Raw genomic sequence first — 119,481 nt, 5'->3', positions numbered from 1 at the left:
AGGGTCTTTTCTATCCAAGCAGAGGCTCCCCACAGCTTAAGGGTTTCCATTGCTGACACGGGTCCCCTCACTCCCATCTGTCATGTGCTTCTTTTGCATCCAGGTTTCTGTTTCTCGGGTCCTTAAATCTCCCTGAGTTTCATTCGTTCAAGAATCTAAAATAAGACATGATGGTGGCCCTGCAGTACCCTCTGTTACTCCATGATTGCCAGGGTTGATGTGGCTGACGTGGCTGGCGGTCTAGCTGTACCCTCTGTTACTCCATGATTGCCAGGGTTGATGTGGCTGACGTGGCTGGTGGTCAGGCAGTACACTCTGTTACTTCATGATCGCCAGGTTGACATGGCTGGCTAGGTGAGTATCTCGTTCTTCCCTCACTGCTCCACATGTGCCCCTCCAGAAGCTGTCCACTTGGTAGAAGCCAACTTTCTCTCAGGAGAGAAACAGTTTTCTGTCAAAGATATAAAAGTAGCCACACTCCTCTGCTAGGACTTCCAAACAAGAACCCAAGACAGTCTTCCTCGACCGGTCTCAAGAGACTGAGTCCTCTTGGCACTCCTTTCTCTTCATGCTTTCTGTAGAGAACTCCATGGACCTAATAATCTTGGAAGTCAACGGAGGCTAATCCTCAGGACCTCCACTGGTTCTGTGATCATCTTCTCCCAAACCTCTCTATGGGTTAGGTCAGGAAGAGGAGGGTAAAGTCCAGTTCCGGTCCAGGTTCCAGTGGGCAGACTCTGGTAGAGAGTAAAGATGGGGAAGAGGAGATGAGCTAGGGCTGGGATCAGCATGAGCTGAGTATTCCATCTGGACCTCACAATGGGGGGCTTGCCCCCTGCCTCTGACACTTCAAGCTGTAATCCTGAGTCACTCTGGCCTCAAGGACAAGAGGGCCTGAGGACCACAGATGAGTTCTCTTCGCTATTTCTTCTAACTTTATAGACAACGTCTGCTGGACGTCCCTCCGGCGCATGACAATAAGCTCATCATTGTCTTGTCTTTGAGTTGATGTCATCTGTGACGTTTACATTTGATGCGTCGGTTTGGGTGTGGTGCCCGTGACTTCGGTCAGAAGCTGGTAGAGACATCGCTGTCAAGGTGTTTTGTAGGTATGGCTAACATTTACAAACTGTTCGCTTTAAGGAGATCACCTCCAATCCTAGCGGTGGGCCTCATCCAGTCAGCTGATGGACTCGCTAGCCAAAAACTGCATCATTAAAAAAAAAAAACTGGAAGGCAAAGACCATCCCTACTCTGTCTGTCCCAGTGCCTCTTTCCTCCATCTGGGCAGGCGTTGTATACAGTGCCAGTCATAAGCAGCCACTATGAACTGCTAGAGAAGGCTAGAGGGCCCAGGCCATGATGGACTGATGTGGACTTGGAAGGGCTTTCTTTTTTCTTTTTCTTTTTTTAAAGATTTATTTATTTATTATGTATACAACATTCCTTCCATGTATGTTTGTATGCCAGAAGAGGGCACCAGATCTCATTACAGATGGTTGTGAGCCACCATGTGGTTGCTGGGAATTGAACTCAGGACCTCTGGAAGAGCAATCAGTGCTCTTAACCTCTGAGCCATCTCTCCAGCCCCTTGGAAGGGCTTTCAAACAGGGAGTGTGGAAGGCATTGAAGGGGAAAGAACAGCTGGGTGGGGTGCAGGAAGGAAGTCACGGCAGCCATCCAAACGAGCAATGAGGGTAGCTTGGAGGTAGGGGTAAAGAAAGTGGTCAGGGCTGGGAGACGGTTAGAAGTATCAGAGGGAGTGGGCTTAGGGATAGTGGCAAGGTTGGGGGCAGGGATGGCCTTGGAGTTTCTGGCATGGGTGGTGGAATAGTCACTGGTTATACCAACCCAACAGAGAGGAAGGTCAAGTTTAGAGAGGAAATTCCAGGTTTAATGTAGATGGGCTACAAGATCCTAAGGATGTGTTAGGTGAGGTGGAGTCTCTGTTTTGAATCTCGGAGTAGAACATGCTGCATGGGCTGGGAAGATAGATTTTAGAGTCGACAGCTTCTGGAGCGGCAAGCTCAGGCATGTGAGGGGATGAGCTCAGCTAGGAATTGGTAATGAACGGGAGGCCCACTGTGCCTCGAAGAACTAGGGCAAGTCTGCAAAAGACAGAGGGGTGGAATACTCAAGGAGGCAGGGATGGATGGATAAACCACAGCACAAGGGGACATTTCAAGGCCATGGAGCAGCAATGTTAACTAAGGCTTCCGGGAGGTCAGATGAGACAAGATGGGAAAGTGCATTAGTTCTGATACGGGAGCCATTATGCGGAAGGCTGCTTGCTTGGGTGGAGCTGTTTGCCTCATTCCAGATTCACGAGTCTGGCAAGGGAGTGGGAAGGGCAAAGAGAAGGGAGTACAGGTAGCTTTCTTCAGGGTTTGGTTGCGTGAAGGAGGCTGGGTAGAGCTGACTTCCTTGTCTTTGCTGCTGTGTCGGGATTGACTGTGGCCCTTGGCTCTTAGCCTCCAGCCTCTCAGCGGAGCTGGAGCTGAGACTCAGAGAGGGAATTGTCCTCAAAGGACACCCAGACTTTCCCAGAGCATGGAGCTACTTCCTCCACTTCGTTTTCTACTTATGCCTACCTGCTTTTTCTATTCTTTTTTGGGGGAGGGGGCTCAAGGCAGGGTTTCTCTGTATAGCTTTGGAGCTGTTCTGAAACTCGCTACGTAGACCAAGCTAGCCTCGAACTCACAGAGACCCGCCTGTCTCTGTCTCCCAAGTGCTGGGATTAAAGGCGAGTGTCATCACCACCAATTTATTCTTTTTGAAAAAGATTTTTAATAATTATGCATGTGTGTGCATGTATGTGTGTGCACACGTGTGTGTAGGCAGAATTGGTGCCCGCAGACATTGGTGGCAGCTCACCTGGAGCTGGAATCACAAGCAGTTGCACTGGAATGCAAACTCAGATGCTCTGCAAGAGCTGAGTTCTCTCTCCAGCCCTGCCCTGCTCTTTCTGTTCTTATTTCCTCTTCATTACAGTTTTCTCTTTTCTATTTACTTATTTTTATTATATGTGCATTGGTGTTTTGCCTGCATGTATATCTGTGTGAGGGTATTGAATCCCCTGGAACTGGAACTACAGACAGTTGCGAGCTGCCTTGTGGGTGCTGGGAATTGAACCCAGGTCCTCCAGAAGAGCAGTCAGTGCTCTTACCCCTGAGCCATCTCCCCAGCCCCTCATTGCATTGTTCTGATCATCAGCTTTATTCTGCAGTATTTACAAAGTGTCCTTTGGTATCCATATTGGTCAGGTTGGAAGTCTGGAGAGTAGGATTTATCTAAAATCTACTTCCATCCATCCACTTGGCTCTTATATTCAGGAAGTGAGGTCTGGGGAGCAGGGGTGATGATTGTCCCTGTGCTATCTTTGGTCTAGCCTGGCTGGGCTCCTGGGCAGTGCCATCTGCAAACAGGTCAGGGTTGTTGGCTGCAGACAGCTGGAGATCCTGCAGGAATCTTCCAACATCCACTCAAATATTTTGTTCCTCGCAGGCTTCTTAGGAGCTCCCTGGGAACAAATCTTAGAGTTGTCCCTTCTTGAACGCTGAGTCAGACCCCCTCACTCTGGTTTCCGGTCACTGGGTTTGCACAGCTTGTCCTCATTGAAATTTGCCTTGTTAGATTCAGTTCAGCGTTCCAGCTTGGCGATCCTTCAGGGAGCTCTGCTCCCTGCCTTGGCTTGGAATTTTTGCAGCCTCAGCAAGCTTGTTAAACCGTTTTTCTTTCTTTTTTCTCTTTCTTTCAAAACACAAAGTTGCTAATGACCTGGGGTCTGTCTTGGAGCCTGTCCATACCCCTCTCACCTTTGGCTTTCCCTTCTCCCCGCATGGATGGACCTCCATATGCTGAGGGGCCTCCCCTGGGAAGCTGCCATATACTGCACATGGTCAACACAACACTAGCAATGCTGGCCACGTGACTGCTTGGATCCTGAAGTAGTTGCTTTTAAATCTGTGGTCTGCCAGCCTGTGTTCGCATCCCGCGGATGGCAGTCGTTCCTGGGAGGGATTCGCCTGTTCTTCTCCGCTCAGTTTGACCACTGCCTCCACGTTTCGGTTTTGGTAGTGTTGTTTTTTGAAACAGGGTCTCTCTTTGAAGCCTTGGCTGACCTGGAACTCAATCTGTAAACCAGGCTGACTGCCAGCTCACAGACATCCACCCATCTCTGTCTCCACAGTGCTGGGATCAAAGCCGTGCGCCACCATGCCCTGTTTTCAGTTGGTCTTTGCTGCTCTGCTCCTAAATGTCATAGGTACCCTTATCTTATGCTGCAGATGATGAAGGGCTTATGGGTGACAGTTATTGAGTGCTAAATGCATGCCAGGCCCAGCTGGGGCGTTGATGAGGCAGCAGAGTGCCTCACGAGCCGGGTGAGAGCGCTGGGGCTCACCCAGTTCTCTACTCTTCAGCATCTTCTCAGCTGTCTGGGTCAGGGCTTGCTGCAAGCACCACCCCTAATCTCTGGCCCGCTCCAAGTTTCACCTCCAGCACCCTCTTCCACTGCAGCTTTTCTCTGTACAGCTGCCAACAGGGGGTACCCTGAGAGCCCCATCAGAAGCAGGCTCTGCCAGAAGAGAGGTTTAGAAAGACATCCCAGAAGAAAAGAACCACACCGTCCCCTACTTTGTGTTCCAGAGCCCAGCAAAGGCCTTGCTGGCACATAGAAGGGGCTAAAAAAAAGTATGAATAAATTGTTATTCTTTTTTTCCCTAGGAGAACACTATCCTAAAGAACTAAAAAGTCCCCCCCTCTCTCTCTTTCTCTGCAATCAATAGGAACTTTATGTTTAAAAAACCGAGATGCTAGTTGGGTGTGGTGGTGCACACCTTTAATCCCAGTGCTTAGGAGGCAGAGACAGGTGGATCTCTGGGAGTTTGAGACCAGCCTGGTCTACAGAGTGAGCAGGAGAAAAATCCAACATGCGTTTAATCCCAGTACTTGGGAGGCAAAGGCATGCAGATCTTTAGGAGTCAAGCCGGGCGATGGTGGCGCACGCCTTTAATCCCAGCACTCGGGAGGCAGAGGCAGGCGGATCTCTGTGAGTTCGAGACCAGCCTGGTCTACAGAGCTAGTTCCAGGGCAGGCTCCAAAGCCACAGAGAAACCCTGTCTCGAAAAATCAAAAAAAAAAAAAAAAAAAGAGGAGTTCAAGACTAGCCTGGTCTGTATAGGGAGTCCATAGCTACATGGTTAGATTCTGCCTCCAACATAAATAAATAAATAGATAGATAGATAGATAGATAGATAGATAGATAGATAGATAGATAGATATCTAGATAGATAGATAGATAAATATTCAAAATGCTGGCATTGTCTAGAAAAAAATTGTGTGTGTGTGTTTGTATACATGTAAGTGTTCAAGTGTGTGTGCACCTGTGTGTATAATGTACATGCATGTGTACATGTGTGTGTTTTCATGTGGTGTGTCTATGGAGACCGTAGGGCACGTTAGGTGTGGGGAGCGAAGGAAGGCTTAAATGAATGTGTGAGGAGTGGAGGAAGTCCGAGTGAAGGTGTATTGTTGACAGGAGCAGGGCCTCATGACCACGCCCAATGCCTCAGACTCCTGGTATGGAGCCTCCAGGACGGGCCTCTCAGAAGAGACCAAGCCTTGCCTCTGCTCAGAGTGCGAGTGCTGACCGTGTACAAAATTAGCAACTGCAGCTTCCTCCTTCTGGATGCTTACAGCCTGAGACTGCTGGCTCACCCACAGAGACCTCCTACTGTTGTGCCCAGGTCATGGGCCCCCAAAGACCAACACAGAGCCAGCATCCTGTGCAAACACACTGGGGTTTACTGAGTTAGCTAACTCAGACCATAATCCAACACACTGCCACAGTAGGCCTCAGGGTAAGGGGATTTTTTTTTTCAAGGCAGGGTTTCTCTGTAGCTTTGGATCCTGTCCTGGAACTAGCTCTTGTAGACCAGGCTGGCCTCGAACTCACAGAGATCCACCTGCCTCTGCCTCCTGAGTGCTGGGATTAAAGGTGTACGCCACCGCCGTCCAGCCAGGGTGAGGGGATTTATACTTTTGGTTGTGAGCCTAGCCTTTAACGTCTGAGCCATCTCTCCAGCCCAAGGGTGAGGGGATTTTTAAAGGGGAAAACCGCAAGCAGGGTGGTACAGTCTTGGCTTTTTGGGATTGGGTAAAAGTATTGGGGTATAGGGGGATTTCAAAACAGTCAAAACAGTGATAATCTGTACCTATGAGGACATTTGAAGCAAACAGATGTTTGGACACTCTGGTGGGTCACTTTGACCAGGACAGGCACAGTTTCTTGGGAATGTTTATGACTTTGTTGGGCTGCATTCACCCCCTGCTTCTGCCTCCTGAGTGATGGGATTTAAGGCTTGCACCACCACCGCCCAGCCTCCTCCTTCCTTTAGAGCCTAGATTTTTTTTCCCTACTTATTCTCTCTGCCCACCAGTCTGGCCTATCCTTTCTCTGCCTAACTATTGGCCGTTCAGCTCTTTATTAGACCAATCAGGTGTCTTAGGCAGGCAAGGTGAAACAAACGCAGCACATCGTTACATCATTAAACAAATGCAGCATAAACAAACGTAACACAACTTTACATAATTAAACACACATCCTTACATCATTAGACAAATGCAGTATAAACAAACGTAGCACACCTTTACACAGTTAAAGTAGTATTCTGCAGCATAAGCAAATGTAACACATCTTTGCTCAGTTAAGATAATATTTCACCACACACTTTCTTGACTTAGAGCACTTTCTCCCCAGCCTTTGCTTGTTTGTTTGTTTGACACAGGCTCTCATGCAGCCCCAGACTAGTCTCCAGTTTACTGTGAAGCCAAGGAAGACTTTTAACTCCCGCTCTTCCTCCTCCATCTCCCAAGTTCTAGGATTACAGGCGTGGGCCACCATTCCCCGCCTTACTGGACTCTGCACCACATTCTCTATGCATGGTGTGCTGCCTGGGTGGAGCTCTTATGGCATAATTGCTTAACATTGGCATGGATACTGTCCAGGTTGGTTATTTTCAAAAACGCCAGCCAAAACAGCCTCACTTGCCACCTGCCAAACATCAGTAACCACGCTCTGGAAAGGACAGGTCTCTTTTGAAGTCCTGACCAGTTTCCTACACGAGATACTGACAGGGAAGTTGGCAGCTCAGATATTCAGGGGACTTCCATCATGGAGTGCTGCAGTACCAGGTCTGTAAGGTTGTTGTTGTTTATTTTATTTTATTTTCCTGAGACAGGGTTTCTCTCTGAAGTCCTGGCTGGAACTCACTGTGTGCATCGGGCTGGCCTCAAACTCCCAGAGATCCTTCTGCCTCTGCCTCCCAGAAGTGGGCTCAGCGCCAGTGGCTTTGTAACCGGTTGTTTCCTGAGGGCTTTACAATAGGGGATGTGCTCTGTACGAGCCATGCTCCAGAGACTTCCTTACTTACCCTCTTTGGCTGGAGGTTGGCAAGCTAGAGGAGAGACTGGCATGCGAGAATGGCAGCAGCTGCTGGGGAGGACCGTGTGTCGTGTCGACTGACAGAATAAACAAAGCTTTAACTAAATGTTCTTCTTCTTTTTATTTTTTAACAGCAGTGCTTTATGCTGTAGCCCTGGCTGGCTTGGAACTGACTATGTAGTCATAATGAATGGGAACAAACCCAAAGCAATCCTCCTGCCTCAGCCTCCTGAGTGCTGGCGTGGTAAGTGTGTGCCACCAAGCCCAGCTTTAGTGTCTCTTTATAAAGACACAGTCCTTATACTAGGTCTGTGTCTCAAGACTTAATCACCTCCCTATATCATTACTTTGGGGGTTTGGATTTGAACATATGAATTTTGAGGGTACACCAACTGTCGGTCCATAGCAAACTCCAGGGCGCCGGCCTCAGACCCACGCTGTCCTCCTCCGTCTTTCTGAAACTACTCCTTCACAGCTCAGCCTGTGTACTGCTTCTCTAAATCGGTCGGTTCCCATCAGACCGGTTCCTCTCCCTTCAGCGACAGTGCTCGGAGCTGCATGCGATTCCCGTCTGTGTGCTGTGGATCTGGGCAGGTCCCCAAGCTCTCCAGGCCTCCATCTCTTCACGTCAGTGTAGGGATAATAATGTCCTTCCTCTTGCTGTCCTTGGGCACACTAGATAAGGTAATGGGGGAAGCAGGAAGCACTCTCTGCTGTAAACACATTTTCTCACTAAACTGCAGATCTGGAACCTGCCAGCTGCCAGGCCCATGGTGTGTCCTGGAGGATACATCAGTGAGCGGCCAGGCCTGGGAAGCCTCGTTCTCCCTCTGATTCTGTTTGTATTGCAGGAACAGATTAGGGAGCCACGCCGGAAGCTGATGGGGGTGTTTGAACATTCCCTGTCTGTCTGGGCAGGAGAGACAGAAGAGCACAGACGTTAGACAGGCCTGATGTCTTTTCTATTTAACTCATGTGTGTGTGTGTGTGTGTGTGTGTGTGTGTGTGTTGTGTTTGCGTGCATATGCTCATGTAGAGAAGAGAGAAGGATGAAGAACAGAGTAAGATTTTGGGTGTCCTTCTCTATCTCTTTCCCTTAGTCACTTGAGACAGGGTGTCTCACCGCGTTACCTAGTTTTTATGGTAACTTAACACAAGCTAGAATCACTTGGGAAAAGAGAGCATTAGTTGAGAAAATACTCCTACCAGATTTGCTAGTGGGCAATCCTGGGGTACATTTTACTGATCTATGTGGGAGGTGCCACCCCAGGGTAGATGGTCCCAGGGGAGTATAACAAAGCAGTCTGAGCAAGTCATGAAGATCAAGCCAGTAAGCAGCACTCCTTCATGGCTTCTGCATCAGTTCCTAGATCCAGGATGTTTAGGTGGAAGCTCTGCCTCAGTACCCACCCCTCCCTTTCTAAGCCCCGCCCCTCAGAAACCAAGGGGCTACAGGGTGTTTAAGATCCAGATCTGCCACGTGATTTCTCTCCTGCTTTTCCAAGAGTCACCCAGGAGTTGCTTTGCTCTGTTTATTAGAATCTGATCTTGGAGGCTGGAGAGATGGCTCAGTGGTTAAGAACACTGTCTGCTCTTCCAGGAGATTCTGGGTTCAATTCCCAGCACCCACATGGCAGCTCATAACTATCTCATGACTCCAGTTTCAGTGGGACTGCCACCCGCACGAAGACATACATACAGCCAAAACGCAAATGCACATGAAATAAAATTATTGTTTTTTTTTTTTTAAAAACTGGTCTTATTAATTCGGCTTATTGCATTGATGGAGAAACCCACAACTGGAGATTTTCAAAATACTTACCACAGGTTCCTGTGTTGAGTTCCTGCCCTGACTTCCCTGGATGTGGACTACGAGGTACGGAGCTCAGACAAACCGTTTCCTCTCCCAGTTGCCTTTTTCTTCTTAGTGCTTTATCACAGCAATAGAAACCCTAGCAAGACATTCACTGACCCTGCGCTCCAGTTATCCTCCGGGCTCTGCTCCAAACAGAGCTGTGTGGAACCATGGCCTGCTTTCTGTGTGGGTTCTCAGAATCTGAACTCAGGTCCCCAAGCTTGAATGGCAAACTTTCTTACCCATGGGGCCTCCTATCCAGTCCATGGCCTGAGATCTAAAAGCTACTTATGGCTGAGTAACTGTGACCGATGTGACCTTGTCCACGCCACAGCGTATTCCTCTAAAGCAGGCAGCAGTGCTGTTCTGTAGCTATGGAGAGGATGGTCCTTAAGTGATTCTCCACAGCAGGCTTCGAGAACCATCTCCTGCAGTACAGTGAGCACAGCAGAGCCCCTGCTGCTGCACAGAGGCGGCCTTCTAACAGAGGGAAGGGTGATGGTCAGAACAAGGGGGTGGTGGTGGTACACGTCTTTAATCTCAGCACTCGGGAGGCAGAGGCAGGTGGATCCAGGACAGGCCTCAAAGCTCCACAGAGAAACCTTGTCTTGAAAAACAAAACAAAAAGGAGAAGGAAGAGAGGAGGAGGAGGAGGAGGAGGAGGAGGAGGAGGAGGAGGAGGAGGAGGAGAAAGAAATAAGGGATTATAAGGATTGTTCTGGCGGAAGTTTCACCCCAGCCCCTGGCATCCATATACCCAGAGTCTGGAATAGTCTGGTAAAAGCTCTACCTCAATCCCCCTCCCCCTCCCTTCCTTTCCCAAACCTTACCTCATCTCCAAAAGCCCACCAAATGATGACCTCTCCCCCAGAGAAGCTCAAGACACTCCCACAAGGTACTTAAACTGCCCACCAGAAAAAGACGCATGGCTTTCTGGTCTCTATTTTCCGTTTCCTCTCTGGGAGGCTGGGAAAATCATCTGGGAACGCTGTATCCATTAAACCTGGGCTTTTTCTAATTCGGTTTGATTTGGTCTGATTTGGATTGCTGTGTCAGTGGGAAGGCTGTCCGGGTACAGAAACTTTTCAGGGATAACTGTGTATACGTGGCAGGTGGGATGATGTTTCACGAGTAGAGAGGAAACCAGAAAAAGGGAGCCCAGGAGAGACGGCTACTGGGATGGTATACATATGAACAAATAACATTTAAAAATAGACCAAATCATTTCAAACTAAGGGAGTAACCGTGCAAGGCCCTGGGGTTGGCTTGTTGTTAAGATCTTCAAGGATACCCATGAGACGAAGTAGGAGTAGCCTCAGGAAGAGGGAATGCAATTCCGGGAAGTGGATTATGTGTCTGTGGGCTGAGATAAGAACTTTGTATTTTACACACAGACATAAGGGCCAGAGAATTTGAAGCACTCTACGATTGGAGGCATCGGGGTACACAAGAGTCACTTGGTTGGGTCTCGATTAATTACTGTCCCTTCCGAAGGTTCTTGGTGAATCCATGGAGTATCAAAGGGACACTTTCTTGCCTAAGCACTGTCTTTGCTCCTAGCTCCAGAGTGAAGTCCAGGCCTCTCGAAATTTCACCTTTGGGTGCTAGTCACTTTCCTGAATGTCCTCACTGCTCTTCACCCTGTTCCTTTGACGGGGTAGTGTGTCCTCCCCAAATCACATGATTTTTCCTCCCCAACTCTGGGACCTTAGGCTGGGTCTGGCATCTCAGACACACCTCTCTGAACCCATGATGCCTAGACATGTGCAGGGTGCTTTTGGGATAAGCTGCTCCTGAGGGAACTGACCTTACCCCCAACTCTCAGCTCAGCCCAGTTGTAACAAATCCTTCAAAAGCAGCTTTCACCAGGAACCTCTGTAAACACAGAGGGGATTGGCAGGTGACTGTGGTGGTTTGACTAAAAATGGCCCCTTAGGCTCTTATATTTGCATGCTTAGTCATCAAGGAGTGGCACTACTTGAAAAGGATTAGGAGGTGTGGCCTTGTTGGAGGAAACATCATCGGGGTTTGAAGTTTTGAAGTTTTCAAAAGCCTAAGCCAGGCCCAGCGGCTCTCTTCCTGCTGTCAGCGAATCTGAATGTAGAACTCTTAGCTTCTTCTCCAGGACCATGTTTGCCTGCATGCTGCTATGCTCTCCACCATGAAGATAATGGACTAGACTTCTGAAACTGTAGGCCAGTCCCAATTAAATGTTTTAAGAGTTGCTGTGGGGCTGGAGAGATGGCTCAGTGGTTAAGAGCATTGCCTGTTCTTCCAAAGGTCCTGAGTTCAATTCCCGGCAACCACATGGTGGCTCACAACCATCTGTAATGAGATCTGTTGCCCTCTTCTGGCCTGCAGACATATACACAGACAGAATATTGTATACATAATAAATAAATAAATATTAAAAAAAAGAGTTGCTGTGGTCTCGGTGTCCCCTCACAGCATTAGAACACTGATGAAGAGAGAGAGTCTGAGGAATGGTGACCATACAGCCCAGCATTTTCTTGGCCATGTAGATCTGGGAGTATGAGGTTACCTCAAACTGGTTCCCTCTCTGAGAGTGGAATTCATAGCACCTACACTTGACTATCTAAAGCCCAGATAAAAATGGTGAGTGTAAATAAGCCCCAGTAATGAATATGGACTCTTGGGACTCAGCTTCTTCGGTGGTGGGGCAGGACTGCTGAGATGCTCTGAAAATGCAGAATCCATGCTATTTTATTCCAATGAAGGCCAGTGAGGACTGGCACAGGGTCGAAGTCCACCCTGTGGGTACTGCCCAGCCTGCTCTTCACCCTGTGGGTACTGCCAGCCTGCTCTTCACCCTGTGGGTACTGCCCAGCCTGCTCTGCACCCTGTGGGTACTGCCCAGCCTGCTCTGCACCCTGTGGGTACTGCCCAGCCTGCTCTTCACCCTGTGGGTACTGCCCAGCCTGCTCTGCACCCTGTGGGTACTGCCCAGCCTGCTCTGCACCCTGTGGGTACTGCCCAGCCTGCTCTGCACCCTGTGGGTACTGCCCAGCCTGCTCTGCACCCTGTGGGTACTGCCCAGCCTGCTCTGCACCCTGTGGGTACTGCCCAGCCTGCTCTTCACCCTGTGGGTACTGCCCAGCCTGCTCTGCACCCTGTGGGTACTGCCAGCCTGCTCTGCACCCTGTGGGTACTGCCCAGCCTGCTCTTCACCCTGTGGGTACTGCCCAGCCTGCTCTGCACCCTGTGGGTACTGCCCAGCCTGCTCTGCACCCTGTGGGTACTGCCCAGCCTGCTCTTCACCCTGTGGGTACTGCCCAGCCTGCTCTGCACCCTGTGGGTACTGCCCAGCCTGCTCTGCACCCTGTGGGTACTACCCAGCCTGCTCTGCACCCTGTGGGTACTGCCCAGCCTGCTCTGCACCCTGTGGGCACTGCCAGCCTGCTCTGCCCATGATCTTAGGCTGGAGGCAGCCTTTCCAGGTCATATGTCCCTAGCTGGACTGCAGCCAGGTCCCAGCGGCAGAGGTTGCCCTGAAGAAGCCTGGCTTCTTGCAGGACTCTTGGGCCAGCCTGGCCTGGCAATGAATCCCAGCTGGGTTTCAGCAAGGTCAAAAAGACCTTCCCAGAACCACTGCCTAGAACTCTGGGAGGAGCTTGGGACTCTGACAAACACTTTAAGCTCTTTGGTAGGTAATGATGGATATCTGTTTTAACCAATCAGTTCCCAAACTGTGCTCTGGTCCCTTCTTGGCCCCTCCCGCTAAGGGTAGCTGCCCTCCTTACCACTCAGATAAGGGTTTTCTGGTCCCAGAGTCTGTTGGTTCCTTGGAGCAGCTTTGCTACACTTTTATGGCAAGGATGAATACGAGTGTCCTTGTCTGGTACAGCGGGGACTGTTGAGTTTTTGGGAAAGCTGATTAAAGGAATAAGTCTGTAAACAATGTTGCTGCTATGCACTAAAATGCAAACCAGTTACAGCCCTATTGATTTATTTGGGACCAAATGGAGCTTGAAGTAAATTTTGTGTTTCAGTTTTCCCACCAGAAACATTATGTGAAGGACTGTAGCAACAGCTGAGCAGCTAAGAGCCCTGTCTGCTTTTGCTGAACCCTAGTTCAGCATCTGCATGCTGGCTTACAACGGTCTGTAACTCCAGTTCCAGAGGATCTGACATCCTCTTCTGGACTCCATGGGCATCACACACATGTGGTGTACACACACACGTGCAACATTTATATGCATAAAATAAAAATAAATCCTTTAAAAATTGTGACAACAGAAAACATCTTGTGAACAAACCACAGCCCCAGAGGGACACACAGAATGGACGCACCCTGGGCGTCTACCAGATGCCTCGGCCTGCTGAGACTTCCACACCTGGTTTGATCTTTCCACCCGACTTCAGGTAACTCACTTCACAAAAGCCCACTTCCTCAAGCAAACTTCAGGTCTTTTTCCATGGTATATGTTATAATTTTAGTACCATTTATTTCTTTACCATTTAACACATAAAATAGCTCCCAGTCATGTTAGGTTCTTACCACTTGAAACTTTGTTATTATATTCTGTAACTAGGTCATATGGTCATCCTGGTTTTAGTTATTCTAGAAACTGCTATCCTGTTTTCTCCAGCACTGTACCCTTTTTTTTTTGTTGTTGTTGTTTGGTTTTTGAGACAGGGTTTCTCTGTGGCTTTGGAGCCTGTCCTGGAACTAGCTCTGTAGACCAGGCTGGCCTTGAACTCACAGAGATCTGCCTGCCTCTGCCTCCCAAGTGCTGAGATCAAAGGTGTGTGGCACCAACACCCCACTGTACCATTTTTAGGTTTTACAGTCTGTGCACAAGGACATTAGTTTCTGTTTTCTCATTTTTTACTTTGTGTGTACAGGGTCTCACACCCAGGGCCTGAAACACACTGGCGAGAGTTTTCCTATTGCCCTGTACTCCAAGCCCTTTTTTGGTTTCTTTAAAAAATTTTATTGTATGTGCATGAGTGTTTTGTCTGATGTATGCGTATGTATATTCTGCAATCCTGGTGCTTGTGGATACCAGAGGAGGGCATTGATTTCCCAGAGCTGGAGTTACTGATGGCTGTGAGCTGTTGTGGGAGTGCAGGGAACTGAATACAGGTCCTCTGCAAGAGCAACAAATACTCTTATCCTCTGAGCCTATTGTCCCATACCCCTGAGACTGTACCTTAAAAAAATTTAAAGCTAAATTTGGTTCTTGATATTGTTTTTTTTCTTGTTTTGTTTTTCGAGAAGGGGTTTCTCTGTGTAACCAGGCTGGACTCATAGGTCCACTTACCTCTACTGCCTGAGTACTGGGATTAAAGGCATGGGCCACCACACTCACCTGATTCTTGTTATTGTTATATAATCTAATTCTTGGTGGAATTTTTCATATTTGTTCTACTTTCTTCCGCTTCCACTTGTATTTTTCCTTAATAATCATGTCTGAACTAAAGACCTTGTTTTTTCCTCTCCATTTCTGAAATGAAATCACCTCAAGGTCTGTTTCTTTGTTTGACTTTCCCTCTTGATTGTTAGACAATCTTATATTTTGAAATACTTAGTAACTTTAATGAAGTTACAGATAATGTGTTCTAGGCGTTATCTTCTTTTAGAAGGAATTCACTTTACTCATTGCCAGACACGGTGAGGACTGATTTCCAGTAACCATTGGAGCAGAGATGGGTAGAGCCTGGGTTGTGAGTTTGGCTTCACACCTGCTTCTAGTAGGAACCCTCCAGGTTTCTAGATAAGAGCCTATGTCTTACTAGGGCTTTCTTCCCCGGAGAGTCCCAAGTGGGGATTCTGGTCAACTCAGGGCAATTCCTGGCAACCACACAGATGCACCTGTTCCCTCCCAGCTGAGAGGTCTTCTCTTTGCACGTGCTTTGTGCATTCTTGCTGCACTGTGCATGTTTACATGGCTACAGCATTTTACAGCATTTTGAGTGGAAATTGGGCTCAAGTCAGTTTATTCTCCCTATTTGTGAAGGCGCTGAAGGGATTTAAGTGGGTAATAACTTCAGAAAGATTTCTCAGCCGTGTAAGGATAGACTGGAGGCTGCTGTGGTGACAATCACATGACATGAGAGAAGGGCCAGTTCAGAGACATATTCAAAAGACAGAACTTAATTCCCCCGAAGTCCTGGTGACAGTTGGGATCAAGGAGTGGGTTTGGCCCTGATGTTAGAGTTATCTCAGGACCAGGAAGTTGCTGGATGAGAGTGAACAGCTAGCCAGAGTGGATTGAGAGAGAATAGGTGCCCAAGAGCCTTGAGGTTAGACGTGGCGGTGGCAAGGGTGGAGATGTGGCTGATGAAGCAGATTCAGAGGGTAGATGCCTTCAAGGAGAAGAGATGGGGGTTGAGAAGTTGGAGTTGGGGAAGGTTCTGTGCATTTGGGCCATTCAGCAAGGTCTCCAATGTGCTGTGAAGCCTGCAGCACCTGTGGAGTGACTGGGTGCCTGAACAGGCACCAGGGACCTGGGAAAATAGCATCTTCTCCAGTAGAGAAGGAGCCAATTTGGGAGCCCGCGAGGCTGATGCCTTATTTCCACCAAGTCTCTTTACTTCTAATCTCCTCCTGTCCCTGAGTGCAAGTCCTCCTCGCCCACATCACTACTTGGTCCTCACCAGTTTTCCTGCCTCTGCTCAAACCATTTCAGAGCCATTGCTGCTTGCACAATATACTTCAGACGTTTGGGCTTCCGGGCTACAGTAGGTTACCTCAACTTTGACTCCTTTGCTCAATCCGTTCCTCTCCCACGCATCCTCTCCTTCCTCCACGTGCTTTCTACACACGTGACTCTGTGCAACTCACCATGGCCTTTGGTTTTACTCCCCTCACTCCTGAGACACCACCCACTGATGCTGATGGTCGGTCACTTGTCCCTAGGCAGGCTAATGCTGTGTTAACTTACTCGTTCAATCCATGGTTGACACTGTGGTGTACCAGGTTCTATACTACATGCTGTGTTATATGTAAAATTCAGACCACAGTTTCCTGCTCTGAAGGTGCTTCCAACCTAGAGATGCAGAGCAGTAGCCCTGGTGGGCCAGAGGCAGTGCATGGGGGACCTGAGCTGGCCTCAAGGAGCTGGAGTCTTGAGCTAAGCCCTCACTGTGTTTTGCAACTGGTACCAATGATAATGTTGCTCTGAGGGTCAGGCATAGGATGAAGAGATGAATATTTTCCCCCCACAAATGCTGGTGTTGTTTAATCTTAAAAACAAGAAGATTTAATTATTACTTATGAAATTAAGTATTTTTGGTTGAAAGTTAATTACTTCCTTTGGCCCTAATACAGTTAGCCCTGTCATGCTTTCCCATATATCCCCCTTGGGCACATCTATGGGCTGATCAAGTTGGATTACTCTCTATGGAGGCATGGGCAATTCTTGGAGACACAGAGAAGAGCACGGCTTGGTCCTTCTTATACCTTTTTTTTTTCCCCTGTGTTTAAATAAGAGGGGTCTTGGTTTTTCCTGATCCATTATGGTGACAGAGTGGCTTGGTCTGCTGCCAGTGTTTTGTGAAATTGTTTAAACAGAACATCAAGGCCTCTATCTATGAGGGCCAGACCAGCTCCTAGTCTCTATCTGGGAGTGCCAGCACAGCTCCTAGCGGCACTGAAACCTTGCAGATAGGACAGGCCAGATCCCAGGTGTTGGAATATGCTTCTTTCACTTGACCATCACCATGGTGATCTCACAGTTATGATCCCACTTAACTACATGTACCAACTTGAGAGCTTTCTGAAAAATATTTCATGTGCTATGTGTTTATGTGTAGGCATGTCCATGCCATGTTGTGTGTATGTAGGTCAAGGGACAAACCTGGGTGTCAGTCTTTATCTTCCCCTTTGAGACAGGGTCTCTTCGTTAGCTGCTCCGCACTCCAGGCTAGCTGGCCTGCAAGCTTCTACAGATTCTCTTGTCTCTGTTTCCTATCTCAGTGTAGGGGCACTAGAAATACAGATGCATGCTACCATGCCCAACTTTACTCGGGTCCTGGGGTATGTACCATGCACAGCAAGCCTTTTCCCCACTGAGCCATCTTTACAGCCCAATATGAACACTTCTGCTTACTCAAGTGCGTAGGTCAGCATCAGGATCTCGGTTCTGTTTTACTTTCATTTCCCTGTGGGTAGAAACCTCTGCTCTTCTGGCTCTTACACTCAGCCCCATACGTTTGAGGCACTATTTGCTCATAGTTTCTAAGGTATCTCAACAGCTCCCTTGCGCTTTCTACAAACACAGTAGCTCTTGCTGAGCCCCTCCCCTCTCTCTCTGTGGGGCGGGGTTTGAGACAAAGAGTCTGGAACTTGTTTGTAGACCTGGCCTCATGATCACACCTCACAAGAGCTGAGATTAAAGGCATTTGCCATCACTGCCCAGTGAGTACCCCTCAACTATAGGACACTTTCAAGGCCCTGCGTTTGGCCTTTACCCCCAGGCCCTAGCTGTTCCCAGAAAGCCCCTTCCCCAACTAAGTTTTCCTGGGATTTTGAGGCAACACTGCCCTTACTCACTTTGCTTTGTGATGATCCCTGGGCTACTCTCATCTTGCTGGATGTTTTAACAATGTGAATGGTCTCTTTCTCTGGATCTGTGAGCTGGTATCAGGGGTGGGGCTTTGTTATTGCGGTGCTGGGGATCCCAGCCCTTGCACATGCTAAGCAAGTTCTTACTGGGCAAGTTCTCAGCTGTTAACCCCAGGGCTTTTGCTGGTTCCCTCTAGTCAACATGTATACAGGACTTGCCACGGTGCTCTAGATGAGGAACTGGATCTGCTCGAAGGAATGGCAGAAGTGGTTTTGTCACTTTGGCGTGTACCAAATGACTAAGGTTAACAGTTAAAGGAAGGCAGACTTCAGGACAAGTTCTTAGCAGCAACGACTCCACCCCCAGCAGAAGGGCTATAAAAACTGACCATCGAGGAGAAAGTTCAGTTTGTCTGAGGTCAGGGCTAGCAGTAAGAGTAGCAAGGCAGCTGGGACAGCCAGTGGCAGTTGGCAGAGCCTGGATGCCAGGGTGAGGAATACTGGCTTCACCCTGAAGGAACCAGGTAGAGGGGTAGGTGGGCTGTGGGATCTGTGGCTCACATCTAGCAGTCTGATTTGTAGACATAAGGTCTAGATGAAGCTGAGGAGGCTGGGTGGGGGAAGAATAAGACAGAAGAGAGGATAGCCACTTCTGGCCTGAGGAGATAATACAGAAGCCTCATGTTTTGGGGAGGGTGCTTGTGGCTTGGCATAGGCCACAGCCGAGGTACCTGTGGGCCCTGGGTGGCATGTGGAGTACCAGTCCCCACATACACGAGGAATAATGCCAGTTAACTAAGCACATCCATACACTGCAAGGAAGCACTGGCCCAGGAAGGCTCTCATGCCGATCAGGATGATACTTAGAAGGATCAAGGCCGCCCTGACCTTGGGGTTTCAGGAGGCCAGGGGCTTGGACTGAGTTGACAGCTAGGTGTCAGGGAGCCTTCTGTGGGGAGAGAGGGCTCATTCTGCTTGTGTATATCCAGATTCCAGGGACTCGGATCGATGGATGGATGAGAGTTCCAAAGATGAAGTGGCAAGAAGAGCAAGGGAGGGAAGAACAGGCAGGCCTGAGGAACCGGCACCAAAAGGCAGTGCCATGGTACTAGAGGCCAAGGAGTGACCTACGCTGCTGGCGCCGGGACAGAGACATAGGTGCTCACAGAGTCACTGCTGCAGTGTGCCATCCTCAGACAGCAGAGTGGCAAGCACAGCCAGCACTCCAAACTGTGTGACCTGGCACTATCCTGCACGCCTCGGGAACCCTGTCCTCAGCTCAGATTCCAGCACACCTTAAAATGAGGAGGAAGAGTGACGTATCAAGGGTTAGGTCCTGTCATCAGCCTCCGTGGTCAGTGCCAGTCCCAAACTTATCACCAGCCAGGGCGGGGCAGTGCTGAAGCCCCTCCATAGAAAGAAGCAGCCGAGAGAAGAGAGACTAGGAGAAGCAGAGAGGAGGAGGTACCCTTTATTGGATTTTAATGATGGCAGCTTGAGAGAAGGGCTCCTCCCTGAAACATGCCATCCTTTCTGCTCCCAGGGCTCAGCACAAGAATGAAACCCCACCCTGCATGGCCCTCAGAAGGCAAGGTGCGGAGGGTACGGGGGTACTCTATGCCAGGGGAGCTGGGACAGGAGGAAAGACGTGCACCCTCACCTCTTAGAGTGATCCTTCTCCCCTGGGACGTGGTGTTGATCCCAGACCCTAGGATGGACTGGCAGACAGGGCTCATGCAACAATGAGTGGACAGAAGGTGGCACAGAAACGCAGCCCCGTCACCCCTTGGTACCAAGGGCAAGAGGGCTAAAACGGGCCATGCTGTGGCCACACAGGGTCCGCATGTTAAGTATTTGCAGTGTACATACACGAGGGTGAGGGGGGCTCCCTCTGCTCCAGGCTGTGCCTGGGGAATCAGAGAGAGGGAAGCACAGATGGCATTGTCATGCCAGGGGCATGGGTCTCAGCCAACCATGCTGCCTGAGCTGGGCTTCTACTACTCCTTGGCACGGCCAATGATGGTGAGAATGTATAGGAAGATGTTGATGATGTCCGTGTACAGGTTCAGAGCCGCAAACACATACTCCTCTGGGCTCAGGGAGAGCTGCTTGTTCCCCAGGAGCAGTTGAGTGTCCACTGCCAGGAACTAGGGGGTAAAGACACAGTTGGTATTAAACCGCATAGTTACTCACTCAGTAGCCCCGCGAAGGCCTCCCAGCACCCCGACTTACGCAGGTGAAGAGCAGAGCGCCCAGCGAGGCATACACAATCTCCAGGATGCGGTTCCGGATGAAGATGCAGAGTATCGCAAAGATGAAGAGCACCACCACACTTACCAGGAGCACACCCATGCACGAGGTAAAGTCATAGCGGGTCTAGAAGGGAGGGCAGGAGGTGAGAGACTGTGGGTGCGGAGGGCCCCCGAGGCTACAGTCCTGTCTCAGGTGCCCCTTACCTGCATGGAGAAGATGACCACCGTGAAGCAGACAGCCGTGGTGATGCCCACTGCCATGATGACTGCCTCCGTGTTGTAAAAGCTGGCTATCATGCCCACCATGTAGGACAAGCTGACGGTCAGGATTGACTGCAGAAGAGGGTCACAGGGGCGGTGGGTAGGTGGAGATGCTCCTGGTCCAACCCCTGTGCACCTCCCTTTCCAGTTCCACAGGCCTAGGGGTACTGGGCTCAGGTGTGGGAGTTACCAGAGCAACAAGATTCCAGGGATGCTTTCGCCGAAAGTCCCCACAACAGCTGAGGACAATGAGGGAGATGAAGAAGATGGCGTAGGAGACATAATAGGTCCAGACATTCTCTCGGACAAAGCCCTTCACCTCCCCAACAAAAGTGAAAACGGCCACGGTCGACAGGGTCACGGACAGCTGCAGGGTCAGCACCAGAAACACCTGGGGAGGGAGCGAGTCAGAGCCCCACCTCAGCAGCCTCCCCGTGACGCCTCCCAGCCCACACACCGGCCAGGCACAACCTTTCTGATGAAGGCCTGCCGAATGTTCTTGTCCCAGTTGACAGCGGGGAAGTCCTGGTTGTCATAGTAGGATGGAGGTCCTTCTCCCTGATAGTTCCCGTGCTGCGGTGCTAGGGGCACAGAGGCTGGGTCAGTGTCCCACGAGGGTAGCTGAGTCCCCGCCCCTGCCCCACCTTTCCCTACACTTACAGGCAGGGTCCTGGAAGGGTGGTGGCTGTCCATAAGGGTTAGGGGGGAAGGGGCTCTGTGGGTATGGCCCCTGTGGGTAGCCTCCTTGAGGGTAGGGTCCCTGGGGGTAGCCACCTTGTGGGTAGGGGATGGGCCCATGGGGATACCCTGGCTGACCATAGGGAGAGGCCTGGAAAGGAGGCTGTGGGTATGGGGCCCCAGGGTAGGGAGGCTGAACATAGGGAGGCATAGGGGGTTGGGGCCCCACAGGATATCCAGGGTTTGGGGGAGGATAGCTGTCCCCAGATACCAAGAAACTCTTTTCATGGGACATGGCCTCGGGTTCTGTGGCTGCCCCTAGAGGAGAAAAAAGGAACAGTTACCTCTGGGAGACTGGAACCAGTGACAGCCCCACCTGCTCAAAACCCAGGAAGAAAAAAGAAAAGCTGGACCATGACCTTTGTACGAGGCTTTAGGAAGCCTCAGAACAAGGAGGCGGGGAGCGTTGGGTGGGGCTCGGGGAGACCGGTGTGGACCCTTTGGAAGGGGCTGCTCTAGACCGATCTAGGGGTGGGGGATGGGAGAAAGAGTGATGGCTGTCAGCCTCGGCTTGGAGCTTGGGAGATACCTTCTGACCGCTGTGAGTCTTTCGGGTTAGAGCTCAGCAACTAAGGGTCTGGGGTGCGGCGCAGTGGCTAGAGAGGCGTGGGGGTGTGCCCTAGCCCTCCCTCTCCTATCCCGCCTATTAAGCAGCTTGAAGGGGCCAGCGCAAGCGGCTATTTCTATCCCAGGAAATCCCCAGGCCATCTGTGACCAGCCGGAACCCTGACTCTCCTCCTAAGCACAGGGCCGAATGTCCCTAGCTCCCGGGGCTCAGTGCAGGCCTGTATTGGCTGCTAAGGTGTCTGCTAGTAGGGTACGCCAGGAACAGCGGGGTGCGGGGGTGTGTGGGGGATGGAAGCGACCAGAGGGCGTTCAAGGGAACAAAGCGGGGAATGGGAACGACGGGGGAGGGGGCGGTGGCCACAGAACGCGTCCGGAGGGCCGATGGGCCCTCCCGCTGGGTTGGAGGGGGGTCGATGGCCCTCGAGTCTGGCCGGCTGCGGAGTGCCACCCCCTCCCTCCTGCCCAGGGCCGCCGTAGCTCCCCACCCCCAATGATGCCACCAGTTTGGGCGAGCGGGCAGCGAGTCCTGGCCGAACCAACTGACCCGAGGCGGCTGCACTCAGTAACAACGCAGGGAGGGGATGGCCGACTGGCAGGGGGCCGCGGCGGTGACAAGCTCTTGGGTCTCGTTGGGGGACTCACCGCTGTCGGGGAGCCAGAGGCCGGTGCTTACGGTGCCCGCTGCGCAGTCGCGCGCGGTGATGGCCGGTGCGTCCGCACCTGCACCCGCTGGGCGGCCGGATTGCTTGGGCCTGCGCTTGCGGCTGGGGAGACGCAGAGAAGCCTTGTGACTGGGCGGGCCTTGTGATGGGGCGGGGCCTTGTGACTGGGCGGACCTTGTGATGGGGCGGGGCCTGATGACGGGGCGGGGCGGGGGGGGCTTGTGATAGGGCGGATGTTGTGACCGGTCAGGGTGCATTTACGCCCACCTAGACTGCTCTGTCCAGCCTGACTAGCAGTTTACTGTTGTCCGTAGTCGTCCCAGGTCAGAGTCCTGCACCCTGCGCTCTCTGACCGGGGTTGGAGTCTGGCGTGGGGGCTAACGACTTATGGAGGCATGGTTCTGCTATGGCTCATGTGGTTCTCTGTTCAGGGACTTAATTTCTAAACGCAGGATTTACTGAAGCTTCCAAGGACTCCGGAGATCCCTTCTTGGCTTTGCCGTTTTGAGACAAGGTCTCTGTAACCACAGCTGGCTTGGAACTCACTATGTAACAGGCTGGCCTCAAGCTTGTGGCAATCCTCCTGCCTCAGCCTTCCACCTACTGTGATTACAGGCAAGGTTCACTACACCCAGACCATTACTCGCTTTAAAACACAGAATTCACTTTCCCTTTCATTCCACGCCTCTTCCAGACTAAGAGACATAATCATTTAATTGTTCCATTCTTTCCATACTCCGCCTCTGGTCACCTGTCTCATATCCTCAAAAGGAGCTTGTCAGGCCAGGAGGTGGTGGCACTCGCCTGTAAACCCAGCTCTCTGGAGGCAGAGGCAGAGGATCTCTGTGAGTTGAGGTCAGCCTGGTCTATGGAGTGAGCTGCAGGACAGCCAGGGCTACACAGAAAAACCCAGTCTTGAAAAAAAAAAAAACCCAAAAAGTAACAAACTTATCCAGGGGCTGGAGAGATGGCTCAGAGGTTAAAAACATTGACTACTCTTCCAGAGGTCATGAGTTCAACTTCCAGTAACCCCGTGGTGCCTCACAACCATCTTTAATGAGATCTGGTGCCCTCTTCTGGCATTCAGGCAAACATGTAGACAGAACACTATATATAATAAATAAATTAAAAAAAACTTATCAGGAGGCTGAGGTGGTGATATACTCCTTGCCTTGACTCTGGTGCGGGGGTTTTCTGGAAAAAAAAAAAAGAATCAGGTGGCCCCCTGATTCTCTGTGGCTTAGGACATTCTATGCTTCTTTGGTTCTTATTTTCTGGTCTTTCTGAGGCTTTTCGGTGAGGTTGGGAACGAGTTCTCACCTGTGTCCAGAGAGCTCTAACAGCTGGATATTGTGAGGATAAGCCCTGTGCTTTTTCACATCCTCCAGATAAACATGCTCACTGTTGTTGATTACAAATTCTAGTTGTGTTCTGTCGCCGTGAACACTTGGACAGAAAGTGGCACAGGGGAGGAATGGCTCATCAGGCTCACAATTGCAGGTCACAGCCCATCATTTTGCCCAAGTCAACGCAAGAACAGAAGCTGCAAGTCTCTTCATGTGTACAGCCAAGAGCAGAAAACTATGCTACTTGCTTGCTTGCTCTCGGTTAACTTTCTTACACAGTTCAGAGAAATAGTGGTTGTTTTACCCCCAATTAACAAGAAAATCCCTCACAGACATACCCACTGGCCAACCCATTCTGGATAATTCCACTCTAAGCCTCTCTTCCCAGATCTTTCTAGATTGGATCAAGTTGGCAGTTAACAATAACAATAAACAAGCCGGGCAGTGGTGGCACACGCCTTTAATCCCAGCACTCGAGAGGCAGAGGCAGGCGGATCTCTGTAAGTTTGAGGCCAGCCTGGTCTACAAGAGCTAGTTCCAGGACAAGAACCAAAAGCTACAGAGAAACCTTGTCTCGAAAATCCAAAAAAAAAAAACCCCAATAAACAATAAAATTATCATTTTACCACCCAGTTCCCAGACATTTCTGAAGAGTTAACAATGGCAGTAATATGAGCTGTTGCCTGACAGGCCTTCTGTAGCTAGCATTTATCTACAGTGTGCTGGGAGGTGGTGAGGACCCATAATAAGAGAGCACAGAGTAGGCGGGACAGGCTTTTGTAGAAATAGAATCTCATATAATTTGCAGGACCTCCGAGGGAAAAAAATGACAAACACAAAATTGACTCTAGGGACACAGAAGGAGCCTGGATCACTCAGAGGCCCTTTGAGTTTTTAGCTCCAAATTTTATCTGCCTCTAAGGGCTAGGTAAGGGAAATCATGGAGAAAGGATGGCCACGTGGCTCTGTGGGGGAAGGCTAGGTCACGCAGAGGAAAGCTGGCCCAAGGGTACTGTTTTGGTAAGAGTTGAGGGTAGGGAGGTCAGAGCCCACGAAGCATCAGTGTGTCCAGGTATGGGAAAGAATTAGAGGAACGGGAACTGGGGCCAATTGGACTTTAGTTTTTACTGTCATTGGCCTTGGGGTTTGTAGCTGTCATCAGTACCTGCCAGTTTCATGGGGGAACCACAGTGGGAGTGGCAGAGAAGAAGAGAGGGTAGCATGGTCCTTTGAGAAGTTCTGGAGGGTCTTAATTGTGGGGGAGAGGAAGGTAGTGGAGACTCAAGGACTACAGGTTCGATGCATAGATTGGGCAAAACCATGATCCTCCGGAAGAACGGCAGAGCTAGGGCTGGCATGACTGGAAGGAATGGGGAGAAAGTACCAGTAGTCACAGCTTTGGAGGCAATAGAGCACACGGGATATGAGGGTGGGCACGGTTGGTGGGTAGGAGAGTGAATTATAAAGGCACAGCCCCAGATCTGGGCATGGTTGTAATGCCTACAGCTCCAGCTTTCAGGAGAGTGAGACAGAGAATCACTAGTTCAAGACCAACCTGGCCTGCATAGTGAGTTCCCAATAGTCTGGGCTACAAAGGGATAGCCTGTTTCAAAAATAAACAAAAAAGGCATGTCTTCGGTGGGAGGCCTGGCCCTCTGGATCTTGTCTGTATCTCCAGCTCCCCTTCTGTGGTAAGGATCCGTGGCCGAAAGGCTGTCAGCATAGTGGCCACATCTGGGGGAATGGTGATTGCCAAGATGATGCAGAGGGAAGGACTAGGCAGATGTGGGCTCAAGGGCACAGGAAAGGAGCTGTGCTGTGCTGTGAGCTTTACATTTTTAAAATACCTATTTTTTGTGTGTATACATATATATATATATGTAGTGCATATATATATGTATATATGGTGTGTGTATGTGTGAGTGCTATGCTGTGGCACATGTGGAATTCAAACAATTTGCAAGAATCAGCCCTCCATCTTGTGGGACCCAGGAATCAGAACTCAGTTTGACAGGCTTGGCAGCAAGGGCTTGGGCTTGCCTCAGGGTATGTACTTTTAGGGGGCCAAGGGCAGAATTGCTCACCTCCAGCACTTAGAAGCAAGACTGGTTACCCTCTGGGTATGAAAGACCTGTTTGGGAAGGTTTCTTAGAGCCAGCCTTAGGCAGCCCCCTCCCCCCCCCCCCTACAGATTCAGTGCTGCTCAGGTCTAGGACACAGAGAACAGAAGCCTGGAGACTCTTAGGGGGGTGTACCATGAGGGGCAGACAGCAATCCAGGTATCCGGTGGGGAGGGTGATTAGTCACAAAGAGAAGCCAAGAAAGTGGAGAAAGTCTAGGAGACGTGTTCCACTCTGCTGGTCAGAGGCTAAAGGACGTGCTGCAGAAGAGCCCTTAGAAGTTCTTTGTGGACTGAGGCTAAGGCTTCAACAGGACAGGAAGTGCCTGAGCTACAGCCGCTGGTTTAGCTCCTCCCTCTTCCTCCACTTGGTTTCACTTTTGCTTTCCTATCTCAGGCCTCTGCCTGGCAAGGACTTCAGGCCTGACTGACCGGCAGGGAGAATGTAAATAATGAAGCTGTTGGGGAACAGCTAGGGGAGAGAGAACCGAACAGGTGGAGCGGGCCTCTTCCCTTCCCACGTGTCACATCCCAGGATTCTGATGGCAGAGGTGGAGGCTGGGGCAGCCGTGGAGCTCCGGGGACTGTCCCCTGAAGTGCCCGATGAGCTGCTCACCCTCTACTTTGAGAACTACCGTCGCTCAGGTGGAGGGCCTCTGTTGAGCTGGCAGAGACTGGGCTGTGGGGGCATCCTCATCTTTCAAGATCCCGCAGGTGAGGAGGCTGAGTCCAGGGGCTGCCTAGGTGCCCTGAACTTTGAGGTCTCTGACACCTTGCCTCTGCTTACAGACGCGAAGAGGGTCTTAACCAGGGAGGAGCACCAGCTAGCTGGTGCGAGGCTGAGCCTGAGGCCAGCGCCCCCACGGGCCCCTGAACGAGTGCTTCTGCACCAACTGCCGCCGGGCACTTCACCTCTGAGCCTGGAGCAACATGTTCAGGCCCTGCTGCGTGCCATGGGGCACCCAGCGCAGGCTTGCCATGTGCTGGCCAGTCCTCGGCAGGATTGTGCTCTGGTCCAGTTATCCATGCCCCTTTCTGAGGCAGGTAAGAGAGGCGGGCAGGGTTGGGGCATAGCTTCTGAAAGTTAAGGAAGGTGCCTGAGCCGACTTTCATCCTGCCCACAGACGTCTGTGCCCTGGAGGAGCAGGCCCGGAATCTGCCTCTGAATGGGGTCACAGTATCCTTGGCCTGGGTGCCCCAGACCCGAGCAGTGCGCGTGGTGGACAGCACCACCCCAGTGGACCCATTGCTACTGGAGCTCTACCTGGAGAATGAGCGTCGCAGTGGTGGGGGACCCTTGGAGGGCCTGCGCAGCCTGCCCAGGCAACTGGGCACTGTCGTCAACTTTCAGCAATGGCAGGGTGAGTGAGGCGATGAAACTACACTAAGGGGACACTCACTCTGCTAGAAACCTAATGGGCTTTCTGTCTTCTCCTCCAGTGGCTGAGCGGGTGCTGGAGCGGAAACACTGGCTGCAGGGCTCTGAGTTGAGCCTTGTCCCCCACTACGATGTATTGGAGCCAGAGGAGCTCGCTGAGGGCGCCAGTGGAGGGGATCACCCAAGCGTGCAGGAATGTGGAGCCACTGAGCATGCTCTCTTAGATCCTGGAGGGCTGGCCGAGACCCTGGCTATGACTGTGGGCTCTGGGGAGGCACCAGGACAATTAGGAGCCTCTCTAAGGACAGGTCCTGTGGGGGCTCCAGGACAAGCCATGCCTGTTGATTCAGGGCCTATGAGGTCTCTGGAGCAAGAGGATCCTATAAACCCGGGAGCTATGGGATCTCCAGAGCAGGCTGGTTTCACAAGCGAGGAGATCATGGGGTCTGCAAGCCCAGTAGATCCAGTAGGAAGCTTTGTAGGGCTCTCAGAGCACGGAGGATCATCGGCTTCATACTCTATGGGGGTTCAGAGGCTGGAGGGCCCGGGGGAAGTGGCCACTGGGTCACCAGAGCAGGAGGGACTAATGGCCACAGAGTCTCCAGAGAATGAGCTGGAGAGCCCTGGGTATGAGGAGCTGCAGAGGCAAGAGGGACCGGTGGAGATAGTAATGTCAATGGATCCAGGGGCTGTGCGCTTCCTGCAGCTGTACCATGAGGACCTTCTTGCCAGCCTGGAAGATGTCGCTCTTTTCCCACTTGAAGGAGTAGATGTGACTGGCTTTCGGGTGAGTGACCCCCAGAATCTCCTCACTTTGCCTCTTCTCTTAGGTCCAGGTGTCTTTCCTATACTCTAACCTGTAGGCTGTCCTCTTAACGGTCTTGCAGCTTTGTGGACCTAGGGCCCCATGCCAGGCTGCCCAAGAGTTGCTGCAGAGTCTGCTGGGCAGCATTAGCCGCCACATTCTGAACATGAAGCACCCGGGCAGTGCCCGGTTCCTGCTGGCTGTGGAGGGGCAATACCTTCTTCACGGATTGGAGGCTCAGTTCCAGTGTGTCTTTGGGACAGAACATCTGGCCAGTGCCACCCTGGACCTAGATCCTGAAAGGGTAAGATGGAGTTCTGTCTTTTTTCTCACAGCCCAGACCTAGATACCCCCTCTGCTTTGACTCTGACATCCTCCTCCCACAGATGGATCCCACTGAGGCCCTCCAAGACCTCTATGGCCACAGTACAGACAGCCGTCAGGAGACCGTGAGACTGGGTAGGGCATGCTCTCCTAGATACTGGAGGGCTTCCCAAGGGCCCTACGATGTCCTGTGGCCTTTTCTTGACCATCCTCTCCCTTCTCTGCCCTATCTCTGGTTTACTGACCATTTTGTGGTATACTCTGTACCCACAGATACAATCTCTATCTTTTAGCCATTACGACTCATCCTATTGTTTATTATCAGCCCCTTGGCTGGACTTGACTCCTGACCCAGTGGCCTCTTTCTGCCCTTAGAGGAAGTCAAAGAGCTGCTGGCTACCCTGGAAGGCCTTCATGGGGAGAACTGGCTGCCTATGGAGATGCGGAGGGAGAAACCTGGAGCGCAGCCAGAGGAGACCACCCTTGAGCAGCAGGAGGAAAAGTCCACACTTGAGGCTAGGAAAGAGCCTGTGGCCCTCAGCGCTGGGGCACCTGGACAGTTAGAAGAAGAGGCCACCCTGCAGCTGGCTATCCACCGGTCCTTGGAGTCTCAAGGCCAAGTGGTTGAGCAGCAGGAGGCCAGCGCACTAAGGCGAGCCATGGCCCTCTCCCTGTTAGAAGCAGAAGAGCCCCTGGGTGAGGGCAGTGGAGGCAGGGCACAGCTGGTGGTACACACTTCCTTTGAGCAGGATATGGATGAATTGGATCGGGCATTGTCGGCTGCCTTGGAGGTACACCTTCGGGAGGAGACAGTGAGTCTTCAGGGCTGTGTGCTGCCCTCCGAGCTCGGGGCTCGCCTGGAGAGGTGCCATGATGTGAGCGTTACCCTGCATGGTGACCGCGTCATCATCCGTGGCTTTGGGGTTCAGCCTGCCCGCGCAGCTCGCCATTTGGCTGCTCTGCTTGTTGGACCCTACGACCAGAATTCGACCTTTCCCTTGGAGGCGTCAAACAACTGTGAGTCTGTACTTTGGACTTGGGAGGGTGGAACGGATTAGCTTCTGGTCTAGTGCTCGAGATATGAGCCTAATGCGCTTTCTTCCCGTGTGCCAGTGTCAGAGCAGAGCCTGAAAGAACCTTTGGGCAGGCTGGAGGTCCTGGAGGAGAATTCCAAGGAGTTCCAGGATGTGGTGCAGGCCTTTTATGACTCCTTGGATGTTGCCCACAGCAGGATCAGAATTGTTCGAGTGAGTTCATGTCCTGTGCTGCTGGCCTTTTGTGTACACTTCTCTGAGTGTTAGGGTCAGCTGAACAAAGCTGCTCAAAGTGGATATGCTGAAGGCTGATAGAATGGCTAGCTGCATCCATGCATGGCTCCAGGGACTGAGGGCATAGAGGGAATGAAGAAAAGACAAACACACAGATACACAGAAAGCTGGGATGGGCTCTGGGCTCTTAGATGGGGAAATTACAGCACTGCAGACACTGGTTGTCTTTATTTTATGGAGTTGAGCAGGAGGAGGAATTAAGTTACTGCATACAGCTGGGCAAGGAGCAGCCTCTGTTGGGAGCAGTCTTCGGCAGCACATATCCCAGGGGAGAAAGCTACATTTTCTTTTTTTTCTTTTTTTTTTTGGTTTTTCGAGACAGGGTTTCTCTGTAGCTTTGGTGCCTGTCCTGGAACTAGCTCTTGTAGACCAGGCTGGCCTCGAACTCACAGAGATCCGCCTGCCTCTGCCTCCCAAGTGCTGGGATTAAAGGCGTGCGCCACCACTGCCCGGCGAAAGCTACATTTTCTGCATACACCATCAGTACCCACATTTGGACCAGAAGAAGGCTTTGCCAAGGTTCTGCGGTCCTTGATATGACTGGCTTATGTCACCAACATACGTTCACTCGGGACTTCACTCAGGATGTCTCTGCTCCCTAACAATAGATAAGTACCCCTTCTTTTCCCAGAGAACACTTAGAGTCTGAGGAAGATACCCAGAGGGCACAGGGATTAGGGATCTGCCAGGCCTCCCTGAGTGATGGTTTCTACCAGGGCTAGATGGGGAACTAGATGATTTTGTCACAGTTCCTTTGTCTGAGCGTGGAGTGGCGATACCATCTGGTGGCCAATGTGAGGATCACTCTTCCTGGTCGGTTGTGGTAGTTATGGGTGCTCTCTCTCTGACAGAGAGGTCTGTTCTGGCAAAGAGCTAGTCTTACCTATTTTATGTGTAAATAAAACAATATACTTTTTTTGTGGGCCCGGGGATATAGGTTAGTGGAAGAAAAATGCATAGATATATGTATTGTATACATTTAAAAATTGTGGCTGCTCCTTGCTCAATTTGGCAGCTATGAGCATGGACAAGAAATAAGCTAGTACCAAGTAGTAGGGGGCCAGAATGAAGCCCCGGGACTAGGTACTGTCAAGCAGGTGAGAAAAGAAGAACAGAGGCAGGGGGATCTCTGTGAGTTTAAGGCCATCCTGGTCTACCAAGTGAGTTCCAGTCCAGTCAGAATTATATTGTGAGACTTTGTCTCGAAAACACAAATAAGGAACTAAATGAAGGAGTGAGGGGGAGGGACTGCCAGGCTAGTTCGCCACACGTGATGAGGGAGGGAACAGAGTATGCAGGCAGTAACGAGAGGGACCACTCTGGAAATGCGCTAAGGAGATGGAGAGTGAGCCAGAAGAGATTGTGCGATGAACCACAGCTTTCTTGCTGGGAAGACTGAATGTATTCACGGATGAGGCCAGAGAGGGACAGCGGTCAACCATTAGAAAGGACAGACGAGTTGCCACCTTGTGGTAATACTGGGCAAGGTGCTCTCCAGTCTTGGTGCTAAAAGTTATGGGTAGGGCTGGCAGCTTCTGTCTTCACATAGATGATTTACTTGATATTTGAGGGTTTATAACTTATAATGACACAGTTTTGTTTTTTTCCCTGTTATTAGAGATACTTTTTTTGCTTGTCTAGCTATACAAAGGAGAATAGAATGGTTCTTCTTTCTTTTTCTGCCACCTCTTCTTTGCCCCATCTAGTAATTCAGTCATTTACAGTGTTTATGCTATGTAGTTAGGGTGCAGAAACATATTGTAATCTGCATGCTTTGGCTCTATGTTGATAATGAAAAAAATACCTATCCTTGCATCACAAACAGGTAAATGTAACCAGATTTGTTAAAATGTGGGAGCCAGCCAGGCAGTGGCGGCACACACTTTTAGTCCCAGCACACGGGAGTCAGAGGCAGGCAGATTTCCATGAGTTTGAGGCCAGCCTGGTCTACAGAATGAGTTCAGGGACATCCAGGGCTACACAAAGAAATCCTGTCTCAAAAAACCAAGAAAACAAAACAAATTAACTAACAAATCTGCAGGACCTGGGTTCTTAGCAACCACATGGTGGCTCAGAACCATCAGTAGCTCTATTTCCAGGGAACCTGGTGCCCTCTTCCGAACTCTGCTGGCATTAGGCATGTATGTCTTGCACAGACATACATGCAGGCAAAACACACACATTAACACAATATATTTGTAGCACATATTTTTTCAATTTTTATTTATTTTATGTACACGAGTGTTTTGCCTGCATCTGTGTCTGCACCATGCGTGTGCCTGGTACCTGGGGATACCAGAAGAGAGCACCATGTGGGTGATGGATACTGAACCCATGTTCTTTAGAAGACCAACCAGTGCTTTTGACTACAGAGCCCTCCCTCCAGCCCCTAAAAATAATCTATTTTTTAAGGAAAAAAATAAAAGCAGTGTGGAGGCTGGAGAGATGACTCAGTGGTTGGGACTGCTTGCTGCACTTTTAGAGAGCTGTAGTTTGAGTTTCCATACCCGTGTTAGGCAGCTCATAACTGCCTGTCACTCCAACTCAGACCACAGATGCCTTTTGGCCCCTTAGTGAATGTACAAACACAGGTACAGAAACAAACAAACAAATTTTAGCCAGGCTTTGGTGGTACACTCCTTTAATACCAGCTGTTGGGAGGCAGAGACAGGCGAATCTCTGAGCTTGAGGCCAGCCTGGTCTACAGAGCGAGTTTCAGGACAGCCAAGGCTATAAAGAGAAACCCAGTCTTGATAAACTGAGTATTTGAATTAAAGGCATGAGCCACCACACTTGCCTCTAATTTGATATAGATGTAAACTTTCCATGGTCTTTTATTTGCTAATATGGCCTTATTTGTCTTCATTATTATCCTGATTGGGATATAGTGTTTAGATTCAAAATATTTTTTTTCTCAGATATTTGAAGACATTGCTTTCCTTCCATCTTTATGCAGGTGGGTTCTGGGGCCTGAATTCAGGTTCTAGGCTCATACGGCAAGGGCTTTTACCTGTTGGCTCATATCCACCCTCCTCAGAGCTAGTACAATTGCTTTATTTTTTGAATTTATTTATATTTTATGTATGCATGCTCTGCATGTATACCTACATGCCAGAAGAGGGCATCAGATCCTATTATAGATGAAGATGGTTGTGAGTCACCGTGTGGTTGCTGGGAATTGAATTCAGGACCTCTGGAAGAGCAGTCAGTGCTCTTAACCACTAAGCCATCTCTCAGCCAGATTTATTTTTGAAAGATTAAAAAGAATTGTGTTGGAGGCCAGCCTAGTCTACAGAGTGAGTTCCAGGACAACCAGGACTATAGAGAAACCCTGTCTCAATAAACCAAAATAAGATAAATGAATTAAAAAAAACAAAATAAGTAAATAAGCTATTTAAAAAAAAGAATTGTGTTGTGTGGTGGAGGTATATGGGAGTGGGCGATTATGTGTGCATGAGTGCAGGTGATCCCTCTGGAGCTGGAACTATGAGTGGTTAGGAGCCATCTGACATGGTGCTGGGAATCAAACTTGGGTCCTTGAGCATTATACACTCGTAACAACTGAGCTATCTCTCCAGCCCCATGCTGGATGATTACTAACGTCCAATATTAGTGTTGAGAAACCCAGTGTGGGATTTTTTTTCCCATTTGTATTTGTATACTGAGCTTGGTGTGTATGTATATTCTTGCAAAGTTTTCTTCACTTCAAACGCTATGGTTTTATGTTAGGTGCCGGAGGCATGTCTTTCCCAGTGTCCTTGGCATTTCACGGTTCTCTCCATCTGGTGACATGGCCTCCAGCTCAGGGAATCATCTTGCACTGTGTCCCCAGGTGCACCACCTACATCTGTCGGCTTATGGAGTTCTTTTGGAGCAGAGCTTAGACCTCCTTCTGTTTCATGCTCTTGCCTGCCTTCTCACGGTTCCTTTCTCCTTTCAGCTCTTCCCAGAACCAGTTCCTTAAATCCATCTAGAGTACCATGTAGTTGAATCTTTAGCTTTAACCATTTCATTATCTAGCGCATTCACAGAGTTGGCTCTGGAGCCCTTTTCTCCTCCTCCTCTTCTCCCACCCTCCATTCCCCCCCCCTCCTCTTTCCTTTTTATCCCGGGGAATCCAACCCGCTGGATAAGCACACACTCTGCTCTGGCACTGCATCCCCAGCCTTGCAACCCCATCCTAAACGTCCTGTTTTTGATGTGCAGACTCTCTTTCAGAGAGGCTAGTTTTGGTTCGCAGATGATGTGCTAGTCTGCGTCCTTCTTCCTAAGGCTAATTAGAATTTCTTTAAAAGCGCTGTGAATCCCTGAGTTGACTTGGTTAGCTGAGGCCTCCTTTACCGTCTGAGTCTTTTTTTTTTCTTTCTTTTATGAGACAGGGTTTCTCTATGTAGTCCTGGCTGTCCTGGAACTCACTCTGTAGGCCAGGCTGGCCTCAAACTCACAGAGATCTGCTTGCTACTGCCTTCCAAGTGCTGGTATGAAAAGCATGGGCTACCACCACCTGGCTACTGTTTCCATCTTAACAGCACTGAGAGGCAATATAGGCTCCTCTCTGGGATTTTGTCTGCTGAACCTGATTGCTGGTCCTAAGTGATGGGTGGAGTCTACCCACCTGCAGGGCTCCCTGGAGGGGCTTTCCTGGAAGTCAACTTTCCAATACTGCTTTGTCCCTTAGAAGTGGTTAGTGTATTCCTCTGGACAGAGTATGATGGGAGGCTTCCAGTTTTCGTTCAAATCCTAAATTCTTCCTTCCCCCAGAGAGCTGGTGATTGCTGAGTTCAGCTCCTTTCTGGCCAGTGTAGGGATAGATACCAAATAACTTCACCCCAACTACCATGCATTTGGCAGGTGGAACGTGTGTCACACCCCCTGCTGCAGCAACAGTACCAGCTGCATCGGGAACGCCTGCTGCAATGCTGCCAGCAACGCCCCGTGGAGCAGGTCCTCTACCACGGCACATCGGAGTCTGCAGTGCTTGACATCTGTGCCCACGGTTTCAACCGCAGCTTTTGTGGCCGAAACGGTAAGGCCTGTGCAGGGCAGGGACACGGGCCATGCTGACTCTGCTGACCCTCACCTTGCTGGCTCACCTGTCTTGTCCTGTAGGCACACTCTACGGACAAGGTGTGTACTTCGCCAAGCGTGCCTCCATGTCGGTACTGGATCGCTATTCACCTCCCAACAGTGAAGGCCACAAGGCCGTGTTTGTGGCACGGGTGCTGACCGGTGACTATGGACAGGGCTCCCGCGGTCTGAAGGCGCCTCCTTTGAGGGCCTCTGATCAGGTCCTTCGCTACGACAGCGCCGTGGACTGCCTCCAACAACCCAATATCTTTGTCATCTTTCACGACACTCAAGCTCTGCCTACTCATCTAATCACCTGCAAGAACGTACTCCGGAGTACCCCCTGATAACTCCCTTGGTCTCTTGAATCTCTTTCGTGGACATTTTACCTAAGAAGCTAGCGTCTGGTTCCCTAAGCGACAGAGCTTCCCCTGGGGGATGTTCTTGCCTCTGACTGGAAAGCCAAGATTACTGTGGACTAGGGAGGGCAGACCTAACCTGTTCCTTGGCCTGCACGACCGCCAGGGGTCAGCAGAACACGGCAGGAGGGTGCACTGCCAGGCACGCCCGTCTTGATTGGACCGCGCCCTAGTCCAGCTCTGTCTTTGAATAAACCTGTACTTGAAAACCAGTTAGATATAAAGACTGGCTGGAACTCCGAATCCGACCTCTGTTTGGGGTGTTGGGGCCACCCATGTGGCTAGGGGCCAGGTCAGCTGTTCACGGAGGGGTAGGGGCGGCGGTGGGCCCTGGACCTAGGCGTTTGGACCCGGTGCACTCCTACGACCTCACGCTCGCTAGCAGCATCTTGCTCTCCTCGCGCACCGTCCGCCAAGGTGTGCGCACTTGGTGGGTTCCGCATGATCTAATCATATCGTGGGCTCTGGTTCTGCCACCCCCCGGACCAGGACTCCTGGCACGTAGCCGGGTCACGCGTAAAACGTTTGCTAGCTCTCGGAGGTGTCCAGGCAGCGCAGCTCTCGGTGGGACCGGGGCGGGGCTCTGGGTACGCCCCGCCTGCGCTGCCTCCGCGGTTCTCCTGGCCCCAAGAGTCTGGCTGCAGCGGCTGAGAGGAGGCAAGCGGAACCACCAGAAGCGTAGAACTGGGAGGGTATGGAGAGGCTCGAGATGTCCGGGAGTTTGGGGAGCGGGTGGGGGGAGTGGAATGGTCTCAGACCACCCGGAACTAGGTGCTGCCTCGCAGCCCCTCTCGCTCTATGCAGAGAACAACACCTCCCTGGGATCAGGAAATTGCGGAACTGGACGGGAGGTGCTTGAGTGTGGGTAGAAAAGGCAGCGGTGAAGGCAGGCTCAGCTGGGGGCTGGAGCAGAGGCAACCCACCAAGGGGCCCCGCGGTGGAACGGGGTTGGGAGAGGCACTAGCTCGAGGACGGTTGACTCTTTCCCAGCCCTTGGCCCGAGGGCGGAGGCACAGAGCCCACATTGTGCCCCCACGCTACGCCACCCCCGCTGAGACAGAGCCCCATTCACCTCTTCGCACGCCAGTGCTCTTGGGGCAAGGAGCTGGGGAGTGTGCACGCGTGGGTATGCGTGCGCTTTGGCTGTTCCTACAGTAAGCTGGTGGTAGGTTGCTAGAGCGGCTGCTGGGCTCCACCGGGCCTTGCCGCATCCGAGTTCCCGCAACCCACGCCGCTGCGGCTCCAGCTATTTATAGGCCCTTGCTGCAGAGATCACATCGATAGAGGTGGGACTGTGCGGACTGGAGGTGGGGTTGAGTAATGGGGAATCCTAAAGGCTGAGGCTGGAGGTAGAAGGTAGTGACCGCGGACAGGGGTGGGGGGTCCTTTTCTGAAGAGTGGGACATTAGGGACACAGGCAGTGTTTGTTGATGGCCTCATTGCCAGTCTATAGGAGGATCAGAGGAGAGGGAATCCAAGATTGAAACACAGGGGTAGCTCTAGTTGTCACAGTGACAGGGTCCTATCAATGTGTACTTGATGGTACTGCCCTCTTCCCCTCTGGTTTGACAGGTAGAGGGTGGAGTCAGTGTCCTGTGTTGGGAATGGGGAGGAGAATAATCAGCGTTTGGGTAGCTAAGAGACAGGAATGATGGCCAGTGTGCGAGCTGGAGGAGGTGAGGATAGATGGTAATTGGGGAGAACTTGTCAATTCTGGGCTGAGCACCAGAGGGTCAGTGTATGAGCAAGATAGGGCCTAGGAGGAGTTTGGTGTCAATGTTTAGGTTAAGGAGTACTGTATCAACTTCCCCCGCAGGTGAGATTGTAAATCTCTCTGACTCTTCCTCCAGGAGACTATGTCAGGGGAGGACTCCGAGGTACGGCCGGTGGCAGTGCCTGAAGGTAGTTCCAATGGAAGCAGTGGCTCACCCAGCCCCGGGGACACACTGCCCTGGAACCTTGGGAAAACACAGCGAAGCCGGCGAAGTGGAGGTGGTTCTGTGGGCAATGGGAGCGTCTTGGATCCTGCAGAGCGGGCAGTCATCCGCATCGCAGGTAATGGGGAAGGGTCTGGTCCGTTCGCCCTCATTAGCACAGGTATTGAGCGTGTTATATGTGCTGTGTGTAGATAGATGTTGGCCTGGGTGAGAGGCCGGGGACAGTCAGCTGTGAGGGCAGGCTTATCCTGTCCTGGCACGGACAGGCAGCATAGCTCCACCTGCTGGCTCTACGTGGGTAGCTGCAAAACGTTGGAGGTCTTGAGGTCTGGCTTCCTGCTGCAGCTGCTCATCTGTGATCTCATGGAAGAGCGTCAGGATGCCCATTTCCAGTGGGAATAATTTCTTGGGCTTTTACGGTCAAACTGCTTCTCCTAGTCTTGACTGCCATCTTAGGGTTGGGAACACATTGCCGCCTAAAAGCAGAAGAGGTTGGATCTACGAGAGTCCTAGAACTAAGAGCTGGGGTCCAGTTGTGCATTTCCAGAGCTGGCCAGACTGAGGATGGCAAAGGCCTTGGTGAAAGGCACTATGGGAAGCAGCGGGCAGTTGGAGGGTAGTTAGCTGGAAGTCAGCCTGTTCCTTTGGGAAATGGGTCACCTAAGGCTGGAGGCCATTGGGTGGGATGTCCTGGGAAAGGGAGTGCTGACCCCATTCCACCAGCAGGGCCCCCTAGGGGACGATGAGCCCTTTGAAATGCAGAAAGGGACCTTGCAGGAGGTGGGAAGGGTCAGGTGCTGAGTGCGGAGGTGGTGCAACATCCAGGAACATGGTTGGTGGAAACATAACAGCAGCTTGTGGAGATGGGGAGAAACAGATAATGGACATGCTCCCCACCCTGCCTCGAGGACTATTCGTGATCCACACGCGCACACACACACGCGCGTGCGCACGCACGCACACACACTGCCATAAGGAGTTTATAAAAGGGGTTATTTTCCCATGAATACCCTTCTCCACCTCAGACCCTTAAAGACAGGCATATAGGTAGAGATGGGGGACCCTAGTAGCCCCTTTTGCTGATTGGCTGGTTTCTGTGTTCATGTCCTTCATGCTGTAGCCAGTCCCACCTGTTATTGTCTTTCACTTCTCTGGTAATTTTCTAAGGATTGATTTCTAGAAGCAGAACTTCTGTTCGTGGTGTGTGCAGTGTTTAAGGTTTCTAGGAACAGTGCAGTGTCCGTTGGAAAAGAAGGGTGTGTCAATGCTGGGGGACAGGTCTGTGTCAGAGGGATGGATAGAAGGGAACTTTTTTTTTTAACTACTAAGGTATTTTCTTTTGTAAATTGTGTACTCTGTTTCTCACATGTGAGACCGTTTCCTGTGTCCTAAGGGCTTCTTAAATTTCGGAGATGCCAACTCTATCTCCACTGTTGCGACGGAGGAGAGTTGTGACCGCTAAAGGAGGGAGCCAGGCAGGAAGGGCCTCACCCAGGTGGCTAGGTGAAGTTGTCAGGGGCTAAGGAGTTGGAGAAGTCGCGGCTGACCTAGGGAAATGGCCACCTAGGGCTGACTTCTGGGTGAGTCCTGTCAGTCCGCCGCATCTGGTTCCTGAGTAGGCAGGAAATGTTTGCAACTGGATCTGTGTGAGATCAAGGCTCGGATTCCCGCGAAGGGGTGCCGGGCAGCGGGTACAGCTACCGGTCAGGTCCCCGGCTGGCCGGCCCCGCCCCTCCCGTGGGGCATCCTGGGTGCGGGGCGGGGCGGGGGAGGCCTCTTTAAGCCGTGCGCGCGGAGGCGGCGGGGGCAGAGCGGCTGCCAGGGCTGGCCTTGCGCAGCGGCCGGCCGTTGCGTTCTGCTCCCGCCGGCATGGCCCATCTGCTGACATCTGGCCCACCACCCGACGAACAGGACTTCATCCAGGCCTACGAGGAGGTGCGGGAAAAGTACAAAGGTATGGAGCCTCTGGCCCCTGTTCCTCCCTCCGAGGGCGCGGGCCCCTTTTAGGTCAGGTTAGCCAGCCTGACAGCCGACCGTGTCCCCAGCTGCTGTCCCCAACCGTTGTCCCAACAGAGTCCAATCAGTCGCCGCAAGTTTCAACAGCCTCGTTCGCCTCCTGTAGCCTTTGGGGCCCAGGGAAGGGATGGATGCGCTCCACTGAACCCCCGCGTCTATGACCTTAATAGGACATCTCGAGGCACGGGTGGGTGGGGTGGGCCCTGGTGGGGGCGGGTGTGCGGGTGTGTGTGTGTCTATGAAGCCGGGCTTGTCAGGGTCCGGCAGTCTAAACCAGTGTCCGGTGTTTTTGGCCAACAGACACGTGGGTCAAGGCTACGACATCCCCTGCCTCCCCTCTGAGGCAACTGCCTTTGTGGGGTGGGGGTGGCTGCTGTTGCCTGGCAGTGAATGGCATAGCTGCTGCCTCTCCTCACCACCCCAAACTGGCCAGGACTGAGCCACACCCTCTCTTGGCAGGGAACTCCATTGCACCCTGACTTTGTCCCCTGGAAATAGCCCCTTCTTCTTGTCTAGAGGGACTTTACAGTGTCCTACCAACTCAGTCTGTGGCTTTGGCAGTCCTTACCTGCTCCATGCCCTCCTGGAGCCTCGGACCTGCGCCGAGACTGTCAGCCACTCAAGGCCCACATGTCTGGCTCTGAGCTGGGGTCTTTAAGTTCTGGGTCCCTCTGTACCTCCCAGCTCTCCAAGACTTAGCGGTCTGGGTATGTGCCCCTGGAAAGGTTCATATGGAGGCCCCAGGCAGAGCCTAGCAAAGCAGGTTCCAGCTCCACACGGCTGGTTTTTCTGGCTCTGCCCCCAAGGGCAGCTCAGGGAGAGAAGTCCTGCCGCTGCTTTGCCTGGAACCTGTGGTGCCACTCCAGCCCACACCTCACCCAGGCAGGGTAGGTTTCACAGTGCTGTGGGCACAGTGGGTGTGTTGTGTGGGCATCTGCTAGTTCTGTGGTTGGCCAGTTTGCACATGTGGTTCGGGTGGTGAGGTTCCTTGGACACAGGAGTCTGTTGAGCCTGACCACTGGACCCCTAGAGAATCATTGGGAGTACCGGCCTGATGTTCAACCAGATGCAGGGCAAGGAAATAGCAATCTACCCCGGGCCACAACCTTCCTGGCAACCCCGAGGGCAGTACTGTGTAAATGAGTATTGATTATGTAGAGTAGTGCCCTCTCAAACCTTTGTCTGGTTGGGTTGCTGGGCAATAGGGTCGGTTGCCAAAGCCTGTGTAAGCATCCCACTAAAGCTGTCCTGACCTCTTCTTCCTGAGGTGGGGGTTTCCTGCTCATCCAGGAGTGTACTGACTGGTCCCCCGAGGTTCCTGGGACTGAGCTCTGTGGCCTTCCCTAGCTTAGTTCCACTGGCAGCAGAGTTCCTATTGGGCTCACTGGGCGGTACTGGCCCCTTGTCTGTCTTCTGGCCTGGCCTTGGCTGGTGAGAAGACAGTGGGCACAGGCATGCTGCCTAGGGTGGAATTGTCACGTGACAGTGCAGCTGCCTATGCATGTGTGTCTCACCAGCCTCAAAGTAGCTGAGTCGCTAAGCAGGATAGCAGGTGCTGGGGGCTCCTGGAGCGGTGACTGAGGATCAAGAATGTTTCTGAGGCTCGCCAAGACACCAGAGTCTCCTTGACTCTGACTCATACGGGGGATAGTTGAGGGCTGGATCTCTCTCTCTCTCTCTCTCTCTCTCTCTCTCTCTCTCTCTCTCTCTCTCTCTCTCCAAGACAAGGTTTCTCCGTAGCTTTGGAGCATGTCCTGGAACTAGCTCTTGTAGACCAGGCTGGCCTCAAACTCACAGAGATCCTCCTGCCTCTGCCTTCTGAGTGCTGAGATTAAAGGCATGTACCACCACCGCCCAGCTATCCTGCTTCTTTTTGAGGTCTGACTCTAGTGATCTCGTTGGGACCTGCCCCATTGGGCTACTGAGGTTCCTGGATTGCAAGGACATGTCCCTGGCAAGCTAGGCAGAAGACCTGGTACCTAATATTAGTCAGCAAGGGCCTTGAAGGTGATTATGCCTCTCTTCTAAGTCCAGCTCACCGCTGACCTTTTCTACGGGAGGCGGGGGAAACTTACCTGCCCTCGGAAGTTCCACCTCACACATCTGAGCTGAGGAAAGGTTCTAGCCTTTTAAAGAGATGCTAGCATCTCCTTTTGACTCATCCTACTGACCTTCACTCCTATTTACAACCTCCCAGACCTCTTCCCTGGAGTCATTTCTGGCTGCTCTTCTTTGGAAATTCCCAGCCTTCCCCACAGGGCAATGCTTTTCCTAAGAACTTTCCAAACTTCCGGTCTACTTGAGCCTCCTCTGTCTCCCTGATCGACCCTGCCTTCTATCCTTGGAGAGTCCTGCAGAGCTGAAACATGCTGGGGCTTGTGGCTGGAGAGCTCTGGGTGCCCAACCAGGAGGGAAGCACCCTTGTTATGGTGCGGTGGACTGCTGAACTTACTGCCATCTGGTCCACCTATGAGAGGCATCCTGACCCCTGGTTCCCATGTAGAGCTATGCTACACTGCTGTGCTATGGGAGCTTGTGGCCATGAGGAAGGTGGGGAAGGTTTTTAAGGGGGATGAGATTATTTAGGTGTATGGAGATGGGATGTTTGGTAAAAAGGAAAACACCTGACTCCCCCAAAGCATGAATCAGGGCCACCTTCAAGGCTATCCTATCAATCATGGGAGCCATATAGCAATAGGAGGCATGGTTGGCAGGGTGGGGCTTGGGAGTGCTGACCAGACTGCCAGGTCATCTGGGCAAAAGGTATAAGAAACAAGGCAGCAGTGAGTACTATTGACGAGTGGGTGAGGTCTGGGGGTTGGGAATCGGCAAGAAGCGTCTACACGGGAGACTCACACATGGGCTGGGGAAACGGTGGACTAGAAGAGGGCTGGGAGCTATCAGTCTGTCTACAGCAAGACCTGTCTGGGGTGGCTCAAACTCCTTCGAAGTCTGCGGCCTACCTGGTACCGTTATGGGTCGTACCCGCTCCCGCGTTCCTGTCCTTTTCCACACTGGACTCTGAGCTCTGTTATTTGTGTCCCTGGCACCAGCACCCCCCCCCCCCGGCCCAGCTAGCCTTTGCAGGGTGTTTACATGGATGAATGGTGACTGAGCAGGGATCCTCTGCAGTGGAGCTCAGCTGGCAGTCGTCTGGGGCTCTTCGGAGAGGACTTACAGTCTCTTTACTGTGGAAAGCAAAGCATGCTTAAAAACCAGTCGGACAGAATGGAACTACCTTAAAGAAAGTAGTAAAAGGTGTGTGGGGGAGCTACTCCCTCAGTTTCAGACTACGATGACCTCTGGAGCTGATGACCTCTGGAGCCACTGGCTGTTTCTTTCCAGCCCCCATTCTATTGACCTCTTGCTTATTATTGCTCGGATGTACTTCACACGCCATAACACGATTCACTTGTTAAAAGTGTACAATTAAAGTGGTGACGGCGCTTGCTTTTAATCCCAGCAACTTGGGAGGCAGAGGCAGGCAGATCTCTGTGAGTTCGAGGCCAACCTTGTCTACAGAACGAGTTCCAAGGCTACACAGAGAAACGCTGTTTTTAAAAAACCAAAAAAAGTGTACAATTTAATGATCTTTTTAAGAATATTGATGGAGTCATACATCCATCACAGTCAATTCCAGGACATTTTTGTTGTCACTGATCTGCTTTCAACCCTTATGAACTCTGGATGGAATATTTCATCTAAATGGACTCCAGCAATTTGAGCCTGCCTTCTTCTACACATACCAGTATTTTATCCACCTCACTTTTATTCTGACCCTCTTTTTTGTGACAGGAGCATAGCCCAGATTGGTCTTGAATTTGCAATACTCTTTCTTTCGCCTCGTGGGTGTTGAGTTTGCAGACATATGCCACCATGGGAGAAAGTTTCATTTTATGGCTATAGCAATGTTCGTTTGTGTATTTATCAGCTGATAAATGTTTGAATTATTATGACTAATGGTACTGTTAGCATGTGCACCCACGTGTATGTGTGGACTTGTACCTTTCTCTTGGGTAGATGACTAGGAGTGGAGTTGCTAGGTCATGAGGTAATTCTATATTTAACCATTTGAGGACCTGCCAGATGGTTTTCCATCGTAGCTGAAGTATTCTACTTTCCCAATATTGCTGTGTGAAGTTTCTAATTTCTTCACTCGCTTTAATTCCCCCCTTCTCTCTCTTCTCCATCTATAAATTTTTTTCTTTATTTTTTTCCTTTTGTGGAGTGGGGAATGGACCCTAGAACCTTCAGTATGCTAGCTGCCTTTCTAATGTCTTGAAGTATATTTTGAAATACTTAAGTTTTTTTTTAAAAAAATACTTTTAATTTAAAAAATTGACACTAGCCTCATTATTGGGTGGGGTGAGCACATGGTGAGCGTATGGAGGTTAAAGGACAGTTTGTGGCATCCACTTCTTTCCTTCCGCCTGGGTATCAGGGATTGGACCCAGGTCTCCAGCCGTGGTGGTAATTGCTCTACCTGCTGAGTCATCTCCCCAGCTTACAAAGGATATTAAGTTTTCATTATTATATGCTGATTTATTTATTTTGTTCACATGTCATATCAAATAAATCATTTTTTAAAAAAGAAACCATTGCTTAAACCAAAACTACAAAGATGTGTGCTTGTGTTTTTTTCCTCCTTCTTTCCTTGTGGTGCTGGGATTGAACCCAGGGCTTCATACATGAAAGCTGAACAATCACCACTGAGCTACACTTCTAGGTATATATGTTTATTTAGCTCATTAAAAAAATTGCATTAAATTTCTGGGTAGAGCTCCTGCTTGCATGTATACCGTGTGTGTGCAGTGCCTGTAGAGGACAAAAGAGGGCGTCAGATGCCCCAGGACTGGAGTTACAGATGGTTGTGAGCTGCCTTGTAGGTACTAGGAACTGAACCCGCATCATCCGAAAGAGGAGCCGGTGTTCTTCACGGCCGATCTGTATCTCTAGCCCCTATTCTTAGCTCTTATGTTGAGATCTTTGGTCTGTTTTGAGTTCATTTTGTGCTTGACGTGAAGTAGATGTCCACATTTGCGTCTGAACATCCTCTTGTCCCAGCATAGTCTATCACGGAGATTCTTTCCCCATTGAATGCTATTAACTGTCTCATGTTTTTTGTTTTGTTTTGTTTCAAGACAGGGTTTCTCAGTAGCTTTTGGAGCTTGTCCTGGAACTCACTCTGTAGACCAGGCTGGTCTCGAACTCACAGAGATCTGCCTGCCTCTGCCTCCCGAGTGCTGGGATTAAAGGTGTGCGCCACCACCGCCCGGCTTGTCTCATGTTTTTAAATGATTACAAAATACTCCATTTCTTGGAAGCATCACTGTTTATTTACTTGATCCTTTCAGATGGACATTGGACTTATTTTAACAAGCTTATTGGGGCTGGAGAGAGAACGTGGCAGTTAAGAGCGCTTATTCCTCTCCCATAAGACCTGAGTTCTAGTCCCAGAACTCACTCTCGTTGCCTTATTTCTATTATTCAGCTCCAGGGAGTCCTATATCCTCTTCTGGTTTCCACAGGCACCTGCACTCATGTGGTACACACACACACACACACACACACACACACACACACACACACACACACACAAATATAAATATACGTATGCATGCACATAAATAAAAATGTAGTAAAAATAAATATTTTTTATGGTTTTTCAAGACAGGGTTTCTCTGTGCATCCAGAGAACTCACTCTGTAGACCAGGCTGGCCTTGAACTTTCAGAGATCCTCCTGCCTCTGTCTCCTGAGTGCTGGGATTAAAGGCATGTACCACCACCGCCTGACCTAAAAAAATCTTAAAAAATAAAATAAAAAAGGTTGTATTTCTAGGGCCAGTGAGCTGGCTCAGTAGTTAAAAAAACACTTGCTGTGTGGGCTTGATAACCGAGTTCCATCCCCAGAGCCCATGGAGGGAGAACAAATTCTGAAAGCTGGTCTCTGGCTTCCACAAGCTCTCCTGGAACACATGTGCACACTCACATGTGTGTAAGCACACACACACACACACACACACACACAAATTAAAAATGTTGTATTTCTAGATTGTCCTCCAGTTGAGATGAATCCTTCAGATGTGACACAGAACTTTTTACAGTCTTGGTGAGAAAATTCTAATTTGTGCTTGGCCAGTGGTGGCTCATGCCCTTAAGCCCAGGACCCGGGAGGCAGAGGCAGGTGGATCTCTGAGTTCCAGGACAGCCAGGGCTACACAGAGAAACCCTGTCTTGAAACAACCCCCCTGAAAAAAGAAAATTCTACTCTGATATACTCTGTATTATTTGATTATTAATAAAGACCCGCATCTGTTTCACGGAGTTAGCGTTTATTCACATTTCTAAATTATGTTTCGCATATTTTTTGGGGGGGTGTTGTCGTGGGTGAGGAGGGAGAGGAGGGGAAACAGACAGCTAGCATACATATGCTACAGTGTGCGTGTAGAAGTCAGGGGACAACTTTCTGGTGTTCTCTGCTGCGTCCGCTTTGAAGGCTCTGGAGATTGAACTTGGGTTGTCAGGCTTGGTGGCAAATACCTTTACTGCTAAACCATCTCATAGTCATTGGCTTGCCTTCCTTCCTTCCTTCCTTCCTTCCTTCCTTCCTTTTTCTTTCCTTCTTTCTTTTTTTTTTGAGTTGCATGTTTAAAAGTTATTGTTAATTTTGACATGAGTTGTTCCTTTGTCTGGCTGTGTGTGCATGTGTTAAGGTGTGTGTGAGTACATACATGTGTGCATGTATGTGGAGCTCAGAGAACAACCTCTTTCCTGATTGATGTCTTTTATTGTTGCTGTCTGGAGACAGGGTCTCTCACTGGACTGGAATAAGGAGGAGAGGCTGGCGGGCCAGGGACTCCCATGGGTCTGTCTCTCTCTGCTTCCCCAGATCTGGATTATAAATGTTTGCTTCTCCACCTGGCTTTTTTCTTTATGTGTACAAGTATTTTCCTGTACACGTCTGTGCACCATGTGTGTGCCTGTGGAGGCAAGAGAAGAGTCAGCTCTCCAGGAGCTATCGGATTCCCAGGAACTAGAGTTACAGACGGCTGTAAGCCTCCATGTAGGTGTTGGGAATTGAACCCAGGACCTCTGGAAGAATAGCAAGAGCTCTTAATGACAGAGCCGTCTCCCCACCCCCCACACCCGGCTTTTAACGTGGTTGCTAGGATTCTAACTCAGTTCCTCATGCCTGCGTGACAACCATTTTACTGACTGAGCTAACGCTCCATTTTTTAAAACTTCTTTTTCATTTGTGAGTGTTCTTTAAATGTTTATATCTTTAAACATTATGTAAATTTAAAGTTCTCTGGTTATTCTGTAAGCATGCGAAGGTTTTATTGAATTATAGCCTTTCTATAGAAAAATGTACAAATTCTACACATATAGCTTCAATTTCAAGGTTGCCTTGTGATCACTCAGACCATGAGACAACGTTTTTGACTCCTTTGTATTCCAGTTGCTGAATCTGACATCATCAATGTCTTTTTTTCTTTTTTGGATTTTGGAAACAGGGTTTCTGTGTAGCCCTGGCTGTTCTGGAACTCTGTAGACCAAGCTGCCTCAAACTCAGAGATCCACCTACCTCTGCCTCTCAGCTATCTGTCTGTCTATCTTTATTTGAGTCTGTTGATAGAAATTTTGGGCAAATTGGTTTGATTATTTAATAATAAAATAATTATTATTGAGCCTGGAGTGGTGGCGCACACCTTTAATCCCAGGGCTGGGAGGCAGAAGCAGGCGGATCTCTGTGAGTTCGAGACCAGCTGGTCTACAGAGTGAATTCCAGGACGGCTGGGGCGACACAAGAAACCCTGTCTCAAAAAAACCCAAATAATAATAATAATAATAACAATGATAATAATAATAGTGATTATTACTTGAAAGGAGTCTTGCTATGTTTCCCAGGTTGGTCTCAAACTCCTGTGCCCAAATGATCGGCCTCAACTGAAGCTATGCGCAGCACAGTTCCTGGCCAGAACTATCTTACAAGTTTGCCAGCTTCATTGTGACCTTTGGATTTTATACTGTGGTTTGAATGGCTTTCTTTTATTAAAAAACAAAGCTATGGGCTGGAGGCATGACTCATTGTCAAGAGCCCTTACTACTTTTCTAGAGGAGCCAAGTTTGGTTTGCAGCACCCACATCTGGAGGCTCACAGTATTATCCTGTAGCTCCAGCTCCTGCAAAACCCAGTGTCCTCTTCTGGCACCTGTGCACCTGCACACATGTGTACATACACACAGCGACACACGCATGCATGTGCACACACACATACACACATGTGCACATGCGCGCGCACACACACAGGAAGAAAATAAAAGCAAAAATAAAACTACATACACCTATTTATTTTGTACCTTTAACTTGTCTGGAATTTTGGGGGTCCCTGAAATATAGAAGAGGCTTCAGGATCTGGATGTGTGTTCACAGGCAACAAGGAGTATCTTAAATGTCTTTTCTCCCATCGAACTCAGCTTCCTGAGAACAGGGTCTATGACTTGCTGCATCTCTGCATCCCTGAGCCAAGCTCCACCTCCCCCCCCCCCCCCGGTTTCTAGGTGGGGCAGGTGGACTCTGAGCTGGACCTCACAGCACCCCAACTTATGCTATGACTCCTTTGTTCTCTGAAAAGCTGCTGAAGTGGCAGTGGAGATAGAGAGCGACTGGGTGGAGGTGCCCCGTCCATGCTAGAGAAAGTAAAATGGTAGGTTGGCATTGGGCGTCTACAGCTGGCTCTGAGATAGGGATGTGGCTGAGGAATACTGTATTGGGCATGGCTGGGGACAGACCTGCTCCTTAAGACCCTCCAAGCCTAGGGACTGGAAGAATGCAGAACACTAGGGTAGGAGGAGAGGGCTGCCTGGACATGAGGTGTGTGTGTGTGTGTGTGTGTGTGTGTGTGTGTGTGTGTGTTTTGTTTTGTTTTTCGATACAACGTCTCTATGTAACCTTGGCTAGTCTGGAGTTCCTTTATGTAGATTTGGCTCCCTAGTGCTTGAAATAAAAGCCTGTGCCACCACATCCAGTTTGAGCACAAAGTCCCGAGAGCAAACAGAATTGGAAAGAATGCCTGGGAGCAATGGACGAGGGACTACAGGGACCTCAGCCAGATTCTTATTAGGGGTACAGTCAGTTTCCTGGCACCAAGGGATGTGTGGGAAGCTGGTGGGGAGTGGAAGCTGGTGGAAGATGACAGTGCTCCCTTGGGATACAGGCCTTTAGGGCTTGGGATACCGACCTTTAGGGCTCTTCATGCGTGACCTCTCTGTAGGGCTTGGGCCGTGGGAGGTTCCTCTAAGTTAGGCCAGTTGGCTATTGAAAGGGACATTTATTGCTTTCCCAAGGTAAAGGAGACCCTGATCCAGGAAGAAAAAGGAGGCCATTTTCCTTCCTTCCTTCCTTCCTTCCTTCCTTCCTTCCTTCCTTCCTTCCCTCCCTCCCTCCCTCCTTCCTTTCCTTCTTTCCTTTTCTTTCTTTTGTTTTTCTTTTGGTTTTTCAAGGCAGGGTTTCTCTGTGTAGCTCTAGCTGTCCTGGAACTTGCTCTGTAAATCAGGTTGGCCTCAAACTCTGAGATCCTTCTGCCTCTGCCTCCCGAGTGCTGGGATTAAAGGCGTGCACCATCACCACCCAGCTGCTGCCTTTCTCTGAGCAGAGACATGCTTGCTCTGACTAGGCTCCTGCTCATAGCATCTTGGAAGTCTAGCCCTTCTGTTTCCTTCTGTCTTTGTCCCTTTAGTCCAGGCTGGCAGGGTTGCTATGGCGCAGCATTTTCATAAATCTGTGTCTTCCTCCCTCTGTGTCACAGAGAGCCAGGCCACTAACCAAGAGTGCCAGCCCCAGGGCTTTTCTAGATAATCTCCCTCCTCCTGACTCTGCAGAGGTAGTTGAATGGACTCATGAGTCACACGTAGGCAAAAGGCTATCCAGTCACACATGTGGCTTTCTGTCCAGAGCATCCTGTCCAGACAGTTATGCTCCCAATGTTGGCATCTTTTTGCAAACTGAGTAGTCTTTTAATTTCCCAAATCATCAATGCTGGTTTCTTTTTGCTTAACAGTTCCTTCCTCAATTTCTTTTTCTTCCTGACTTTTAAGATGAGCCACAAGAAGAAGTTGGGTTATAGCTGCTTGGAAATTGTTTCAGCTAAAAAATTCTTGTTCGTTGCTTACAAATTCTGCACCCAGCAGTAGAACATAACCAGGTCAACTTTGGCTCCTTCAAGACAAGGATAATCTCACTTCGAGTATCTGAGAATATGTTTTTCTCATTTATTCATTCTTCCTTCTCCTCCCCTTCCTTCCTTCCTTCCTTCCTTCCTTCCTTCCTTCCTTCCTTCCTTCCTTCCTTCCTTCCTTCCTTCCTTTCTTTCTTGTTTGTTGAGACAGGGTTTCTCTGTATAGCCTTGGTTGTCTGGACCTGGCTCTATAGAACAGGCTAGCTTTGAACTCAAAGGTCTACCTGCCTCTTTCTCCTTCTTCTTGACAGGATCCTTTTTTTTTTAAAGATTTATTTATTTATTAAGCATACAATGTACAGATGGTTGTGAGCCACCATGTGGTTGCTGGGAATTGAACTCGGGACCTCTGGAAGAGCAGCCAGTGCTCTTACCCTCTGAGCCATCTCTCCAGCCCCTTGACAGGATCTTACTATGTATCCCTTGCAGGCCTAGTATTTACTATATAGATCAGCATGGCCTTGAACTCATAGAAATCTATCTGCCTCTTCCTTCCTCCCTCCTTTCCTCCCTTCCTTTCTTCCTTTTCTGTCATAGTTATTGTTCTATTACTGTGAATAGACACCACAACCAAGGCAACTTAGGGCTTGCTTACAGTTTCAGAGGGTTAGAGTCTATGACCATTATGACAGGGAGCATGGTGACAGGCAGGCATGTCACTGGATTAGTAGCTAAGTGCTTAGACTGGGCCTCTTGTGGCCTTCAGAAACCTCAAAATCCAACCCCAGTGACTTAACACTCCAATGAGGCCACACCCTCTAATCCTTCCCAAACAGTTCCACTAACTGGGGAGTAAGCATATAAACATGTGAGCCTTTAGGGGCCATTCTCATTCAAACCTCCACATTTTTCTTTTCATATTTTTTTGAGGAGGGGTCTCCTATATCTCAGACCTAACTTCAGCTCACCATGTAGCCAGAGATGACTTTGTACTTTTGATTCCCTTGCCTCCAATTCCCCAGTGGTGGACTTCAGTCATGTGCCACCACTGCCAAGGTGCCTAGTTTATGAGATGTTGGGGTCAAACCCTGGGTTTTGTGCATGCTGGGCAGGCACTTTTCCAACTCACATGGTTTCACAGCAACGTCTTTAAGCTTCCTATTACCCTCTTCCCCTTTCTCTTAAATGTTGGTTTCACTGTAGTGCCCAGGATAGCTTGAAACTCCTTGGCTCAAGCCTTCAGAATAGCTGGGATGGGGACATACCATGGGTACTACACCCTCTCTCGTCCTCCATGTTTCCAGCAGCAACCAGGCAAGGCAGTCCTAGGCTTTTTCTCTCACATGCCTCAAAATTCTCCAGTTTCTGTCTGTTACCTAATTTTAACAGGTTTTGTTTTGTTTTGTTGCTGTTGTTGAGACAGGGTCTCTTGCTGACCTGAAACTAGCTATGTAGACTGGGCTGGCTTCAAACTCAGAGATATGCTTGCCTCTGCTTCCTAAGTGCTGGATTCAAAGATATGCACCACCTTGCTTTGCCTCCATTTCCACATTTTTAGATATCTGTGACACAGCACCCCATACCTTGAAATAATATCTGCATTAATTTCCTTGGTCATTTTGGACCACAGCAGGCCAGAAGTCAACATCCAAGTGTTGGTGGGAGCTTCCTCTGGAGGCACTTGGGAAAATCCTGCCTTCCCTTAGATCATACTTCCAGCCTCTGCCTCTCTGTTTTTTCTCCCTGTGTCTCCTGAGGACACTGTCCTTAGACCTAGGACCACCTGGATAATCCAAGATGACCTCAGTTTGGTGTCTTAGTTAGATCTGTCTCCAAGTCAGTTCATAGTTATGAATTTTTGGGATGTAGATGTATGTGTTGGGAGTCTGCTGTTTCATTCCCACTTCAAATTGTCCTCTAGTGTTTGATTGATGTAAAACTTAGGTATGTTTTCTTTGTGTTTGTTTTTTTAAACACACCTGCCCCATGTTTGTTACTGTGCTTTACTCATGACTTTATGATGTAGTGTTATGAAGTATTTTAGACTTTTGTAATAAGTTCTCTAGCAATTGGGTTCTTTTTACCTGGTTTTTAATTTTGTTTTGTTTTGCTTTTTTAACACTCTTGTTTTGCCCAAATATATGTACATCTGTGCATTGCTTGTGTGCCTGGTGCCCTTGGAGGCCAGAAGAAGGTGTCAGCTCCTCTTGAACTGGGGTTACAGATGATTGGGAGCTACCATGTGGGTTCTGGGAATAGAACGTGAGTTCTCTGGAAGATCAGTGAATGTGTTTAACCACTGAACCAGCTCTGCAACCCAGTCAACTAGGGCGTTATCTAAAGAAGGTACCCAATGAATCTTAGCAGCTGTTTTTTTGTGTCTATTTTGCTATCTATGTCTGTCTGTCTATCTATCTATCTATCTATCTATCTATCTATCTATCTATCTATTAATCTATCTATCTATCTATCTATCTATCTATCTATCTATCTATCTATCATCTGTCATCTCTTGTGTTTTGAGACACGGTTTCTCTATGTAGCCCTAGCTCTCCTGGAACTTTGTAGACAAGGTAGCCTAGAACTCAGAGATCTACCCGCCTCTGACTCCTGGCTTTTCTTTGCTTTTTTAAAAAGATCCTCCCCCAGATTATTTTATGTTTATGAGTGTTTTGCTCACACATATTTATGTGTACCTCCTAGAATTGGAGTTACAGGTGGTTGTGAGTAACCACGAGGGTTCTGGGACCTGAATTTGGGTTCTACGCAAGAGCAACAATTGCTTTTAACTGCTGAGCCGTCTCTCCAGCACTGACCTTTGTAACTTTCTTTCTTTCTTTCTTTTCCTTCCTTCCTTCCTTCCTTCCTTCCTTTCTTTTTTTGAGACAGGAGTCTCTCTGTGTAACCCTGGCTATCCTGGAACTCATTGTGTAGACCAGGCTGGCCTTGAACTCACAGAGATCTGCCTGCCTCTGTCTCCCAAGAGCTGGTATTAAAGACATGAGCTACTATACCTGACCGGTGTACTCCTGGCTGACCTTTGTAACTTTTTTTTTTCGAGATTCTCTATAACTTTAGAACCTGTTTTGGTGTCCTGGAACTAACTCTTGTAGACCAGGCTGGCCTCAAACTCACAGAGATCCGCCTGCCTCTGCCTCCTGAGTGCTGGGATTAAGGGTGTGTGCCACCACTGCCTGGCTCCTTTGTAACGTTTTAATGCTAGAATATGAATAGCTTTCTGTGACATTAATTATGCTGTCATATTCCTGTCTATGGTTACATCATGGCTTCATTCTACATTGCTAACAAAATATGTGAGAATGAGTATTTTACACATTATCTTATCAAAAGACTTAAAAGTAATTGAGAGTGAATTATTTATTTATTTCTTTTTGGCTTTTTCGAGACAGAGTTTCTCTGTTTAGCCCTGACTGTCCTGGAACTTGCTCTGTAGAACAGACTGGCCTCAAACTCAGAGATCTGCCTGCCTCTGTCTCCCAATGCCTGGTGAGACTGGATATTTTAATAAAGACAAGAGGCTTCTTTAGCTTGAGGTGTTGGAGGGTGAAAGTTTATAATCAGACGGCCCCATCTGGTTGGCCCCTCGTGAGGCTGCAGTAAGGTAAATGGCCTCACGTGGGAGAGCTGATGGCCGCCGAGGAGAAATCCTGGAAGGTCCAGTCTCGTTGAGAGCAGTCTGCTCTGGCAAGCGTTAATCTCCTCCCTTGAGAGACAACACCCCTGTGAGACAGCATTAATCCTTCTTAAACAGCTAATTATTTCTCTTAAGGTTTGCTGCTTCAATCCCTTTACCTTGAGGAGTTAAGCCTCAGGTGAACTTTGGTGGGGACCAATCACATTCAAACCATAGCAGTCGACACATCGGAGTAAACATTTCCTTCTCCTATATATATATCTGCTGTAGGCGGAATGGTTCCGATAGTAAAGGTGATGACCTGAGTTGTCCTCTGCCTTTCATTCCGCTGCTGCACACATACGATAAACAAACAAACCAATTAGTAAATATTAAAACTTCCAATTTTCAAAATTTAGACTTTATTTACACCAAATTGCAACTATCATATTGATAAAATCCAAAAGTCTTGAGTTCTGAGACTTGATGAGAAAATGGCAAACGGATGAGGGGAAATGTCTATCAGAAATAATAGACATACCAGCAGGAAAGAGGAGCTGCCCTCCTATGTGCCCATTTAGGGAGCAAGGGTGATGATGGGGTTGATGGAAGAGCCAGGGTTGAAGCATGTCCGTCGGATGCCAGCTTTTATGTTAGAAGAAGGAAAGTCGAGACCATATTAGGATTTACTTGGTTATTTTCCATAAGGAAACTGGAGGAACAAGCAGGAAGTGATTGTATTTACACTGTGTTTGGGATCGTGACGGGACAGGATGGGAGGAAGGGTGTTAATTCTCTACTTTTAATGGTTATGTGACCCCCTCCCCGCCACTTTCCTTTTTTTTCCCTTTCTTTCTTTTTTTTCTTTTTTGGATTTTTCGAGACAGGGTTTCTCCGTAGCCTTTTGGTTCCTGTCCTGAAACTAGTTCTTGTAGACCAGGCTGGCCTCGAACTCACAGAGATCCGCCTGCCTCTGCCTCCCGAGTGCTGGGATTAAAGGCGTGCGCCACCACCGCCCAGCCCACTTGCTCTTTTTGTTTTTGTTTTTTAAACACCCTCCTCCCCTTCCAACCTCCAGTGCTGAGAATCGAATCCAGCCAGGGTCTGTGTGTGCTGGGCAGATGCTCCGCCATTGAGCTGTGTTCCCGACCCTCTGTCCAAACAAGCTTTAGCGGCTTGTTCAGGCAGCACATATACTGAAGCTGGAACCATACAGAGAATATTAACATGACCCCTGCACACATATGATAACTCAGATTCAGAAAGTGTTCCATAGTTACAAAAATAAACAAATTTTAAAGTAATTTCTAAGATGTTTGCAGGTATTGTAATCGATTCTTCCTAGGAGTAACAGGGAGAGTGAGCTTTTACCTCTCCAACATCCAGTGTTACAGTTTCACAGACATAATACATCCTTACCATTACATAGGTGAGCAGGCAAGGGACATGGCGAGTCTTCTCCTGCGCCAGCAGCTGGGTTGACCAGAACCACAGTTAGTGTTTGTGCCTAAGTCAACTTCCCGAGCAAAGTATCTGGGAAGTTGGGCAGCTGCAGTCTGTATGGGGCCTAATGACTCAGACTTAGCTGGATGTGGTGGCTGAGGCAGGTGGATCTCTGTGAGTTCCTGGCCAGTCAAAGATACATAGTGAGACATAGTTAGATATCTTGGGTCCTTTTCTTTTTTGTTTTTGAGACAGAATCTCACATAACCCAGGCTGCCTCAAACCCATGATGTAGCTGTGCATGACCTTAACCTCTGACCCCCTGGTTGCCAGGATTATATAGGCATGAGTCACGGCTCCAGATTCTTAGGTATTTTGAAAATGTATTTAAAGCCAGTAGTCCAGTGAACTCAGACTTGCTTTGGCCAGTGGTAGGTTGAGTTTGTTTGGGTGGTAAGAGGAGCAATAGATGGTACAGGAAATTTTGCTGGGTCCTGATGCTAGGATGACAGCCACACTTGTCTCTCTCCATTTGTGGTAGAGCTGTTGGCCAGAATGTGTGAGGCCCTGGCTTCTGTCGCCAGCACATCCAACTCTCAACAGAAGCAAGCCAGGAGACAGATGAGCTGACAGTGCTTTAGAGATATGTGGGCTTTTAAAAAATTTTTTTTAAATTTTAATTTGGTTTTGCCATGCCGTGGTGGCACATATTTTTAATCCTAGCACTCAGGAAGCAGAGACAGGCGGATCTCTGTGAGTTCGAGGCCAGCCTGGCCTACAGAGCAAGCTCCAGGACAGCCAGGGCTACACAGAGAAACCCCATCTTGAAAAAAAAAAAAAAAACAGAAAAAACCTGTTTTGTTTGTGTGTGTGTGTGTGTGTGTGTGTGTGTGTGTGTGGGCGTTTTGCCTGCATATATGTCTGTGAACCACTTGTGTGCCTGATGCCTGAAGAGGCCACAAAAGGGTGCCATGTCTTCATTGATGAGCTATCTCTCCAGCCCCATTCTTTTTTTAAAATATTTTTATGGTTTATTTAACTTTATTTTATGTGCATTGGTGTGAAGTGTCAGATCCCCTGGAACTGATCTTCAGACAGTTGTGAGCTGCTGCCATGTGGGTGCTGGGAATTGAACCCGGGTCCTCTGGAAGAGCAGTCAGTGCTCTTAACCACTGAGCCATCTCTCCAGCCCCTCCAGCCCCATTCTTTTGTTTAATTTTTTAAAATCTTATTTTACACGTATGTATGTGCACCATATGCATACAGCACCTGTGGAAGCCAGGAAAGGCAATGGATCTCTTGGAGTTACTGATGGTGGCCAGCTGCCCTGTGGGTGCTGGGAACCAAATCCAGGTCCTCTGCAAGAGCAGTAAGTACTCTTAACCCCTGAGCCAAGCCCTCGTCCAGTAGTGAGTTCGAGACTAGCCTGGTCTACAAGAGCTAGTTCCAGGACAGGCTCCAAAGCCACAGAGAAACCCTGTCTCGAAAAACCAAAAAAAAAAAAAAAAGAAGAAGAAGAAGGCTGCCATTGTGGGCAGACAGGTTTGAAGAGGGGCGCCTTGAGGGGAGCACCAGTCTGAGGTTGAAACCAGCTTGTGAAGGCCCAGGGCCCCAAGGGGTGACTCATCTGATGTGTAGGGTGGGTGGACGCAGGATTGGACCAGGGCTTCGCCTTTGGTTTGGGTATGTGGAAGAGCTCGCTAGGGTCACAGGGCATGTGTGAGGAAGGGTTGCTCAATGTGTAAAGGAGAGGATCTGGCTTGATCTAGATCCTGGAGTTCTTTAGGTGTTCCTTCCTTTCTTGGTATTGTCAGAAAGCTTCAAGAGGACGTGCCTTTGTCCAGGATGTGTGTCCCTAGGGCAGATGACATGATTGGATCCTTAGTCACCATGGGAGTGGTGCATGGCCAGAGTGCCTGTCCTCTGAAGATAGCCAGGACAAGTTGGAGGTTGTGGCTTTCTGCTGTGTCCCATGCTGGTGAGCCCAGCTGCTGCAGTGAATGTCCTATTGCTTTGTCAGTAAAATGTGTCTCTAATCCACATTGCCAGGGGCCTAGAATTGTGGAACGTGGGCAGTGAGGCAGGGGAAAAGCTGAGCACTGTGGTGAGGGACCAGACGTGTTGCTTCTCAAACAAAGATGGAGAAACGGGCATCTTGATTTTGTGCCACCACCCTGCTTCCTCCCCAAGGACGTCTCTCTTTCCCCCAGGCCTTTCTCCATTTTCAGCCTTGATATTTGCCAGTTCTTGGGGCTGGAGGGATGGCTCAGCAGTTAAGAACACTTGTTCTTAACCCCTTTGGATGTCAGTACGGCAATTTCTCAGAAAATTAGGAAACAACCTTCCTCAAGACCCAATAATACCACTTTTTGGTATATATACAAAGGATGCTCAATCGTGCCACAAGGACATGTGCTCAACTATATTCATAGCAGCTTTGTTTGTCATAGCCAGAACCTGGAAACAACCTAAGTGCCCCTCAATTGAAGAATGGATAAGAAAAATGTGGTACATTTACACAATGGAGTACTACACAGCAGAAAAAAAAACAACAGCTTGAATTTTGCAGGAAAATGGAAGGAGCTAGAAAACATTATTTTGAGTGAGGTGACCCAGACACAAAAAGACAATTATCACATGAACTCATTCATAGGTGGTTTTTAAACATAAAGCAAAGAAAGCCAGCCTACAAACCACAATTCCAGAGAACTTAGACAACAATGCGGACACTAAGAGAGACTTACATAGATCTAATTTACATGGGAAGTAGAAAGTAGAAAAAGACAAGATCTCCTGAGTAAATTGGGAGCATGGGCACCTTGGGGGAGGATTGGAGGAGGGAGGGGAGAGGCAGGGAAGGGAGCAGAGAAAAATGTAGAGCTCAATAAATATCAATTCCAAAAAAAAAAAAGAACACTTGTTCTTACAGAAGACCCGGGTTCAAAACCAGGTGGCCAGCGACCTGAATTTGCCTCTAGTCTGCATGCCCTCCACACGCACGTGTGCATGCACAGACACAGACACACAGCTTGTCCAGGTTCAACTTAGTAAGAAGTAGAAATTTAAGTGGGAGCATTTAGAAAATTGTGGGGATCTTTTTTCCTTTCTTTTTTTCTTGAAGTCAGGGTTTCTCTCTGTGGTCTGTGTAGCCCTGGCTTTCCTGGAACTCTCTTTGTAGACCAGGCTGGCCTTGAATTCACAGAGATCTGCCTGTCTCTACCTCCTGAGTGCTGGGATTAAAGGCTTGTGCATGGCAAAAATCATGTTTTAATTCTTTACCGATTTCCCCAAGTCTGGAAACTGGTAGACTGACTGAGTCCCCAAGATGGCAAGAATGGGGGCTGAGGGGTTCAAGAGCCATATGAAACCGATATCTGGATTCTTAGTCTATGTCTGTGGGGGTTGCCAGCATTATTCCTGTGCTGTTTTCATGGCCTCCCTGGCTCTGACTTGACCCATGCAATAGGCCTGTCTGCGAAAGGATGGGTACCCTGAATCTGAAAAACCAACAGAGGGTCTTGGGAGAGGACCCAGAGTGTAGGCTTGAGTGTGCCAGGAGACTGAGGGAGGCTGGAAACATCCTGTGGAGGTCACCTCTGTCCCTCATTGTTTACCCAGCACAGAGGACCAGGGGTCCACATGTTCTCTGGTGACTTTTTGTGGGACACAGAAGAACTGATCTCCTGCTGGGATTGGACATCCTGTCTAGGATGCAGGCAGTTACCAACAGTGCGCTGGTGACCTCTGTGCTGGTGGGAGCAGATCGGCTGTGGCCTGCTTCTTGGTAGTGGTACAGGACCAGAGGACTGGACCCTGCTACGAATTCCATGTCATTCTGGGTGGCCGTAAAAGTGGTAACAAGGGGACATACTGAAGGGCAGAGTCAGAAAACTTTGGGGAGCTGGCTGTGAGGGATAGTGACCTCAAAGTTGACAGAGGTTGGTGGTGAGTGGGATGCCGGCGACCGGTACCACAGCTGGACAGGTAGGGCATGGCGGAAACAGTCTGACTGGAGAGGAAGGGCTGGGACATGGAAGCATCTTGAACCTAGGATGGTGCAGTGATCAAGTGTCACACTTGAAGAGATTGAATGGGACAGGACCTAGGGAAGGGGCATGCTGCTGGTTGCCCTCCATTTCCATCTATGGGACAAAGCTGGGGGTTCAGACTGTGTCCCCTGTAAGAAGTGGATAGGTGACTGAGGCTTCAATGTGAGGGACAGGCCCTGTGCAGGTGCAATCTGCAGGCCATTCATAGGACTCTCAGGTAGCAGGGGCCCTGGACTGTGGAGCTGGCTGTGCACACATACTTGGCTGTTGTCTGTTGTCTGGGTAGTCCGGCTGGACTTTATTGGTTAGGAAGCTCATGCTGGCTGTGTAGAAGGGGAGGGGCAGTGTGGTGCATGGCCTGGAGCATGCGCTTTGGTCAGAAGTGTCCTGAGCATTGATTAGCAGAAGCCCCGCCCCTGGCTAGCAAGCCCTGCCCCACACCTCCCAGCTCCTCCTCCAAGCTGCAGTGCTGGCCTTGGACAGTGCGGTGGGGTGCAGTCCTGCACACAGTGGCTGCAGCACACCGTCCTCAGCCCCTAAGTGAAGACATGGACCCCTCAAGAGCCATCCAGCATGAGATCAGCTCCCTCAAAGGTAAAGTCTTGAGGAGCCTGGCTCTCCGACACTCAGTGACCTCTGTCTGGGTGCAACATCCCTCGGGTGAGCGTCAGGGTCAGCTGTCTTCCTGGTAGCATTGAAAGGTGCTGAGCTGCAGATGGAGGAACCTCTAGGCTCTGCTCTTCCAGGTTTCCTCCTAGGACTGGGTGAGAGGAGCTCCTGCAGCAGCCCCGCAGCCCTGCAGTGAGTACTGGATTGGGCAGGGCTGAGTGCAGCGGCAGTACCAGTGGGAGGGTGCAAGCGAGCTTGGCCCCTGAGCAATCAGCCTGCACTCCCCGCCTTGGCCAGATGCCTCACAGATTGGGGTTTGAGCGGGCAGTGTAGGCCTGTAGGGACCTTCATGCCCAAGGCACTAGGCGCCAGACGGGCTGGCCCTGGGAAAGGCCACACTGTGGCTCTTTTGTCCAGGGTTGGGGGGCTAGGGGACTGCCCAAGGGCGCTGTCTGGTTGCTCTGGAAACCTAAAGGGGCCGGCCAGTTAGTGTGGCTGGTCTCTTTTAGTGCTGAATCAGCAGCTTCTCGGTGTTTCCGTAAGATAGGGTAGGGCACAGGGAGTTCTCCTAAGCCCAGGGACCCTGGAGACAAGCAGACCCAGACTAGGGTTGTGTGTATGCCTGTGCACGTGGGAGATGTGGGAGGACATGTTGTTCTAGGCTCCTCCCTGCAGTCTCAGGCCTGCAGGTGCTTGGGCTGGCGGGAGGGAGGAGAGATTCCCTAACCCATTGCTCTGGTGCTGGGAACTACTGCCCTCTCCTGCCTAGGGGTGGGATGGGGATGGTGGCAGGGGAGTTAGCCACTGGAAGAGCACCCACGTGGGTCTGGACAGAAGAGACTTCAGGTCCAAGGGCTCAGAGGACTTTAGATGTGGCTGGAGATTCTTTGGCGATGGTGGTGAGATATGTATTGGCTTGGGGGTGTGTGGGGTTGGAGATTAGATGGAATTAGGTTAGGAAATGATGTCAGGAAGATGGGGGGAATGTTGAGTGGGGATGGGTTAAGTATAGGGTAGTGAGGAGAGGTGTCTGGGGACAGGCCAAGCAAGTAGGAACTTGTTTGAACTGTTTGCACTGTCCCAAAGCTAAAACACTGGTGTGGAGAATCCTTAGGTCCTGCAGGGATGGGATGTGTAGCGGCTATATTCTCTCGGTCTTGCAGACCTGACTTAGTTAGTGCTGCCCCGCCCTCCCAGGGCTGGGCTCTGAGGGCCTGGCCCCCTTCCTGCCTTGGCTAGGCTAGGGGCGTGGTACAGGGAGAGCCCTGCTGCAGTGAGCTGGCTGAGTTGGCCTCAAGGAGGGCTTTGGGAACTGTTGGCTGAGCCTTCAGTTTCCACTCGCCACCAGCCCTGTGTCTGTATGTTTGGAGTCTGCTGGGGCGCCATGGTGACAGCCCATAAACCCGCCCCACGCACTGCTTTGTTGGCTGCCTGCCTGCCGCTGGCCAGCACCTCCCACCGCAGGATCCCCCACCCCCGCCCTATTTATAATCAGTTCCTGGGTTTGCAGTGCTTGGTGGGAATGGGTGTGTCTGCTTAGGGAGAGCCTTAGTGGCATGTGGGTTTGGTGGGGGCACAACATGGAGAGTTGGCGTATTGGGTGGCATCCGGCACAGACTCTAACCATGCTGGACCCTCGGTTATGAGGACCCGGCAGTATTGACAGCTGTGCCAGGCAGTCCTTCGGGCATGTGATAGTTCCTCTTCCTTTCACGTCGGTCCCTAATGGTGTCCTGTCGTCCTCTCCCCAGCACCTGCCCCTCTGGCCACAAGTGGACACTCAGGCTGCTCGGGGGGTAGGGAATTTTTAGATGGCAGGGGCACCAAGCCTGGGGCGTCAGGGATGTGGTGACTTTGATTTCCTGCGGCAGCTGGGAGTCCCTGGTCTCCAACAGCTGCGCTGGAGGTGTGGGTGGGTGGAGGCCTCGCCCAGATCACTCCGCCCTGAGCTCTCTGCAGAGCTCCTGGGCTGGAAAGTGGCTTTGTTCCTGGCCTGGCATGGGAGTGTTAACTTCTGTGGGCATTTGGAGATAGGGGCACTGTCCCTTTCTTTTTCCGATGACAGCAGCAGTGGCACCTAGAGCCAGCTGTCCGTGTGTTCTGGCTGCTGCCCCTGCTCTTCTTCAGGTCTCTGCCCCAGTGTCTCCCCCGCAAACCCCAAATTCCTCTCCAGGCCCTAATCTTCCAATTCAGGCAGCCCCTCCTTTCAGATAGTTGTGAACTGATGACTCCCGAGATCACAATCGGGGGGGGGTTTCCCACAATGAGGACCCCCCTGCTCTCTGCTCTACTTTTTCTGTCCATTCTGTCATCTTTTGGGGATGATTCTTGATCCATGTTAGACCCCACCTTGTCCTTCACAGTCTGTGAACCTTGAAGAAGTATTTTAGAAACTGATGTAATTTCTAACATTGGAGCTATATGTGGCCCGGGAAGGGAGGAGCAGTTTATTGGTGCCCCCCACTCTTCAAGGGGCCCTGTCAGTAGTGGGAGGGGCCGGCCCTGCTGCTGAGTCAGAGGGGGCCGGCCTAGGCGTCCTGGAGGGCGGGCAGGCGGGAGGCTCAGACAGGCAGCCTTGCCGGCAGGAATTCACAGAGCCAGGCGCTGGAGCCACACTGCCCCTGAGCCTGTGCCCTTGTGCTTAAAACCGGAGCCTGCTTGCCTACTTGCCAGTGGCCCCTGCCACATCCTTTGCCAAAGGAGCCTCATCAGCCTTCTGGCTGTGCCCCACCTGCTGCCCTCACACTGTGCTGACCGGCAGGCATCCAGCAGCCATGGTGGCAGGCATGCTCATGCCGTTGGACCAGCTCCGGGCCATCTATGAGGTGCTCTTTCGTGAGGGGGTTATGGTGGCCAAGAAGGATCGGCGGCCCCGCAGCCTGCATCCCCATGTGCCTGGCGTCACCAATCTACAGGTCATGCGTGCCATGGCCTCACTGCGAGCTCGGGGCCTGGTGCGGGAGACCTTTGCCTGGCGTCACTTCTACTGGTACCTGACCAACGAGGGCATTGACCACCTGCGCCAGTACCTACACCTGCCACCAGAGATCGTGCCTGCCTCTCTGCAGCGTGTGCGCCGCCCTGTCGCCATGGTGATGCCTGCACGTCGTCGCTCCCCTCATGTGCAGGCTGTACAAGGTCCCCTGAGCTGCCCACCAAAGCGGGGTCCTCTGCCAGCTGAGGACCCTATCCGTGAGGAGCGGAAGGTCTATCGCAGGAAGGAGCCTGAGGAGGGGGCACCTGAAACCCCTATGGTGTCTGCTACCACCGTGGGGACCCTGGCCAGGCCAGGCCCGGAGCCTGCCCCAGCCACAGGTCAGCTGCTTTCTGGCTCCAGGCCGAGAGGGGTGGGAAGGGACTGTGGGTGTTTTTGGTGCCTGGGCTTAAATCTGGTGGGCTGTGGTGGGCAGCACAGGTTGTGTGTATGGGTTCTGTTCATATCAGCAGGTGGCGCCCTTTCTGCCTGAGGGTACTGGATATTCTAGTCATTGAACCCACGTGGCTTGTACGCCTCCAGGCAAATCCTGGTGGGGGCGGGGCCTGCAGGCCCTAAGACTGGCAGGACCAGCTGTTGGCATAGCCCTGCTTGTACCCCTCTCCAGCACTGTCCTTGCCCTCGCCCCCACCTCCTCCTCTCTCCGCCCCGGTGGCCTTTGGAGGCCCCTCTTTTCAGAAGTGGGTGTGTAGAAGAGTCACTGGCATGGGACTGACCCAGGCGAACCACTTGTCCATGGAGGCTTGAGTCTGTCTTCTATGGGCGAGTGGCTCACAGTCTGGATTATATGACTAGTACAGAGGGTCCCATGACTGGGTCTCCTGCTTGGAGTTGGCCATGGTCTGGCGGTAGAGTGGCTCTAGGTGAGGTGGGAAGAAGGGCAGAGGAGCATTGCCTAGGAGGCCAGAGGCCAGAGAATGGGGTACTAGCTTAGTCTGTGGTCTAGGTGAGGGTTTTGTTTGTTTGCTTTCCATTTGGGAACCAGATCTTAGAGGATGGGATAAGACCCCATTAGCCAGGAGCTACCAGAAACCACTCTTTCTGTCCTTTCGCCCTTCTGCCATCAGGACATGGATGGGCTTACGTGCTTGTGCAGGCTCTCCTGAGACACATTGTCCTTTGTGTCTGCTGAGGGCATCACAGAACCTCCAGCATTACCCATGTAATGTAGACAGGTACCAGAACAGCCTGGCGTCCACCTCCCTCTTTGTGGCTTAGGATGTGGGGAGGACCTTACATTGGGCACAGCTGCCTGGGCAGAAGCCTCAGTTCTGGCCTTTCAGGGTTAGACTACTTTGGCTTGTTGGAGGAATGAGAGTAACTGGAAGGGCCAGGGAAGCTGAAGCCTGAGAATGGCCTCTGGGCTCTCTCCATGGCCTTAGGCATGTTGGTGGCCTCTCCAGCTTTGCTGTAACCATGGCTATGTCTCAGCTCTTTCCTTTTGGGTGTGGTGAGTGGGAGGGGAGGCTTCCCCTGCTTTTCTTGCCTTGCTTCCTCGTCCTTGTGTGGACTGGGCCAGCAGCTGGCAGCAGGACTAGGAGGGGGTTTTGGGTGTGGCTGTAGTGGGCAAAGAGGAGGGCAACTCTCCCTCCCCGTCTCTGATGGAGGTGACTCAGTCTTCCCAGCCACAACCGCCTGTGGCAATTCAGAGTTTCCAACAGGAAATAAGGTCCAGCTTCAGACTGAGTCAGGGCCCCGGGCGGATTCTCCCCACACCCTCAGGACTGAGCTTGGGGCCTTAGGTGCTGGGTGTGGCTGGTGGCAGAGGCATTATAGCTCCGCATACAGGCTGGGGCAGATCTGATGCCATCTAAAACCACTGGCTTCTTAGGGTTAAAAATGAGCAAGCAGTGAGCCACAAAGGCTGTCACTTTCTAAAGCACGGCCCCTTCAGTGGGTTATATAGAAGTCTATGGTCACCAGCATGTCCTCAATTAGATGACCCTACCTCTGTCCATATAGCCCTGGTCAGGGAGCCAGAGACAGGGCAGAGTGAACTGGGAGTACCCCCCAATCTCTCATGAACACATTCATGTGGAGGGTGTCACTATCTTGTAGTTTCACATGAAGCCCATGCGCTCCAGCCCCCACCCCCATACAAGGTGAGGAGACTAGGTGGGGGGGGGTGACTTTAGGAGCAATCGGAGAGTGAAACCAATTCCTCTCTTTGCATGCCTCCATGTGGCTGATGCACCCAGCCCTTCCCTGTGATCCTCCACTGGGTGTGGCATGCATGGGCTGCTGCCCTGCCTTCCTCACAGCTACGTAGCCCCTGCTCAGATGGGCTGTGACTCTTGGCAGGTGCTAGTTGGTACCAGGATGCAGGAAGGAATCTGAAGAACTCTGGGAGGTTTTTACAGGTTGTGGACACACCAGGTTTGCATTTCCCTGGTTATAGACAGTTGATGGAAGGAAATGGGGACAGTTACGAGATGTCATATCTGCTCAGACTGGGGGATTTGGGCAAGGGAAAAAACCAGATTTGGGGGTCTGAGGGAATGTGAATATCAAGGAGGAGTGGAGAGGGGCCAGAAAGATGGCTCAGCAAATAAAGATGCTTGCTGATAAGTCTGATGGCCTGAATTTGATCCCTGGACCTACAAGGTGGAGGAAGGGAACTGGCTCCTCATAGTTATCCTCTGATCTCTGCATTTTTGTTGTGGCGCATGCACGCGGCGCACGCGCACACACACACACACACACACACACACACTATATGTATGTAGCTAAAAGAAAAAAGTTGAGTGGAGAAATTCAGCTTGCGCAGAGTGGTGGGTATTTGAGTGTGACCCCTAATACCATCAAAATGGTGTGTGTGCGCATGTATAGAGGGCTCTGCATCCCTCATATCTGCGCGGAATATGCCTCTTAGCATATGAATGATTGAAATGTGGGTGGGTGGGGTGGCAGGGCTCAACTGGCGGAGGGAGGGGATATGGAGGGAATTAGAGGCCATGGGGTGAATTGAACTTTGCCTGGCAAAACCAGTAGGGAAGACCAGTGAACTGGGACCCCAAAGTTTAGGGACAAAGGCAGGTCTTTAGTCTGTATTCCTCGGTTGGTCTGCCTAGGCTACCCACTGGTACTGGTCCCCATGCTTGGGCTCTGTTGGTCTGACTGACTATGGGGACCCTTTAGTCAGCCATGAGGAGGAGCCTATTGCTGGGTGTGGAGGCCGGGGCATGAGCAAGCCCTCGCTTTGCTTCCCACCCCTCCCCTCCTTCCTGCCTTCCCTTCCTCTCTGCTGGCTCCGAGAACAGCAGCTATGGATAGGTACAGCATGGAGGAGCTGATCCAGCTGGGCCAAGGTAGGGGACAGCAGTAGTGGAGGCTCGGGTAGAGGATAGAGTGAGGACCAAAGTCTCTAGCTGAGGTTGGGCTCTCCATGGCAGGGAGCAGGTCCCTGGGTGGAGTAGGGTGGAGTGGTGTCCCCTACTGGTAGTTCTCATGACCTCAGGTATGACTTAGGGATGGCATGGCTCCTCACAGCTAGCCCAGGGTGTGTGGAATATGGGGCAGGGTGCCCAGGGCGGGCTGAGTGGTAGAGGGGCTGCCCAGAGCCAGGGGCTATCTTTGGGGGCTGTCACTGAGGCTGTGGAGACACAGGCTTTGCGGAGGCTTCTGAGCTCCTATAGAACCCCGCCTGCCTCTCTCTGTCCCTGATCACTACTGGCCAGCAGGGGTCTCTTTAGAGGCCTGCCCTTGGGACTTCCAGGGGTCCTACCCCCGCCCCAGTCAGTCCAGTTCCTGGCTGCCCAGAGCTGGTAACCACAGGGTAGGTTTCTTCAGAAATGAGTTTCTGGCATGTGGTACAGAGGAGCAGGAGGCTGTGGTAGGCCCAGTGTGAGCAGGAGGCTGTGGTAGGCCCAGTGTGAGCAGGGGGCTGTGGTAGGCCCAGTGTGAGCAGGGGGCTGTGGTAGGCCCAGTGTGAGCAGGAGGCTGTGGTAGGCCCAGTGTGAGCAGGAGGCTGTGGTAGGCCCAGTGTGAGCAGGGGGCTGTGGTAGGCCCAGTGTGAGCAGGGGGCTGTGGTAGGCCCAGTGTGAGCAGGGGGCTGTGGTAGGCCCAGTGTGAGCAGGGGGCTGTGGTAGGCCCAGTGTGAGCAGGGGGCTGTGGTAGGCCCAGTGTGAGCAGGGGGCTGTGGTAGGCCCAGTGTGAGCAGGGGGCTGTGGTAGGCCCAGTGTGAGCAGGGGGCCTCACCTCAGCAGTCAGGGTCCACGGCTGGCTGTGCTGTGCTGTGTTGATGGAGAGTCACTTGACCTTGTGGAACCTCAGGCCAGCTCATCACTGTTACCATGCCTCAGTTTCCTCATCTCAATAGCGTTCTCATTGCCCAAGACTTTATAGGATGTCCTCAAGATTATAATAGAGCGGTGCTTGACACGGGAAGGTTACAGCGTGGAGGACAGACTAGTTCCTCAGCCGTTGTCAGTCAGGGCCCAGTGTGTCCCCTCCAAACAGATGCATGCACACAGGCTGCTTGTTTCTCAGGAAGCACTGGGGTCCAGGTCAGTATTGCATATGGCGGATGTATTCTGGGCCTGCTTGCTGACCTGTGGGGACACTGTGTCTCCACAGACCTCCAATGCTGGGACTCTGAGGAGTACCAGAAGGAGAGGCCTGGGGTGGGAGGTGCAGCCTGATGGGGGCAGAGAGTGAATGTTCCTGTGACTTAGGTCCCAGTTTTGGGCTGCCTGGCTTGTAGTGTGACCTTGGAGGAGCAGTCCTGTCTGCCCTGGGGCCAGGTGTTGTGTTGAGTGACTCGGAGCACAGAGCTCTCTGGGAGGAAAGGGGCTGTGCCTCTTTGGCCCATGTGGCATTTCCCAAGAGCACCCTATAAATTGGGCAGGGCATGGGCAGCACCCTCTCCCAAGGGAACATGAGCCTGAGTCCACTTCTGCCTCTATCCATGGTAGATCCTGGTGCCAGGGACCTCCTTATTATAGTATCATCCATGGGGGTGCTGGGGAGGGGAGGGCAATGAGGTGGGGGAGCTACGTGTTGTGGGGCCACCGAGCCAGATGGGACTCCAGTGAGCCTGGGCTCCATACGTCATGTACTAAGTCTGGACAAGTGACGGGCGTTGCTTGCCCTCCTTGGATATTTATATCCCCCTGGGCCCCCTGCCCATAGCTCCTCTCCCCTCCCCCAACTTCTGCTGACAGGGCTGGAAAGCTGTGCCCTCCTCCAGCCTCAGCACTGCTGCTGCAGGCTTCTGCCTCAGAGGGGCCTGTGACCCTCCCCACGCCCCTTGCCCGCTCCCTGTTCGCCCCGTGGGCTCCTGTCGCTGTCCCCAATGAAGATCGTGCCCGGTAGGTGGGGCAACCCTTCAGAGTCTTTTGGGAACCCCGCTAGGCTGGAGGCCATGGCCTCTGTCTCTGTATACACCCGGCTGCCTAACCTCACTGGCCTCTTCCTCAGACCCTGTCCAAGATCGCACACGGGAGCTTGGGGCTTGTGAGGAGCCCACCCGTCTTTCAGCGTGGTGGGGGTCAGCTGTAGGCCTGGGGAAGGGCAGTGAGGTACTGGGCACTGACATCCATTCACCCTCTGTGCTTGGTGGCTGTTCCCAGAGGGCACCCTTGGAAGTAGACTAAGAGTTTGGGTCCTCCTCCTGATGGGGACGAGGAGTGCTGGTTAGGCTTGACTTGGAAGAGAGGATCAGTGTTGAGTCTGCCCAGGCTAGGCTGGGGGGCTGAGGCCCGGGGAGAAGAGCTACAGGCCCCTCCTCCTGGCGGGTGTGGCTGCGGGTAGGCAAGAGTTAAGGCTCCGGGTAACCTTGAGCGTCGGTGGCTCTGCGTAGAGACAGCTGAGCTGGGCCCTGTGGAGAGTGCGGGTGGGGAGCGGCCAAGAGCCGCGGGAGGGAGGAGGCTGGGAGGAGGCTGAGTAAGAGCGCAGTTGGTGCCGCCGAGGGGACTGTACATTGTCCCCCGACTGAGTGCAGATAGTACGTACAGTAGGGCTGCCTCGGAAGGCAGATCAGCAGCAGGCAGGCTGGGCTCTGGTCCTGGGGGACCCCTTCGCCCACCCTCCATGCAGGGAGGTGTTGTCTGACTTCGCAGCAGCTGGTCCCTGGTGAGGACGGCTCTGCCCATTCAGTGTGGCAGCCATGGAGCCGTCGGGCAGCCTGTTTCCTTCCCTGGTAGTCGTGGGGCATGTTGTCACTTTGGCTGCCGTATGGCACTGGCGCAAAGGGCATCGGCAGGCACAGGATGAGCAAGGTAAGCACCCTTGCCTCTGCCACTGTCATGGGGCCACTGCCCCTGCCAGGAGACTGGGGCGGGGCAGGGGGTGGAGGGGCCGCCTTCCTCCCGCCCCCTTGCCTTCTCTGAACCCTCCTCTTCCTGCTCCTGAGTGAAATACCCGTGTTTGTGAAAGCGGGTTGCCTACCCCGTGCCCACTCTGCATTGAAGATCCTTCCACTTCCTGGGGTGTGCTGGGGAGGGGGAGAGTTTTGAGGCTGTCTAACCTGCAGCAGGTCCTGGGTAGGTGAATGGAAAGAGGCGGGGAGGGGGGTGAGCTCTGGTTTGAAGGCACAAGCCTGTGGGAATGCCTGCCTTTTAAAGAAAGGCCACTCTCCTTTGCCACAGCAGTGAGAAACCAGAGTGACAGGTTCACAGGCTGATCTGGGCAGGACACAATGCCTGCCTAGTGGCCTTCCTGCCCACAGAGTGTAGGCTGAATTACACAAAGGCAGTCTGTCTGAGTGTCCTCCAACATGGTATAGGACCCTGGACCAGTTGTGGGGCAAGCAATTAGGCTCCGTTCTGCCCTCTCTTCAAAGTCACCAGCTCTTGGGCTATGGTCCGAGGTGGCCATGCTCACCGCAGAACGGGGTGGGGCTGAAGTGAATGGAGCCTGGGACAGTCCCTGGGGATTGGCAGTTCTGCACCAGGGCTTCAGGCCAGAGAGGGACTGCCCTCTTGAGATGCACCTCAGGCCAGGACTGATGGGATTGCGTTTATGGTCTCTTGCCCCCTAGCGGGCCTGCTAGGTCTTAGCGTCCAGTGGAAGATCGCCAGGACGTGGGTCTTAGAACGGGTTTTCCAGACGTGGCTCTAGGGTTCCCAGAAGCCGGTGAGTCAGCTGTAAACAGTGGCATCGGACAGAATGCACAGACTCAGGTCCAAGGGCTTCTTCCCCTCTGAGGACGCTGGGCCCTCCTCCCTGAGCTAACTCAGTTTTGTTTCTTGTCACCACAAGAGGGAAGGGGCTCCCTGTGTCCCCTCTTGGTTCACTTGTTGCTTTGTAGTGCAAGGTGTGGGCGTGGTCGCCCGAAGTTCTGTGCTCTGCCGGTCGCCTCAGCTGATCCGGCCTCTTGGAGCGGGTGACACTTGCACATCCTGCTGGGAGTGACGCTCCCACAGTGGCCAGGCGTCTGAGAGTTACCATGGGCGGGGGAGGAGAGTTCCCAGACTCTTTTGACCTAGAGGGTACCTGCACCCCTGTTCCCTAGAGTTCCGGCGAGCTAGTTTGCTCCCTAAGGGTTGCGGCGCGGCTTCCTGGCCCACACTGGGCGGGGCGGGGCGGGGCGGGGCGCTTGCAGCAGGGGCAGGTTCTCCGGGTCTGGGCATTGCGTCCGGTGGGCGGGGGCGAACGTGGAAAGCCAAGCCAGGGCCTTCAGCCTTGAACACAAGCAGGGAGCACGGCTCTCCTGTCTCTTTGAGCAATTCGGGGCACCCAGGGTTCCTGGCCATGGCAGGGACGTGGGCGTGGGCGGCGAAGGGCGTCTTCACTTCGCAGAGGGAGGTCCTGCTGGAGCCTCCCTGCTGGCTGGATGGAGGCTGCGAGCAGGTCCGCCGGGGCTACCTCTACGGGCAACTGTGTTGCATAGGTGGGTGCGGCCGCTCAGGTTGGTGGGCAGGTCCTGAGTTTGTGATGGGGGTGGTACTTGGCCCAGGTACAGCCCCGCCTCCAAGGTCCGGAAACATCTGGGGAGGAAGGCAGGGTAGTCTCGCTCAGGGATAGGTTTTCCTCTGGAGGAGGGGGATGGTAAGTGGGCGGGTCAGAGGGTTTTCCGGGTCCGGTGCTTTAGCTGTTCGGAAGATCCCCCGAGCGGAGCTGGCGTTGAGGGTGGGGCTCTGGGTCGTCCCACTTGTGCTGTCGATGGCCTTCGAGGTTCTCTTGCAGTGTGCTTGTGTGCATCGTGTGTCTGTGTGTGAGCGTCTTAGGGGGGAGGGATTCTTTAGCTATTTTGTTACCACTTCGCTGGAAGCAGGAAAAGACATTCTTTGTAGGAGCATACTTACCTCCCTTCCTAGGGAGACTGACTTGCTACTGAGGGTCAGCTGCGTTTTACACATGTGCAATACAGTATTGGGGTGAGGGGTGTCCCTGGGGCTGATTGGATAGCTCATAGGGAGAGCCCCATGAGGTGTACAGTAGCATTTGAGGGCATGGCTGGGTTCTGGTCAGGTGGGAGCTGGGCAGCTTGAGAACCTGTGAGTTTGAGAGTCTGCGTAGGATGAGCAGGAAAGGGGACATCTCCGGCAAGGGGCAGGGCAGAGCTGGAGAGGTGAGGGCAAGCGTAAGCTCTGAGGCCCCGAAAGACCTTTAAGGAAGGAGGTCCCTAGAAATAGACTGATGTTCAGGGAAAGGGTGCTCAGAGGTCACTAGGCGAGGTGGAAACTGCTACCTGGAGCGGAATCCACTTTCCAGGTAGTATCCTTGGGACATCATAGTGGCAAAGACGAAGACGCTGGAAAAGCAGTTTGGCTGGAGGTTGGGTTAGGGTCAGTGTATATCAGATGTCAGATCCTGTCTCCCCCTCCCCTCCCTATCCCACCCCCAGGTCCTAGTGGTTTCTTGGGTTCCTGCGCTCGACTGCTGTCCCCTTTCCAGGAGCCTGAGCTCTCGGCAGAGCGACGGTTCACTTCTGCAGCACATCTGCAGCGCAGCCACCGATCCAGTTATTTATATATACACGACCATCCAAGAGAAGAGGGCACCAGACCCTGTTAGAGATGGCTGTGAGCCACCATGTGGTAGCTGGGAATTAAACTCAGGACTTGAAGCGCAGCCAGTACTCTTAGCAACAGAGCCATCTCTCCAGCTCCAGCACACCTCCACTTCTCTGAAGGGTTAGCTTTCTGACTGGGAGGTTGCTGGCCTGGTCTCTGAGAAACTTCCGGAGCACTGACCAGTGTAGAGTCAGATTTGAGGTTCAGAAGACCTCTGGAGTGGGAGGAGTCATCTCTGGTGGGTTGTGGTGGTTGTCAGGCTAGAGGAGAAAGAGGTAGATGGTCTTGTATTGGAGGCCGAAGAGAACCCTCATAGGAGGGGTAGTGTTTGACACTCGGCAGAGCCTCGTGCGCTGGGTTAATCGCAGGCCTAACTCAGGCATTGGCTCCTACTCCGCCCTACAGAGTTTTGATGCCCTCTTGTGGCCATAAGGGCAGCAGCAAGGGCAGCAGAGGGCAAACTTTTCCTGGAATACTGGGAAGGGGGCTGGTCCTTAGCAGCTCACAGCTGGATCACATCAAGGCTGATGCCTGGACTGGAAAATTCTTGTGGTTTGGGTGGTACATTTTTTCCTAGAGTGGGTCGGGTGGGTTGGGCAGTTCCAGTTGCTAGCCATAGGTGGCTCCATCTCCTGACCCAAGGGAGCCAGAGGCTACAATAGACAGGTCTAGTCACAGGTGCCCCTGTGCCCTTTGCCCGGGTCCTCCACCTTTACAACACGTAACAGCTGTTATCTGCCTGCCCTACCCTGCTGCAAAGAGCCCCATCCTGCCCCAAGGTACAGCTTCTTTTCTAGTGAGTCACAGCACCCAGGCCCCCTCCCCAGGTCTGACTCACTGGCTGTACCCCCTTGGTGTGCTGCCTGCTGCCCCAGAAGCCCTTTCTCCCACCCCAACTGGGGAGGTGTCCCTGCAGCTTGGGCTGGTCTGCCCTGCTGGGATGAGTCACCGCTGAGCTATGAGCAGTTCTTGCCTGAGGTGTGCTTTGCCTGGCTGGGCTGGCTTGGGCTGGACTTCTGGGATCCTGTGGGAGACGCTGCCAAAGCCAGGAAGTCCTTCCGTAGGGTCTGGAAACCTAGCAGTTGTGGGGGCTACTTGGATAGGGCATAGTCCATGCCCAGTGCAGGCTTGAGGAGGTATGCTTTAGGGGGATTTCCAGAAGTAGACAGGCAGCTGGTCCCCACCCTAGGAGTTTCTTCTGCAGTCACTCTACAGGGAAATAACCTGTTATATCTACACAATAACACCCATGAATGGCAGGGAGCCTCTGCTCACCGCGTGTAATACAAGATTCTTCTGGATGGCCATGGGGATAGTATGTGCTCCCTTGTGATCCTGGGGCCAGCCCTCCCTCCCCCATCTCTGTACCCAGGTTCTACTGCTGTGGGTAGGGTGGGTGAGGAAACCCGGGTTTCCTGTTTCTGGTGGGCTGAGGGTGTGGCCATGGGGGAGGGGCTGCCTTCCTCCTTTCCCGCAGGGACACTCCCCTCTGGGGGGCGGGCAAGGCGGGGCTAGGCTCCTGGGGTGGGACGGCCTTGCTGGGAGTACAGCAGGCAAGGGAGTGGCCGCCAGGACTCCAGTCTGAGCTGTGCCTCCATTGAGTTAGTGTCCAGAGCAGCTCGCGGCAGCCTTCAGCAGCCTGTGTGCCACACGAGGCTGCCTAGACGGAGCGCAGGGTGACGAAGGGGCGGGGGCAGCATCATGTCTCAGCACCGGCTCCGTGTGCCTGAGCCCGAGGGCCTGGGTAGCAAGAGAACCAGCTCAGAGGACAACCTCTACCTGGCTGTACTCAGGGCCTCCGAGGGCAAGAAAGGTAGCTGGCATTCCTTCTGGGCAGGGCCTTGGTGACAGGAAGGGTCCTTCCTGTATCAGGAAGCCTTGGCACAGATTGGGGGTGGTAGGGCCTTGTTATAAGGGTATGGATTTCGGGCACAGGCTCCAAGATGGGGGCCAGTGATCCATGCCCATCAGTGATTGGTCCTTGAGCTTTAAGCCGGGGACCAGGGTGTCTAAGGCTCTCTGTGTCTCTGGGAAGGCTTGCTTTCCTGTCAGGGATACTTGACTTTCCCTCCAAAAGCCATGCTGGTCCCATGCTCTTGCACTTGCTCTTGCTCTTGCTTAGCCTGGGAGGCAGCATGTGGGGTGGGGCAGGCTGGGACTTGTATGCTGTGGGCTCTGGGCACAGAGGCTCTACACCTCCTCTCTTTCAGAAACAAAGGAAGTTTTGAACAGCACCACCCTGCTAGGACCGGTCCCTTTTGTGGACTAGGGCAGGGTAGACCTGGCTGCTTTGATCTCTGGTGTCTGTATGGGGAGGTTTCTTGGGGGACCTGAGCCTTTCTGATTTGGGAAAGGTGTGGGGTTGTCCTGGTGGAACCTCGTCAGGCAAGATTTGGCCTAACAGGCCACTGTGTCTGCGCAATGCTCACCTCTGGGGGCCTTTCTAGGCTTCTTCTCCCAGGCTCAAGGTAAACGGTTTTGTTTCTTCCAGATGAACGGGACCGCGTGCAGAAGAAAACCTTCACCAAGTGGGTCAACAAACACCTTATCAAGGTTAGTGGTGTCTGCTTGTGAGTTGGGAGGGTTCCCCAGCCCACACACCCCCAGGGCGTTCTCACACTTCCTAAGCTCCCCTTTCATCTCTGAAACCTGTTATTTTCTGTCCTTTCCTCCCACACTCACTCCTGTCTCTTTCTTCCTCTTCTTTCTGGTCTCTCATGGTCTCTGCTGTAGCACTGGAGGGCAGAGGTAGGTGCCTGCATGGGGCAGGGGTGTACTCCACGCCCCTGCTTCTTTACAGCCAGTGCAGTGCCCAGTGCCCGAGTGCCTATGGGGATTCTCATCTGTGGCCATCTTGGTCCCTGCTGTTTCCACAGGCTCAGAGGCACATCAGTGACCTGTATGAAGACCTCCGTGATGGCCACAACCTCATCTCCCTGCTGGAAGTCCTCTCAGGGGACAGCCTGGTATGTGTGTCCCTGCCTGCCTGCCTTCCTTGGGGCCTTTTCCTACTGCCCACTCAGTGTCTAGCTTGGTCTCTCACCTTCTCCAGCTTCCTCCAACCCCAACAGCTCCCCCTGGCCAGGGTGTTGGCATTACAACCAAAGGCCAGGCCAGTGAATGGCCATGGCCCCCCGCTGTTCTCTGCCTTTGAGCTCTAACACAGTAACCTCATGCTCTGCTCTGCTTTGGTTTCTCTGCTGCTTGGACTCTGAATCTTGACCTCTGCCCTTTACCCTTTGCCCTGCTCTGGCTGGGCAGCCGAGGGAGCGGGACGTAATCAGGAGTTTGCGCCTGGTGAGTGGTTGTGCCTGCTGGCATGGCGGCACCTGGGCTTCCCAAGACCGTGGAGCCCACCCAACTCACCTGGGGATGGCGGCCACTCCAGCCTGGCCCACATCTGGCTCCTGGGCGGGCTGATGGCTGTGTGTCAAGCTGCCTGCTGCCCTCCCTGCTGCCTGCCTGGGGCTGGGCCAGAGACTCACCAGAAGCTGCACTGGGCACCGCTGAGGACTCCCCTTCAATGCCACTGCCCTCCGCCTGTGGCTTCCTGGCTATTGTCTCCTCCCCACTCCCTTCCTTCCTTCCCACAGCTGGGGTTGCTGGCTTTCCGAGCCTGCCCCCGGTCTGGTGGTCGTCCAGCTGAGGAGGGTGAACCTGGGATGATGGAGGGGCTGCTGCTGCTTTGGGGGTGGCTGAAGGGTGGGGAGCCTTGACGTGACTGTTGCCCTGTGGACTGTAACTGTGTCTTGCCTCCTCTCAGCCCCGAGAGAAGGGGAGGATGCGCTTCCACAAGCTGCAGAATGTTCAGATTGCCCTGGACTATCTCCGACATCGCCAGGTAAGTAAGCCTTCTTTCTACCTGGCCCCAGGCTCTAGGTCATAAACCCCAAACCCAGCCACCTTGCTCTGCTGTGGGTTGTGACTGAACCATTTGTTCTCAGGTGAAGTTAGTGAACATCAGAAATGATGACATTGCTGACGGCAACCCCAAGCTGACCCTGGGCCTGATCTGGACCATCATCCTGCACTTCCAGGTAGGTGGCTATCCGTCTACCATCCACCTTCCCCTAGGAATTTGGTAGGTTCCATGGATAGTTGGCTGGCGCTATTTCTGGCTAGGGTGTGGCCCAGGAGGTGGTGCCTTTGAGCCTTCCTGCCAGTCTGAACATATACTTGCTAGCTCTGTGGCTCCAGGGTGTAATCCTCTCTCACCAAGATCTGCCTATTCTATGCCCTCAGGCCCTGGCTAGATAGGGCTGGTAGAACCTCCTTGTAGAGGAATGCATTTTCTGCTGGCTGCTTAGAGAAGTTTCTGGAGCTGCAGGGATACCCTGGGTGACTCATCTATTGCCTGTGCTGGCCTCACAGGAAGCCACAAATCTAAGATCTTGGTCCTAAAAGCCAGGCTGGCATGGTAGCTGAGTCACATGGGTTGGGCAGCAAACAGACTGCTAGGGACAGGCTGGCATGCATACTGACAACAGGCAGGCCTCTAGACCCTGACCCGCCATTGGACTTAGGGTCAGGATGCCAGCCCCACACATCATAGCTAGTTTCCAGACACTACTCCCTCCACCTGGGCCTGCAACTAGAAAGGTGCTTTGACCTGCCCCTTCACCCTCAACAGCTGGACCAACTTTGAGGGTTTCCCTTCTTGTGTCCATTACCCTTCATCTCTGTTGCTTGCTAGCCTCTGGGGGTTCAGGGTATACTCCAGCCTCCCCCAGCTAAGGGGAGCCCCAAAGCATCAACCATTTGACAGTAGACATTACTCCATTGTCTTCTGTGGAAGCTGCCTGTTTGAGTGGCCTGGTCTTGAGATAAATGTGGTAGGCTTTAACCCCAGGAACCCCAATGTGCCCCAGGTAGCCTGGGAGCCCGGGGTATTGCAGTTGCATGCTGAGCTGCTCTGCTTCCATGCGGGCAGTCAAAGCATCCGGTGGTGTGGGTGGTGAGGCGGGCCAGATGGCCAGGACTGAACTCCTGCCTCTGTCTGCTGTGTGTGGCAGATCTCAGACATTCAGGTGAGCGGGCAGTCGGAGGACATGACCGCGAAGGAAAAGCTGCTCCTGTGGTCACAGCGGATGGTAGAGGGCTACCAAGGCCTGCGTTGTGACAACTTCACCACCAGTTGGCGTGATGGCCGTCTCTTCAATGCTATCATCCACCGGCACAAGTATGTGCTCCCAGGGAACTGGAGGTTTGGGAGCACTTCAAGCGGGTGACTTCCAAACAAGTCAGGGCAGAGAGGCAGCCGGAGGAGTTATCTTCCACTGTTGGAACCTGGTGCTGCAGGGTGTATTGAATTCCTGCAACTTCCTTTGGGAGGTGCCTGGAGCAGGGCCCTACTGTCTCCACCAGGGCCTTTCCCAAACACCTCTGTTCTTCTGGTCTGGTCATGTCCACATGGACTCTCTGAAGGAACTTGCTGGGCAGGGAGACTGTAGGAACCCAAGTGCGTGATAATCTAGCCAGCGTACTGCTCCTGTACTGGTGCCCAGCAGAGGCTTCTTGGGCCCCGTTGTTGGGTGTGGTGGTGCATGCCTTTAATGCCAGCGCTCTGGTGGCAGACACAGAGACAGGTGGTTCTGTGAATCTGCTCTATGTAGGAGTTACAGACCCGTCAGCCAGGGTTACACAGTGAGACCTGCCTCAAAGCAACAACAACCCACCAACCCTAAACAAGAATCATCTTCCCCATTGTAAATTGGAGCTGTTAGTGAAGCAGGTGGTGTGACTTTAAGAGGGTATGGAGCAGGGCTCTGTTTGCTAGGATGTCTGAAGGAATGTGTCTATATAGCCTTGTCTCCGTCCCTTCTCACTTGTCCGCAGGCCCATGCTCATTGATATGAATAAAGTGTATCGTCAGACCAACCTGGAGAACCTAGACCAGGCCTTCTCTGTGGCAGAGCGGGACCTGGGTGTTACAAGGCTCCTGGACCCAGAAGGTATGAACCACTCACTGGCTTTCCCCATCTTCACCCTTGTGGCTTGGGCCCCACTGAACCAGCCTTCCCCTGCAGATGTGGATGTCCCTCAGCCTGATGAGAAGTCTATCATCACCTATGTTTCATCCCTGTATGACGCCATGCCCCGCGTGCCCGGTGCACAGGATGGAGTAAGGGCCAATGTGAGTGTAGCCCACAATGGGTGAAAGGTGGTCCTCAGCCCAGAACTCAAGAACCTGATGCCCGCTTGCCCACTCCCTTGCCTGCAGGAGCTGCAGCTTCGCTGGCAGGAGTACCGGGAGCTTGTGTTGCTGCTTCTGCAGTGGATCCGACACCATACTGCTGCCTTTGAGGAACGCAAGTTCCCCTCCAGCTTTGAAGAGATCGAGGTGGGCCTGCCTACTTGGGCTGGTGTCCTTTGGTTGTCTCGGTGTAGCTGCTGACACCCCCTCGTTTCCACAGATTCTGTGGTGCCAGTTTCTGAAGTTCAAGGAGACGGAGCTTCCTGCCAAGGAGGCAGACAAGAACCGGTCCAAAGGCATCTATCAGTCCTTGGAGGTAAAGTGAGGCGTGCCTGAGGGAAGTGAGCGGGGTGTCTCCTGGCTTGTAGGCTAGCCTAGCCGGGGGTAGAGATGAGCATCCAGGAGGCCTTATGTCCGTTCAGGCCTAAGTTTGTCCCTGTTCACAGGGGGCAGTACAAGCAGGCCAGCTCAAGATTCCTCCCGGCTACCACCCGCTAGACGTGGAAAAGGAATGGGGCAAGCTGCATGTGGCCATTCTGGAGCGGGAGAAGCAACTCCGGAGCGAGTTTGAGAGGTGGGCCATGTGGAGTGCGGCGGGCAGTGTGGGAGGCAGCAGGCACGGGTGGGGCCCTGCGGTGGCAGGGGAGCCACCCCAGGGTGAGTCACTGCCTGAGGAGGAAATCCCCCCCCCTTAGGCTGGGAAACCCAACCAAGCTCCCTTACTCAGGGCCAGTAGGGCAGTACACCCCAGGCAGGCAGTGAGGCCAGAGCAGAGGGGAACCACTCTCTGGCTCCGGAGTGTGGTGGGCCCAGTGACTCACTGTGGGCCTCTGGGGTCGTCTGGTTCATAGGCTGGAGTGTCTTCAGCGCATCGTGAGCAAACTGCAGATGGAGGCTGGGTTGTGTGAGGAGCAGCTGAACCAGGCCGACTCCCTGCTGCAGTCGGTGAGGGGGAGAGGAGAGGAGAGGCGGGGCGAGGGGGCGGGGTGGCAGGGTAAGGGTAGAGTGGGCACCCCTCCAGGCCTGAGGGAGGTGGGAGGAGCCCTGAGTTGCTTACTCTGCAGCCAGGGCTGTGGCCTGCTGGGCTACAGGCGCAGGGTGTGGCACTAGGGCGGGAAAACCAGGCCCTTCTGGTTTGCTGCCAACTCTGACCTCCTTTTGAGAGCAGAACTGGCCTCTGGACACTAGGCAGGACTCTCAGCCTCCTTGACTCATTCAAGTATAGCCCTCTTTCCTTTATCCTCTCCCTTTTCAGGAAATAGGAAGTGGGGAGACCCCAGCCTCATTGTTGGATAAGTGCCATGGGGCCCAGAGGGCCCAGGCTGTGTGGGCCTGGGTGGGAGCTGTTGTGTAGTAGATGATAGAGGTGAGGCAGGGGGACTCCGTGGACAGAGCTGTGCCAGTCTCTGTCCTTGGGCCTAGCGGGGAATCTTTTGGGCGGATCCTGATTCCCCAGAGAAGAGCTGATAGAGATTTGTCTAGAAGCATAATAGGAAGATACGGGGGATTGCCAGGAGGGAGAGGAAAGAATGGGGATCTGGCTTCGAGCCAGACAGGACCTTGATCTTCGGCTGGAGAAATGGGTGAAGGGGCAGCCTTGGTTGAGAACCTTAGGCAGTGAGTAGGAGAGTCAGCCAGACCAAGTCACACAGGACCATCTTGCAGGACATTCGGCTGCTGGCCTCAGGCAAGGCGGCTCAGCGGGCGGGAGAGGTGGAGCGAGACCTGGACAAGGCTGATGGCATGATCCGGCTGCTCTTCAATGATGTGCAGACCCTTAAAGATGGGCGGCACCCACAGGGCGAACAGATGTACCGGAGGTACGTGCCGTACCTAGGAAGGGCGGGTTAGGCGGCCTGAGACCCACCTGACCCTCTTGCCAACTCCCGTGCCTTCTCAGGGTGTATCGTCTGCACGAGCGCCTGGTAGCCATCCGCACTGAGTACAACCTCCGGCTGAAGGCAGGAGTGTCTGCCCCTGTGACCCAAGTGACACTGCAGAGTACACAGAGACGCCCAGACCTAGAGGACTCTACACTGCGCTACCTGCAAGACCTGCTGGCGTGGGTCGAGGAGAACCAGCGTCGAATAGACAATGCTGAGTGGGGCGTGGACTTGCCTAGTGTAGAGGCCCAACTGGGCAGCCACCGAGGCATGCATCAGTCTATTGAGGAATTCCGGGCCAAGATTGAGCGGGCACGGAATGATGAGGTAAGCAGGACACTTGGGGTAGGCGATGGTTGTGGGCCAGGCCCGGGCCACTGCAGTACGCTTCTCTCTTTTGCAGAGCCAGCTCTCCCCTGCCACCCGGGGTGCCTACCGAGACTGCCTGGGTCGCCTGGACCTGCAGTATGCAAAGCTGCTGGTGAGTGGGGGGACTGCAGGTGGCTGGGAGGGGTGGGCAGCAGCAGTCAGCTGACTCATTCCTTCCTACTTCAAGAACTCCTCCAAGGCCCGCCTCCGGTCCCTGGAGAGCCTGCACGGGTTTGTGGCGGCAGCTACCAAGGAGCTGATGTGGCTGAATGAGAAGGAAGAGGAGGAAGTGGGCTTTGACTGGAGTGACCGCAACACCAACATGGCTGCCAAGAAGGAGAGTTACTCGGTGAGGCGGCTTTTTCTTCACAGTACGGCTGTGTCCACCCTCTCCCTTCCCACTCACATCCCTATTGTCTCCCATGGTTCAGCTTCAGGGCCTCTGTGGAGACGGGCGTGGGACACTTTACATTTACAGCCTTCCTGAAATTGTCCCTGACCCTTTCCTTTTTTTGTCAGGCCCTGATGCGAGAACTGGAAATGAAGGAAAAGAAAATCAAGGAGATCCAGAATACTGGGGACCGGCTGCTGCGGGAGGATCATCCTGCCCGGCCCACAGTGGAGGTGGGGGCACGGCTGCAGGACTTATGAGCTTCGGTGGGGGTGATGGGACTGATGGCGTTGAGGTGGGGTCTAAGGACCGTGTCGTCTACAGTCCTTCCAGGCTGCCTTGCAGACCCAGTGGAGCTGGATGCTACAGCTGTGTTGCTGCATTGAAGCACACTTGAAAGAGAACACAGCCTACTTCCAGGTGAGGACCAGAGTGCCTCTGTCTCCTGTGGCTCGGCTGCAGTGCCCTGGAAGAGCCCCCATAGCCCCTGACATATGTGTAGCCCTGACTGCCAGTCCTCCTTGGGGGTTTCCAGCACCTCGTCCCTCGTCCCTGGCTTCTTGGCCTTTGCTTGCCTGGGGTCTGGGCTTGTCAGCCTTGTGTGACCCTTCCTGCTGCCCCAGTTCTTCTCAGACGTACGAGAGACCGAGGAACAGTTGCAGAAACTACAGGACACATTGCGCAGGAAGTACACCTGTGACCGCTCCATCACCGTCACCAGGCTGGAGGACCTGCTGCAGGATGCCCAGGTGAGGTGGATGTGAACAAGAAACAGGGACAGACTGGATGGAGTGTGGGCTCTGTGGGTACCTGTGGATGGGGTGGAAGACCAGCAAGGCCAAGGAGACACACGGGGTGCGGCTGTGCAGCAAACAGAAAGATGGGTGCCAGGCTGGTGGGCTGGCATGAACCACTCCCCTCTACCTGAGTGGAGCTGTCAGCAGCCCTGTGGTGGATAGGCATCGATGATTAGAGCAGGCATAGCTACAGTGCTGTGGGGGGCAGCTGGGCAGCTGGCCGTGGTGCCCATATACACTAGGGCATGGTTGGGGGTATCTCCAGTAGTCTCAGTACTCTGGATAGGGAGTCCTAGAGGCAGAGGGGAGAGGAGGAAGCTGGTTCTATGATCTGCAGAGACTGGACTACTTACAGTACTTACCTGAGAGGATGGGAGAACTTGATGAGGTTTCTTCTTCCTCCGCTCCCTTCAGGTTAGATGGGGGAGGAGGATGACCTTCTTTTACAGTTAGAAGGGGAGAGAGCAGGGCTGAGGTCATTGCAGGGGCTGGTTTGTAAGTAGACCGGCTTCCTTCTTTAGAGGATGCAGGAGTGGCCCTGGGTAGGGTTGGGGTGGGGTACCTAGTCTTGGTTGGAAGGAAGGAGGTCAGTGGAATCAACCTGTGGAAGCCTGTACCCTCTTAACTGCCTTTAAGTGCTCTCATTCCTAGCATCAAAAGTCTCCCCAGACAGGGTACTGGGGGTGTCTGCTGCTCTCTGGGCCAGGTATCTCTGCATCTGAAGTGAGATGGATTAACCCTGAGCCTCCCCTCCCTACAGGACGAGAAGGAGCAGCTGAATGAGTACAAGGGGCACCTCTCAGGCCTGGCCAAGCGGGCCAAGGCCATTGTGCAGTTGAAGCCACGTAACCCTTCCCACCCTGTGCGGGGCCACGTGCCTCTGCTGGCTGTGTGTGACTACAAGCAGGTGGAGGTGAGAGCTGGGCTAGGCTGTGCTCAAGCCAGATGGGATGGGTTGGCCAGGCATAGTTTACTTTGCTTACATTCTTTACTACTCTGACTATCTTAGGTGACTGTGCACAAGGGTGACCAATGCCAGCTGGTGGGTCCTGCCCAGCCATCCCACTGGAAGGTACTCAGCAGTTCCAGTAGTGAGGCTGCTGTGCCTTCAGTGTGCTTTCTTGTTCCACCACCAAACCAGGAGGCCCAAGAAGCTGTCACTAGGTGGGTAACCTCAGGGTTCATGGCTGTAGGCAGGTTGTTTGCCATGAGGAGGGTTCTGGACGCTCCTGAACATGGTCCTTGCCTCCTAGACTGGAGGCCCAGCATCAGGCCCTGGTCACACTCTGGCACCAGCTGCACGTGGACATGAAGAGCCTTCTGGCATGGCAGAGCCTCAATCGGGACATACAGCTCATCCGGTCCTGGTCACTCGTCACGGTAGGACTGCACACTGGCCACGGGTACCAGGGAGGATGGATGATAGTGTTTTGTGGGCACCATTTGTCCTGGCACCATTCCCAACGACGTGTGCCTCCTCTAGTTCCGTACACTGAAGCCGGAGGAGCAGCGCCAAGCTCTGCGCAGCCTGGAGTCGCACTACCAGGCCTTCCTTCGAGACAGCCAGGATGCTGGCGGCTTTGGGCCCGAGGACCGGCTGGTGGCAGAACGCGAGTATGGATCTTGCAGCCGCCACTACCAGCAGCTACTACAAAGCCTGGAGCAGGGTATGTGATGGGCAAGGCCTTGTGGGCAGGCAGGGAGGAGGGCTGTAGGCAGGTCATTTCTGACTAACCTGCTTGCTTCCCCAGGCGAGCAAGAGGAGTCTCGCTGTCAGCGATGCATCTCGGAGCTCAAGGACATTCGGCTGCAACTGGAGGCCTGTGAGACCCGGACCGTGCACCGTCTGCGGCTACCACTGGACAAAGAGCCTGCACGGGAGTGTGCCCAACGCATCGCTGAGCAACAGGCAGGCGCAGTCCCCTCCTCTTCCCCCCCTACCCCTGCAACCTCTCTCACCCTCAAGGGAAGCTGGTTGTTAGGCTCTGCTGGTCAATGTGCTCCTATCTGGTCTCTCTGCAGAAAGCCCAGGCTGAGGTGGAGGGGTTGGGCAAGGGAGTTGCCCGCCTCTCTGCTGAGGCTGAGAAAGTTCTAGCCTTGCCAGAGCCGTCACCTGCTGCTCCCACCCTGCGCTCAGAGTTGGAATTGACCCTGGGCAAGCTGGAACAGGTCCGAAGCTTATCTGCCATCTACTTGGAGAAGTGAGTATCTCTGTGCAGGTTTTGGGGTCCGGATGGCCTCCTTCCGTGAGGGCAGTGACTGCAGACACGTTCTAAGCAGAGGAAAGATGAGGGTGGGGGTGTGAAGCGGCAGCGAGGGCCGTTGGACAGTCTGGCTAGGGGATGGTGGGTGTGGGTGTGGACCCGTACAGAAGCTTGAGGTGGTAAGGAATACTCAGAGCCCGATGCAGTCTGAAGATCATAGCCATAGATCTTCTTGATGATGGGATGTGAGGTGTGGAATAAAGGTGTGGGAGCCAGCTCAGTGAAGAGTGGGGAGAGGATAGGCTGGAGCAGAGGTTGCTCCACGTTGTGAGTAGAAGGGAGAGGGAAGGAGAGAGGAAGGAGGGAAGGAAGGAGGGAGGAGGAAGGGAGAGATGCCATGAGGTGTAGCCAGGCTGGTGGCTCACGAGGAAGGACCAATCTGCTACATAGAGGGCATCTGTGAGTTTGAGTGATGGATGAGCTTCTTGGTGCAGAAACATGGAGACCTAAGAGGAGCATCATTAAGACTGGAGCAGTGCTTGAGACATTAGAGGGGCAGGGCAGCAAGATGCTCCCAGGCCTCTTGACCTCATCCTTTCAGGATCGTTCCTTGCTTGAGCTCTTGGTGGCACGAGAGCCTTTCCGGAGCCCAGCCCCTTCTGCCTATCCTCCTGTGCCTAGCTGCAGAGTTTCTGTGTTTTTTTTTGTTTTTTTTTTCAGCATATTTTGATTCAGAGGCACAGTAGACACATCCGTAGGGCCTGGCTTTCAGAAGCCTTGTGCTCTCAGCATTTACTTATAGCATGCATTGCTTCCTGTATTACATAGTGCATCCAGCTCTTACTTTTATTTTTAGATAATTTTATTTTATGTGCATTGGTATTTTACCTGCATGTATGCCTATATGAGGGTTTCAGATCCCCTGGAACTGGAATTACAGAGAGATGTGAGCTGTCACATGGGTGCTGAGAATTGAACCCTGGTCCTCTGGAAGAGCAGTCAGTCTCTTAACCACTGAGGCATCTCGCCAGGCCCTGCATCCACTCCTCATTAACAAATGTTAATACAGTGTTAGGTTAGGATCGGCTCTGTTCTACTTCCTGTGTGCTCAGCCAGTCTTGAGCTGGAAGGTTGAGGACTGTGCTGCAGGTGCTATCACCTGCTCCAGGACTGTAGAATCTGCTGCTCCTAGCTGGAGCATCCTCCCTCCAGGTCTCCTAGCTTATGTGACCACTGCTCTGTCTGGCCATGTAGGGTATGGCATAGCAGGAGGTACCTAGCGGCTCCAGTTCCTTCGTCTAGGGTGTGTTGCTTGAGCTCGTCTATTTCCTGACTGAGTCTTGTTCTCTCCTACCTAGACTTAAGACCATCAGCTTGGTAATTCGCAGTACCCAGGGGGCCGAGGAGGTGCTTAAAGCCCATGAGGAGCAGCTCAAGGAGGCCCAGGCTGTGCCTGCCACTCTCCAAGAGCTTGAAGCCACCAAGGCCTCACTGAAGGTAGCATTTGGGAACTTGTGCTTCCCTGGGACAGGGTCAATAGGAGTCTGTGTTAAAATAAGTGATACCCGCCCTGCCTTATCCAATAGAAACTGCGGGCCCAGGCAGAAGCACAGCAGCCTGTATTCGACACCCTAAGAGATGAGTTGCGGGGGGCACAGGAAGTGGGTGAACGGCTACAGCAGCGGCACGGCGAACGGGACGTGGAAGTGGAACGTTGGAGAGAGCGCGTCACTCAGCTGCTGGAGCGCTGGCAGGCTGTACTAGCCCAGACTGATGTGCGACAGCGGGAGCTTGAACAGCTGGGTCGCCAACTTCGCTACTACCGTGAGAGCGCAGACCCACTGAGCTCCTGGCTGCAGGATGCCAAGAAGCGGCAAGAACAGATCCAGGCCGTGCCAATACCCAACAGCCAGGCTGCCCGAGAACAACTGCGCCAGGAGAAGGTAGGCCCCGATAGGCGTGGCATGTGGCAGGGCGCAGCCTGCAGCTCGACGCTAACCTCTTCCTTCCTCCCTCAGGCCCTGCTGGAGGAGATCGAGCGGCACGGTGAGAAGGTGGAGGAGTGCCAGAGGTTCGCCAAGCAGTACATCAACGCAATCAAGGTGAGGCCTCCCCGCTGCCGGCTCCAAAACTCAAACCTGGGGCTCTCGCAGGCCTGTTCTGCGCCAGAGAAAGCTTGTGAGACAGCCTGGGCAACCAGACTGTAGAGCTGGCAGCTGACTGCCTTGTGTGTCTATAGGACTATGAACTCCAGCTGGTCACCTACAAGGCGCAGCTTGAGCCTGTGGCCTCCCCAGCCAAGAAGCCCAAGGTTCAGTCTGGATCGGAGAGTGTCATCCAAGAGGTAGGATGGAGGTGGGCCAGGCCTCAGCTGAGCAGGGGACTACCGGGGGCTCAGGAGGCTCTCAGTTATTGATGGGCGTTCTCCTCTCTCCCAGTATGTGGACCTGCGTACACGCTACAGTGAGCTGACCACACTCACAAGTCAGTACATCAAGTTCATCAGTGAGACGCTGCGCCGCATGGAAGAGGAAGAGGTATGTATGCCTCAGGCTGTGTGGGCAGGGTGGGGGAAGTCCCTTTTTCTGACTGCAAATGCAGTCCTTAGGCACCTGTCTGAGACCACTTGTTACAGTTCACTCCAAGCCCCATGCCCAGTGCTGCCCAGTACCCCATCCCAGCACGGCTCCCCAGGTCGCCCTTCCTTATGGCCCCTACTTGATCTGGCTCGGCTCAGCTCTCGCCTGGTGGCTAGTGCGCCCTTTCTTTTTGTTTTACATGCATCCTTCTGGCTCACATACATGCTCTTCCTGGGGATTCTGTGTTGATGTCACTGAAGCTCTTGCCCTAGGAAGAGTTGGTGTATGCTGTTGTGGGGTTTGGAGAGGGGCATCTCAGAGTAACTTGGCCAGGCATGGTGCCATCTGTCTAGTTCCCTACGTCCCAGGTGGCCTTGTGGGCCTGCTTATAGCCCTACCTACTCTTTGCTCCTGGTTTGCTGGCTTAAAAGCCCTTCTGTGCTGGATATGGTCTGCACGGCTGTCCCTACTTTGCTGCCTCACCATGCCCCCGCCCCACTGGGCTTTGGGAACAGCCCCGCTCCCTGTGAAGGGAGAGGGTCCTTTTGTGGGAACCAGGCCTGAGAGGGTCTGCTAGGATTCAGGCAGGACTGTGGTATGGTGGGTATGGCTTGCAGGCTCTGCAAGCCTCCTGCTTTGCTCTCTTTCTCTCTCCCTGTCCATCTGTCTCCGTCGCCTGTCTGCGGGAAGAGGGGAGGACGCCTGGGCCTCCTTCCCCAGGCTGGTGAGCATGGTGGGGCCGCTATGCTCGCTGCCCACGTACCCTGGGCGGGTGCACGCTGTCTCCTTGGCTGGGTTGGAACCTCTGTCCTCCCTCTTCCCCCCAAATCGTGCTGTCCACGTGAACTGTGGTGGTACCTTCCATGTAATGTGAGCGCCTGGCACCCTCCCTACACTCATGCTCTTCCTCTCTCTGCTGCTGCCGCAGAGGCTGGCTGAGCAACAGCGGGCAGAGGAACGAGAGCGACTGGCTGAGGTAGAGGCTGCGCTGGAGAAGCAGCGACAGCTAGCTGAGGCACATGCCAAGGCTAAGGCTCAGGCGGAGCTGGAAGCACAAGAACTGCAGCGGCGCATGAAGGAGGAGGTGGCGCGACGTGAGGAGGCAGCAGTGGACGCACAGCAGCAGAAGCGCAGCATCCAAGAGGAGCTGCAGCATCTTCGGCAGAGCTCAGAGGCAGAGATCCAGGCCAAGGCCCAACAGGTGGAGGCTGCAGAACGCAGCCGGATGCGCATTGAGGAAGAGATCCGTGTGGTGCGCCTACAGCTGGAGACAACTGAGCGCCAACGTGGGGGGGCAGAGGGTGAGCTGCAGGCTCTGCGCGCACGAGCCGAGGAGGCCGAAGCACAGAAACGGCAGGCTCAGGAGGAAGCTGAGCGCTTGCGAAGGCAGGTGCAAGATGAGAGCCAGCGCAAAAGGCAAGCAGAGGCAGAGCTGGCCCTGCGTGTGAAGGCTGAAGCCGAGGCGGCTCGAGAGAAGCAGCGGGCCCTGCAGGCCCTGGAGGAACTGCGACTGCAAGCTGAGGAGGCTGAACGGCGACTGCGCCAAGCTGAGGCAGAGAGGGCACGCCAAGTGCAGGTGGCTCTGGAGACAGCACAGCGCAGTGCAGAGGCAGAACTGCAGAGCAAGCGTGCATCCTTTGCAGAGAAGACAGCACAGCTGGAGCGCACCCTGCAGGAGGAGCATGTGACCGTGACACAGCTGCGGGAGGAGGCCGAGCGGCGGGCACAGCAACAAGCTGAGGCCGAACGAGCCCGGGAGGAGGCTGAGCGGGAACTGGAGCGCTGGCAGCTGAAGGCCAATGAAGCGCTGAGGCTGCGGCTACAGGCAGAAGAGGTGGCCCAGCAGAAGAGTCTGGCACAGGCCGATGCAGAGAAGCAGAAAGAAGAGGCAGAGCGTGAAGCACGGCGACGTGGCAAGGCAGAGGAACAGGCGGTGCGGCAGCGAGAGCTGGCCGAACAGGAGCTGGAGAAGCAGCGACAGCTGGCGGAGGGCACTGCGCAGCAGCGCCTGGCTGCAGAGCAGGAGCTGATCCGCCTACGGGCTGAGACAGAGCAGGGTGAACAGCAGCGGCAGCTGCTAGAAGAGGAGCTGGCCCGGCTACAGCGGGAAGCAACTGCAGCCACGCAGAAGCGCCAGGAACTGGAGGCCGAGTTGGCCAAGGTGCGAGCGGAGATGGAGGTGCTGCTGGCCAGCAAGGCACGAGCCGAGGAAGAGTCTCGTTCCACCAACGAGAAGTCTAAGCAGAGGCTAGAGGCCGAGGCGGACAGGTTTCGAGAGCTGGCCGAGGAGGCTGCTCGTCTGCGTGCCCTGGCTGAGGAGGCCAAGCGGCAGAGGCAGCTGGCCGAGGAGGATGCAACTCGCCAGCGGGCTGAGGCAGAGCGAGTGCTTACTGAGAAGTTGGCTGCCATCAGTGAGGCCACCAGGCTCAAGACCGAGGCAGAGATTGCCCTTAAAGAGAAGGAGGCTGAGAATGAGCGCCTGCGGCGCCTGGCTGAAGATGAGGCCTTCCAGCGGCGGCGTCTGGAGGAGCAGGCTGCGCAGCACAAGGCTGACATAGAGGAGCGCTTGGCCCAGCTGCGCAAGGCATCAGAGAGTGAGCTAGAGAGGCAAAAGGGGTTGGTGGAGGACACGCTGAGGCAGCGGCGACAAGTGGAGGAGGAGATCATGGCGCTGAAGGTGAGCTTTGAGAAAGCTACCGCTGGCAAGGCAGAGCTGGAGCTGGAGCTAGGGCGCATTCGTAGCAATGCTGAGGACACAATGCGCAGCAAGGAGCAGGCGGAGCAGGAGGCAGCTAGGCAGCGGCAGTTGGCAGCTGAGGAGGAGCAGAAGCGCCGGGAGGCTGAGGAACGCGTGCAGAAGAGTCTGGCAGCTGAGGAGGAAGCTGCACGCCAGCGCAAGGTTGCACTGGAGGAAGTCGAGCGGCTCAAGGCCAAGGTGGAAGAAGCCAGGCGCCAGCGAGAACGAGCAGAGCAGGAGTCAGCAAGGCAACTGCAGCTGGCCCAGGAGGCTGCCCAGAAACGACTGCAGGCAGAGGAGAAGGCGCATGCCTTTGTGGTGCAACAACGAGAAGAGGAGCTGCAGCAGACACTTCAGCAAGAGCAGAACATGCTGGAACGGCTGCGCAGTGAGGCTGAGGCAGCCCGGCGAGCTGCTGAAGAGGCAGAGGAGGCCCGGGAGCAGGCAGAACGGGAGGCCGCACAGTCACGGAAACAAGTAGAAGAGGCAGAGCGGCTGAAACAGTCAGCCGAGGAGCAGGCACAGGCACGGGCTCAGGCACAGGCAGCCGCGGAGAAGCTGCGCAAGGAAGCCGAGCAGGAGGCAGCACGTCGGGCTCAGGCAGAGCAGGCGGCATTGAAACAGAAGCAAGCAGCTGATGCAGAGATGGAGAAGCATAAGAAGTTTGCAGAGCAGACCCTGCGGCAGAAGGCCCAGGTCGAGCAGGAGCTGACAACTCTAAGACTGCAGCTAGAGGAAACGGACCATCAGAAGGGCATCCTGGATGAGGAGCTGCAGCGGCTAAAGGCCGAGGTAACAGAGGCAGCCCGGCAGCGGAGCCAGGTAGAGGAGGAGCTCTTCTCTGTCCGCGTGCAGATGGAGGAGCTGGGCAAGCTCAAGGCTCGCATTGAAGCTGAAAACCGGGCACTCATCCTGCGCGACAAGGACAACACCCAGCGCTTCCTGGAGGAGGAGGCTGAGAAGATGAAACAGGTGGCGGAGGAGGCCGCGCGGCTGAGTGTGGCTGCCCAGGAGGCAGCGCGGCTGCGGCAGCTAGCAGAGGAGGACCTGGCGCAGCAGCGGGCCCTGGCAGAGAAGATGCTCAAGGAAAAGATGCAGGCAGTGCAGGAAGCCACGAGGCTGAAGGCTGAGGCCGAGCTGCTACAGCAGCAGAAGGAGCTTGCGCAAGAGCAGGCTCGGCGGCTGCAGGAGGACAAGGAGCAGATGGCGCAGCAGTTGGTAGAGGAGACTCAGGGTTTCCAGCGGACTCTGGAGGCAGAGCGGCAGCGGCAGCTGGAAATGAGTGCCGAGGCTGAGCGCCTCAAGCTGCGCATGGCTGAGATGAGCCGAGCTCAGGCCCGGGCAGAGGAGGATGCCCAGCGCTTCCGGAAGCAGGCTGAAGAGATCGGTGAAAAGCTGCACCGCACTGAGCTAGCTACACAGGAGAAGGTGACATTGGTACAGACACTGGAGATCCAGCGTCAGCAGAGTGATCATGATGCCGAGCGTCTGAGGGAGGCCATTGCTGAGCTGGAGCGTGAGAAGGAAAAGCTCAAGCAAGAGGCCAAGTTGCTGCAGCTCAAGTCTGAGGAGGTACCGCCCTCCCTCCTCACAGGCGGAAGGGCGGGCTGGGTGGCAGGGAGGGTCTACCCTTGGTGGTGAGTGCTTCTGGGTCTCCATCCTCCCTGAGAGCTGACCCTTTTCCCATCCCCAACAGATGCAGACGGTGCAGCAGGAACAGATACTGCAGGAGACACAGGCCTTGCAGAAGAGCTTTCTTTCTGAGAAGGATAGCCTGCTGCAACGGGAACGCTTCATCGAGGAGGAGAAGGCCAAGCTGGAACAGCTTTTCCAGGATGAGGTGGCAAAAGCAAAACAGCTCCGCGAGGAGCAACAGCGGCAGCAGCAGCAGATGGAGCAGGAGAAACAGGAGTTGATGGCCAGCATGGAGGAAGCCAGGAGGCGGCAGCACGAGGCAGAGGAGGGTGTGCGGCGTAAGCAAGAGGAGCTGCAACATTTGGAGCAGCAGCGGCAGCAGCAGGAGAAGCTGCTGGCTGAGGAGAACCAGAGGCTGCGCGAGCGGCTGCAGCGCCTGGAGGAAGAGCACCGAGCTGCACTGGCACACTCTGAGGAGATCGCCGCCACTCAGGCTGCTGCCGCAAAAGCCCTGCCCAATGGCCGCGATGCCCTCGACGGCCCATCCGTGGAGGTGGAACCTGAGCACACCTTCGAGGGAATACGTCAGAAGGTGCCAGCTCAGCAGCTACAGGAAGCAGGCATTCTCAGCATGGAGGAACTGCAGAGGTTGGTGCAGGGCCACACCACAGTGACTGAGCTCATGCAGCGTGAAGATGTGCGCCAGTACCTGAGAGGCCGCAGCAGCATTGCAGGACTGCTGCTGAAGCCGACCAATGAGAAACTGAGTGTCTACACAGCCTTACAGAGGCAGCTGCTTAGCCCTGGAACAGCTCTTATCCTTCTGGAGGCCCAGGCAGCTTCAGGCTTCCTGCTGGACCCTGTGCGGAACCGGCGGCTGACTGTCAATGAGGCTGTGAAGGAGGGGGTTGTGGGTCCTGAACTGCACCACAAGCTCCTGTCGGCCGAGCGTGCTGTCACCGGCTACAAGGACCCCTACACGGGTGAGCAGATCTCTCTCTTCCAGGCCATGAAGAAGGACCTCATCGTCAGGGACCATGGCATCCGCCTGCTGGAGGCTCAGATCGCCACGGGTGGCATCATCGACCCTGTACACAGCCATCGCGTGCCTGTGGACGTGGCCTACCAGCGTGGCTACTTCGATGAAGAGATGAACCGCATCTTGGCTGACCCGAATGACGACACCAAGGGCTTCTTCGACCCCAACACGCATGAGAACCTCACCTACCTGCAGCTGTTGGAGCGCTGTGTGGAGGACCCCGAGACCGGCCTGCGCCTCCTGCCACTCACAGATAAGGCTGCCAAAAGTGGCGAGCTGGTGTACACTGATACAGAGGCCCGTGACGTCTTTGAGAAGGCCACTGTGTCTGCACCGTTCGGCAAGTTCCAGGGTAAGACTGTGACCATCTGGGAGATTATCAACTCCGAGTACTTTACCGCGGAGCAGCGGCGCGACCTGCTGCGGCAGTTCCGCACGGGCCGCATCACAGTGGAGAAGATCATCAAGATTGTCATCACGGTGGTGGAGGAACACGAGCGGAAGAGCCAGCTCTGCTTTGAGGGGCTCCGTGCCCTCGTGCCTGCTGCGGAGCTCCTGGACAGTGGGGTCATCAACCAAGAACTCTACCAGCAGCTGCAACGGGGTGAGCGTTCTGTGCGGGAGGTGGCCGAAGCAGACAGCGTGAGGCGGGCCCTGCGGGGTACCAACGTCATTGCTGGTGTGTGGCTGGAAGAAGCAGGGCAGAAGCTGAGCATATACGAGGCCTTGAAGAAAGACTTGCTGCAGCCAGATGTGGCTGTGGCCTTGCTGGAGGCCCAGGCTGGCACTGGGCACATCATCGACCCTGCCACTAGTGCCCGGCTGACTGTGGATGAGGCAGTGCGCGCTGGCCTAGTGGGTCCTGAGCTGCATGAGAAGCTCTTGTCCGCTGAGAAGGCTGTGACAGGCTATAGGGATCCCTACTCAGGACAGAGTGTCTCACTGTTCCAGGCCCTGAAGAAGGGTCTCATCCCCCGGGAACAGGGACTGCGCCTGCTAGATGCCCAGTTATCCACTGGTGGCATTGTAGACCCCAGCAAGAGCCATCGTGTGCCCCTGGATGTTGCCTACACCCGGGGCTACCTGGACAAAGAGACCAACAAGGCCCTGCTGTCACCCAGGGACGATGCCAGAGTCTACCTTGACCCCAGTACCCGGGAGCCAGTAACCTACAGCCAGCTCCAGCAGCGGTGCCGGTCTGACCAGCTGACCGGGTTGAGCCTGCTGCCACTCTCAGAGAAGGCTGTCCGGGCCCGGCAGGAGGAGGTCTACTCTGAGCTCCAGGCCCGTGAGACACTGGAGAAGGCCACTGTTGAGGTTCCTGTGGGCAGCTTCAAGGGCAGGACAATGACAGTGTGGGAACTCATAAGCTCTGAGTACTTCACCGAGGAGCAGCGGCAGGAGCTGCTCCGGCAGTTCCGCACAGGCAAGGTCACCGTTGAGAAGGTCATCAAAATTCTTATCACTATTGTGGAGGAGGTGGAGACCCAGCGGCAGGAGCGATTGTCCTTCAGTGGCCTCCGTGCCCCTGTGCCAGCCAGTGAGCTCCTTGCTGCCAAGATCCTCAACAGAGCTCAGTTTGACCAGCTCAAGGATGGCAAGACGACAGTCAAAGATCTGTCCGAGGTGGACTCCGTGCGGACCCTGCTGCAAGGCAGCGGCTGCCTGGCTGGCATCTACCTGGAGGACTCGAAGGAGAAAGTCACCATCTATGAGGCTATGCGCCGTGGTCTCCTCACAGCCGGCACAGCCACACTCCTGCTGGAGGCCCAGGCAGCCACTGGCTTTCTAGTGGACCCTGTGCGGAACCAACGTCTGTACGTCCATGAGGCTGTCAAGGCGGGAGTCGTGGGCCCTGAGCTCCATGAGAAGCTACTGTCGGCTGAGAAGGCGGTCACTGGCTATAAGGATCCTTACTCAGGCACCACCATCTCACTGTTCCAGGCTATGAAGAAGGGCTTGGTCCTCAGGGAACATGCCATCCGCCTGCTGGAGGCTCAGATCGCCACGGGTGGCATCATTGACCCTGTGCACAGCCACCGCCTGCCCGTGGACGTGGCCTACCAGCGTGGCTACTTGGATGAGGAGATGAACCGTGTGCTGGCAGATCCAAGTGACGACACCAAGGGCTTCTTCGACCCCAACACGCATGAGAACCTCACCTACCTGCAGCTGCTGAAGCGCTGTGTGGAGGACCCTGAGACAGGCCTGCGCCTCCTGCCACTCAGAGGGGCCGAGAAGACCGAGGTGGTGGAGACCACACAGGTGTATACGGAGGAGGAGACTAGGAGGGCGTTCGAGGAGACACAGATTGACATCCCTGGTGGTGGCAGCCACGGTGGCTCCTCCATGTCCCTGTGGGAGGTGATGCAGTCAGACATGATCCCGGAGGATCAGCGAACCAGGCTCATGGCTGACTTTCAGGCTGGCCGAGTGACCAAGGAGCGTATGATCATCATCATCATTGAAATCATTGAGAAGACTGAGATCATCCGCCAGCAGAACCTTGCCTCCTACGACTACGTGCGCCGCCGCCTTACTGCTGAAGACCTGTACGAGGCCCGGATCATCTCCCTCGAGACCTACAACCTCTTCCGGGAGGGCACCAAGAGCCTCCGTGAGGTTCTGGAGATGGAATCTGCCTGGCGCTACCTTTATGGCACAGGCTCCGTGGCTGGTGTCTACCTGCCTGGCTCCAGGCAGACCCTAACCATCTACCAGGCCCTTAAGAAGGGGCTGCTGAATGCTGAGGTGGCCCGCTTGTTACTGGAAGCACAGGCAGCCACAGGCTTCCTGCTGGACCCTGTGAAGGGTGAGCGGTTGACTGTGGATGAGGCCGTGAGGAAGGGTCTGGTAGGCCCAGAGCTGCATGATCGGCTGCTCTCCGCAGAGCGGGCTGTTACTGGCTACCGTGACCCCTATACCGAACAGACCATCTCGCTCTTCCAGGCCATGAAGAAGGAGCTGATCCCTGCTGAGGAGGCTTTGAGGCTGCTGGATGCCCAGCTAGCCACAGGAGGCATTGTGGACCCCCGCCTGGGTTTCCACCTCCCTCTGGAGGTGGCTTACCAACGTGGCTACCTCAATAAGGACACGCATGACCAGCTGTCGGAGCCCAGTGAGGTGCGCAGCTATGTGGATCCCTCCACGGATGAGCGCCTCAGCTACACACAGCTGCTCAAGCGGTGCCGCCGTGATGACAACAGTGGCCAAATGCTCCTGCCACTCTCCGATGCCCGCAAGTTGACTTTCCGTGGCCTGCGCAAGCAGATCACCGTGGAGGAGCTGGTGCGGTCCCAGGTCATGGACGAGGCCACAGCACTACAGCTGCAAGAAGGCCTGACCTCCATTGAGGAGGTCACCAAGAACCTGCAGAAGTTCCTTGAGGGTACCAGCTGTATTGCCGGAGTCTTTGTTGATGCTACCAAGGAGCGGCTCTCAGTGTACCAGGCCATGAAGAAGGGCATTATTCGCCCGGGTACAGCCTTTGAGCTCCTGGAAGCACAGGCAGCCACTGGCTATGTCATTGACCCTATCAAGGGACTCAAGTTGACAGTGGAGGAGGCTGTGCGTATGGGCATTGTGGGTCCCGAGTTCAAAGACAAGCTGCTGTCAGCTGAGCGTGCTGTCACTGGCTACAAGGATCCCTACTCTGGAAAACTCATCTCCCTCTTCCAGGCCATGAAGAAGGGCCTCATCCTGAAGGACCATGGCATCCGTCTGCTAGAGGCTCAGATTGCCACCGGTGGCATCATCGACCCCGAGGAGAGCCACCGGCTACCTGTGGAGGTGGCCTATAAGCGTGGCCTCTTCGATGAGGAGATGAATGAGATCCTGACCGATCCCTCAGATGACACCAAGGGTTTCTTTGACCCCAACACGGAGGAGAACCTCACCTACCTGCAGCTGATGGAGCGCTGCATCACTGACCCCCAGACTGGCCTGTGTCTCCTGCCGCTGAAGGAGAAGAAGCGCGAGCGGAAGACGTCCTCCAAGTCTTCAGTGCGCAAGCGCCGTGTGGTGATCGTGGACCCCGAGACAGGCAAGGAGATGTCAGTATATGAGGCCTACCGCAAGGGCCTCATTGACCACCAGACATACCTGGAGCTCTCAGAGCAGGAATGTGAATGGGAAGAAATCACCATTTCCTCCTCAGACGGCGTGGTCAAATCTATGATCATTGACCGACGCTCGGGCCGACAGTACGACATCGACGATGCCCTCACCAAGAACTTCATTGACCGCTCAGCACTGGACCAGTACCGTGCTGGTACACTTTCCATCACTGAGTTTGCTGACATGCTCTCCGGCAATGCTGGTGGCTTCCGCTCCCGCTCCTCATCTGTGGGCTCATCTTCCTCCTATCCCATCAGCCCTGCCGTCTCTAGGACCCCGTTAGCCTCCTGGTCTGATCCTACCGAGGAGACGGGCCCAGTGGCCGGCATCCTGGACACAGAGACTCTGGAGAAGGTGTCCATCACGGAGGCCATGCACCGCAACCTGGTCGACAACATCACCGGTCAGCGGCTGCTGGAGGCACAGGCCTGCACTGGGGGCATCATTGACCCCAGCACTGGTGAGCGCTTCCCGGTCACCGAGGCTGTCAACAAGGGCCTTGTGGACAAGATCATGGTAGACCGCATCAATCTGGCCCAGAAGGCCTTCTGTGGGTTTGACGACCCACGCACCAAGACCAAGATGTCAGCTGCCCAGGCCCTGAAGAAGGGCTGGCTGTACTACGAGGCTGGCCAGCGCTTCCTGGAAGTGCAGTACCTAACAGGTGGTCTGATTGAGCCTGACACCCCTGGCCGCGTGCCCCTTGATGAGGCCCTGCAACGTGGCACGGTGGATGCCCGCACTGCTCAGAAGCTGCGAGATGTCAGTGCCTACTCCAAGTACCTCACGTGCCCCAAGACCAAGCTCAAGATCTCCTACAAGGATGCTCTGGACCGCAGCATGGTGGAGGAGGGCACAGGGCTGAGGCTGTTGGAAGCTGCGGCACAGTCCAGCAAGGGCTACTATAGCCCCTACAGCGTCAGCGGCTCTGGCTCCACCACGGGCTCACGCACTGGTTCCCGCACCGGCTCCCGGGCCGGTTCCCGCCGCGGCAGCTTTGATGCCACTGGCTCCGGTTTCTCCATGACCTTCTCTTCTTCCTCTTACTCTTCCTCCAGTTATGGCCGCCGCTATGCATCAGGGCCTTCAGCCTCTCTAGGGGGTCCTGAGTCTGCCGTGGCCTGACCCCTTGCCTGCACCCTGCACCCTGCCCTCCAGCTCTGCATGTGGCCAGGCTCCCTGTGGAGGTGCTGGGGTCTTTAACATGTAAAGGTGTCTTCCTCCCAAGCGGTGCCTAAAGTTTAACCAAAAAGACCAGACTAACACATTAATATATATGTATATATATCTGATGTCCAGACAGCCTGTGTCTCGGGAAATGGGACTGGCCCAGGCCCAGTGACCACTTCACTCTCTTTGGGTCTCTCTAATCCTTTCTACCTGCCACTCACCACAGCTAGGTGCCTTGGAGAGTCCAGAGCTGGACACTCAGCCTACCACTCCTGTCTCTCCTGGGAGGATTCTATCTGGGAAAGGCCCCCAGACCTCTAAGCCCACCCCACTGGATGTCCACCTGCTGGTCCTAGCTGCTGGGGAAGCCAGGGACGATCCTATGAGCAGACAGCTCTTGGGCCTCTTGAGGCCTGTGTCCCGAGCCAGCTGCCTCTCCCCAGTGTGTGTCTGAATTACCTGCCTATTCAGTGGGTCTTGCTGGCGAAGGAAAGGTCCCAGGTCAGCCATCTCTTCCAGCCTGCCCAGAGAAGCCCCTTCCCCATGGGAAGATAAGGCCTGGACGTGGCCCCAGCCTCCCGCCTGGCTCCTGCAGCTGCCATTGGAGCTACTATGCTTTGTAGCTCACCCACCCATACTTATCCCCCACCCCGAGACCTGAGCCTCTGCTTCAGCCTCCCGGCCTCAGCTCCCCTTGTAAGTGCCTTCTGTGTCCTTCTTGTACCCAGGCCCTAAAGACCCAGACACAGGGTAGGAGACGGACTTTCTGGCTGGGCAGGCTGAAGGGTTCTCCTACCCCAGAGGCCCAGTCACTTCTCAACCTGTGGAAACCCTCTCTGGGTGCTGCTGCCCACCTCTGTCCCAGGGAGTCCTGGCCCATCCATGACCCAGAGACACTGGCCGGCCCATCTGTGCTGTAAACACCTGGCCAATGCCGCCCTCTCTTCCTGTCCAGCCAGCCCCTGGCCTTGGTGGCGCCTGCCCCTGCCTCCACCCTCTAAGTGAGCTTTTGCATGTTTCACTAACCTTGAGCTGGTGGCAGGTGGAGATGCCAGGCAGAACACTAACCTGACCATGGGCGGGGCCCTGCGGTGTCCGCCCCTCAATAAAAGCAATTCCAACCTTCCTTTGGGTCTCGCCTTGTCCTTTGGTCCTAGGCCATCTGTGTATCCGTGGGAGGGTGGAGGCTGTGGTCCCAGGCTCTGGGCCCAGCAAATGTGTCCTGGTCAGGGTAGAGACATGAGGTGACCTCAGAGCCAGGAAACCCATGTGGCAGCTAGGCTGCCGTGTACGGAAGGCATAGTGGCCCATCTCATCCGGGTGATGACCTGTCACTTGGCCCACCCTGTGACAGTCTGGAACACCCCATTCGGAGAGGTTAGTACCCATGGTCCTGTACTGGCTTTGGTGCAGAACTCAGTGTAAGTCTGTGTCACGTGATCTGGAGGTCTTGCTCCCAACTCATGCTTCACAGGCTTCTCAGATAAAACCCAGGCTTTCTAGTACAATCCCTCAATCCAGGACGATCACACACATGAAAGCACACATTGAGAACAAGTCGGAGAAGCAGAAGCAGAAACCAAGGGTTTAAGAAGCAGTAGGACCTGGGGAGAGGCCACATGTGAGTCTGATGGGCTGAATTTGATCCCCCACACTCATAAAAACCCCAATGCCCCGGTGTGCATGTAATCACAGCACTCCTACAGGGAGATCAGTCCGAAGCTGATGGTGATACACATCACAGCTGCAGACACAGGAGAGACCCTGCCTTGAAGCAAGGTGGGCAGAGTGAGCTTCATATTCACTAATACACTATATACATACATACATATATATATGTATATATATGTGTGTGTGTGTATAAAATAAATTTACACACACACATGTATATCATATGTGTGTGTATAAAATTCTGCCTAGCCTTTATCATCCTGGATTTTATTTCCTAGCCCCTGGCTCCACTGCTCCAGGAGAATTGAGCAAATTGAGCTTTCTCTCCAGATGGGTCCTCTTGTCCTGCTGCAGAATGTCCAAGATACCAACCCTAGTGTCCTTGCTCCGCCCTCTCCTCTCCTCCCCTATGCCTCCTTCTGCCCCTGGCATTCATCCTATGAATCAGCTGACTCCTGGTATGATAGGATCGACATCACACAGACAGTGGATGTTACAGTAAATATAAGCACACCGGCTACTGTAGCCCACATCTGCAATTGCAGTACCTGAGAAGTAGTGGCAGGAAGATCAGGAGCTCAGAACCAAACCACCACAGAGTGAGGTCAGCCTGGAGCTGCAGGGTTCTTGCTCTGGGTTTATAGTGACTGCAGAAAGCACAAAGAACACCTGTCTCAAAAACCAACCAAATATAAAATGCTAGGGGAGATGTGAAGACGGCACAGGGGTAAGAACACTTCCTAGGAAAGTGAGAGAATCCAGGCTCAACTCTCTGGCGCCCACATAAACAGGTGTGGTTAAGTGTGTCGCCTATCATCGAGAAGTAGAGGCAGGTGGATCGCTTGGAGCTTAATCATAAGCCAGGAAACCAAATGAAACCTTTTTTTTTTTGCATTTAAAACAATGCTTCAGGAAGCCAGACATAAGCCAAAAGCAATATAACTGTAAGAGGAAATAGAACACAGCTAAGTGGAAGGTTTCCACACCCTTCAATTACCGATACACACAGCTAAACGCATTTCTCTTTAATCCCAGCACTTGGGAGTCAAAGGCAGCCTGGTCTCCATAGAGAGTTCCTAATTGTGCAGCCCTATCTTAAAAGCCAAAACCCAGGAGGGATGTCAAAGTCTTCAGTGTTTGCTGTGGATTTTTTCTTCTTTCCCCCGAGGCAGGGTTTCTCTGTGTAACAGACCTGGCTGGTCTGGAACTCATAGAGATCTACATGTCTGTGCCTCCCAAGTGCTGGGATGAAAGGCGTGCACCACCACCACCCGGCTTGCTGTGGATTCTTGTTCTGGGTTTATAGTGACTGCAGAACATACTACCTGAAAGCTCACAGAACACCTCTTAAGCCAGGCCAGAGTCCAAGCTATAAAATAAGGCTCAGCAACTTTAAAAGATATAGGCCACAAAAATATGTCTTGTTGGTGCCAGGGAGATGGATTGTTGAGGAATCAAAGAGCTTGCTCAGCAAGCTTGAAAACCTGAGTTCGGATCACGAGAACAAATGTAAATACCAGATTGTTGTAGTGACCCATCGTAATTCTAACCTTGGAAGCTGGAGACAGGAGATCCCCAGAGCAAACTGGCTTGCAAGACTAGCTATACTGGCAAGCTCTAACTTTGACAGAGTCAGCGTGTAAGGTGGAAGATCAATGGAGAACGGTTCCAGATGTCAACTCGAAGCCTCCACATATGTGCACACATGTGCACCCCATACACGTGTGTCCACATACGTACACACCTATATACATACACATACACACATGAAAATGGAAGAAGAAATGTTATTTGATACATTGCAATTAAGTTAGAAATGAGTGGCCGGTGTAGTGGCAAACGCCTTTAATCCCAGCTCAGGCAGAGGCTCGCACAGATCTCTATGAGTTCTGAGACTAGCTTAGTCTACATCGTGAGTTCCAGGACGACCAGAGCTACATAGTGAGACCCTGTCTCAAAAACCAGTAAATTGCCAGGTGTGATGGCTCACGCCTCTAATTCAGTACTTAGAAGCCAGAAGCAGAGGCAGGTAGATCTCTGAGTTTCTGGCCAGTTTGGTCTATGTAGTGAGGACAGCCAGAGCTACATAGTGAGACCCTGTCTCAAAAAAGAGCAAAACAAAACAACAAACAAATAAATGATAAAGTAAATTAGAGATGACTAGAAAATATCTGGAAAATCTTCACGTATTCAGAAGCTAAATATCATGTTTCTGTGTCACTCTTGGGCCAAAGAAGAAATCAAAGGGGAAACTGAAGAGTATTTCACACTGAATTACAATAAAAATAAATCAAAAGTTAAGAGATGTGGCTAACATAGTACTTAGAGAGTAATGTGCAGAATATACTAAAATAAATGGAGAAACAACTGGAATGGATGACCACAGTCTCAAAAACGAGGTGGGAGAAGAGAACCGGCCCCAGAAGTTTCTGTCAGATGGTGTGCGCACCAGTTGCTCGCCACAATCACATCTTTACATCCTTAAAAGAGGTATTTCGTTCAAATTGAGCTTTCAGTTCTATGCAAACCAGTCAGAATCCTTGAACATTTGATTGTTTTAAAGGAAGGGGAGTGGATAGATTTTAAATTTAAAATTTTAAAGCTGATTTTAAAATCGAATGCAAGATATTCGTCAGTATTGCTATAGGATAGGGTCGTTTCAGGTTCCCTATACTCATCTGCCCAAGGAACTAACTGGGGACATCGCCTTGGGCTCCTGGGAGCCACTCTAGGTTCAAGTCTCTTGCCAGCCCTAAGGTGGCTCCCTTAACTAAGAATTGTGCTTCCGTGCTCCCCTATCCAGCCTTCCTTTATCCCAATCATCCTGTTTCCCCAAGTTCCCCCCATCCTCCCCTTCTCACTTTTCTCTTCCCATCTCCCCTTACCCCCAACCCACTCCACCCCAAGATCCCACTTTTCTCCCTGGCAATTTTGTCTACTTCCCATAGGCAAGAGGATAACTATATGTTTTTCCTTGGGTTCACCTTCTTATTTAGCTTCTTTAGGTTCACCAATTGTAGACTCCGTGACCCTTATTTGTGGCTAGAAACCAATTATGAGTGAGTACATCCCAAGTTCATCTTTTTGGGTCTGGGTTACCTCACTCAGGATAGTGTTTTCTATTTCCATCCGTAGAACCTTCATCTGGTGATGGATGGAGATAGAGACAGAGACCCACACTGGAGCACTGGACTGAGCTCCCAAGGTCCCAATGAGGAGCGGAAGGAGGGAGAAGATGATCAAGGAAGTCAGGACCACGAGGGGTGCACCCATCCACTGAGACAGTGGGGCTGATCTATTGGGAGCTCACCAAGGCCAGCTGGACTATGACTGAAAAAGCATGGGATAAAACCGGACTCTCTGAACATGGCGAACAATGAGGGCTGATGAGAAGCCAAGGACAATGGCACGGGGTTTTGATCCTACTTCATGTTCTGGCTGTATGGGAGCCTAGCCAGTTTGGATGTTCACCTTCCTAGACATGGACGGAGGGGGGAGGACCTGAGACTTTCCACAGGGCAGGGAACCCTGACTGCTCTTTGGACTGGAGAGGGAGGGGGAGAAGGATGGGAGGAGGGGGAGGGAAATGGGAGGCTGAGACGAGGGGGAAACTTTTTTTTTCCTTTTCTCAATAAAAAAAATATATAAAAAAAATAAAAAAAACAAAGAAACCTTGAAGAAAATAAACTTAGAGGCCATGCACCTGAACTAAAGAGTCATAGAAATCTATAGCAATGGGGATAGACGGGCCGGCTCTCACTTGAGGCAGACGGGGACAGACTGTGCGTCACTTCCGTTTCCTTCTGAATAAAGCTACAAAGGAGTGACGGTGGCCGTTTCAACAGACGATGCTGTGGTGGCTGGCTATGTAGATGCAAAAAAAAATGAGTTTTGTGCAACACACAGAGGCTCAGACTGGATCATAATCATAACCTAAGACCAAAGCATGTGAAAGAAGACAGAAGATCTCTGCTTTTGAGCTAGGCAAAGATTCTCGAGACGTAACATTGAGGGAGTAAGTAGTCCACGGGGGGAGGGGAATGCTGCTAAATCAAACTTCATCAAAATTAGAAACTTAATGTTCTTTACAAGCTCCCAAAGTTCAGTTGAAGAATGGGAGGAAGCCGGGCGATGGTGGCGCACGCCTTTAATCCCAGCACTCAGGAGGCAGAGGCAGGCGGATCTCTGGGAGTTCGAGACCAGCCTGGTCTACAAGAGCTAGTTCCAGGACAGGCTCCAAAGCCACAGAGAAACCCTGTCTCGAAAAACCAAAAAAAAAAAAAAAGAGTGGGAGGAATGAGAATATGAGCAAAGAGGTCAAGACCATGATGGGTGCACACACTGAAACAGTCTACCTGAGCTAATGGGAGCTCAGCAACTCCAGCCAGACAGGGAAGGAACTAGCACAGAACCAAACTAGTTCCTCTGAATGTAGGTGACAGTTGTACGGATGGGGCGGACTACGGGGCCACTGACGGTGGCACCAGGATTTATCCCTACTGCTTGTACTGGCTTTTTCTGGATCCTATACTCTTTGGATGGATACCTTGCTCAGCCTAGATATAGTAGGGAGGGCCATGGAGCTTCCCCAAGCAATGCGCCTTACCCTCTCTGAGGACTGGATGGGGGTGGGGGTGGGGCAGGTGGCGAGGATGGGAGGAGAGGAGGGAGTGGGAACTGGGATTGGCATGAAAAATGAAAAAGGATAGTTTGTTTTCTTTTTTTAAAAAAAAAGTAAAAAAAATGTATGCCAATAAAAATAAAAAGAAGCCACAGATTGGGGAACGTACTTTTAAGTCCTTCCGTGAATATAAAACGTGTAGCTAAAGCCAACAGAAGTCAACATTCAGTGAGACAACACATTTGGACTGACAACCATTGCTGGACCACCCAGACTGCATCCTGTAACCAGCCTACTAGCCAGACAGCGACAGAATGGGCTGGAGTGATGGCATTGTTGGCACCGTGTCTGCTGAGAAGGCATGAGGACCAGCATCAGAGAAGGGCATGGTAGTGTTCTCTTCTAATCCCAGCGTGGGGAGATGGAGACAGACATCCCAGGGCTCACTGGCCAGGCCAGCCGATCTAGACCAATCCAGCAAGCTCCAGTATAATGAGAACCCCATCTAAAGTAAAAAAACACAAAAAACAAAAAACACAGACACAAACATGCATCCTCACACATGTACACACACAGACAACATAAGTTCTGCTTGGTTCCATTTATATTGAGATTATGGAAGAAGTGAACAAGTCTATGATAGGCCCCGGGGGCCAGTTGGTAGTTATTGAAGGGAAACATAGAAGGTTTAGGGGCACTTTGAGCATAGCTTTTGATCTGTGTGTTGCATAGCATGTTTAAGGACCCTAGGGAGGCCCAGGAACCCGTGGCTACCACCGCTTCTCCATTCTCTTGTGTGGCCTGAAGCAGCCACGAAGATGCTTCCTTCTGGCTCTTGAAATGGGCAGTGGCCAAAAGCCACAAAAAGTCAGCAGATCTGTAGTTAGCCAGTGAACCCCAGGTCCCTTCTCCCTGGAATCCGTTTGGAGATAACATTTGACTGTAACTTTGGAAATGAGTTTGGTACTATCAGGAATGTGCCAGACAGCCTGGGTGAAGTGAGACAGGGGAGGCAGCACACAAACTCAAGAGATGACACCCGAGAATCTTTCCCTTTCGTGTGTGTGTGCGGGGGGGGATACAGAGAAGCAGAAAGCTGGGTGGTGGGTTGAAGTTGTCAAAGCTCTCTTGGAGAATGAACTTACAAGGCTTCAAATTTGAGTATGAAAATGAGCCATGCCTTCGCGCTTTCTCAAGAATGGGTGGTGTAGCTACCAGAACCAACGGCTCAAGGCCGTGCTACGAGACCAAGGAGGGCCTGTGAGAAGACTTTGTGTCTGGAGAGCAAAACTGTTAATTCAGCATGTGTCACCGTCGTGTTTCAAGGACCCCAAAGAGACAACAGGGGAGCCTCCAAAGAAGGAAGACTCGAGATGGTTGGGTGCTCAGGGGACACCTGCAGGGTGGTGTGTGATACGCTGCCTGGCTCTGGGACCCGGCTGTGCCCGGCTGCTTGCAGGTGGCATTTCTACTATGAGAATGGTCTTCTTTGTGTATAGGGTTTCTGCAGACTTAAAAATAAATAAGGGTGGGAATGGTGGCTCACTCTTGTAACCCCACCCCTTGGATCTCTGCCCACTGGTGTGGGGCCAGCCTGGGCTACAGGGTGACACTGCCTCCTTCTCAAAAACTATTTAAAAAATTACCAACAAATGTCACCACTGGGAGTGGTGTTCACTCAGCCTCAATCCACACTCTAGGTTCATGGTTTTTAGAGTGAGACCTCCACAACTGGACTTGGAGGGACGATGCCTTCCACTGTGTGATCTTCTGGAGGCCCAAACTGTTGGGTCACTGGCTTTTCACTTGAGGCAGCTTGATGACCTCTCGTTTAGGAAACTACTCTGCAGTTTAACCATCTTTGCTCACAGAATCTTAAAAACTTACTTACTCCTTAGTTTTAAATTGGCTTTGAAATTTAAGGAAACTTTTAGATCCAAAACAACAGCTAACAACAAAACAGAATGAAACCGACCAAACAAAAAACCACCCTGTGTTTTAGAGACCTCACGTTCTTTGCACATTCGTTCCCCCAGATGCTGCGCCCTGTCCTTGTGCTCTTTAGCTCCGTACCTGACGACGGTCGTCAGGGAAACACAAAAATGGAAGCTTCAAATCCACTTTGTGATTTTGATGATGATTCTGCAAACATTTAATGCGTCTGCAAATAGCCTTTAAACCGGGCAGTGGTGGCGCACGCCTTTAATCCCAGCACTCGGGAGGCAGAGGCAGGCAGATCTCTGTGAGTTCGAGGCCAGCCTGATCTACAAGAGCTAGTTCCGGGACAGGCACCAAAGCTACAGAGAAACCCTGTCTCGAAAAAACAAATAAACAAATAAAAGCAGATAGTCTTTATAAGATATGACAAAAACGCTATTTAGGAATTGCTTGAAATAAATCTTTAAATTTAATTTTTTTTATTAATTAAATTTTCATTTACTTTACATTCCGACCACAGCTTCCTCTCCTCCCCCTCCCATTTCCTCCCCCCACCTCCCCTCTGTCGCCCTCCTCAATCCACCCCCTCTCCACCTCTGTTCAGAAAGTGGCAGGCCTCCCTTGGGTGCCAACAAAGCATGGCTTATCAAGTTGAGGTGGGCCTAAGCTCCTCTTCTTATATTAAGGCTGGACAAACAACCCAACATTTGGAACAGGTTCCGAAAAGCCAACCAAAGTGTTAGGGACAGGCCCCATTCCCACTGCTAGGATTCCCACAAGTAGACCAAGCTACACAACTGTCACACATATTCAGAGGACCTAGGCCTGTCCCATGTAGGCTCGTCATGGGTCCATAGTCTGTGAGCTCCCGTGAGCAGGCCAGTTGCTTCTGTGGGTTCCCTGGTGATGATCCTGACTGCCCTGGCTCATAACAATCCTTCCTCCCTCTCCGCAACGGAATTCCCCTGACTCTGCCCAGGGCTTGGCTCTGGGTCTCTAAATCTGTTTCCATTAGTGACTGGAGAAAGACTCTCTGATGACAGTCGGGGTAGTTACCAGTCTGACTACAGATGTCCAGTCCAGGCTACTGATCCACAATTGCTAGGAGTCTTGGCTGCGGTCATCCTTGTTGATTCATCATCGTTTCCCTTAGATTAGCTTTCTACCTGATTCTGAAATGCCCCCTATCAAGATGTCGCTTTCATTATCCTCCCTGTTCATCTACCCTTCAACCTGATTCCTCGTGTTCGCATCCCCACCTGCCCCCAGTCTACCCAGGGGATCTTTTCTATTTCCCCTTACCAGGGAAATCCATGCATTCCCGCTTTGGGCCCTCCTTGTTATCCAGTCCCTCTGGGGCTGTGGATTGTAGCATGTTATCCTTTACTTTACAGCTAATATCCATTTATGAGTGAGTCCATGCCAAATTTGTCTTTCTGTGTCTGGATGACCTCCCTCAGGATGATTTTTTTATTTGCTTCCAAACTTACTGATGTCATTGTTTTTAAAAGTTGAGTGATACTCCATTGTGTAAATATACCACATTTTCTTTATTCATTCTTTGGTTGAGAGGCATCTAGCTGTTTCCAGGTTCTGGCTATTACAAATAAAGCTGCTATGAACATAGTTGAGCAAGTGTCCTTGTGGTAGGATTGAACATCCTTTGGGTATATGCCCAAGAGTGGTATAGCTGGGTCTTGAGGTAGATTGATTCCCAATTTTCTGAGAAACCGCCATACTGATTTCCAAAGTGGCTGTAAGAGTTTGCACTCCACCAGCAGTGGAGGAGTGTTCCCCTTGCTCCACATCCTTGCCAGCATGAGCTGTCGTTAGTGTTTTTTATTTTAGCCAGTCTGATTGGTATAAGACAGAATCTCAGAGTTGTTTTGATTTGCATTTCCCTGATGGCTAAGGATGTTGAATATCTTGGTTACTACAGATTCTTTTGTTGAGAATTCTCTGTATAGATATATGCCCCCATTTTTAAATTGGATTATTTGGTATTTTGATGTCTAGTTTCTTGAGTTCTTTTTATATTTTGGAGATCAGCCCTCTGTCAGATGTGGGGTTGGTGAAAAACTTTTCCCATTCTGTAGGCTGCCATTTTGTCTTATTTACAGTGCCCTTTGCCTTACAGAAGCTTTTCAGTTTCATGAGGTCTCCTTTGGTAATTTTCCATCTCAGTGTCTGTAATACTGGTGTTTTATTCAGGAGGTTATTTTCTGTGCCAGTGCCTTCAAGGCTATTTCCCACTTTCTTTTCTATCAGATTCAGTGTAACTGGATTTAGGTTGAGGTTTTTGATCCACTTGGACTTGAGTTTTATGCAGGGCGAGAGATACAGATCTGTTTGCAGGTGTGGCCTGTGTGCGCTCATGCATATGTACACCCATAAATAAATATGAAGGAAAAGAATATTTAATTGAGAACTAGTGGCACAGGCCTATAATCTCAGTTACTTTAGAGGCCAAGGCAAAAAGATCTCAAGTTCAAGGCTAATATCCTTCTGTCCCCCAAAAATAAAGAAAGATTAGGGATGTGGCTCAGTGGTCGAGAGATTACCTGACATGTGCAAAGTCCTGGGCTCACTCTCTAGCGTAGGAGAGAATATTTGCAAAGCTCTTTAGGCATCTCCTGGAGCTTAATTTTAGTAAAACAAATGGATTCGAATTGTCTTTGTTGCTCAAACATTACTGTTGCAAAACAAGTAGATGTAAATTAGCCTAATTTGGTCACCCATATCTTTACATGAGTCTCTTCTGCAACATCGTCAAGATATTAGAGTTTTGTTGTCTTTTAAGAAAGGTCATGGGGGCGGGGCATGGTGGCACACGCCTTTAATGCCACCACCTGGGAGGCCAGAGCTGGCAGAGCTCCTTGAGTCTGAAGCCAGCTTGGTTTACATAGTGAGTTCCAGGACAGTCAAAGGTACATAGTGAGACCCTGTCTTGAACCCCTCCCCACCCTACCCCAGAAAATAGAAAAAGAAAATTCACCATTCTGGAGGTGTAGCTCAGTTGGTAGAGGACTTGCTTAACATGTAGGGTTTGATCCCTAGCAAGGTACAAAGCAAGCGTGGTGGAAGACTCCTGTAGTTCTAACACTTGAAGGTGGAAGCAGAAATAGAAAAGGACGTTCAAGGTCATCCTCAGCTACACAGGAGTTTGAGACCAGCCTAAGACACACACAACTTTGAAAACAATAGCAACAGCAACAACCAAAATAAAAATAAATTTTAAAAAATTAAAAAGGGGACTGGAGAAATGGTTCAGAGGTTAAGAGCACTGGTCCTCTCCCAGAGGTCCTGAGTTCAATGCCCAGCAACCGACTGGTGGCTCACAGCCATCTGCAATGAGATCTGGTGCCCTCTTCAGGCCTGCAGGCGTCCATGCAGGCAGAAGGCTGTGTGCAGAATAAAAATAAATTCTTTTAAATTTTTTAAAAGAGAGAGAAAGGAAAAATATGTGGCATGATCATTGCATATTAATTTATACATTAAATACACCTTATTTTAATGGGACAAAGAATTTTATACATATTTATACATTTTGATTTAGATTGCATTAGATTACACACGTATTTTGAGAATCTAGTGCTAAAAATTGTAGCGACTAAAAGGTTGACTTTTTTTTTTAAGGTGGAAGGTGGGCAGGATGGAAACGCTTCTGTAAATGTCATTATTCCTGTGGCTAATACCGAGAAAATGTGTATTTGATCTTTACTAAGTATGGCTTATACCATTTGATATTCATTTGTTGGAAGTTTTGTTGAAACAAAACTTACTGAGGAAAACCCACAACAAACCCGTATTTTAAAACAGCCCATGGGAGCTGGGTTTGGCACAGCCGTATCTCCTCTCAAGAAGCCTTACAGACATACGTGAGCTGTGCCCGTACTTGCCGCATTCCTGGGATGTGGAGTAAAGCTGGAACGGCTCCTGGAGCCTGTGCAGCCCGGTGGCTTCCAGCAGGAGAGCTGTTCCCACAGGGCTAGGCAGCCATTCTGATGAGAGACAGCGTAGAGCGGAACCTCTGATCAGAAGCTGGGATCTGGGGTGAGCACACGAAGGTTTGTGTACTTATTTTTCAGGGACAGAAAGTTTTTGGTCGACTCTGGACTTTGTCAAATGTTCCTGCGAGAAATATGAAAGTAACCTTGAGGGGAGCGAAAGGACAATATGCCTGTCGGGCCAGGAAGCCGCTCGGGGAGCCCAAACAAAGGCGGCATTATAAAGCCGTGGGCAGGGAAGGCAAGCGCTGGGGCGGGTGGCGTCCCAGACCTGCCAGCAGTTGCAATTGTTACATCAGGCAGACAGAGTGGGAAATGCCCATCCCTGCCAGGGTGGGGCACCTTTCTCTTTTCTCTCTTTCCAAGGGTGTTTTATCTGCTCTTTATTTTCCTGGTTATATAAAGGCCTCGGGTGACAACTTAATATTTCAAACTTGATCGCCCAGACGACTAGCCCCAACCTGGGAGCGTGGTGCCTGAAGTTCGGGAAGCCTGTCTTCCTCAGGCTGTGGCTCCAGGGCTTCTGCTGGGCTGTGAAGGAGGTGACGTTTAGCTCTGCAGATAGATGTACTGTGCTCCAGGATAGGCAAGTGTCCATGGTTCAGGGACAGTCTGCTGGTGTGCGACTGAGCCTCCTGTCCTGCTCTGAGGCCTATTACCCCCCATGTCTCCCATGGGTAGAAGGCAGCTTCTGATGCCTGCTCAGCACCCGCCCTGCCCTTGGAGGATTGGCCTAGCTCGACGCTACAGCCCTGCTTGTTCACATGCAGTCAAGCAAGCTCACAGTCCCTCCTCAGGCTCATCATGGATGGCTTGACCTTGATGGTGCCTTGTTGGACCCTGGCCGGCCATCCCACAGCTCTGGAAGCCTTACCGGAAACATGTTTCTCCACAGATATCCTCATTTGTAGGCCCCAGATGGATGGATAAAGTAAAGAAGAGTGGGCAGAGGCTGGCCTGCCAGGGTAGGATGGGAAGTGTCAGGCTGCCCATTAGGGAAGTTTCTGAGGTAGCAGAGCCTCTCAGCTTCCATGTGTGGTCCTCCATCTCCTGGAGGGAAAAGGACCCAATGGGACTCAGGGAGCTCCCCAATTCCATGTCTAGGGCCTCATTGGAGTGTCAATTTACAGCTAGTTTTTACTTTTTTTTTTTTGAGGCAGGGTCTCTCTCCCCTTATAGCCCGGACTGTCCTGGAGCTCACTATGTAGACCAGGTTGACTTTGAACTTATTGAGATCTGCCTGCCTCTGCATCTGGAGTTCTGGAATTAAAGGCCTAGTTTTCATGGCCCTCTCCTCAGGAGGATGGGGTTGGTCATTTCTGTCGTCTCTCAGAATGGAAGCTTTACAGCGTGGAAGGCATCTGCAAGATGGGACTTGAACATTCCTCAAGCTGACTGCTTAAGTCTCTAAGGTACAAAGACAACTGCTCATCTTCAGGCGCTCTTGGAAGCCAACCTGAATCTACAAGCTGACAGACAGGAAGAGAATGAATCATTTATCCTCCTTTTATTTTCTTCTTTCTCTCTGAGAAGGTTTTTAGTGCGTACGAGCTGGACTACGTGTAGCCCAGGCTGACCTGAACTTGATCCTTCTGCGGTGCTGGGATTATAGGCATGTGCCCTCGTGCCTGGTTCATACTCCATTTTCCCTTCACAAACTGGGCCTCTAGGGAGCCGAATGCTCTGACAGGGATATTTCTCTCCGGGAGAAGGGGACAGACTGGGAATATCAGCCATATATTTCAGACACAATGGATGATCCCTGCTGCTGTAGGAACCCTGCCTGCTGAATTCACCAGCCCTGATTCTCACACATTCCAAAGGCTGTCAGGGAAAGTCTGAACCCTGTCCCACCATGACAAAAGTCAGTAGGATGTCCAGGAGGGTGGAACACCATCAAGAGTAGGTATTTGCTGTAGGGATGGTAATGGGCCCCCGTTTAAAGGGCTATGAGCCGGATATAGTCAAAGAATGATGACGGACGGGAGTCATTAAAGACCCTAGGCCCTTCTTCCCCTCTCTGGGCTGCTCTTCCAGACTTGGGCAGAAGATGCTGGGCTGTAGGACAGTGAGGGACAGTGGATGGCCAGGGCTGCAGTCTGTGCCCCTGGCTTTATCCTCATTTTCCCCCAGCTGAGGCACTGCCTGGCCCCCCTTTTTTTGTTTGTTTGTTTTTGTTTTGTTTTTTCGAGACAGGGTTTCTCTGTGGCTTTGGAGCCTGTCCTGGAACTAGCTCTTGTAGACCAGGCTGGTCTCGAACTCACAGAGATCCGCCTGCCTCTGCCTCCCAAGTGCTGGGATTAAAAGCGTGCGCCACCACCGCCCAGCTTGCCTGGCCCTTTTTGAGGATTGGACTGTGTGGGGCAGATCAGGAACTATGTTAGGGCCCTTCAAATTTCACCGCGATCTTACTTTCGTCTGTCTTGGAGGCCAGCTCAAGGCCACTCCAGCAAGGAGCGCTGGCCTGCAGAGCCACTTCTAAGAGGCACCGTTGTTGGTTCACTTAGTTCATTAAGTTCATGTGTGTCTTTTAACAAAGCAGCAATAGGCTGTTTTGAGATTCTTCCAGCAGATGGCAGCAAAGGGCCTTGTTCCAACAAAATCAGCGCTTGTTCCTGTTGCCAAAGAAAGAGGGTATTGTGTGGGATCTGAGAGCAGCCACCTCAGCCCCTACCAGACCAAAGGCCTGGGCAGCCTGACATCATCTCAAACAACCCGTGCCCTTGACACTTGATCACACAGCTGACCAGGGCCTCTGAAGAGACATCGCTGTCCGGGGACAGCAAACAGAAACATACCCGCCTCAGATATAGATTCATGATCTCCAAAACTGTGGCCAAGAGCACAAAAGATTTAGGAAACTCACTGAATATGAGTACTTCAAATTGAAGATTTTTCTTTTTTAAGATAGGATCTCACTATGGAGACAAGACTGGCCTTGAACTCACCTGCCTCTGCCTCCCTAGTGCTAGACTTAAAGGCGTGCGCCATGGTGTCCCACTGCCACAAAGACACCTCTTTTAAAATGATTTTTTAGATTTATTTTTATTTTGTGTGTGTGTTTTGCCTGAATGTACGTCTGTGCATCCATGTGCCTCTGGCACCTGTGGTGGTCAGAGGAGGGTTGTTGAGTCCTGTAACAGTTACAGTGAGTGAGCCTCTGTCTGGATGCTGAGGATCAAGCCCAGGTCCTTTGGGGGAGCAGTCAGTGCCCTTAATCACTGAGCCTTCTCTCCCACAGTGGAGATTTTTTTGAAAACATAGATCCTGGTTACTTTGAAAACATAGATATGGTTACAAAACATATAAAAGAAAGGATTATTTTGTTTTGTTTCCAGTCTCTTTGGACACGGTGGGCGCGGGGACCAGATGGTGAGAGAAGATGAGTGAAAACCAAATCCTGCCAGCGTCCGTGGGTGCCTCCAAGTCTCAGCCCATGAACCTGCAGGCCAGATTCACATGTCGTAGCAAGACTGAACAGGAAGTGGGAGAACATCGGCGGCGAGAGATGGCAGCCTGCAGTGTAGACCACACTCAAAGCAGGGCTGGTCCCTTGCTGCTCAACGTTCTTCTCACGCCTGAATTCTAGCGTCAGACCCTGCCTCTTGAGGACCAGACATTTCCCTAGGCCAGTGGCTCTCAACCTTCCTTAACGCCGCAACCCTTTCGTATCGTGTGGTGACCCCCCACCCTAAAATTGTTTCGTTGCTACTTTATAACTGTAATTTTGTTACTGTTATGAATTGTAATATAAATCCCTGTGTTTTCTGATGGTCTTAGGCGACCCCTGTGAAAGGGTTGTCCCACATGCTGAGAACCGCTGCCCTTTGCTGTCATCTGTTGAGAATATTTCAGATGAGGGAATTCATGTGGCTTGGCCCAGGAAAACGCTTGAATGTGAACCTGTGCTGCCTCTGAGCGCCTAGCCTCAGCCTCTGCCCTGCTCACCAAGCGCTTCTCGCTTGCCCTCTGGCTATGCAAAGCTGCCCTGTGCTATTCTGACAATGCATTCATTGTTGTTGGAAGGAAACGGAGGGCTTTTCCCACATGGTCTTATTAAAATTATTTTATTGATCTGTGGACATATAGAAATAAAATGTCGCTATGGAAATTCTGCTAAGACGTGTACGGAGAGACACACATGTTTACTGACATTCCAGTGAGGAGAACTCTCTTGAGGGAACTCTGGCTGGGGCCTGATATTCGGAACTCAAAAGGCCACCCAAACAACCAGACTTGTGGTGTAGAGAGTACTTTTCACTTGGCAGAAATATGGTAGAATTCAACAACATGGTACCGTGTCACGTAAGCAGAACCATTGTCCACACCACGTCTTAAACTTCCTACTTAAGCACACTTCACCAGACCGATAATTGACCGTTGACTTGGCATGAGGTGAGGGGACTGCTCAACAATGCCCCTGCATTCCCAGGCCCATGGCAGAGGGACCATTGCCTTGTTGTCTTGTGGTCCACTAGGCTGTGTAACCAGTATTAGCCAGTGAGGTACAAAGGAAGTGGCATTTAGTGCCAGAATATGTCATGGCTTAAGTCCCCCCACCCCACATTCAGCCAGGAAGAACCACGATGTTCTAGATGGTTGGCTAGGTTCTGGGGTAAAAATGGCAGAGCTGAGCCTCAGCCAATCCCTGCAGGCAGCATGAGTGAGAAGGTAACTCTTCAGTCTCCGGGATGCCGGCGTGATGGTTAGGTCTGTCAACTTGACACAATATGGACTCACTGGGGAAGAAAGGCTCAATGAGGGGTTGTCTCTATCTGTTTGGCCTGTGAATTGTCTATGCACAATTGTCTAGATTCATACGTGGTGTGGGAAGGCGCAGCCCACTGTGAGCGGCACTATTCCTTAGGCAGGGGATCTTGAACTATACAAAGTAGAGTGGTATGAGCGCTAACAAGCACACACGTGTTCGTTTCTCTCTGCTTTCAGCTGTAAAAATAAGGGAGCTACCTGCTTCCAGCTCCTCCATCTTGACTTGCCCAGGGTAATGGGTCATGACCTGGAACCATGAACTAAAAATAAAGCTGCCCTCTCCTAAGATGCTCTTTGTCAGAGTATTTTATAACCGCGACAGAAAGGAAACGACAGTACTGGGATTGTTGGCAAGTGTGGCGCAGCCAAGCCTGTGCCAGTATGGTAGAGATCGGTGCCACACATGTGGCTCTTCAACAACCAGCGCCGCCGATGTCAAACACCAGGGCTCACTGTCAGGCGCCTGTCTTCAGCGGTTAGAGGGAGGGGATCCATGTTATGCAAAACTATTGGTAAGATAGCAAGGAAGCAGGCTGGATATCGCATGACCTTATGACCCAGGAAGGAGGGCACAAAGAGACTCTGTGTTGATTTGCTAGGCACTTGCAAGGAGAGCTGTGCTCAACTACAGCAAGTGACAGCCGTGAGAAGCCTTCAATCAGCGTAGTCTCATGGTTAAAACCACTGCACCCTATTATGTTAAATATCGAGTTTGGGGCCTGGGGAGATGGCCCAAAAGATGGCAAAGCACTTGCTGCATGAGCATTGTGCCTGCGTTTGGACTCCCGGCACCTGTCTAAATACCAGGAAGGTGTATCCACTCACCTGTAATCCTAGTTGCCTGGGAGATAGACATGGGAATGCCCAGAAGAAGCCGTCTAGATTGACTAGCCATATCTGTGAGTTCTGGGGAGAGATGTAAGTGTATCAGGTATATAAGGTAGATAGTGAGGAAGATACCCGCCGTCCATGTCTGGGGAGAGATGGAAGTGTATCGGGTGTATAAGGTAGATAGTGAGGAAGATACCCGCCGTCCATGTCTGGGGAGAGATGGAAGTGTATCGGGTATATAAGGCAGATAGTGAGGAAGATACCCACTGCCAATGTCTGGGGAGAGATGGAAGTGTATCGGGTATATAAGGTAGATAGTGAGGAAGATACCCGCTGTCGATGTCTGGGGAGAGATGGAAGTGTATCGGGTATATAAGGTAGATAGTGAGGAAGATACCCGCCGTCCATGTCTGGGGAGAGATGGAAGTGTATCGGGTGTATAAGGTAGATAGTGAGGAAGATACCCGCCGTCCATGTCTGGGGAGAGATGGAAGTGTATCGGGTATATAAGGTAGATAGTGAGGAAGATACCCGCTGTCAATGTCTGGGGAGAGATGGAAGTGTATCGGGTATATAAGGTAGATAGTGAGGAAGATACCCGCCGTCCATGTCTGGGGAGAGATGGAAGTGTATCGGGTGTATAAGGTAGATAGTGAGGAAGATACCCGCTGTCAATGTCTGGGGAGAGATGGAAGTGTATCGGGTATATAAGGTAGATAGTGAGGAAGATACCCGCTGTCAATGTCTGGGGAGAGATGGAAGTGTATCGGGTATATAAGGTAGATAGTGAGGAAGATACCCGCTGTCAATGTCTGGGGAGAGATGGAAGTGTATCGGGTATATAAGGTAGATAGTGAGGAAGATACCCGCTGTCAATGTCTGGGGAGAGATGGAAGTGTATCGGGTATATAAGGTAGATAGTGAGGAAGATACCCGCTGTCAATGTCTGGGGAGAGATGGAAGTGTATCGGGTATATAAGGTAGATAGTGAGGAAGATACCCGCTGTCAATGTCTGGGGAGAGATGGAAGTGTATCGGGTATATAAGGTAGATAGTGAGGAAGATACCCGCCGTCCATGTCTGGGGAGAGATGGAAGTGTATCGGGTATATAAGGTAGATAGTGAGGAAGATACCCGCCGTCCATGTCTGGGGAGAGATGGAAGTGTATCGGGTATATAAGGTAGATAGTGAGGAAGATACCCGCCGTCCATGTCTGGGGAGAGATGGAAGTGTATCGGGTATATAAGGTAGATAGTGAGGAAGATACCCGCCGTCCATGTCTGGGGAGAGATGGAAGTGTATCAGGTATATAAGGTAGATAGTGAGGAAGATACCCGCCGTCCATGTCTGGGGAGAGATGGAAGTGTATCGGGTGTATAAGGTAGATAGTGAGGAAGATACCCGCCGTCCATGTCTGGGGAGAGATGGAAGTGTATCGGGTATATAAGGTAGATAGTGAGGAAGATACCCGCTGTCAATGTCTGGGGAGAGATGGAAGTGTATCGGGTATATAAGGTAGATAGTGAGGAAGATACCCGCCGTCCATGTCTGGGGAGAGATGGAAGTGTATCGGGTATATAAGGTAGATAGTGAGGAAGATACCCGCCGTCCATGTCTGGGGAGAGATGGAAGTGTATCGGGTATATAAGGTAGATAGTGAGGAAGATACCCGCTGTCAATGTCTGGGGAGAGATGGAAGTGTATCGGGTATATAAGGTAGATAGTGAGGAAGATACCCGCCGTCAATGTCTGGGGAGAGATGTAAGTGTATCGGGTATATAAGGTAGATAGTGAGGAAGATACCCGCTGTCAATGTCTGGGGAGAGATGGAAGTGTATCGGGTATATAAGGTAGATAGTGAGGAAGATACCCGCCGTCCATGTCTGGGGAGAGATGGAAGTGTATCGGGTATATAAGGTAGATAGTGAGGAAGATACCCACTGTCAATGTCTGGGGAGAGATGGAAGTGTATCGGGTATATAAGGTAGATAGTGAGGAAGATACCCGCTGTCAATGTCTGGGGAGAGATGGAAGTGTATCGGGTGTATAAGGTAGATAGTGAGGAAGATACCCGCCGTCCATGTCTGGCCTCCACACGAGCACATGTACCCACATACGTGGGAACACATACAGACTTCCGTGCACACCGCAAACATGTACATTTTGGGACATGGTCTTACTATGTAATTACTTAGTGTTCTGGCCAGTTTTTATGTCAGCTTGACATAAGCTAGGATCATATGGGTAGAAGGACTCTTGAATGAGAAAAATGCCTCCATAGAACTGACTTGTAGGTAAGCCTGCAGGGCATTTTCTTGATTGATGATTGATGTGGGAGGGCCCAGCCCTTTGGAGGTGGTGCCACCAATTGGCTGATGGTCCTGGGTGTTATTAGGATCAGGCTGAGCATGAGGGGTAAGCCTAAACAACACTCCTCTGTGGCCTCTGTATCAGCTCTTGCCTCCAGATTCCCAGCCTACTTAAATTCCTGCCCTGATTTCCTCTGATAATGAACTGTGTTGTGGAAATGTAGGCAAAATAAGCCCTTTCCCTTGTCCCTGTCCCCACCTTCCACCTCTTTGTGTCCTGACTGAAAATCACAATGTCTTAAGCCTTCCAGGAAAGGGCAGCTGCAGACTTTTTTTTTTTTTTTTTTTAGATTTGGGGCCAAGCCTGGGCCTTGAACATTCCTAGGCACTAACAAAATTATCCAAGCCATGGCCCAGGGCAGTGAAAGAATCAGCCCTGTCCTGAGCTGGGTTCTTAAAGCTTCATATAAATGCCATCCCCACCCCATCCCTTGCTGCAAGCATACATGGTAGGAGATCATTTCCTTATGTTCTCATTACAAAGTTAGCTCCTGAGCTGTGGGAGCGCCTCTGCTAAATGCTTGGGCCCATCATCTAATGGTCCTTTAATGACGTTCCCTTTGAGTCCCGTTTTAGGTTGATTGGGGGCCCTCAGTTATGGGGACCCCCTGCTCCACCGTTTAGGAAAACTTGTAGTGTGGAATTGGCAGGAAAAATACTGACATATTCTGTATGAGGGAAAACAAAACAATGTAAGTGAACGGAGGCTCCCAGACCTGTGCTACACCTGTACAAACACCGTGTTCACAGTGGGGGCCGCAGGAGGACCATGATGGGAAGGGCACCGGACAAAACAACAGACAGAAAAGCCTCACATCTGATAGACGGTGTTAATCCACACATCTGAGAACATCGACTCCAAATGGGATACATTCAAAGACCATTGCAACCAAGATAATCACCAGCAATACATTTTAATCACATGGATGAAGACGAGATTCTTGGTCTTGAAGGCAGCCAGCTGGAAGCAATTCCAATGCGGGGGAGCATCTGAGAGGTGAGCAGCTGGTTTCCCATCAGACACCAGACTGGCCAGAGAGGCAGCATGAGGTAACATTCTCAAAATATGGGAAGGAAAAAATAAACAACAACTACAACAAAAAAGGCAGCCAAGAATTCTGTCCCCAGCAAAAACTATCTTTCAAAAACCAAAGAAAAATTTCAGTGATTCTTAGACAACGAAAATGAAGAGTTGCTTGACGATATACATGCTGGGTTTTATGTCAATTTGACACAAGCTGGGTCATCTGAGAGGAGGGACCATCAGGTGAGAAAAATACCCCTATACCAGCGGTTCTCAGCCTTCCTAACGCTGTGACCTTTATTAGAGTTTCCCATGCTGTGGTGACCCTCAACTGTAAAATTATTTCCAGTGCTTCTCAAAACTGTAATTTTGCTATTGTTCTGAATCATAATGCAAATATCAGTGGGGTTTTTTTTGATGGTCTTCTGTGAGCCTTGTGAAAGGGTCATTTGACCCTAGAAGGGGTCTGGACCCACAGGTTGAGAACCACTGCTTTATATGATCAGGCTATAGGCAAGCCTGTAGGGCATTTTCTTAATTAGTGACTGATGGGGGAGGGCCCAGCCCATTGTGGGTGGTGCCATCCCTGGCCCAGCGGTCCTGGTTTCTATGGGAAAGCAGGCTGAGCAAGTCAGGGGGAACAAGCCAGTACGCAGCTCTCTCCCACGGTCTCTGCATCAGCTCCTGTCTCCAGGTTCCAGCCCTATTTGAGTTTCTGCCCTGTCTTCCTTTGATGAGGGACTATGGCATGGACCTGTAAGCCAAGCAAATCCATTCCTCCCCAGAGTCGCTGTGGTTGTGTTTCATCACAGTAATGCTACCCTGACTAGAACAGCTCTTCAGGGTTTGTGTTTGAGCTATAAGAAATGCTGAAAGGAATCTCTTAGGCTGAAGTGGAAGGATATTAAAAAATAATTCAAATCCACTTGAAACAATAGAGAGTTGTCTTTTATGTTGACTTACATACTCCCAGTAGAGTATTTAAGTAAATATCTCTAGTAGGGCCAGAGACCAATGGCTAAGAGTACTTGCTGCTCTATCGGAGGACCCGGGTTTGGTTCCCAGCATCCATGCCTGGTGTCCCACAACCACCTGTAACTCCAGCTCCAAGGAATCCAACATCTCTTCTGGCCCCTGAAGGCACCTGCGCACATATGGCATTCACAGATGTGCATGGGTGTGCACCCACCCACCCACACAAATGAAAAGTAAATCTTAAAAAAGACACCAAAAACGTGTGAGGCTTTTCTTTTTTATTATATCCCCCCTTCCCTACTTGATTTAAGAAAACAGATTGGATGTGTGGCACACATCTTTAATCCCAGTACAGGGGAGGCAGAGGTAAGCAGAGCTTTGTGAGTTCCCGGCCTGCCTGGTGGACAGAGTGAGTTTCATCCAGGTCAGGTCAGCCTGAGTGACAGAGTGAGACCCTATCTTAGAAACAAAGCAAGCAAAATACAAAACAAACAAAGCAAAGAAATAAATAAAATAGTTCATTCTTTTCTGTTTGCTTTTGCTATTTAAAAATGCTCATTATAGCTGGGCGGCAGTAGCAGTAGTGGTGGCCGTGGCTGCTGTGCTGGCAATGGCAACAGCGGCAGCAGTGGCAGCAGCGCACGCCTTTCATCCCAGCACTCGGGAGGTAGAGGCAGGCGGGTCTCTGTGAGTTCGAGGCCAGCCTGGTCTACAGAGCAAGTTCCAGGACAAGCTCCAAAGCTACACAGAAAAACCCTTTCTCCAAAACCCAAAAACAAAACAAACAAAAAAACCGAACCAAACAAAGAAAGTTAGTTATTATTGTGGGGAGCTACAAATGAACCATTCCATGTGTGTGAGGTCAGAGTTCAGCTTTGTGGAGCTGGGTCCTCACTTCCACTTTTTTTGTTGTTGTTGTTGTTTTTGTTTTTCGAGACAGGGTTTCTTTTTTTTTTTCTTAAAGATTTATTTATTTATTTTTATTATGTATACAACCTTCTGCCTCCATATATTCCTGTGTTCCAGAAGAGAGCACCAGATCTTGTTACAGATGGTTGTGAGCCACCATGTGGTTGCTGGGAATTGAACTCAGGACCTCTGGAAGAGCAGCCTGTGCTCTTAACCACTGAGCCATCTCTCCAGCCCTAAGACAGGGTTTCTCTGTGGCTTTGGAGCCTGTCCTGGAACTAGCTCTGTAGACCAGGCTGGTCTCGAACTCACAGAGATCCGCCTGCCTCTGCCTCCCAA

At 52.0% G+C, this 119,481-nt stretch overlaps 3 protein-coding genes and 1 non-coding gene across 24 annotated transcripts; 3 read left to right on the top strand and 1 right to left on the bottom strand.

The window, feature by feature from the left end:
- Positions 1–19,271: 19,271 nt before the first annotated feature.
- On the bottom strand, positions 19,272–22,444 carry Grina (glutamate ionotropic receptor NMDA type subunit associated protein 1). The gene is made up of 7 exons (XM_075959625.1): positions 22,290–22,444; positions 21,003–21,338; positions 20,814–20,923; positions 20,533–20,733; positions 20,286–20,414; positions 20,062–20,205; positions 19,272–19,976 (listed from the first exon to the last, which is right to left on the bottom strand). The coding sequence occupies exons 2-7, from the start codon at positions 21,313–21,315 to the stop codon at positions 19,827–19,829; spliced, it is 1,047 nt and encodes a 348-aa protein (XP_075815740.1). The 5' UTR covers positions 21,316–21,338; positions 22,290–22,444; the 3' UTR covers positions 19,272–19,826.
- Parp10 (poly(ADP-ribose) polymerase family member 10) lies at positions 21,444–35,307 on the top strand. Of its 2 annotated transcripts, XM_075959623.1 has the most exons (11): positions 21,444–21,621; positions 26,172–26,488; positions 26,564–26,818; positions 26,899–27,135; positions 27,215–27,939; positions 28,040–28,261; positions 28,344–28,416; positions 28,657–29,298; positions 29,395–29,528; positions 34,461–34,635; positions 34,719–35,307. In XM_075959623.1, exons 2-11 carry the CDS (start codon positions 26,317–26,319, stop codon positions 35,021–35,023), a joined length of 2,940 nt encoding a protein of 979 aa, XP_075815738.1. In that variant the 5' UTR covers positions 21,444–21,621; positions 26,172–26,316; the 3' UTR covers positions 35,024–35,307. The 2 variants fall into 2 exon arrangements, with proteins under 2 accessions (XP_075815738.1, XP_075815739.1); XM_075959624.1 differs by lacking the exons at positions 21,444–21,621; positions 26,564–26,818 and having other exon boundaries at positions 26,178–26,488; positions 34,719–35,171.
- A 380-nt stretch (positions 35,308–35,687) lies between these two features.
- Plec (plectin) lies at positions 35,688–97,152 on the top strand. 20 transcript variants are annotated; one of them, XM_075959605.1, is made up of 35 exons: positions 35,688–35,787; positions 36,946–37,150; positions 73,405–73,466; positions 73,647–73,661; positions 73,790–73,879; positions 74,175–74,210; positions 74,677–74,754; positions 74,858–74,950; positions 75,926–76,092; positions 76,749–76,864; positions 76,940–77,046; positions 77,134–77,253; positions 77,327–77,422; positions 77,553–77,680; positions 77,958–78,051; positions 78,772–78,926; positions 79,007–79,316; positions 79,393–79,470; positions 79,546–79,707; positions 79,878–79,982; positions 80,074–80,169; positions 80,373–80,498; positions 81,307–81,459; positions 81,556–81,710; positions 81,800–81,926; positions 82,030–82,213; positions 82,298–82,455; positions 82,569–82,747; positions 84,109–84,247; positions 84,337–84,693; positions 84,769–84,852; positions 84,990–85,094; positions 85,189–85,287; positions 86,258–89,638; positions 89,763–97,152. In XM_075959605.1, exons 2-35 carry the CDS (start codon positions 36,952–36,954, stop codon positions 95,979–95,981), a joined length of 13,773 nt encoding a protein of 4,590 aa, XP_075815720.1. In that variant the 5' UTR covers positions 35,688–35,787; positions 36,946–36,951; the 3' UTR covers positions 95,982–97,152. The 20 variants fall into 20 exon arrangements, with proteins under 20 accessions (XP_075815720.1, XP_075815721.1, XP_075815722.1 ...); XM_075959606.1 differs by lacking the exon at positions 73,647–73,661; XM_075959614.1 differs by lacking the exons at positions 35,688–35,787; positions 36,946–37,150 and adding an exon at positions 38,828–38,986.
- Positions 54,037–54,140, top strand: LOC142845277 (U6 spliceosomal RNA). Its single transcript, XR_012909842.1, has one exon. It is a non-coding gene; the product is annotated as a U6 spliceosomal RNA (small nuclear RNA).
- Positions 97,153–119,481: the final 22,329 nt, after the last annotated feature.

The sequence above is a fragment of the Microtus pennsylvanicus genome, chromosome 2, assembly GCF_037038515.1.
Source record: "Microtus pennsylvanicus isolate mMicPen1 chromosome 2, mMicPen1.hap1, whole genome shotgun sequence".
Classification (NCBI taxonomy): domain Eukaryota; kingdom Metazoa; phylum Chordata; class Mammalia; order Rodentia; family Cricetidae; genus Microtus; species Microtus pennsylvanicus.
The sequence above is the reverse complement of the archived record's forward strand: the minus strand, read 5'-3'. Positions and strand labels throughout refer to the sequence as shown.

Bases quoted from the DNA above. Each gene is read 5' to 3' on its own strand.
- Grina (XM_075959625.1), bottom strand. From the start codon at position 21,315: ATGTCCCATGAAAAGAGTTTCTTGGTATCTGGGGACAGCTATCCTCCC. The intron at 20,924-21,002 runs GTAAGTGTAGGG...CTGTGCCCCTAG, and splicing joins ACCCTTCCAGGACCCTGCCT to CACCGCAGCACGGGAACTAT. The intron at 20,415-20,532 runs GTAACTCCCACA...CCTCTTCTGCAG, and splicing joins CCTGGAATCTTGTTGCTCTG to TCAATCCTGACCGTCAGCTT.
- Plec (XM_075959601.1), top strand. From the start codon at position 61,736: ATGGTGGCAGGCATGCTCATGCCGTTGGACCAGCTCCGGGCCATCTAT. The intron at 79,471-79,545 runs GTGAGTGGGGGG...TCCTACTTCAAG, and splicing joins TGCAGTATGCAAAGCTGCTG to AACTCCTCCAAGGCCCGCCT. The intron at 79,708-79,877 runs GTGAGGCGGCTT...TTTTTTTGTCAG, and splicing joins CCAAGAAGGAGAGTTACTCG to GCCCTGATGCGAGAACTGGA.
- Parp10 (XM_075959623.1), top strand. From the start codon at position 26,317: ATGGCAGAGGTGGAGGCTGGGGCAGCCGTGGAGCTCCGGGGACTGTCC. The intron at 29,299-29,394 runs GTGAGTCTGTAC...CCCGTGTGCCAG, and splicing joins CTTGGAGGCGTCAAACAACT to TGTCAGAGCAGAGCCTGAAA. The intron at 34,636-34,718 runs GTAAGGCCTGTG...CTTGTCCTGTAG, and splicing joins CAGCTTTTGTGGCCGAAACG to GCACACTCTACGGACAAGGT.